Source organism: Eumetopias jubatus, unplaced genomic scaffold, assembly GCF_037043125.1.
Source record: "Eumetopias jubatus isolate StellerSeaLion01/CBP00866 unplaced genomic scaffold, mEumJub1_p1.0 scaffold_10, whole genome shotgun sequence".
NCBI lineage: Eukaryota > Metazoa > Chordata > Mammalia > Carnivora > Otariidae > Eumetopias > Eumetopias jubatus.
The window spans coordinates 58,660,351-58,762,073 of NW_028274816.1; the positions used below are offsets into that span (position 1 = coordinate 58,660,351).

At 53.3% G+C, this 101,723-nt stretch overlaps 3 protein-coding genes across 6 annotated transcripts; 1 reads left to right on the top strand and 2 right to left on the bottom strand.

Moving 5' to 3' along the window:
• Window positions 1–27,558: 27,558 nt before the first annotated feature.
• On the bottom strand, window positions 27,559–42,272 carry SYT3 (synaptotagmin 3). The gene is made up of 11 exons (XM_028091491.2): window positions 42,218–42,272; window positions 41,457–41,587; window positions 39,756–39,926; window positions 36,338–36,863; window positions 33,406–33,793; window positions 33,030–33,248; window positions 31,073–31,193; window positions 30,649–30,820; window positions 30,409–30,541; window positions 28,266–28,334; window positions 27,559–28,057 (listed from the first exon to the last, which is right to left on the bottom strand). The coding sequence occupies exons 3-10, from the start codon at window positions 39,904–39,906 to the stop codon at window positions 28,269–28,271; spliced, it is 1,776 nt and encodes a 591-aa protein (XP_027947292.1). The 5' UTR covers window positions 39,907–39,926; window positions 41,457–41,587; window positions 42,218–42,272; the 3' UTR covers window positions 27,559–28,057; window positions 28,266–28,268.
• Window positions 42,273–48,245: 5,973 nt separating this feature from the next.
• Window positions 48,246–56,825, top strand: CUNH19orf81 (chromosome unknown C19orf81 homolog). Of its 2 annotated transcripts, XM_088027211.1 has the most exons (6): window positions 48,246–48,293; window positions 48,850–48,913; window positions 54,109–54,181; window positions 54,292–54,412; window positions 55,695–55,834; window positions 56,630–56,825. In XM_088027211.1, exons 1-6 carry the CDS (start codon window positions 48,246–48,248, stop codon window positions 56,823–56,825), a joined length of 642 nt encoding a protein of 213 aa, XP_087883337.1. The 2 variants fall into 2 exon arrangements, with proteins under 2 accessions (XP_087883337.1, XP_027947235.2); XM_028091434.2 differs by lacking the exon at window positions 48,246–48,293 and having other exon boundaries at window positions 48,698–48,917.
• Window positions 56,826–59,685: 2,860 nt separating this feature from the next.
• SHANK1 (SH3 and multiple ankyrin repeat domains 1) lies at window positions 59,686–100,716 on the bottom strand. 3 transcript variants are annotated; one of them, XM_088027213.1, is made up of 24 exons: window positions 100,462–100,716; window positions 100,051–100,254; window positions 99,487–99,558; window positions 98,288–98,396; window positions 98,045–98,196; window positions 96,155–96,322; window positions 95,576–95,692; window positions 91,292–91,369; window positions 90,999–91,065; window positions 90,449–90,779; window positions 89,345–89,538; window positions 85,841–85,954; window positions 85,608–85,683; window positions 85,114–85,140; window positions 77,549–77,631; window positions 77,213–77,337; window positions 76,497–76,632; window positions 76,134–76,214; window positions 75,561–75,584; window positions 75,284–75,352; window positions 74,718–74,836; window positions 67,101–67,197; window positions 62,288–65,411; window positions 59,686–60,400 (listed from the first exon to the last, which is right to left on the bottom strand). In XM_088027213.1, the coding sequence occupies exons 1-24, from the start codon at window positions 100,714–100,716 to the stop codon at window positions 59,686–59,688; spliced, it is 6,537 nt and encodes a 2,178-aa protein (XP_087883339.1). The 3 variants fall into 3 exon arrangements, with proteins under 3 accessions (XP_087883339.1, XP_087883338.1, XP_027947266.2); XM_088027212.1 differs by having other exon boundaries at window positions 85,114–85,143; XM_028091465.2 differs by lacking the exon at window positions 75,561–75,584.
• Between the last annotated feature and the right edge of the window lie 1,007 nt (window positions 100,717–101,723).

Genomic DNA, 101,723 nt, shown 5'->3' on the forward strand with positions numbered 1-101,723 from the left:
CGGGGGGAGGACCCCCCCAATGAGGCACAGGGATTTGGGGTGCGAGGCCCGCTGCGGGGAGGCGCGGGGGGCGGGGCTGCGGCCGGGCCTGGGTCTCTTGAGTTCTCCCCCCTCCCCGGCTCCTGGATGGGGAGGGGGCTTCCGCAGCGGCAGCGGTGGGGTTCGGGGGGGCCGCTCTGCCTCCTCGCTCGCCCGCCCGCCTGCCGCCCGGCCCGGCGCCCTCGCCCGCCGGCCCGCCGCCCGCCTTCCTTCTTGCCTTCCTTTCTTTCCTTCTTTCTTTCCTTGCTTCCTTCCTTCCAGCCTTCCTTCCTTCCTTCCTCCCTCCTCGGGCCGCCGGCGCCGCTCTCCCCCCACCCCACCCCCCCAGGCCCCGGCCCCGGCCCCGGCCCCCGCCTCGGACGGTGCGGCAGCGACCGCGAGCAGCCGAGAGCGGCGGAGACGGGAGCGGAATACTGATGATGGAGGGGGAGCGGGAGGGAGGGGAGGGAGGGAGCGGGGGGGGGGGAGAGGCTGCCCGGGAAGGAAAGGAGGGGGGAGAGGAGAGAGGGGAGGGTGGGCAGAGAGGAGGAGAGGGAGAGGGAGAGGGAGAGGGGGAAGAGAGGGGAGGGAGAAGAAAAGCAGAGGATGGGTAAGGGAGAGAAAGGGGAGGGACGAGAGGGTGGAGGGGGGAAGGGTGGAGGGGTGGAAGAAACAGGGAGGAAGGAAAAGGGAAGGAAGGGACAAGAGGGAAGGAGAAGAGAAGGAAGGAAATGGACAGAGACAGGGAGAGAGGGGAGGTAAGAGGGAAGGGAAGGAGGAGGAGGAGTGGAGGGGAGAGATGGGGAGAGGGGAGGGGGTCCGCTGTCCTGGACTGAGGGCAAGCAAGGCAGGAGAGACTCCTAGTACACCTTTGGTAGACGTTTGCAGACTGAATGCGGAAGGGGAGGGAGAGGGAGATGGTACAGGGGAAGAGGGGCCAGGCAGGGGAGGAGGGAAGAGGCCCCCCGAGGGAAGTGGCGAGGGGACAGGGACAGGAAAAGGCCCAGGAGCAGGGGAGAGGGGCAAGGAAGGAGGAGCCCCTTGGGGGACCAGGTAGGGAGGGGGGTTAGGTGCTATCTGTTAGAGCCAAGAGCCAAGGGGAAGCTGGCAGGTTGGGGGAAGAGGGCGGGGAGGAACTGAGCTACACAGAGCCCAGAGGACGGAAGATGGAGGAAGACCCACTGCGGGGTAGGGGAGAGGAAAGACCCAGGGCCAGGGAGGCAGAAGACTGGGAGCTGAGGTAGGGGGAGCCCGAGGAGGGACATGCAGGGCGTGCCTTGAACCCCACTGTGTGCCTCCTTCATCCCCCACCCCCAACCCCAGCACCAAGAGAGAAGGATCCTCACATCTTTTCTATACAAGGACCCTGGGCTCTCAGAGGATCAAGGGCAGGATCCAAATCCGAAGTCCTGGGCTCTGGAAAGGGTATTTTGAAGGAGCTAGAGAAGCAGTCGGGGTCCCAGGCCTGGAGCCCCTCCCTGGCCCAGACCCGTCAGGTGGAGGCTCCTGGAAGGGGGCAGAGAACAGAGCCCCACAGCCTCCCCACCCTCATTCTCTCACCCCTCCCAGGTGTTGGCAGTGGGTGCTGGGGATGCATTTAGAGCTGCGAAGTGACACTGCATCTTGGGTTGAGGAGGGGGGGACTAGGGAGGATGCAGAGGCCCAGAGGTCACCCTGCCTTCTCTCTGCCCCATCAACTCCCCCTTGTCCACTCCCCTCAAAGACTAGAAATTAGGGGTAAAGAAACCTAGAAGGGGGCTGAAAGGAGGAAGCCCCTCCAGGACACTGAATTTCCTTCTAGGTTCTGAAATTAGGGCAGAAATCTCACCTCTTCCTTGCCCCCCTCCCCCACCAAGAAGTCCGGCTACTAACTTGGGACTTAGGGGAGAGAGAAAAGGTAACAATTCCTTTCCTCAGTCCCAGAGTCCCAGAGAGACCACTTCCTTCTCTTTGTCCTTCTTCTGAGAGCCCCAGGGAGGGGAAAGTGTGGCCCCTCCAACGCCATGGGCAGAAATGGGGCACAGTGGGGGCTGGTCTGGGGAAGGAAGGGGCTGGGAGGTGGGGAAGGAAAGTGCCCCAGACAGACAGGTGTAATGAGCCAGAGCCGGAGACAGACCTGGAGTTCAGGAGTGACAAGTGAGGTCACATTTGGATACAGAGAAGCAGCTGTGGGGGTGGGGGATGGTTAACCCGAGGATGTGAGAGCTACAGAGAGGGGAAGCCATGAGAAGAGAGACAGGCGAGGGCCACAGAGCAACAGGTGGGTTGTGAAGCTTTGGGTTCCCACCTGGGTTCTGCTCAAGTCTGGTTTAGGAGACTGGAGGAGTGAGTATGTGTGCACCCCAAAGTACAGCACAGCACAGGCCCAAGGTCACCGGTAACACTGGTAACACGGCAGTAATAACGGCAGCCAGCATGTTCGGCAGGCATACTACTACTGCGGTCAGATGCTGAGCTGAGCACTTCATGAACATCTTGTTGGCTCCTTACAACTACCCTGAACTTGACTCCTAGGGACGTGGGCCCTGGTGGACACAGGCTATGTCAGCATTAACTCTTTAATTACTAGAGGGTCCCTGGGAGAGGCCAGTGTGAGGAAGCAGGGAAGAATTTCAATGTCTTACCCACCCAGGAGCTTCCGGGCCACAGTCTGAAGCTTTGCCTGTAGGGAATGACTACCCCTGGGTGACCGAAGGAGAAATGGGTTGCATGGAGCACCCCATGTTCACTGAGGAACGGCTCAGTACCTGGCACCCGTCAGGGCCCAGCGAACTGGCTGGAGAACAGGACCGAGCACGGTCCCAGTGCTTACGGGGCTCAACTTCCAGGAGGGAGGTAACCCAAGGGCCTATTTCAGATAAATAAAAGGGGGAGAGGGGCTGGTCGGACGTCAGGAGGACAGATTTGAGATGGTCAAGGGAGGCCTCCTGGAGGAAGCGGCTTTTGAGCCAAGACCTACATGACCAGAAAGAGGCAGCTATGAGGGTACACAGAGAAGCCCCCCACCCCACAGAAGGCATGTGGGGAGCTGAGGCCCTGGGAGGACAGCAAGCTTGGGCTGTTTGAGAAAGAAAACCAGTGTGGCAGAAGACGGTGAGAGACAGGGAGCGTGGAGGACGAGGGTGACAGCGTGCCGGGCTTGGCTCACACACAGTACAGACCTAGACAACACACCCCTGGGCCCCAAACTTTTCCCTAAAGCTTAACTCAGGTGGCAGTCCTGAGTAACCTAAACCCTGACCTGCATTTTTCTTTCATGTTTTCAACACTGACTGGGGCCTCTGATGCACCAGAAACCATATTACCTAAGAAGGGGTGGCAGTGACCTGGGAACCCCTGTAACAGTGGAGACTCAAAGATACGTTTACTATTTCAAAAAACTAAATATACATTGCATATGTCCTTTGGGATGGCATTTCAGAGGTTAACCCAAACATCAAATTTCTCTGCTTCAGGCTTTTAAGAAAAAGACTTTTTTTTTTTTTTTTTAAAGACAAAATTTGCTAGAGGCACCTGGGTGGCTTAGTCAGTGAAGCGTCTGCCTTTGACTCAGGTCATGATCCCAGCGTCCTAGGATCGAGTTCTGTCCCTCGTCAGGCTCCCTGCTCCTGCTGGAGTAGGGAGTCTGCTTCTTCCTCTCTGCTTCTCCCCCCGCCACCTTGTACTCTCTCTCTCACTCTCTCTCTGTCTCAAATAAATAAATAACATTTTAAACATTTTTTTCTAATCCACTCAGTGTTAACTGCTTGTCTCACCCTGATCAGAAGTTGTGATGGGTAGTTAGGTATACCTTTGATAAAATATGGGCAAAGGAAATGTCCCTTCAATGTATTTTGGTTTGCTCAGAAAACTCTTTCAAAGTGGGATCCATGAGGGACAGAGGTATCACCCCCATTCCACCCAGTGTTCATGTATTCTGTCCAATATACTACACTGGGCAACTGCCATGGGCCTTCACCTCTGCTGGTAAATCATGATCATCACCAAACGTGAGAGTTCTAGAAGGGAGAAACGTCATAGTGGGTGCTAAGCGAGGCCCTAGGCCTTACCCCCAATTCTGCGCTTCGCTATATCTCCAACTCAAACCCTAACCTTAATCCTTTTTTTTTTTTAAAGATTTTATTTATTTATTTGACAGGGAGAAACACAGCGAGAGAGGGAACACAAGCAGGGGGAGTGGGAGAGGAAGAAGCAGGCTTCCCGCAGAGCAGGGAGCCCGATGCGGGGCTCGATCCCAGGACCCTGGGATCATGACCTAAGCCGAAGGCAGACGCTTAACGACTGAGTCACCCAGGCGCCCCCCTAACCTTAATTCTTAGGAGAGATGGTGACCACCGGAAGATGAACACAGGGTTGGATGCTCAACTTTTACAGCAGAGGAACATCCTGTTGCCTGCTTGTCAGACCGTATTTCCCAAAGACACCTGTCCCTCTCCCCACACGCTCTGATACTCCTCTGCGTGCCACCCCTTGGACCGGGAGGGCTTTTGTGACTTTTTTGGCCAATGAAGTATGGCAGCAGTAATCCATGTGACTTCCAAGACTAGGTCATAAAAGAGATGAAGCTTCTGCTTTATGCAGGAATATTCACTCTTGAGCCTTTGGTGGCTATATAAGCTAATGGCCTACCCTGAGGCTGCCATGCCAGGAAGAGGCTTAGACTGAGCTGTGTAGAGAAGCCACAGAGAGAGGCCTGACACTACCCGAGCAGGGACCAATGCCTGGCCAACACACAGCTGCTTTAGCTCTCCTGTCACAGTGCTCGCCATGGTCTCACTATGTCCACCTTAGAGATCCAGAGCCAGAACTGCCCAGAGGAGTCCTTCCCAAATTCTTGACTCACAGAGACCTTAAGACATAATAGAATGATTTTGTTGTTTTAAGCCACTACTTTTTTTTTAAGATTTATTTATTCATTTATTTGAGAGAGAGAGCGAGAAAGTGAGCACACAAGCACAGAGGGAGAAGGAGAAGCTGACTCCCCACTGAGCCCAGAGCCTGATGCGCCCCAAGCCACTAAGTATTAAGAGTCATTTGTGGGACACCTGGGTGGCTCAGTCGGTTAAGCATCTGCCTTCAGCTTGGGTCATGATCCCGGAGTCCTGGGATCAAGCCCCACATTGGGATCCTTGTTCGGTGGGGAGCCTGCTTCTCCCTCTCCCTCTGCCTGCCGTTCCCCCTGCTTGTGCTCAATCTCTCTCTATATTAAATAAATAAATAAATAAATAAATAAATAAATAAATAAATAAAATCTTTTAATTAAAAAAAAGAGAGTGATTTATTATATAGCAATAGATAATTACAACAGTCAGCAACATGGACCACTAGCACCATAGTTCTTTCCCAGACAGGGCAGTCTCAAACCATCTGCTTCACCAGTGGTTGAAAGTTTATCTGAAATAAGCATGTATCCCTCTCTGGTCTTAGTTTCTAGATATTATTCCCCCACAAAGAGCCAGACGCCTTGGAAAAGCAACTACTTCCAGGTTTGGGGGAGGGCAAGTACAAAGTAAGCCTGGGACATCTCTTGCACCAAAAAGACAATGAAGTGCTCCAAGTCTAATGGGATCACATTAAAAGGACACAGGAGCCAGCCTGAAGGGGTTCTACTGGCAAAAGTTGGGACAAATCGAGCACCAAAAGGAATGACTATGACAGTAACATGTTCTGTGTATGTCACACACATATCTATCATATATAGATTTGGCAGGTATGATGATCTATACCCATGACAGAATGGTAAGCACTAGTTTGGAGCCCCAGATTCATTCCTGCAAGGATCATCAGAATATTCACATGTTGCTAAAGTCTCACCCTACAGATTACTCATACCTTTCTAATGGAGAAAAATAGTGGTCGGCACCTTCACAAAGCTATGAAAGCATCATTAATTGTGGGACAACCTGGCCTATGTGTCTCCTGAAGTAATGCAAAATGAAGAACAGCATCATTTATGAAGCCTCCTCACCAAGAATGTTTAAATTGAATGTAATCAAGCCTCAAGAGCCCTGGTTCCCAAACTGTATGCTGAGGCACCCTGGGGGAACTGCAGCAAATTCACGGTAGTGCTGTGCTGGTAAATGATTAACAACCAGTTCACTGGGAAAAAAAGCAGTCACTGAACACTGTGACATCAACATTCAGTTGAAAAGAGATGCGCTGTGCCTTCTTCTTTCTTGGAAAGCCAGTACTGGCTGCCTCCTGGTTATAGGATATTTAGAGTTTTCAAGTGAAACAGTGGTACTTGATATCTATTAGACACCACCTGCCCTACTAACCCTGAGGTAGTTCACAGTTTCAGCATTAGATTTGCGCTACATTTTTTGGACGATAGGTCTGTGTGAAGCTGGGTTTTTGATAGTTCTGTCATTAAAAGCAAACACTGCCCTGAAAAACCTTCGGGAACAGTATATAAAGGTGGTGGTGACCAGAGTGATCCTGAAGTTTGAGACAGTGTATATTGCCATCCCGTTAGTAAGTAATTAGTGTTGTTTAAGAATGAAATACAATATTTTCCTTTCAACTTGTGTGCACTACTTTTTCAACTGGTGGTAAGTTGTGAGGACATAAATACTTCTTAAGTCGTATGTGTATAACTACTTAATAAACGGGAGTTTTAGCTAGGTATTTCTTTTGAGCCTATGTGCACTGTGAAAGATTACTGAGACACTAAGGCCCTGAAGATGTTCAGGAACTTCTACTCCAGACCGAATTTCCATCTTATAGAAAATAGGATAGAGGAACAAGCTAAAAGACACCATGGAGAAACAATGAGAAACAAATTGGGCATTTATAAAATAAGCAGCCCAGTCTCTTCAAAAAGTCAAATCATGGAGGAGATAGACCAGGTTGAGTAGTTGCTCGAGATTAAAAGAGATTAAAGAGATATAACAACCAAATGCAATGTATGAAACTTGCTTGAGTCCTGATTTGAAACATTTTTTTATAAGCCCTAAAAGTCTCTGGGCAGCTGGAAACATGTGAATTTGGTCTTGATCTTAGAAACATTAAGGAATTAATGTTAATTTTCTTATGTGTGATAATATGATATTATGATTATGTAGGAGTCTATTCCTATTCTTAGAAGGTTCATGCTGAGTATTTATGTCTGCAACTTACTTTCAGGTAATTCAGCATTTGAAATGTGAATAATTATTGAGTCTAAATGATGGGTAGATAGATGTTCGATATTTTTTTCAATTTTTCTGTATGTTTGTCATTTTTCATAAAAAACGTGGTGGTGATTCGGCTGAGAGAAGTAACACTTAGGGCGACTGCCACTGCAATGAACTCCTCCCCCTCCTGCATAAACAATTACTCCCTCTTTGTATCAGCACTTAAGATTGCCCTAGCATCTCTCATCTAAAGAAATAATAATTCTTCAAATCCCCTCCTTCGACACCACATTTCTCTGCAGTGCACCCTACTCTTTGTCCTTTTCAGCAAAACTTCTAAAACAGTTGGGAAGATTGTCTCCACTTCTTCATATCCTATTCTCTCTTCAATTGTCAGCTGGGATTCTGCTCCCCGCTCCACTAAACTGTCCTTGTATAGGTCACCGAGACCTCCATGTTGCAAAGCCAGGGGCCGCTTCCCCATCTCTACCCCACTTATCCACTTAGCAGCACTTGATACAGTACCTCCTTGAAACCATGTCTTCTCTTGGCTTTAGTGACTCCAAACCCTCCTCAATTTCCTCCTCCCTCACCAGACTCCTTTGTTGGCTTCTCTAGCTTCGCTTGCCTTCTCAGTGTGGGAGGGGAGCCGTGGGGGCCAAGCCTTCTCTGGTGCTCTGCTCTCTCTCCCTAGGTGAACTCACCCAGTTCCACAGCTTTATTTTTTTTTTTAAGATTTTTATTTATTTATTTGAAAGAGGGAGAGAATGAGAGAGAGCACATGAGAGGGGGAAGGGTCAGAGGGAGAAGCAGACTCCCCGCCGAGCAGGGAGCCCGATGTGGGACTCAATCCTGGGACTCCAGGATCATGACCTGAGCCGAAGGCAGTCGCTTAACGACTGAGCCACCCAGGCGCCCCAGTTCCACAGCTTTAAACCCCCGAGTCAGCTGATGAATGTGGGTCTCCAGCCCTAACCTCTGCACTGAGCTCTCCCACCCTGCATGCACACAAAGGGCGACTTGACATCTCCACTTCTCAAATGCAACATGTCCAAAACAGAGCTCTAGACTTCCACCTCCCTCACACACACTTGTTTTGCTTCCAGTCTTCTTTATCTCAGCAAATTGTACCACCTTCCATTTAGTTGAGGAAAGAAAGTAGAAGTTGTTCTCAATGGTGCTCTTTCCTCACCCTCATCCCACCCATCATCCAGTCTTGTGGCTCTACTTCTAAAATATATTGCACACAGTCCCTTCTTTCCATCTCTTCTGCCTCCACAATAGCAACAGTCCTCATCCTCTCTCCCATGGCCAGCTAAAGGCCTCCTCACTGGCCTTACTGCCACTCCTGCCTCCCTACAATCCATTCTCCACACAGTAGCCAGAGTGATCTTGTTAAAATGTAAATCAGATCATATTATCCCTCAACTTAAGACATTCTGAGGACTTCCCACCCTACTTCAAATTAAATCTGCACTCCTGAATGTGGCCTCTAGGGCCCTGTATGGTCTGAGCCCTGATAGCACTCCACTACATCTCCTACCACTCTGCTCTTCATTCGCTACACTCCAGCTTCTTCCACTAAAGTGGGCTCATTTCTACCTCAGGGCCTTTGCACCAGCTACTCTCTGCCTTCAACACTCTTCTCCCAGATCTTCACATGGCTGGCTCCTTCTGATTTTCAGGTCTCAGTTCAAATATCACCTCCTCAAAGAGACCTCCCTTGTCCAACTTATTTAAAGGAACCCTCCTACCCACTCCTAGCCACTCTTTATAATACGACTCTGTTCTGTTTTCTTTATAGCATTTATTCATAAGTGAAATTTTCTTATTTGTTTGTTTACCTACTATTCACTGTTTTTCCTCTCTAGACGGCAAACTCCTTGAAAACAGACACCTGGTCTATTCTCAGTGATTACTAAATCCCCAGTGTATAGAAAGTGTCAGAAAAATTGAGTATTTTCATTAAATTTGTTGAATACAATAATCCATCTAATCTTCTTTGTACTTCAGATGTTCTTCTTGAAACAAAACCACCCCTCAGCATAACAAAACACTACCTGTGTTTGCTGCTCCTACTGTGCATCAGACAGACGCCCGAGTTATCGGTAACCCCTCCCAACAATCCCATTAGGAAGGTGCTCTTATTCTCCCTATTTTACAGAAAAGACTCAAATTCGAAGAGGCAAGTACTTATACAAGACCACACGGGGAGGAAGTTTAGATTGGATTCCAAACCTGCTCTACTTGACTCCAAAGCCCATGCTCTTTCTACTCTGCCATACTGTTTGGGACATAGTTGAATCACAATTTATTTTCATTATAGTACATTGGGAACTCCTGCTTAGGGCCATGATGAAGTAACTGGTACCAGAATTGCCCTCTTGTGATACACAACTATTAAAGTGGACAAAATGTGTGAGGCCACTATTTTCAGGCACTGAATAAATAAGAAAGAAGAGGACTGTGATCCTAAAACCTGTGCTATCACCCAGTAATTTCACTCTGGGGTATTTACTCAAGAGAAATTAAAACAAGTCTCTGCACAGTCCACACAAAGACTTAGGGAAGACTGGAGCATCTTTATTAATAATAACATAAAACTGGAAACAACACCAACTTTCATCAAACCCATTGTAGTGTATTCATAAAATGGAATACTATTTAGCAACAAAAAAGAAGAAACTACTGATACATTGAACAACATGGGTAAGTCTCATAGACATTATGTTGAGCAAGAAAAAAAAGACACAAAAGAATACATACTGTATGATTCTATTTGTGTAAAGTTCAAGAAAAGGCAGAATTAATCTTTAGTAATAGAAATCAGAATAGTGGTTGCCTGTGGGGTTGGGGATTAATTGGAATGGGGCACAGAGAACTTTCTGGGTTGATGGAAATATTCTGTTATCTTGAATGAGGTACTAGTTACATGTGTCTATAGATTTGTCAAAACTCACTGAATTGTAAACTTAATGTCTCTGCATTTCACTCTATATAAATTGTTCCTAAAAATAATTCATTGGTCTCTATTTCATATAATTTACAAATGTAAATTTTAGATGTTTTATATATCCAAATCTAAGAGGTAAAACAATACAGTTTTTAAAAGAAAGCACAGGAGAGCATTTTCATGTACGTGTGCAGAAAAGATGTCTTAAGACCAAAGTTAACCATGGAGGGAAAAAATTGTAAGTTGAACTATATTAAGAACTTCTGTTCACCAAAAGAAAGTGAAAAGGCAAGCTATAGACAAGGGCGGATTCTTATCCAGAATATGTAAAGAATTCCTTTTATTAATAAGGAAAAGTCAGACAAACCAACAGCAAAAATGGGCAAACTCTTACCCTGCTGGTGGGAGCATAAATTGGTATAAACACTCTAGAAAACAGGATCCTTGGCAGGATCCTTGAAAGCTGAGCATTTTACATACCCTATGACCCACAGGTATTTGTCCACCAGAAATGCATACATGTGTTCACACAAAGATATGTACAATGACTTTCACAGAAGCACTCCTCATAATAGCCAAAATCTGAAAACAATTCAAGTGTGCACTGACAACAGAATGGTTGAATGAATTGTGGTATACTCACAAAACGGGGACCGTTCCCACAGCAATGAGAATGAATGACCTACAATCACATGCAACAACATGGATGGATCTCACAATTAGATGGACCGAAAAAAGAAGCTAATCCCAAAAGAGGGAAAACTAATCCATGAGATTTGAAGTTAGGATAGTGAGTACCCTTGGATCGAGCACGGTGCCTGGAAGGGAACATGAAAGGGCTTCTGGGAGGCTGGGTATGTTCTCTTTCTTGATCTGGCTGCTGACTACATGGGTGTATTCCCTTTATAGAAATTTATTGAGCTGGACTCTTAAAATTTGTGTATTTTTCCCTGTGTATATATTTTTAAAAAGTTTTATTTTTTTAGAGTAAAGTAATTCATAGTTGTATTAGTTTTCTATTGCTGCTATAACAAATTACCACAAATTTAGTGGCTTAAAACAACACAGATGTATTATCTTATAATGTTGGAGGCCGGAAGCCAAAATCAGTCTCACTGGGCTAAAAAGGTGTATTCCTCAGGAAGAGCCAGGAGAGAATCTGTTCCCTAGCCTGAGGAGTCTGCACTTCTCTGCTCACAGCTACATCACTCCAAACTCTGCTACCACTGTCACATCGCCTTCTCAGACTCTGATCCTCCTGTCTCCCTCTTCTGATGACATTGGGCCCACAAGGATAATCCAGGATAACCTCCCCATTTCAAGATCCTTAACGTGGGCACATTTGCAAAGTCCTTTTTGCCATGTAAATAAACATATTCACAGGTTCCAGGGATGAGGATGTGGGCATCTTTAATCTGTCTGCCATAATGATTGTGAAAGATCAGGTGTCAAGGAGAGAAAAGTAGAAAAAAAATTTCTATACTCTCACCTTCCAAATACAATCACTCTCTAACAGTTTGGTACATTTCCATTTAGTCTCTAAAAGCATAGTTATATTCATACTTCATATAAAATGTGTGCATTCTGCTTTTGTTCACTGAACATTACCTCACCAACATTTCCATGCTCATATATATTTTTCAAGATGTCATTTACAATGGCTGTGTAATATTCTATTGAGTGGATGCAGCATGGTTAACTTAACCATTCCCTTCTAGTTGGATACCCTGGCAATTTCATTTAAAAAAACTATTATAAATAACATCATGATGAACCTCTTTGTTTATAAGCCTGTTTGGCTTGCAGGTGGATTCCCAGGCCTTAAGAGCATAACCATTTTTCCTGCACTTGACACCTACGGCCAAATTGCTTTCCAGAAGGGTGGCAGCAATTTCCATTCCCACACCGCACATGGGCATGGATGTCTGTTCTGCTGTGCTCTCACCAGTGTTCAGTGGAACCTTAAAATATTTGTTGCTCATTTGATGGGCAGGAAAAAGAATCACTGAGTTGTTTCAGTGCTATGCCCTTGGGCTTTATCAAAAGGAACAAAACGAAACAGTTTACTGCAAAGTTTTTTTAATGACCCAGTGATTCAACTCATAGGAACTTATACCAAAGAAATAACCAGAGAGGTAGACAAAAAAATACACTCATAGATGTGTTATTTATGATAGCCAAATCTGGAAACAAATTACATGTTAAAAATGGAGCATGTGTGACCTTGGGGAAATCACTGTACCTGTGTCCTGTAGTTTGTATTTCTAATCACCCTTGCCCTATTTATTAACTGTTCATTCATTCATCTCATATATGTACTGAACTCTGTGCTGGGAGCTGAGGATATAGTGATGAACAGAACAGTGGGAAACAAAAGTGCTGCACTCGGGAAGCTTACAGTATTGGCTAGTAGACTGACCTACCTTACTGGAGGATCTCTTTGCCCCTGTTTTCTCATCTTTAAAAAGGGGGCGAGTTGGGATGCCTGGGTGGCTCAGTCGGTTAAGCGTCTACCTTCTGCTCAGGTCATGATCCCGCGGTCCTGAGACTGAGTCCTGCATCACGCTCCTTGCTCAGCAGAGAGCCTGCTTCTCCCTCTGCCTGCCGCTCCCCCTGCTTGTGCTCTCTCTCTCTCTCTGACAAAGAAATAAAAAAAAGGGGGGGGCAAGTTGGAAGGAGTTTGAATAGATACCGTCTGTGCCCTTCTAAATCCAATTTCTAGGTCTTTAGTTAATCTACTTCTTTCTCCCCTTGTTAGACTGAAAGCTCCTTAAGGGAGGATAGTGAGGATCTGCTCTCTTGTCAGCCAAGGAGGGGCTTCTTTCAAGTAATGGCACTGTCACTTTCCTCCAGGAGCTCTCCTGGCCCACTGTGCCTCTATGTTGACTTCAGTGCAGCTAACCCATCCTAGGTGTTAGAAGGTGCCCCACCCAGGCCTGGCATCTCTCAACCAATGAGAACCCATCTCAAGACCTCTTCTGGGGTTACCAGGGAAAAGGTGTTGGCTTGATCCTGGGGTTAGTTAGCTGGTAGAAATGAAACCTGGAGCTGCCAGTGACCGTTTGCTAGACTCAGAGCTGCTGCACACATTTGGGCAATCTGTACTCTGCACAAATTCAGCCAGTGCTTCTCTTGCCAAACCTTATGTCCTGGATATAAGACTGTGCCAACAGATGGAAGGGATGCCTTTTTGAAATTTATCCACCCAGAGTTAGTGGCTTTTTGTAACTTGTCCAGTCCAGGGGCCTTCTTTTTTGTTGTTTTGTAATTTTCCCTTCAGGCACCTGGTGACCCTGCCATGATACAGAAGAGGCTGCCTGAGAATAAAGCAACACAGAGGAAAGCAAAGGGGAGAAACAGAGAGACATGTCCCGACTAGCAAGTTTTGGGTGCCTGATCCAGCCATTCCTGATGCCAACACTGGTCCTGCACTTTACAGTAACATGAACCGAGAAATGTACACAGTTGCCCCCACCTTTTTTTTTTTTTCTTAAACCAGTTTTTGCTGGGGTTCTGTTCCTTGTAAGTTTAACAGAACTGACCAATACTGTGAGGGACTGCTTGCTAACTCCATCTTCTCATACTGCTCAGCACTCTCTCATTCCCCCTCTAAGGGCTGTCAGTTTACTTAACTCTAAAATGAAAGAGTTGAATCATCAGTGCTTCCCATTTCAATGCTGATTATATATATATGATTTTAGAAGAATCTTGTTACATGAAGTAGGGAAGGTTGAGTTTATTGGCCCCATTCTACAGCTGGGATAAGGGCAATTGGGAGCAATTAAGTGATTTGTTCAAAGTCACATAAAACAAATACACAGAGCTGCTGGGATTTGGACCTAGAGCTGTCTGGCTCCAAGTCCTGTGCTCCATTGACAGGTGGGGAAGCTGTGATCTGTACAGAGAAAGCGACTTTAAAATCACAGGGAATGGAAAGAGGGGCAATTAGTGGCAGGCTCTTCTGATTTCCACCTGGTGCTTTTTCCTCTGCATTGTGTTACCTCTTGGCTGATAGTAGCCATAAAAGCATTTTGGAAAAAAGTCAATATGTATTTCCCCATAGGACTGGCAAAACTAAATTGACTGGTGTATTATGTGTTGATGAGGATGTGGGAAAACAGGCTCTCCGTCCCATGGCTTGCAGAAACAAAAATTGGTATGCCTACACTGTATCCACCACCTTGCCATGGCTTTGCGTGTGCAGGGTACTTGCCTGTCTTTTAACTCTGTGCATGGTCACATGACTTGCTTTGGCCAATGGCATGTGGGTAAAAACAACAGTGCGTCAATTCCGAGTCTAAGACTTAAGTGGCCTAGCATATGGCCATTAGTCCTCTGAATCTCTGCTCTGGCCACCAGAAGCTTTCCATAGTAGCTGACACTCTCACTGCCTGAGCCACAGGATGAAACACCTGGAGCAGAGTGGAGCCAGCCAGACCTGAGCCTATGGCAGAGCAGTCCTAGACAAGCCAAGTTAGATGAGCCAGCACATAAGCAATACAATGATTATTATTTGAAGTTGCTGAGTTTTTGGTATTCATTATATAGCAATAGTTTAAAGTTACAGGAAGTATTTATTAAAATTAAAATGAACACACCCACATGACCTGATGATTCCACCTGTCCTTATTGACCCTAAGGAAGCATACCTTTACCCAAGGGAACCTGTATAAAGATGTTCACAGTGGCATTGTTTTTAAGAGCAAAGAAACAAAAAATAGCCCAAATGTCCAGCAACAGGAGAATAGATAAATAAACATGAGTTTTCTGGAATACCATTGCAGTTCTTAAAAGAAATGGTACAGAGCTATTTAAGTAAATCTGGATAGATTTCCAAGACATATTGTTGAGTTAAAAAAGCAAGCTGCAGAACAATATGTACAGTATGATCCCATTTATGTTAAAACACACTCACATGCTTGCTCAAAACAATACTACTCATTTACTATACAATACTATGCATACACTATATTACTAGATATATATATGCACTTTTAGACAAAGATCTGGAAGGACCCACCATAACAACGATAACAGGTTACTTCCAGAGAAGACACCTAGTTTGGAATAGAGGTGATCAAAGGGGACTTTAGCTTTATCTGCAACACTGTTTTCAAAAAGCAAAGAGAATCTATCCATACATGACTTGTACGACTGAAAAATAATTTTTTAAAAGGGAAGAAATATATGTGATTATATGTACATACATACTACAAATATAAACCTAAGATTTTATTTTAAATGACTTTTAGAGGCACACAAACTTGAATTTAAGTCCTGTCTCTGCCACCAGCTTACATAAGTAACTCCACCACTTTGAACTTCTATTTTCTCATAGATAAAATTGGGATACTAATTTATATTTAAAAGGGTTGTCACAAAAAGTAAATAATAATATATGTAAGGTCCCAAGAATACAGTCTGACAGGTAGTACATGTTCAATTAGATGTTCATTCCCTTCCATTTTCCAGCCCATCCTAATTCTGACCTTGCTTCTAACTCCAAAGTCAGACTGTGGTGATGGCTTTGTGGGTACCTCCTCAGAATTTATCCCCTCTGTGGTAGGTAGGATAATGGCTCCCCCAAAATGTCCTAATCCCCAGAACCTGTGACTATGTCTGGTTTGATGGTAAAGGAGAATTAAGGTTGCTTATCACTGACTTTAAGATAAGGAGGGTAGCCTAGATTATCTACATGGGCCCAGTATAATCACAAGGTCATATTTCCATGAGGAGGGGAGAGCCTGCATGAAGATGAAGCCAATTAGAGGAAATCAGAGGGCTCAGAAATTCAAAGAGACACATTCCTGGTGACATCCTGTGAGGGCCTGGATCCATGCATGAAGTTTTGTGCTAGCCATAACTTTTCATTTACAGCTGACCCTTGAACCGAGAGGGAGTTAAGGGTGCTGACCCCATGCCCCGCACAGTTGAAAATCTTAGTGTAACTTTTGACTCCCCAAAACCTTAACCACTAATGGCCTACTGTGGACCAGAAGCCTTGCCAATAACATAAACAGTTGATTAACTCATATTTTGTATATGTATTATACACTGTATTCTTATAATAAAGCTAGAGAAAGAAACTGCTATTAAGAAAATCATGAGAAAATATATTTATAGTACTTTATTTATTTATTTATTTGAGAGAGCGAGAGCTCTCTTGAGCACAAGCAGGGTGAAGGGCAGAGAGAGAAGCAGACTCCTCGTGAGTAGCGAGCCTGATATGGGACTTGATCCTGGGAACTCTGGGATCATGACCTGAGCCAAAGGCAGACGCCTAACCAACTGACTCACCCAGGTGCCCGTGTACTGTATTTATTTTTAAAAACTGTGTTTAAGTGGATCCACAGTTCAAACCCGTTGTTCAAGAGTCAACTGAATATGAGGCAATAACCACCCCTCTTTTTTCAGCCAATTTGAGTTGGAGTTTTGTTCTTTGCAAGTAAAATAATCCTTCTGAGAATCTAATGAGCTAGAAACTCATTCCCTAGAGAAAAATACATGCAGACAAACCTTTGTATACAGTTCCAGGGAAACTTTTGACCCCCTGAAGTCAGGCCCCAGGTTATGAAGTCCTGCTCTGTTCTAAACATATCATTGCCAGCAGGCATCAAAGAGAAGGAAAGAAGAGAGAAAGTCTTCAGGGAGTCCAGGATCCCTCCTTCTATTCCTGTAGAGGAGCTTTGGTATGGGTCATAGACAAATAATTGGATCAAGGAATAAAAGATGGGAGCTCTCTGTGGAAGGTGCAAAAGTCCCTTTGGGATCACTTCGTTGCCTTGAGGAAATCTCTGCCTCTCTTTTGGGATCTACTGGAGGGAGGGTGTAAAATGGGGGGCAATTCAGCATCTCTTGGATCTCCTTCCTGGATTATGTCTATCTTCCCAAACTTGGGACAACTAAAGATCAGAGAGGTACAGTGAATTGCCCAAGATACACAGCAAACATGTGAAGAAGTTTTTGAATCCTGGCCTAGTTAGATCTTTTACACAGAAGGAGTCTTGCCAAGGCTTCCCTTCCTTTTTACAATAAAAAAAGACACATTCCCCTGTGGCCACAAGGCCCTATACAATTTGGACCCTGCCTCCATGCCCTTATTTTGAGCCCCCTCCCTCTCATTCATTATGCTCCCTTCAGTTATTCTTTCTTTCTGCCTCTCAAACATGCCAAATGTGTCCCTAACTCTTCCTTCTGCCTGGAACCAATACTGGATAACCCAAGAGGCAGACCAAATACATGTTCAAGGACCAGCAAAGTATGGGTTTTCCAAATTTTGGGGGGGGGGGAAATTAAACATTGCAATAAAGTCATCATTATGGGAAAAACCAAAACATGGATTTCCTTACATTGATTTTATTATTTAGTATTTTTTAAATGAATATTGGCCTATAATTTTCTTTTCTCATACTTTTATTATCAGGTTTTGGTATCAAAGTTAGGCCAGCCTCACAAAATGAGCTGAAGAGTGATCACTCTTCTAGTCTCTGGAAGAGTGTGCATGATATTAGAATTATTTCTTCCTTAAATGTTTAGCAGAACTTGCTAGTGACAATGTCTGGACCCAGAATTTTCTTTGTGGTTAATTTTTTTTTAAGTTACTGATTTGGTTTAAATGGTTTGAGAACTAATCAAATGCTATATTTCTTCTCGAGCAATTTTTGGTAGGTTATAGTTTTCTAGGGATTTGTCCATTTCATCTATATTTTGAAATGTATCAATATCAAGTTGCCCGTAATATCCAATTTTTACCTTGTTGATATCTGTAGCACTTGTAGCAATGTCCTCTTTTTAATTCCTGATATTGGCTATTTGTGCTTTTTTCTTTTTATCTATTTCTTTTAGTGCTTATTTTAGAAAGCAAAACTCACTAACTTAAAAGGATTAAAATTAATCAGTATGCATAAGGAATAGTAAATAATATCATAAAAACTGTATAGTGACAGATAGTAACTAGACTTATCGTGGGAATCATTTCATAATATATAAAAATACTGGGGGCGCCCGGGTGGCTCAGTCGTTAGGCGTCTGCCTTCGGCTCAGGTCATGGTCCCAGGGTCCTGGGATCGAGCCCCGCGTCGGGCTCCCTGCTCCGCGGGAAGCCTGCTTCTCCCTCTCCCACTCCCCCTGCTCGTGTTCCCTCTCTCGCTGTCTCTCTCTCTCTGTCAAATAAATGAATAAAATCTTTTTACAAAAGGTATAAAAATACCGAATCACTATGATATATACCTGAAACTGATATTGCAGATCAATTGTATTTCAATAACAAAAATTAATCAACATCTTTACAAGGACTTTAGAATACTTTAATACCATATAACCCCTCCTAACATGTTTTTATTATGTGTTTATATTCTTTCTTTAATGTACAAGATATTATTGTTATCGTTTTACACAGCCAAAATCTGTTCAGATTTATTCACATATTTATCACTTTCTTTGCTTTTTATTTCTCCTTGCATCTCAGATATTCCATCTGGGATCATTTTTTTTCCTGCCTAAATTAGATTCTTAGAATATTTTTTACTAAGGATCTGCTGCTAGTGGTAAATTCTCTTCACTTTTTAAAATCCCAAAATGTATTTTGATCTCATTCTTGAAATTTATTTTTCACTGGGTATAAAATTGGCAGTTATTTTCTATCAGTACATTGAGCCTATTCTGGTTTCCATTGTAATTTTTAGGAAGTCAGTTGTTACATATTGATCTTTTGAAGGGCGTCTGTTTTCTCTAACTGCTATTGAGATCCCTTTGCCTTTGGTATTCTTCAAATATGTAATAATGTTTCTAGGTGTGGATTTCTTGATATTTATCTTGCTTTTTATTCATCTGGCTTCTTGAATCTTTCAGTTAGAGTTTCTCATCAATTTTGGAAAACTTGAAAAATCCACCATTATTTCTTCAAATATTCCTTTTGCCACATTCTCACTCTTTTGGGGACTCAAAATAAATACATAGGTAAGACCTTCTCACTCATTCTCCGTGTGTCAACTTCTCTTATATGTTTCCTGCCCTGTCTCTTCACAGTGCATTGTGAATAATTTTGTTTGACTTAAGTTCCAGTTCACTATTTCTCTATTCAGTTGTTGCTTTTAATTTTAAACCTACTCAGGAACGCCTGGCTCGGTTGTTAAACGTCTGCCTTTGGCTCAGGTCATGATCCCAGGGTCCTGGGATCGAGCCCCACATCAGGCTCCCTGCTCCGCGGGAAGCCTGCTTCTCCCTCTCCCACTCCCCCTGCTTGTGTTCCCTCTCTTGCTGTGTCTCTGTCAAATAAATAAATAAAACCTTAAAAAAAATTTTTTTTAAACCTACTCACTAAGTTTTAAGTTGCTACTAGTTTTGTAATTTTCAAAGCATCTAGATAATATTTTATAGTTTCCTGGTCCCTGTAACAACAATGGCAATCTTAGATTTTTATGTGAACAAATCATATTGTCTGATAATTCCAATATCACAAGTATTTAGTGGGTTTGTTTCTAGTGCCCCTTACTTCTGCTGGTTTTTGCTCCTGATACTTTTTCTACTTGGTTATACCTGACTTATGCTAGTCAGAATAATTTGAGGTCTTTCATGAAGGTTCTTTTCACTGGACAAAATGTTTTGTGTGCAACTGTCAAGAGTTTAGAAACACTCCTAGTCTGAGGCTAAGTTAAATTCACAATCTAAGGTCATGACTGCAACTTCGCAAACAGGGGCCCATTTACTTCTAGTTTCCCTACCCTCCCTGAAGGTATAGCCATTGCTTTCACAGTTTTATGTCAACTCCCCACCTTGGGTGGGCCTGAGCTTTTCTTATTTCCCTCATCTAGAAGCCATCCAAATAAAAGTTCAAATTTGCCAGGACTGTAAAATTCCCTTAGGGCAGAAGTGCTCTGATTACTTCTCTGGGTTCTTGATTTCCCTTCAGTTATGGCCTGATAAATCTTGTGACACCTTCCGTGCTTACGAGACTTAAATTTTTTTTTTTTTTTTATCCAACATGTTTAGTTGTTGCGGTGGGAGGGTTGATCTAATAACCTAGCCTGCTATTATCAACAATTTCAATTATTCTGTCCTCTTAGCTTTGCTTAATTTTTTTCCTCAGCACTTAACACTACTTGACATTAAATAAATATATGTATACATGTGTCTACTAACTAGGTTGAAAGCTCCATGGGTGCATGTACTTTGTTCACTTCTATGTCCCCAGCATCCAGAATAGTGCTGGCGTATAGTGAGTACTCAATATTTGTGGAATGAATGAATGAAAAGAGAGCGATTTTGCCACCTTTTTGTGCTGTGGCTACAGTGGACCAAAGCAAGATAACTGGGGGATTCAGAAACTTGATCACAAATCTAGAATCTGTGTGGAGACCTTTCAGAACACAATCCCAGATCAAGGTCACAACTTACCAAAGTGGCATAAAGAAGAAAGCTCAAGGCTCCATGGTTTTCAGTACTTCCCAGGATGAGGTATGAGGCTGGGTAGTGAGTCTCAGTTGGTATCCACCTGTTGGTGTGTCCCTTTTCCTCTCTCTGGTATTTTGCTCACTTCTCCTTGATCTTTGCTTTTGCCTGTCATCCCGACCTCTCACTGAGTCTCAGGTGACTGACCCCTCATGTTCTTTCTCTTTGCTCTTGTCTCTGTTCATCTCCACGACTTGGTCTCTGTCTTTCTCTGTTGTGCCTTGGTCATGTTCTCCTGTCTCCATCCTCCTCTAGAAAATGCAATTCCATTTTTTTCTGACTCTGCCTGCACCGCTACTCCCTGGCTGCACCTCCAGGATGTCTGCTAGGCCACCCTCTGTCTTGGTCACCAATCCCTGTCTCTGTCCCACTCCCCTTTCTTGCCTCTGTACCTCTTATGTTTCTACACTGTTTCTGTCTCCACCATCTTTATCACTGTCCCTTCTGTCACCATCCTTTCTGCCTCTGTGTTTCTTCACCTGTCACAGCGTCACTGAGTGTGCTTTGTCACTCACACTCTGGTACTGTCACCACTATGGCTCTCCGCTCTGAGTCTGTGCATTGCTGCCGTTCCCTCTGGATCCGTCTTTTCTGCCTCTGACTCCTCGACCCTGTCCCCCCCCCACCCCCCGTCTGCTTCCGTTGCCTCTGTTTATGCCCTGGGCCCCTCTCCGCCTTTGAACCTTCTAGTTCTGCTTCTGTCCCCTCCACTTCTGTTCCCTCTGTCACCCTGCCACTTTCCATTTTCTCTGTCCCCTCTGTGTACTGGCGCGCTCCTTACCTAATGTTGCTTTCTGTATCTCTAACACTGTGATCTTGATCTCTGCCCCCTCTGCCTGCAGTTGTCTTTGCCTCCGTCAGTGTTGCCTCCAACCTGGTCTCTGGCACCTTCTCTATTTTTGTCACTTTTCCCTATATTACTTCTGTTATCTCTGTCTTTTCTCTCCCTCTGTCATTGTCCTCTCTATCTTTGTCGCCTGTCCTCCCTGTCTCTGACTGTCACCTCTTCCATATCTGCCACCTTCCGCCTTATCTCCTTCCTCCCCATCACTGTCCCCTTGGTCTTTGTCCCTTCTGTCGCAGTCCTGTCGCTCTCCCTGACACTGCTGTCTCTCTTACTGTCCTCTTGGTCTCACTCTCTTCCTTCCCAGGCCCGCCGGTGTCTGGCCAGACCCCCTCCCCCCGGGGGACCTCGCCTCAGGTCCCCTCAGCCTCTGGTCGCTCTGCCTCCGTCTCCATGTCCTCTACAACTTTCAGCCCTGTCTGGTTCGCTGTCTCCTCTGTCTCCGCCACCTTCCCCGCTGCCCCCACCGTCCCCTGCGGCCTGGCTGACTGCCCTTGGGAGGCTGTCCCCTCTGTCGTCTTCTCTAAGGCTCCTTCTGTGCTGCTGCCCTCGGGCCCCCACGCGGGGCCGCGGGCTCTGTAAGGCCCCCTCCGGGGTCCCGGCCGCGGTCAGATCTGTCTGGCCTCTGGGCCCTTCCTGTCACCGCCTCACTATCTTGCTCGGCCACTGCCAGCTTCTCCTTCACTTTCTAAAGTCTGTGGGTCGTCTTCTGCTCCCGCGGGTTTGCGGGTGTGGCAGGTCTCCCCGTCCCTGTGGAGCTGCGTCTCTTCCAGTCTGTCTCCGGACGTCTAGCTCTTCGGGGCGCTGTCCCTCAACAGGAGTTTTACGGGGGCCACATCCTCTTGCAGGCCTTGTCGGGGGCAGAGGAGCCCATCTCGGTTCCTCTGCCTGGCGGTCAGCCTCGCGCCACGCGCCTCGCGCCTCTCGCCCCGCCTCTCGCCCTTTCCCGCCCTTTATCGTTTCGCGCGCTGGGCGGGGGGGGGGGGAGGAGAAGCACGAGCGCATGCGCACCAACCGACGCACTGGCGAAAGTGCGCGCAACCGGCCTGCGGGCTCGCGGGAGCTCACGCGAACTCGCGCCGGCGCTCACCGGCTCCGGGGGCCGACTCGGCAACGGTGACATCACGGAGGCTCTGCCCCGCTTTGTTGGCCGTCTTCAACAGCACGCGCTCGCTGGAGTAAGCGGCCAAGTGTCACCCGGCGCCAGGTGGCGCTCAGCGCCTGAGCCCACAGACCCTGCAAACCCTAGGAGACGCGTGTCGTCATGGCAACTCTGCCGGATCTAATTGGACACCTGCACTGTTTCGTTGGAGCCGCTAATCTGATTGGATGCCTGTGTCTCATTGGCTGCCAGGGAATTTGTATCTTCCTTTACCCTCAGCGTTTCTCTTTCCTGGCGGGGCTTTTTTCCACAAGCAACGTGCAGACGGAAAGTGACTTGAGTCACCAGGGGGTGTGAAGTGTGTAGCACCTGGCCGGCATCCCTGCCGGAGTCAGCGAACCAGATTGGCTGTCTCAGACACAGCCTCCCTTTCCCCGCCAGAGGGCGCCACGGTGCGCTGGATCCTTAGAGGCCTTGGTGACTGGTGACGTCACCGGTGAGCCACTCTTGATTGGCTACATCTCTTTTCACGGGCAAAGTGGAAAGGCAGGCCTAGAGAACCCTATCAGAGGAGAAAAGAAACGGTGTGCCCAGGAATAATGAATGACCTTGGTCTCAATATGCAAAGGAAAGTCACCTTTATTATGTCTTCTAATCTCCATAAGCAACCCAGACATGCAAACGATTAGAGTGGACACCTACTGCAGCTAAGGACCCGCATCAGGGACACCTGTTGTTTTTGCCCGACTGGCATGTGTTATCTATGACTCTATTTAAAAAAATTAATTTACTTTTTAAAAGCAGTTTTAGGTTTATAGAGAAAATTAAACAAAAAGTACAGAGTTCCCATTTACCGTTGGGGGGACCACATACCATATGGGTGTACCCTAATTCCCTACACCCTCATAGGCCTACCCCTAATTCCCCTTATTAACATCTTGCATTACTGTGGTACGTTTGTTACAGTTGAAGGACTGTACTGTATGATTCCACTTACATGAAGTATCTAGAGTAATCAGAGTTATAGAGAAAGTAGAATGGTCGTGCCGGGTGCTGGGAGGAGGGAATAACAGGAAGTTATTGTTTAATGGGTATAAAGCTTCCATTCTGCAAGATAGGGTTCTGGAGATTGGTTGCACAACAATGTGAATGTACTTAACATTACTGAACTGTCCACTTATAAAGGGATAAGATAAATTTTATGATATGTGTATCTTACCACACTTAAGTTGTTTTTAATGCATCAACTTTATGTTGATGCATTTATGTTCAATGAGTTTTGACAAATGTGTATGGTGTGTGATCACATCCGCAATCAAGAAACAGAACAGTTCCGTGATCCCAAAATGTTCCTTTGTGTCTACGTGTAATCAATCCCCCATCCCCACTCCCTCAGCCCCAAGCAACCCCGATCGATTTCTGTCCCTATAGATTAGTGTTCCATCGTCTACAATTTCACAGAAATGGAATCATGCTGTTTGTACTCTTTTGTGTCTGGCTTTTTTCACAAGACATACTGTTTTTGAGATTTATCTTTATCTACTATACATATCAGTAGGTAGTTCTTTCTATTGCTGAGAAGTTGTCCATCTTGTGGACATACAATTTGTTCATCCATTCCCATAGATGGACATTTCAGTTATATCCAGTTTTCCAAATTGGGGCTATTATGAGTAACGTTGCTGTGAATATTTGCAGGGACATATGCTTTTATTTCTCATGGTTAAATACTCAGGAGTGGGATTTCTGAGTCACATGGTAAGTTTGTGTTGACTTTGTAAGACACTGATAAATTGTTCTTCAAGGTGGTGGTAGTGGATGGAATGATGGCCCCCAAAAGACAATGTCCATGTCCTAATCCCCCAGAACCTGTGAACATGACCTTATTTGGAAAAAGGATCTTTACAGATCAGGTTAAGTCAAGGATTTCTAGATGAGATCATCCTGAATTAAGAATGATTCCCTAACCCCAATGATTGGCGTTCTTATAAGAAAAAGGCAGGGGGAGACGAACCGTGAGAGACTATGGACTCTGAGAAATAAACTGAGGGTTCTAGAGGGGAGGGGGCTGGGGGGATGGGTTAGCCCGGTGATGGGTATTAAGGAGGGCATGTATTGCATGGAGCACTGGGTGTTATACACAAACAAGGAATCATGGAACACTACATCAAAAACTAATGATGTAATGTATGGTGACTAACATAACATAATAAAATAAAATTAAAAAAAGAAAAATGATAAAAAAAAGAAAGGCGGAAAAGAAAAAGATACAGGAACAATTAAAACCAAGTTATGCCTGTGCAAAGTAAACTGGTGAAAAAAATTGTCCTGTTTACATTTTCCTGCACTGAAACATCTTGCTGTCTTCTGGAACAGCTGACACTTATATATTAAGTCAGTCAATATTCAAATGATTATGAAGATTCCTAATGCCCAAATATATTCTAACATATGATAATTATTAGCAATTATCATCATCATTATTATCAATATTAATAGCTACCATGGGAATCATGTTACTATACACCACGTACGTGCTAAGTGTTTCATGTGCATTCTTTCATTTAATCTGCTTAACATTCTTGTGAAGTAGGCATTATCACCGTCATCTTACAGTTAAAGAAACTGAGGCATTGGGACGCCTGGGTGGCTCAGTTGGTTAAGCGTCTGCCTTCGGCTCGGGTCATGATCCCGGGGTCCTGGGATCGAGTCCCAAGTCAGGCTCCTTGCTCCGCGGGGAGCCTGCCTCTCCCTCTGCCTCTGCTGCTCGCCCTGCTTATGCTCTCTCTTTCTGACACATAAGTAAATAAAATACTTTAAAAAGAAGAGAGAAATTGAGGCACTGAGATGTTCTACACTTTGCCCAAAGTCCCAGAACTAATATGTGTGGAGGAGGAATTTGAAACGTGGCCGTCTGACTACGGAGCTCACTCGGGTACCAGATGAACTCTTGCAGAAGGTAGTGGCGTCATCACAGATTGCAAGAAAAGTAAGCTAACAGCATGCCCAAGAAACCGGTAGAGTGTGACATTAATTTAAAGAAGAAGTTTCTTTGGCATGATGGACTGTCTCCTGGGAATTTTCAGGATATTTATTAGGTTAAAATTAACTTGCAATTCTTGTGGATGCTAATAGGCTGCCCTATTTATCTTTGGAAGAACTTTACAAATGAGATTGTATCTTCATAACCTTGACATTTATACGGTTTGAAAAGTGCTCCTCACTCCTTGAGAAAAGAGAATAAATGTACCCCTTGCTGGAGTTCAATGGAAAAAAAAAAATCAATGCTATATGTGCTCTAAAAAAAGAGAGAGAGGGGGGCACCTGGGTGGCTCAGTCGTTAAGCGTCCACCTTCTGCTCGGGTCATGATCCCAGGGTCCTGGGATCAAGCCCCGCATTGGGCTCCCTGCTCGGCAGGAAGCCTGCTTCTCCCTCTCCCACCCCCCCCTGCTTGTGTTCCTATTCTCGCTATCTCTCTCTGTCAAATAAATAAATAAAATCTTAAAAAAATAAAAAATAGAGAAAAGGGCAAAGGGAGAATTGAGAACCAGATACACAGTGGGCACAAGGTGGTGATGGATGCAGAGACTGGAGGGATTCATCTACAAGCTCAGAAATGCCAAGGATTGCCAGCAGCATCCAGGAGCTCAGAGAGAGGCATGGGACAAGATCCCAGAGCCCCAGGAGAAACAACTCTGCTGACACCTTGATTTCAGACTTCTGGTCTCCAGAACTTTGAGAGAATCATTTCTGGCCAGTTTGTGGTAATTCAGGACGGCAGCCATAGCAAACTAATATAGTGGTTGTACCATTTTTGAGACAGTGTATATGAGCACGTGGGTGTGAATTAATGCCAAGAAGCCAAGCATGGAATGTAGTGGACATCTACTACTTTGAAGGACTATACCCTGCCCACTGCCATGTGATTCTGTTGGGGTTGATCGAGGGATCCTTATGTTCTCCACTAAAGAGCCTTATGACTTCAGGAGACGAATTCACAGCTGGGCAGGAAGGGATGAGGTCCCAAGGGGGTCTGAGCCAATCCCAGTGAGATGGGCAGGGAAGGAGGACTCTGTCCTGGGAGGAGGTGCCTAGCGCAAGCTTGCCAACTGGATATATGATTGGCCTGCAGTGGTCATCCAAGGCCCTCACAGGACCAATCAGAATCCTTTTCCTGAATGATATGGAGGCAGAGAGAGAGGGAACCCCGAATTTTGTTTCCTCTGACATTATCCGCCCTGATGATGATTACAATAGGTCCTGTTAATTTCCTACCCAACGATCATCCCCCTCTTTGTGCTGCCTCACTGGCAAAACCTACACAGATGGTCACTTTCCCAGACTACTCTGCAACTCAGGGTGGCCACTGAACCCAGTTCTGGTAAATGAGAAATAAGGAGAACCCTTCTAGGGAGAAACACATAAGGAACGGCCCCTGTGTACATTTCCTACTTTAGATGCCACTGTGTAAGAACATAAGGCATGGTGTTGCTGCAGTTTGTACTCATGAGGGGAAGGCAAAATGAATCTCAGAGATGCCAACCCAGTGCCTGATGTTGCTGAGCAGCTGAACTAACACTGGGACTCTGTGTCTTTGAAACATTTCTTATGTGAGCAAAAGAAATCTCTATCATTTCGGCTCTTTCTGTTGGAATTCTGTTTTATGCAGCTGAAACCATCATAACAGATACAGCAGTATGAGCCTGGAGCTCCAGATGGCCATCTTACTACCATTGCAAAGACTTGCCTGAGAATGAAGTCCTAAGGAGCTAGGCAGAGTCCCTTGAACACCTTGATCCAACCATGCCTGAAGTCCTCCTATATGCTCAGACTTACCATGTACAAAGGTCTTTCAGTTCTGTTTGTGGCTTACAATAGTTTGGGGTTCATTTTGCATGCTATAATCATAGAGGCCCTGGCAAATGTAGCATTTACAAACTAAGGCTCCGAGAGATCAATTTAGTTGCCCAAGGTCACCCAGCCAGTGAATGAAAAATTTGTCTGAACCCAGAGCCAGGATCGTCCAACCCAGCTTCCCAGTCCCAGAGAGAACAGGAGCCCTGGGTAGAGTGAGAACCATGGTGTATGTTTATTCTGGTGTTGGTAGCAGCAGCAGTGGGGGAATCGGCCAGACGCGGGGTGTGTTGAACAGAAAGGGTAGACACAGGTGTGTGTGTGTGTCTGGGGGAGTATGGAGGATTGGTCTGTTGACATTTATGGAGAGAACGAGGGTCAGGACACCGTCTTGGACAAACAACAAAGAGACAGACAGAAAGACGAAGGGTTTTGGCGGCTGGGGTCCCCCAGACATGCATGGCCCTTTGCCTGGAAGGGGAGCCCTGGGGAAGGGAAGACAGACACAGTAGAGACTGAATGCCCCCCACCCTGAAACAGGGAGCCGGGCCCGCCTGCCTCCCACCCTCACGCCTAAGCGGGGTAGAAGGATGGGCAGGCCCAGTGCTGCCCCGCACCACGAAGCTCGGACGTTATGGCTTCAAGGAGATGAATTCACGGTCCGGGCAGGAAGGGATGGGGTCCTGAGGGGGCCTGGTCCGATCCTGGGCCTAGGCCAGACCTGCAAGACAGGGCAGGGAGGAGATGTCAGTGATGGCAGAGAGCAGGCCTGTGACCTGCTGTAGCTTCATCGACACCCCAGGGACCTGGTCCCTGGCTTTGTCACTCCACCCTCTGACCCAGGAATCCAGGCCCCCAGGCCCTCCTCTCTTGGACCCAGGAGTCCAGGACCCCCACACCACCTTCCTCCCCTGGTCTGGGTTCCTTACCTCTCACTCTGAGTTCTCTTTCTCTGACAATCCTTTGCTGCCTTTCGTGAAGCTGGACAAAGTCTTTTCCTGAATAAGGAAATCCAGTAGGTTCAGGTATGCGGGAACAGAGGCAAGACAACGGCTGATAATCAACATAGTGAGACATCAAACCTGTTTTCATCATCTACAATGCCTTTTTTCACTCAGCTCTGAAGTGATGGGCCAAGTGGTATTACAGTCCTATTCTATAGATGGGGAAACCGAGGCACAAAGCAAAAGTCGCTGGAAATGTGAGGCGAGATGAGGCTGCGGGGATGACGGGGCAGACCCTCAGAGGGGCCTCAAAGAAGCTTGGACTCCGTTTTGGAGGCTCTGGGGAGCCGGGGAGGGTGGTGAGCAGAGAAGGGGCAGGGTCAGTGCTGGGGTTAGAAAGACCCTCGGGGGTCATTCACTATGGTACTACTGGCTGAAAGCCAGGGTCAGGCCCCACCTGGCCAGGGTTCCATTTCTCTCTGTGCTCCCAGAATTGCCCAGCATGAGCATAGCGCACCGGAGCTTCTGGAGAAGTTTGTGGGATGAGTGAGTAAATTAGGGAAAGAGTGAGTGGTGGAAGAAGAGAGTAGCTGCCATCTGTCTCTCTAAATAGAGCCACAGTCTTTTCAAAACTCACACTTGAGCTCTGTGCTCTGCCGCTTAAAATCCCTCCTCATCGTGGAAGCAAAGTCCAAAGCGAGGCCAAGCTACAGTCAGGTCTGGGAGGAGTTCACCCCGGGTGCAAAATTTCAGGCGTACCCAAACTCAGCACTCAAGATAATTACTATTGCAATGCAATATTTTTAAAAATCAGAATTAATCCAAAAAAATCCACAATGAGCAAGATATCAAATTTTAAATAGAGGTCAGTCCCATGTCAAATCAGAGCCTGAGACAAAAGGGAAAAATAAACAGCCTTATTTTTATGTATTTTTATGGGGAATTTTTTTCTCTGGAAATTTAAAATTATTTTTAAAATATCCAAAACAATGAAGAGTATGTGTGTTGCAATTCACAGTACATTAAGTTTAAATGTTTATTTATACTCTAAACAGAATTTAGTATGATTTTACTGTCTTGGCTTTAATGACAGCAAATTTGTGGATAGGATCTTCAAAATCTACTTCTGTCCTTTTTTTTGTTTGTTTCAAATGAGAGAATGGCCATATTTGAGAATTTCTCTTGACCATGTGATGATCATAAATGATTTTTAGCTTTAAAAAAATGGCAACCTTGTTCTCACGTGACCTGCTGGCCTCCTGTTATCTGCCCTTCTCCCCCTTCCCTCTCCGCTCCAGGCTCAGGGGACTGCCCCTGCTTCTTCTTGCTTAGGAGAAACACCCAGCTGCCTAGCCCTGCTCTCTCCCTTCGAGCTTCTCCTAACCTCAAAACCTTCACTTAAGCCCCTTCCTGCTCAATCTCCAGGCTTCTGCTCAAATGTCACCTCCACTGAGAGGCCCTTCAGGACGCCCTAAGCCAAAGGGCACCCCCCATCCCTTGTCCAGATGTCCTCTACCTCCCAGACTTCCAAGCCTTTTGGACTACAATCCATAAGACCAAAAACAAAACAAAACAAAAACAAAAAACTGTCTGATCCTTACAATGGGTGCTGCCCTGTGAAATTTTCTGTTCTGTTCTATTTTGACTTCATTTTCTTATGAAGAAAAAATTGTTGATCCCCACCCAGTAAACCACAATCCAGTGATTTTCAATTACAGCCTGCTTTAAACCAAACCAAACCCAACCCCCCCCAAATCCCCAACCCTGCTCCATCTTATCACTCAGTTTTTCCCTTTTACCTTTGGGCTTAGCATCATGGGAAATAATATCAAGAGTAACTGACCCCTTGACGAGCCCTTACTGAGAGGCAGACACTTAATCCTGCATTAACTCACTGAATCCTCACATCTAACTTTAGATGCTATTAACAACCCCATCACCCAGCAGAATAAACTGAGACACAGAGAGGTTAAGTAACGTGCTCTTAGTCACACAGCTCGTTAGTAGAGCTGGGATTCCAACCCAAGAGGTCTGACTCTTCAGCCCATAAAGACGGACGCTCCGCGTGAATGACTGCATGAGCGCGGGAATGGCAGGGCGAGGGGCACTGGGTGGCCTCCCCACTCACCTCCACCAGCTGATGCCAGTGCTCCACGGGCTTGCGGGGGTTGGCCAGCATCTCCGCCCAGTGCTCGCGGCCGTGGGGGTCGGCGGCATCCGGGCCCACGCGGCACACGCCGATCACCTCGTTGTGCCCGATGCTGGGGGTGGGAGCGGCGGTGAGCGGCCGGGGAGGGAGGGGGCGGGCCCGGGCCCACCCCCTGACCCCCCTTGCCCGCCCCCCGCCCGCCCGGGCCACGCCCCTCACCAATCGTAGTCTACCACCGCAATGCTGAGCCCCACACTCTCCACGCTCTCCGGGGCCACGTCGAACACGAGCGCCTCGTTGTACGTGGGGTTCAGCGTGTTCTTCTTGATGGAGGTTTTCCGCTTCTTCAGACGCCGCCCCTCGCTGATCAGAGAGGCCTTCACGTAGGGGTCTGGGAGCAGGCATCGAGAGCACTGAACCTCGACCTCCTCCCTCAGACCCGAGTCCGGACCCCAGACTCCTCCTCCCCCGACCCAAGGGTCTGGGTCCCCATTGCCCTACCCCCTCAGACCCAGGAGTCTGGGCCCCCAGCCCCTCCTCCTTCAGACCCAGAATCAGGGCCCCAGCCTCTCCTCCATCAGACCCAGGGGTCCAGGGCCCCCAGACGCTCCTTTCTCAGATCCCAGCACCTGCTGGAACCCACCTGAGAAGCCGGTGAGGTCCATCGCTTTGAGGTTAGAGGCTTTGATGATGGTCACGGTGAGGCGCCCGGCCGTGGGGAGGTAGCAGAGTGAGAAGTTGAGCTCCCCAAGATCTGCCTTTTCCTGCAGTTGGGGAAAGGGGCTCAGCAATGCCCTGTCTCAGTCTCCACCCCCCCCCCACCTCTCCCTCGCTCTCCCATCTGGAGCCTCCAGCTCTCCTCCCTGATATCCAGGACTCCGGTTGCTGATCCACTTAACAATCTGACTAAACCTGGTAACTGCCTGGCCACAGCTGCCTGCCACCAGCAAAGCCTATCTGTTCTGCAGGGAAGACTGAAAGAGGCATAGGTGTGGGGAGAGAGCAGGAAAGAGCCAGAGACAGACAGAGAGAAGAACACAGTGAGAAATAGACTGTGACAGGGACCAAGACACTGAGAGATACAGTTAGAAAGGCAGACCCATAGAGTCTTAAAGAAAGAAAACCCAGAGGAGGGGCCTAGAGACCCAGAGATAGTGCTGCCAGGGAGAGAGCAGAGGAACAGGGACTTCACAGAGAGGAGTAAAAGGCCAGGAGGAGAGGGGGACAGAGTCCCAGAGGAGAGAGACAGAGTCCGGGGGGAGGTCAGAGCCCCCCAAGTGCAGGAGATCTGGAGAAATGGGACCGGAGACTTGGTGGAGGGTGCGGAGACCCGGACGGAGTGATAGAGATCTAGAATGGGGTGGGGGGAAGGGCAAAGACCCAGATAGAGAGAGAGAGGGAGAGGAACAGAGAAACCTACGCAGACCGGGTGAGGGACAGAGATTCAGACAGTGTGACAGGCACTGAGGAGAGAAGCCAGTCACAGGGAGGGCAGGAGACACACCAACCTTAAGCGAAGCCACAGTGGAGACAGAGCCTCCGACACCAACACACAAACAGAGATACCTGGAAGGGGGCACTGAGCTAGCCAGGACTTACGCCCCACCCCGCCCGGCTTTTCAGCCTCATCTGGGCCCCTGGCCTCCCAACCACACTGACCGAGGCCCAGGACCCTGGACTCCCCACTCACTGCCCCTGACAGCAAACTGTGACAACCTAGACCTGGAGCTCCCAAGGACTGTCTGGGGTCCCCGGGTCCTGATCCTGAAACAAAAAAGCCAGTTGTTTAAGAAATGAATGAATGAATAAATGAATGAGTGAAGACCTCCAGTGATAATGAGGGGGGTGGAGAGAATGAGACATGATATACACACAAGCAGGAGATAGGATGGAGGCAGGGAGAGGGTCAGGACCCCCAACAAGCGCGTAGGAGCCAGGCTCGGGGAGCGATTGGATTGAAGAGGAAGGGGGCTTGGGGGGGGCTACCGGGCACAATCTGGTGACTGGGGGAACTGGGGGGTGTCAGAATATAGAGGATCCAAGTATGTCTGAGGCTTGGGGGGAACAGGCTATCAGGAGCTGGGTGGAGAGCAGAGGATGAGATTAGATCTGGAGGTCAAGGGTTTGAAACATAAAATGTTCAGAGATCAGAGGGGTTGGGGGTTCAGGAAGCTTGGGAATTGGAAAGCCAGGAGGTTGGAAGTTGAAGGAAGTCAGAAAAACAAAAGCTGGGAACTCTGGGGTCAGACAGTTGGAGGGTCAGGAATTTGGGGTCACAGCATGAAGTTATGATAAAGTGGCTGGTGGGTACAGGGCTGTCTGTTATATTTCTCAACTGTTACCATCAGATGTGAAAGGGGGTCAGAAGTTGGGAGATCTGGGGTCCAGGCATGATGTCAATATTTGACAGGGTGTCTGGGAGATGGGGTCCTGTTATATCTATCTCTACACTTTGCTTGCATGTTTGCAGTATTTTGCAATAAAATAAATTTTTGAAAAGCCTGGGTCAAGAAGTTAGAAGGTTATGAAGTCCAAGGGCAAAGAGGTCAAACACCGAGCGGTCCTGGGTCCCCAAGAAGAGGGATGCAGGGGCCACTGACCGAACCGCCCTCCATGATGTCCCTCCATAGTGGGCGGTCGGGGGGCTGCTCAGCCAGCTCCAGGAGGTTGTCCAGCACCACTTGGCCGATGAGGTCGTGCCGCGAGAAGCGGTCAAAGTCATAGACGCTGAAGTGCAGTTTGCGCTGGGCCAGCTCAGCCAGGGGCACTGAGAACTGGAATGTCTCGTTGAACACAGGGTTCAGCGTCTTCCTGTGCACCTGGAGAGGGTGGGCGAGGGGAGGAGAGAGACCCCATGCCCATCCACACTGCTTCCAAAGGACCCAGGAGTCCAGACCCCCAGCTCCTCCTCCCTCAGACCCAGGAGTCCCGACTCCCACCCCCTCCTCCTGGATGTCCAGGACCCTCACTCCTGACCTTGGTCTGGAACTTTTTCTTGCGGTCTGGCAGCAGGTAGATCTTGACATAGGGGTCTGAGAAGCCGTTAGAGTCCTTGGCTGGGAGGTCCAAGGCCTGCAGGATCCGCACCACCAGCTGGTCTGAACCATAGAGGTACCGCAGGGCGAAACTGATGCGGCCGCAGGGCGCCCCTGCGCCGGCCTCTCCAGAGCCCGGGGCCCCACCGCCACGCCGGCCGCCTGGTCCAGTCCCCTGGTACAGCTCTGGCTTGATCTGCCCTATGAGTTTGGCTTTTTCTTCCCCGCCCGGCAAGGGTAAGGGTAGGGCAGGCGGCCGCTCGTCACTGCCGGGGTCCGGCTGGGGGGTCAGGGTCTGCTGGGTGAGGGGCCGGGGTAGGGCCGGGTACCTGTGGAGAGTGGGGAAGACCAAGGTGGGGGTCACTGGCTAGGGTCTTTGACAGCATCTGAAGACCTGAGAGACTCCTCCCTGCCTCTTTCCCAAGGGTCACAGCCAGATGGCCACAGATCTGCACCTTTGCTCACTATGACCTTGAGCAAGCCACTTGCACTCTCTGAGCCTCAGTTTCTCCACCTGTATTGGGGGGGTATCCCCATCTCTAAGCTAGCTCCAACTAGGACCTGCTTATGCATCAACTTCCAGAAGCCTCCTCCTGACTTCAAGTGCATGACCCAGAATAACTTATTCGTGGACCCCTGGGGCCCCACACAACCCAGACCTCCTGAACCTTCATCTGCCCTTCTTCAAATCCCCTCCACCTGTCTTAACCCCAGTCTCACCTCTCCCACCTCACCATCACTCCACCTGGCCTGTCCTTTCTCAACTCCCTTCCCCCACTGTCCAGACGTGTGTGGGGGACACTCTGGAAGCCCAGAGCTCCCCCCTCAGCCACCCCGGCTCCTTCTCCCCTCTCACACACACACACTCTCTCTGGACAAGCTCATCTGCACCCCAGGTCTCCACACCCATCAGCAGCCCGCTAAATCTGCTAAATCTGTCTCCTGGGCTCCAGCCTGGATCGGCCCCCAGCCTCGGCAGTCCACCAGACCCCGACACCCCTCACAGTCCCCGCCGGGCTCAGCACCTTCCCCCCAACCCGCTCCTCCTCCCCTGTGCTCCACCTAGATCTGCAGGTCAGACACCGGAGCCATTCTCACCTCCTGTCCCCTCAAAGCCTTTCCCTCCCCTCTCCCAAATTTCCCCATCTGTGGTCCTGGCTCATCTGCCCTCTCCTGCAAGGACCATCACACCCGGGGTGAAGTCCATGTGATGGGGCCCCTAGCGATGGGCAGTGCTCGGCAGCCTCAGGTGTGCTGAGAGGCAGGCACGGGGGAAGCAGGAGGGCTTGAGCCTTGGAAAGGGATGTGGTGGGGGAGGCTCCTTCAGCTACAGATCTCCTGGCCACTCCTTGCTCCCAGGGTGACTTTGAGCAGGTCATGAATACCCTCTCAGCCTCAGTTTCTCCATCTGTATAATGGGGAGGGGAAAGAGCTCAAACTGGTGTATCCATCTGCCTTTGAAAGGCCTCCCCAGAGACCCCCAACTTCATCTCCCATGAGCCCCTGGGCCCCCGGCCAGGCCCTGGGAAGAGAACACCTTCTCCCATGAACTTCTGAGGCCCAGGACAATCCCTCTGAGGGCAGTTTCCCCAGATGCTGCCCCAGGCCTCTCACACTCGACAAGACCCAGGGAAGCTCAGGGGCTCCCTAAAACCCATTCCTCTTCCTAGATCCTCTGACAGCCCCAACATCCACCCAATCACCAGGCCAGGCCGGAGGCCTTCCGTACTTCTCCCCACCCCTCCTATCCACCCACAGCCATCAGTCTCAGGTCTCACCTCGTCTGCCCTCTGACTCTACCTCCTCCTCTCATCCCCACGCCCACAATCTCAGCTCAGCCTCACCCTCTCTTGCCTGGACAGGCCTCCAGTCTGTCCCTCGGGTCCTTCCCTTGTGTGGCCACAGAGAGGTCTTTCTACACGTAGAACTGACCCTGTCCCTCCTGCTCACAGCCCTCCATGGCTCCCCAGTGCCCCCAGGACAAAGTCCCAGTCCCTCAGCCCTGCATTCAAGGCCCCATGTGGTCTGGCCCTGCCCACATCCTAAGCCACATCTCCCTACCTTTCTTTTTTCACACTTACTCTCAGGCCATAGTGACTGCTGGCAATTTCCACAACACACCGTGACTCTGACCCCGCTTGCCTTTGCATGGACGGCTGTTTCCTCCTGGAACGCCCAGCTCACAACCCCTGCCTCTGTGCCTGACCAACTCTTCCTCACTCTGCAGGTCTCAGCCACGACCCCTCCACCTCTGGAAGTCCCCAGCCTCTTCCCGGACCAGATCACCGACTCCTCAGGCTCTCACAGCTGTGGCCCCCTAAGCCACTCTCCGGCAGCGCTGGCCTGGGTGGGTGGGGACAGCTTCTTTGGGGACCCACTTCCCTTGGGATTGTAAGTGGCATGAGGGCAGAGTCTATTTGCCATGCTCACTTCTGTTTTTCCAACACCCATCTCAGGTCTGGTTCATATTAGGTGCTCGATATACATGTGCAGAATGAGGAATACAGAACAAATGAACTCCAGGCCCCACCACCCCTGGCTTAGGCTGAAACAGATGAATTGCTTTGTGTCTCAGGGCCTCGGGAGTCTAATCATTCTCCTCTACCTTCCTGACCCCAGAGTCCTATGCCCTCTGAATCTGAGTACAGATCTCTAGGTTCCTCCTCCCTTAGATCCTGGAGTCTGGGGCCCTAGCCTCCTCTGTCCCCAGGACCTAGGAGTCCACACCCCAAGCCCCTTCCTGCCCCAGGACTCAGGACTCCGGACCTCTAGGACTCTCCTCTTGCAGGGCTCAGAAGAACCATATCTGGGAAAGAGACACAGAGGAGGAACAGTAGTTCAGAGTGGACCCCCAGCCCAGTAGCCTGTCTCACCTGGTGGTGGGTGCCAGGCTTGTGACCTGCTGATGCGACTGGGCACTGGGCAAGCCCCCACCACTGGGGGGCAACAGGAGCAGCCCAGAGCCTGCACCTCCCTCAGAGGGCAGTTCAGGAGATGTCTGGCTCGGTTTGACCCCAGCAGCCACTGCAGCTGCCGCAGCCTCTGGGTACGAGTCCATGTCCAAGTAGGAGGGCTCAGGGGGGTCAGAGCCCCCCAGGCTGCCTGGCTCCAGCAGCTCAGCGAAGGGCGGATGGTGGGCGGTGTGGGCATGGTGGTGTGGACCCCCCAGCAGAGGATGGCCACCCAGGCCAGCCCCCAGGTGGTGTCCACCGCCACCTACCAGGCCTGCCAGCCCGACCCCAGGGCCTAGGTCTTTGCGCAGGGGGCCCCCGCCCACTGCTGAGCCTCCCTTGTCCCGCCAGGGCACCCAGCACAATTTCCAGGACACGAAGAGGGAGACGCCCAGAAGGACAATGCCACAGAATGTCACGATGACCGACAGCAGGCTCACGGAGATGTCTGGAGAGAGTGAGGACAAAGGTCAGGGGTCAGGGTGGGGTCAGAGTTTATCCTCCCACTGCTGTCCCCAAAGAGCTAGCCTCTAGCATTTGCCATGCATTGTCCTAAGCACTTCACATACATTACTTAAACTCCAGGACCCCACAAGGTCCGTATCTCTATATAACCATTTTAAAGATAAGGAAACTGAGGCACAGACAGGTTGAGTGACTTGTATTATGCTGCACAGGTAGTAAGTGACAGATCTGGGATTTGAAAGAGCAGTCTGTCTTCAGATGTGATTCTTAATCACTAGCCCATGCTGCCTCTCCTTAACAGGACACACCATCTGAGGTACCACCAACGTCCCCCAAAATGCTCAGAGATGATCAAGGAGAGAGGAGGCTGCATGACACAGTTAGGCAGGTCAGGGTTCAAATTTCTGTTTGCTGTGTGGCCTTGGGAACATATCTTAAGCACTCTGAGCCTTACATTCCCCATTTGCCAAATAGGAAAAATCAGTCCTGCCTCTCAACTGTGGCACTGAGGAGTGCAGGAGGTAAATGGAATAGCCGCAGAATATAAAGGTAGACATTTACTGAGTGGTTATACTATGTTGCAGACCCCTAAGCACTTCATTGGCATTAGCTTACTTATGCCTGACAGGCGCCCTAGGAGGTTGGCAACATTAGTATGCCTGTTTTCCACAAAAAGAAACTGAGGTCAATAGATACAAAGTTTCCTGTATAGAGTCCCACGGCAGAAGGGGGGGGCGGGGGGGGTGCACGTCAGAATTTACGCCTAGAGTGTCTGGCTCCAGAGCCCACAGTCTTCCTTATGCTGTCACACGTCAATATCTCCCAATAAATGGTAGTCCGGACATGGATTTTTATTAGACTAACAAATCCTATTGCTGCCGTCATGTGTATCCATGAGCCCGCAGGGCACTACAACGGGCGATGGCAGAACTCTGAACTTCCTACCTCCCCCCACCCCTTAGGGTGTTCCTTTCCAAGTGACCGAAATCTGCTCGGAGTTCTCGGGACGTGCTAAAGAGCAGAGCAAGGGCTTTCCAGCCTCCTGAACATAGGAAGAATTAAGAAAAGGGGGCCAGGGGGCCATTTGGGAGGACAAGGTGGAGAAGAGGAGAGAGAAATCAGCTGCTTTCCCCTACCATCAGTCTGACCCAGACCCTCTCCAAGTCAAAACATCAACCCTCCAAACTCTGGTGAATTTCTCATTCCTGTCTGCCTGGTCTGGGGAGCCACTTGGGCTTGGCGAGGTGGTGTAGTTGTGCAGGAAAAGATGAACCTTGCCCAAAGAAATGTTTGGCCCTTGATGGGCTCCTGGGAATGAACCTCTAAGCCCCTGGAACATCCTGCCTGAAAGTGTTTTTGTTTACCTGAGGAATCTTGGGCCATGCCAGATGGTCTATGTAACAATGTGATTGATGTTGGGGGACTGGGATGCATCAGCTTAGCCTCTGGAGGGGCTGGAGGTGAAGTTCAGCCCCACGGGCAGTAAGCCATGTCTACGTGACTGAGACCGGAAGCTCACACCTGGTCTCTCCTGGACCCTATTCTATGTGTCTTTCCCTTTGCTGATTTTAACCTCCATCCTTTTGCTGTAATAAAACGTAACTGTGAGTAGAACAGCTTTTCTGTGAGTCCTTCTAGAGAATCATTGAAACTGAGGGTGGGTTTGGGGGACCCCCAAATTGTGGTAGTATACTAGACTTCCTGGGGTCAAATCTGGCCCTTTTGCTTATAGGTTGTGAGTCTCTGAGCAAGCAACTGCAGCTCTCCAGACCTCATTTCTCATCCTTGTCTGCACTCAGCAAGTGTGACTTGTCATTATAACCTCACAGCACATGCTTCTTTGGGGTTCCTCGTCCGGACAAGAGCACCCATAATAGATCCTCGCTCTCAGAACCCTGCTGCTTCCTAGATGGGTGACCTTGGGCAAGTCACTTTACCCTTCTGAGTCCTTTTCCCCCATCGAAAATGGGGATTATAGATACCACAGAGGGTTGTTGTGAGTGGTTGATGAAATATGCCAAGGATCTTGCATACTGCCTGGTACACAGTCGGTGTTCAGTAAGTACATCCTAGCATTTATTGAGTGACCACTGTGTGTCCAGATTGTTTTAAGCACTTCACATGTGTTATATCATTTGAGTCTCTCAGCTGCCCCAGGAGGTAGCCACTTTCATTATCCCCATTTTCAGGAGGAAACTGAGGCACAGAAGAAGTGTTAATTGCCTAAAGTCATCCACTAGTAAGTAGCGGTGGTGGGATTTGAACCCAGACAAGTCAGAGAGGCTGACTCAAGAGCCTGAGCTTTGGGGCACCTGGGTGGCTCAGTCGGTTAAACGTCCGACTCTTAGTTTCAGCTCAGGTCATGACCTCAGGGTCGAGGGATCAAGCCCTGTGTCAGGCTCCATGCTCAGCATGGAGTCTGCTCGAGATTCTCCCTCTCCCTCCATGCCGCCCCCTCACCCCCGCCCGCCGGCTTGTGCTTGTTTTCTCTCTCTCTCTTTCTCTCAAATAAATAAATAAAATCTTAAAAAAAAAAAAAAAGAGCCTGAGCTTTTAAGCACTATGCAAGATGCACAAAAGATATGAGAAGGGGATATGTGTGTGGCTGGGGGAGGGGCAGTGGGCAGGAGGCTCACAGGACCAAACCCAAAAGGTCAGGGGTCATATGGCCCACCCAGCTCCTTCTCCTTAGATCAAAGGTTTGGGGGACCAGCAGCAGGCAGGATGGAGGGGAGACTCTAAGAGGGAGCGGCCACAGCCACCTAGGGGGCAGAAAGCTAAGTAGGTCTGCTCTGAATCTCTGAATCTCTGAAAATACTGAGTATAGGGGACACAGGGGGCTGGCTGAGACAGCTGGCGGGGGGGTGCTGCTGACCTGCATCTGGGCCCCGGGGATAGCCTCGAATTCGCAGGTCGTTGAACTCCTGGCACCTGTCACTGGTGTCGGCATCGCGGACCCGCGCACAGAGGTCTGAGACCAGGATGAGTGCCCGCCGGCAGAGGTCATCCTCGTAGTCTCCCGACATGGTGGCCGGTGGGTTCTGGGCTTGGAAGGGGGCCAGACAAGGGTGCAGATGGGGAATGGGATTGAAAGAGGGGTGGATAAGGGTTAGAAGAGAAAAGGAGAAAAGGAAGGACAGGTGAGGGGATGGAGATTGGGGGCAGATGGACCAGGGGAAGGAGATTAGGGAGGGATAGACAAGGAGAAAGAAATTAGGGGCAGATGGACAGAAGGACTGAAATTCGGGGTGCAGGCAAGAAGACAGTAACGGGTTGGACCAACTAGGGGACAGAGATGGGCATGAACGGACAAGAGAACAGAGAATAGGGACAAACGGACAAGGAGAAAGAGACGAGGAAGGCCAGTCAAGGGGCAGAGATTAAGGATGCACAATAAAGGGATAGACAGACAAGAAGGCAGAGATTAGGGGTGCACAGACCAAGGACAGAATTTAGGCACGGGCAGATGAGGGGACAGCCATTCATCATTCGTGCATTAGACACATATTCGTTGAGCACCAACTACATGCCAGGCACGATGCCAGCTGCAGCAGATCCAGCAGAGAACGAGCCCCCCACATTTCCCACCTTCCTGGTGTTACAAACCAGTGAGAGGAGACATGGAGGAAACAAGTCAACAAACACACATAAACAAACAGGACGTGCTCACACTGTGAGAAGTGCTCTGAAAGAAATCGTTGGAGGAAATGTCACAAAAGGGCCAGGAGGTGGGCAGTTGGGGGGCTCTCCGAGACCTGAAGGACGAGATGGGCCTGGCCACAGCCAGTGGGCGGTGGGGCTGGAGTGGGGAAAAGCATCCTCAGCAGTGGGAACAGCATGAGCAAGGGCTTGGCAGGTTCGAGGAATGGGAAGGGGGCCAGATCCAGGTAGAAAGAGTGAGGACCAAGACAGAGGGAAGGATGGGGTTGGAGAGATAACAGTGTGGTGGTGGCTGGGGTGGGAGGGAAGATGCAGGGTGCAGAGATAGCGACCAAGTTGAGAGAGGGAGAGATAAGGGGAGGGGAGACAAAGATACTGGGAAGGGCAAACTGGGGCCCAGAACAGAGGGACAGATAAGCAGACGAGAGGAAAAGTCAAGGATTTAGATTTGGGATGGACTAAGCCATAAATAATGGACTAGTGTGTAATTTATGGGAGTGTGAGAGATGGGCGGAGAGAGGGACTGTCTAAGTGCCAGGACAGAAATATCTTTGAAAGGGAAACAGCGGTCGGAAGAATGGATGGGGTGCAGAAATAAAGGACAGATGGACAGACAATGGCCAGAGACCACAGATGGGCAAAAGGATACAAAGGAGGGCTGGGCAGACAGACATGGGTGCAGAAGGAAGGTTGGATGGGGGTGGGGGCATAAAAGAGAGAGGACTGGGAGAAAGAGGTGGATGTGGGGAGAGAAGGGGAATTAGCCACACATGGTTTGGAGCCAGACATCAGAGATGGACTGGAAGGAGAGTGCAGGGAGAAATTAGGGACGGACAGACCAGAGCTCACAGATGGACAGGTGTCGTGGAGGTATTGCAGAAGGCCAGGACTCCGACACAGGCATGGTCAGACTCACCTGCGCTTATCCCTGCCTTGTCCTGGGTGGCAGCCGAGGCGGCGGCTGGCGGCAGCCCATGGGGGTTGTAGGGCGGACAAGGGGCTGCGGACCCGTCCCCACGCGCCAGGTGGTGGGAAGAGGAGCGGGATCTGGAGGCCGCGGCCAGGAGAAAAAGCTCAGTCCGAGCCTCAAGTCTTGTCCTACTCGGACTGGCTGCTCGACCCCAGGCGACCCCCGGGAGGTCCAGCCACCCCCTCCCACCTCCGGGGCCCCAGCTCCCGCGGAGCTTGGACACTACAATTCCCAGCAGGCCTTGCGCTAGCGCGGCTAAGACTTCACAGACCCGGCGCTGCATGGGCTGCTGGGAGTTGAAGTCCTTAATGCCTCTCCCGGCTGCAGAGAGGATGGGAATTTTTTTGGAGGTGGGGGGTTATGAGATACCGGGGTCCCAGGGCGCTGCAAGGGGGGAGGAATGATGCCCTGGACCTCGAGAGGTCGCGGAGTCTTAAGTCTTCAGGAGCCATGGAGTAGGTAAACAATCCCCACGCCCGGGGGATCGGTGGGCGAGGTTGGGGTACACCTAGATGTTTCGGGACCCCCCTTTCTAGGGCCACGTGCCCCTCCCCCGGGGCGGCCAGCGAGCTCTGCAGCACCCGCACTCTCGGGCAGGAGATCCGCGTGCCTCTGTACCTACCCCCGCCCCCACGCGCTGGGGCCGCCCCCCAGGATCGGCCTGGGGCGGGGGCTGGGGCAGGGGGAGGGGGGAGGAGCGGACTCACCCGGAGCCGCCGCCGCCGCCGCCGCCGCAGCCCCGAGCACCCGCCGCGGTGCCCGCTTGGCTCCTCCCCCCGCCCCTGGCGCAGGTCCGCGGCTCCTCCCCTTGCACCCCCTCCTTCCTCCCCTCTGAACCTGCGGCTTGAAAGCCGAAATCGCGCGGCTGCAGCGAGGAAGGAGGGAGAGGCGTGCGAGACCCAGCTCTCTTACACAGTGGAAGATCCAGCTATGTAGGAACATGACCCTCCGCTCCCCCAGGATCCAGGGGTCCCGGCCCCCAGCCCCTCTTCTCTCAGTTGGAAAGGTCTGGGACCCCAGTCACTTCTCCCGGAACTCAGGGTACTGAGCTCCCACCCCCTCAATTCTCACATCTAGGAATCCATCCCTCCCGGTCCACTCCTCCCGGGGCCCTTCCTTCACAGGACCCAAGACCTGGAGTCCTCCCATCTGGGGAGCTCTGAGGGCCGGAGGTGGGAGGGGAGGCGGAGCCTCAGAATTAGCGGGTTTGGAGAATCTCAGCCCGGCGAGAGGTACTAGCAGGGACCCGGGGTTGGATCCTGCCTGGGCCGGACCCTGCCTGTGTGACCTCGCGCTCTTTGCTTTTGAGGTTCACTTTCCTCATCCAAAAAAATATAGACAATAAACCTGTTTCCGAAGCGATCCAGATGTGTGAAAAACCAGGCAATGTAGGTAAAGCGTTGGCACCAAGTAGGTGCTTAACGAGTCTTTCTCAAAAGCAGCAAGTAAGAGTTACTGCCGTATTAATAGAGGTTAATGATAATTGCCCCTGACTGTGATCTGGGCACGGAGCTAAGTGCTTTGAAAGGATTTTTCTCATTTAATCTCCACTTTGACCCTATTAGGTGGGTACAATTATGCTATTCCCATTTCACAGAGGAGGAAACCGAGGTCCATAGAGGTTAAATTCCTTGGAGAAGATCCAGAACCACATAGTCACAGCAGCAACCCGCAGGGGTGGCTGGGAGGCCCCTCAGTCTTCTTTAGGGCTGCACTGCACCCCCACCCCCAGTGACACTCATATAAATATACTAAGTAAAAAATTACTTTCTTCTGCCAAGGCAGCTTTAAGATAAGTTCCCTCCCTTTAACTAGATTCCACCTCCCTCCCCACATATTGCTACTTACGTATATATACATTTGCAGTCATTGTCACACTGTAGAATACCCCAGAAATGCCTCCCAGGTTGACCTTGAATCCGATCCTCAGTACTTCTTCATTCTCCCTGATGGACCTGCCTTTGCACCCAGGGAAGCCTGCATGGGCGGAGGGGGGCACATGCCCAGATGGATGCACACAGGTCCATGAAGCTCAGAGCTCATTCACAACCAGACCTTCACACCCAGCTGGCCTGCCCAGAGTCCACAGGCAGCCCCGTTCCCCAGGAGAGATACACAGAAGGAAGTATGCAGCAATGCATACATTCAGAGGTGTGTACCTAGGTGGGCTTGCCAGACTTCCATGACACATCTCCAAAGAGACATCTCCTCATTGGCTGGCAGTTGTAGGGTACTGGTCTCACCTGTGGTTTGGGAAATGGCAGAGGCAGGTTCCAATCCCAGGTCTCTTCTCAGTATCGTGTGTGCCTGGTTTATATTCTCAATGCCTCAGTTTCCCCGCCTGTAATGAGGACAGTTTTTTAAAAACCCAGATTCCACTTCATTATTTTGAGGATTAAATTCATATGGGGTGCTTAGAAAAATGGCTAGTGTTTAGTGTTGTCATAATTAATAATTATATGCATTTGCTCATGTACTTTTTCTTTCTTTCAAAGTAAACTCTGCATCCAATATGGGGCTTGAACTCATGCCCTGGAGATCAAGAGGCATATGCTCGACTGACTGAGCCAGCCAGGCGCCTGCCCACATACTTTTTAACTGCATTTGACAATGAGGAAATTGGAGCTCAGAGAAAGGAAATGCCCTGCCTGAGGTCACATGCCTGGGAAGTGTCAAAGTTGAGGTTCAAAACCATGTGGGTCTGAATCTAGACCCTTGCCTTCAGCCACTACATTGTTTGCATCCAGGAAGTTTGAGGACCTTGCCTGTCATAGCCTCTGGGAGCATAGAACAGCAGAGAGTACTGGATAGGAAGAGAACCAGGAGACAGAGTGAGTACTCCACATTCATTTAATTCCATCCATGCAGTCATTTGCTAAATACTTACTGAGCATAGGGATGCCTGGGTGGCACAGTCGGTTAAATGTCAGACTCTTGGTTTTGACCTCAGTCTGTGATCTCAGGGTGGTGAGATGGAGCCAGCATTGAGCTCCAAGCTTAGTGTGTAGTCTGCTTGAGATTCTCTCTTCTTCTCCCTCTGCCCCTTCCGCTGGTGTGCTCTCTCTCTCTCTCTTAAAAAAAATAAATATTTTTTAAAAATACTGAGCATCTACTATGTGCTAGGCACTGCTCTAGGCACTGGGGATCCAGCTAGGAACAAAACAGACAAAAATCCCAGTCTTGCGAGAGCCTATGGTCTGGTAGAGGAGGCAGATAATCATCAAATAACTATCTATAGTGGCTGGCTCAGTCAGAAAAGCATGTGACTCTTGATCTCGGGGTCATGAGTTAGAGCCCCACATTGGGTTAAGTAGAGATTACTTAAATAAATACAACTTAAAAAAAAACTATATGTATTAGAATCAATGCTATGTGTGTCTGAGGAGGTCATGGAAGGCTTCCCTGAGGAAGCGACCAAGTGATGTTTGAACTGAACTCAGAAGGGTGAGTAGGCATAAACCTGAGGAAGATGGGGGAGGGGAGGGGAAGTGCTCCAGCAAGAAGGAACAGCCTGTGCGAGGCCTGGGGCAGCAGGGAGTTTGGCTCATTGAGGACTGCCAGACACATAAGCTCCGTGGGGGTAGCACTTTGTTTTGTTTATTGCTGCATCCCTGCTGCCTGACATATTGCCCGGCACAAAGGAGGCACCTGATAAATACGGATTAGTTGAATGAAGGAGCGAACAAGTGCATGAATAAATAGAGGAATGTATGGATGTGTGTATGGAATGGATGGGTGGGTGGATGGATAGATGGATGGATGGATGGATGGATGGATGGATGGATGGATGGATGGATAGATGGATAGATGGATGAGTGGATGGATGGATGGACGGATAGATGAATGGATAGATGGATGTGTGGGTGGATGGATGGGTGGGTGGGCGGATGGATGGGTGGATGGATGGATGGATAGATGGATGAGTGTATGGATGAATGGATGGCTGGAGGATTGGATGTATGTATGGGTGGGTGGGTGGATGGGTAGCTGAAGTGATAGCTGAATGGGTGAATGGTTGAATGGATGGATGGGTAGGTGGATGAATGAGTGAATGGATGCATTTGCATAAATACCTACAGATTCACACACAAATGTTCTGGGAAATAGATGCAGCTACACACCCAGAGACATGCACGCATGTGTGTAGACAAAGATTCACCTCTTCTGGTGCTGCCCGTGGAGAGGACAAACACCAAGAAGTTGGCCAAGCTGGCTAGGGCCTGTGTGGATGAGGATGCGGGGAGGCAAACACTCTGACCAGAGCTAGAACCATCCGCACCCCCACTGCGGAACTGACATAATTTCTGGAATAGGAGGAAAATGCTGATTCAGGGATTTGTGTCCCAGGCTGTGAGCCAGGCCAGGGAGTGGGACAGCAATGGCCCAAGAGAGATGAGGTGAATGGTAGAGGGAGGCATATGGGGCTAAGGCAGACAGAGAAAGAGACAGAGAGATAGAGAGACACAGAGAAACAGAGATGGAGAAATAGAGCAATGGCGACAGAGACATGCAGAAAGCTATAGAGACACAGAGAATAAGAGATGAACAAAGAAAGGCAGAGACACATGACATAGAAATTCAAATTCAGACACAGAGCAAGAGGAGGCAGGATTCTAGAGATGAGAGAGAGAGAAAGAAAAATAAAGACACAGAGAGAAATGGAGACAGAGGGAGATGAAAGTATAGAGACCCAGACTCTAGAAGGAAGAAGAGAGAGAGAGGACACCCAAAGAGGGAAGAAAGAGCTACAGAAGAGGTGGTTAAAACTAGGCTAAGAGAGGGGAAGACATTTTCCCAAGGTTGCACAGTCTGGACACAGCATTTGATGCTGGTCTGTTTGAGTCCAGAGTCCATTCCATGTTCTCTTCTTCACCCTATGTTGCCTCATGAGGCCCAAGAGGGACAGGGTAAACGGGATTGGGGCTGCTGAGCATGAGCCACAGCGGTAGAGAGAAATAGCCATTCATTCACTCACTCAACACGTCCTGAGTGGGGTGATACTGGAGAGCCAGAGATAAGTTAGGAGCTGCTGGTTTACCGGGGCAGGTAGACACGGGCCCAAATCCCTGAGCAAGACAGAGTGGACCGTGTTCAGTGGTCTGGGAAAGGAGAAGACAAAGAATGTGCAAAGGAAGGAGACAAAAACACAGCTAGTAGGAGGAGGAGTCAAAGAAGTGTTCTGGAGGAGGGGGCATTTGAGCTTCTTATTAAAGGATGAGGGCATTTGGGCTTGGGGAGATGGGGAAGAACATTCCAGGCAGAAGGCACAGGATGTGAAGAGTGAAAACAGGAGTGGGATGGGAGGGATTGGAGAATGTTTGAAGGGGTGAGGTGGGAGAGGAGGATGGGACCAGATGGCAGATGTCAAATGCCTGGCTGAGAAACTGCAACATTGTCCAGGGGGCACTGGGGAGCCATGGGCGGGCTGTAAGCTGGGGAGGGGCAGGGTCAGATCTGGGTGCAGAAAGACACCTCTGGAACCCTGAAGGGAAAGGAACGAGGAGGGGAGGGCAAGAGGAAGGCTGCAGCGAGGGTCCAGGCAGGAGAGGATGAAGCCTGAGTGTCAGGACTGTGGGAATGAAGAGAAGAGGAAGCAGTAGAGAGAGGCAAGAGGCAGGAGGGATGGAGCTGGGGGACTGAGGGGCTGTGGGGGCTAGGTGTGCCTGTGGTCATGGGAATGAAAGATGTTCCCTGTCCTATAGGGATGGAGTTGGCCACTGGAAATGGAGAAGGACAGCCTGATAGGAAAGAAAGACATGAGGGTGCCAAAAGGGAGTCAGGGCCACAGAGGAACTGAGGATGAAACTGAGTCTATTTAAGTGAGGACCGTTTTAATTGCCAATGACAGAGATTCAAATGACCGAGGCATGGGAGGGAATTAATTGGGTAGAGGAAAGCTTCAGGCATGGCTGGATCCAGGTATCCCAATCATCATCAGGAATCTGTCTGCATCTTTGGTCTTCGCTTTCCTCACGTTGTCTTTGCTTTGAGGCATGTTCTCTCCCCATATGGTTATAAGAGCTCCCAGCAGCTCCAACCTAGACTCCGACTAGCCTGGCAATCTTAGCAGAGTAAGAAAGGTCCTCTCTTATAACAGGTCCAGCAAAATTCCAGGGGTGGGCTCTGTGTCCTAGATTGATTTTTAAGCTCACCCCTGAAGAAATCACTCAGAAAATCAAGGTGCTACTTACCTGGAAAGCAGAGAGCCTGTGCTTGTCAAGTCAAGGCAGAGACCATCTTGAAGGGGAGAGTAGCGTCCTGGAGATACGGGTAATAGGGACAGAAAGGGGAGGGCAGACAGAATAACTAAGAAAGTCCAGCTTCTTCTCCCAACTTCCTGCTGAGAGTTCTGCAGACACAAAGAAAGACATGCCCAAGGAACACCTGTGTGGCATAAACCCTTCGTTCCTGCCCTTGGGCCCAGGAGCCCCCAGACCATCCACATCCACCTCTGGATCCAGAAATCCAGTCTCCCATTCACTCCTCCCTTAGACCCAGAGGTCCAGGATCCCAGCTCCCTCCTCCCTCAGACCCAGGAGCTGGAGGCCCCGGCCCCTCCCCCTCCCTCTGGAGGTACCATGGCAACCAGGCCCCCTGCCCACCTTTCCCTCCCCCATACAGAATCCAGTTTCTGTTTGAATCTAGCCTGTGTCTAACCAGTTCCTGCGTGAGACAGGGATGAGCCGAGGGCAAGTGGGACGCGAAAGGGGATGACAGAGGGCAGGGGAGCCAGTTATGAGAGAGGAGAGGAGGAGAAAGATGGGAAAAGGAGACCGGGGAGAGGTGGGGAGAGAAGCAGGGAGACAGAGAGAGGGTGGTAGGCTTGGAGAGAGGCAGAATGCTATGAAGAGAGGGAGGGGCCGACCGCTGGGGAACTGTTGGGGAAACTAGGGGAGAAGGAGACTGGGGGGATGGAGGGGGAGAGGGGAAGAGCAATGGGGAGGAAGAGGGCAGAGAAATCAAGGGAAAGAGTGGAGGAGAGATGGGGAGAAATCAGGGGGAAGAGATGGGGAGAGAGGGGGAGGGGGGCAGAGAGATGGGGAGAGAAGGAGGAGAGAGGGAGAGGCAGAGAGTTGAGGAGACAGGGGGAGACGGGGGAAGAAGCAGGAAAGAGTCAAAGAAGGAATCGGGGCACAGAGGAACTGGAACTCACTGGGTTCCCAGAGGTTAGGGGAACCCGGATTCCTATGTGGTCTCAACCTTCCAGTTCTTCCTTATTTTACCCCTGGGGCTTCAAAGAGGAGGAGGAGACAGCAGCAGGGAGAAGGAGCTGGGGTGGGTGGCCCAGTCAGGGCTCTTCTCCCCCTCCTCCTGAGACATCCCCCACCCACCTTCCCAGGATGCAACAAGAGGTGGAGACCCTGTGCTCCTCCACCATCGGCAACCCCGGCATGCTCAGGGAGGCAGGTATTAAGCAGTGTGTGTGGGGGGGCGGGGGCGCTACATTCATGCCCAGTGTGGTAACCCTGGCTTGCAGTATGGCCTTAAGCTAGTCCCTGGCCTACCAGAAAGCCACCCCAGACTCTGACGTTGACCATATTCCTGGGCAGCACCCTTTGGACCTCAAACTGTATTTCTCACGAGCCTTTGCAGTTCCTTGGCCCGTGGTCTGGACCAAGAACTACATTTCCCATGAGCCTCTGGGGCCTTCACAACTCTTCCGAGGCTATTGTCTCCCTAGGCGCTCTGCCCTGGTCCCTCACACTCTCCTTTTCTCCCACACTGAGCTCCACAGCTTCCCCCAAAGCCACTCCTCCTCCCCGCTTCCCATCTTCAATGGTCCCATTACGAACCTGATCACCGGGCTAGACCGCAGGTACTGGCCCTCCCCTCCCATTTCCTCCCACAGCCATCAACCCCATCTTCCTGCCCACTCCCTTTGTCCTCCGCCTGTCTCTCCATCCCCACAGCCCCAGCTCGGGTCTTGGCCTCTTCCACGTGGATGCTTTCTCTCCCTAACTCCCGGTCCAGTTTTTCTCCTCAAGCCCATTCCTCACTTGGCTCCTGAGGGGTCTTCTGACCACCAACGCTGACTCTGTCTCTCCTCTGCTCACACCCTCCTTCCTCCTCCATCACTTCCAGGATAGAGTCCCACCCCTCAGCCTCAGACCCCGTGTGGTCTGCCACCTCATGTTCCAGGGCTCCCTACCTGCACTGTACGTTAGTAGGGTCATTCATTCATTCATTCATTCATTTACTCAATCAACATTTATTGCGTAGCATCTTGGTGAGGATGCATTTGGCTAGCATGTAATAGAAATTGGACTTAGTGTTGTATAAAGAATAGGAGAACGATTATCACCCAAAAAGAAGCCCAGAAGTGGGGCGTGGTTTGGGTTTGGTTGAGTCAGCAGCTCAATGATGTCATTGAGGACCCAGCTTTTATTTCGCTGCCTTTTGGCCTGGGATGTGTCTCCTTTGCACACCAGCTTGCTTACCACAAAATGGCTGCCACAGTCCCAGGCATCACTTGCAGAGGTCTTCGTCTTCAGAACCCCTAAATGATCTCTCCTAACATCTTATTGGCCAGCACTCAGTCACCCACTCACTCTTGTCTCAACCCCTGGCAAAAAGAAGATAATCATGATTATTTTCGTCAGCGGTCCTCAACTCTGGCTACACATCAAGTGAAAGGATTAAAAATAATCTATACCCAACCTTACTTCAGATCCAATTTAACCAGAATCTCTAGGATTTGGGTCCTTGCATCTATAGTTATGAATGCTTGTCAGGTGATTGCAATGAACAATAAGAGTTGGAAGGCACTGGTTTAAACTGCATGGAATACCTTTGAGGAGAGGAGATTGGTGAGCCTCCCCTGAGTTGCATGGTGAGGAATGGACCCTCCTCAAATGGGGGAAGAAGGGAATGGGAATGGCTGAGTGGGTATCCTTTCTCGATGTCTGCTACAAGCACCTACTCTGTGCGGGGTGCTATGTCAGGTATAGCAAAATGACCTTGTGGCAAAACAGACACCGTTTCTGTCCTTGGGTCTCTTATTTTTTATTTTTTTTTAAGATTTTCTTTTTATTTATTTATTTGAAAGAGACAGAGATAGTGAGAGAGAGAGAGCAGGAGCAGGGAGAGGGAGAAGCAGAGAGGAGAGGGAGAAGCAGGGAGGAGAGGGAGAAGCAGGCTCCCCACTGAGCAGAGAGGCTCCATCCTGGGACCCCGGGATCATGACCCGAGCCAAAGGCAGACACTTAACCAGCTGAGCCACCCAGGCGCCCCTGTTCTCAGGTCTCTTTTTAGAGTCTTTGAAGACTTCTTCCTTTTGCAGATCTCTGCCCCACATCATCCCTAAACTAGACTGAGGCACCCATCTGATAAATATAATTTATGTAGAGATCCAGAAAAGTTGAGTGGAACTGAGTTGGCCAGTTTTGTAGATCAGTATTTCAGTTTTGTGGCTGGCTTTGTGGTACTTTCGAACCAGTAACATTTTTAACTTACCAGGGTGCGAACTTTGGCGTCAGCCATCAGAAAGCCCATGGGTCCCCAGTGTTTTGCCGGTGGTGCCCGATGAATGAAATGATCCAGTCTGTTCCCATGCAAGGAGGGCGGACATGAAACACACCATCTCACAAATAATTAATAACCTACAAATGCAATAATCGTGCCTTAGTCTTGGGGCTGAAGGGAATTCTGAGAAATTGTTGCAGATGACCATATTCTCTTTGCTTAAAGACCTTAGTCCCTGGTGGTCCCTCGGCATAAACATCCTTTTCCCTGCCATTTCTTTTTCTTCCTTCTTTTTTTTTTTTAAAGTAGGCTCCACGCCCAGCGTGGAGCCCAGTGTGGGGCTTGAACTCACGACCCTGAGATCAAGACCTGAGCTGAGATCAAAAGTTAGATGCTCAACTGACTGAGCCATCCAGGCACCACCACCCGGCCATTTCTTTATTTGGCAAACTCCTCCTTATTCTCTGGGTCTCACTGTGGACATTACCTCCTCCAAGGAGCCTTCCCTGATTGCCCCTAGGCTAGGCTTTGCCTTCACCTCGTGACACATCCACCGTAGCTTCTATTGCCCTTTACAGTGACTGCTTCCCCCACCGGACTGGGAGCTCTTGGAGGGCAGGGCAGTTGGTCTAGACAAGAGTGGGGTGAGAGGCAGCCGACTAGGGAGATTGAGAGCACAGAGTCTGGATCCAGATGCCTAGATTTTCATCCTAATTCTATCACTTAAGGCTGCATGACCTTGGGCAAGTCACATAATCTCTCTATGCTTCCGTTTCATCATTTGTTAAACTGCACTATTTCAGAAAGTTGTTGTGAGGATGCAATGGAAAACACCTTTGAAAGTGATTGGCTTTTTATTTTATTTTATTTTTAAAGTAAGCTCTACACCCAGCGTGAGGCTTGAACTCACAACCCCGAGATCAAGAATTGCACGCAACTGTCAGCCAGGAGCCCCAAGTGCTTTTAAAAAGGGATTGTAAACATACAGTTATTATTATTGTTATGTGGGCAGGTTTGAGGAGGTTATTGTGTTGGAAGGATGTAGGGGAAGCCAGTAGAGCTGGAAGAAAGTTATCAGAGAAGTCAACAGGGGCGACCACACGCAGGGCAGGTGCTTCTCAAAGGGGATCTTGTTAAAATGCAGATTCTGATCCCGTAGGGCTGGGGTGGACCCCGAAATGCTGTGATTCTTTCTTTTTTTGTTTCAATTTATTTTCCAATTTGCATACATAAAACAAAGAGATCTTAAATATATTTCAGTCGGTTTTGACAAATGCCTAGATTCATCTCACCCAAACACTGTGAAGCATAGAATACTCCTGTTATACCAGTTCCCTCAAATTGAAATGCTGTGTTTCAAATAAGGTACTGCTCCCCAGATCACACACTGAGGAGCGAGTCCCCACCCCAGAGAGGACTGTATCCTGAAGGCAAGACGAAGCCACTGGTGGTTTGCAAACGTGGGGCGCTGTGATGGAATGATCACCCCAGATGCCCTGTGGAAACATATGGGAGGTGGGAGGACGGGGACCAAAGCAGGGGACTTACTATGGTACAAGCTGGGTCAAAGGCCGCCAGGAGCTTAGTTGTGACATAGCTGTGTGCAGGAGACAGCCTGTATCTGCTCACAAGAGCCGATTGTTAAATTTTGCAAGCTGGTTGTTAAAACTGTGGGGAGCATGAAATTGGTCATGGTGGGAGTACTGACAGTAGGAAAACTGGCAAATGCTACAATCTGTGTGTGTGTGTGTGTGTGTGTGTGTGAGAGAGAGAGAGAGAGAGACAGAGTGATATTAATTAAACATTTACCAGCACACCCCTGAGTTTATTGACTTGTACCGAGGGAGTCCGTAACACATGGCATGTCTCAGTCGGAGGGTGTTAGGGAGGACTTATCATTATGGGAGCTGCTGGGTTAGGTGACTTTGGGAGGATTCAGGGAAGCAGGCTTTGCTCTGGATCGGATGCTGGCAGGAAGGGGAGGCAAGTCTATGATGCAGGAGGGATGAATGGAGCGAACGTTGTGGGTGGGGAAGAAGCAGCATCGGCTCTGAACCAAGAGGAGGATGTTTGGTCATTTTGTGGTTTGGACAGTGTTCGTGGTGTGTGGTGTTGAGACATGACTCCACTCTTATTTTTATCTTGGTCTGTCATGGTCACAGAGTGGCCTTGGCTGATGTGGGTGTTCTGTGAAATTGTTTATGTCCGATATAAAGAGCCCTGGCTGTCAATGGCTGCTTTCCTCTTTGTTCATCTGCTGTAACAAAGAGACACCCGCAAACACAGTGGCATGAAGAAGAGAGTGTATTTCTCTCATGTGACAGGAGGCAGGTGGTCTGAATTGGTGGGACATCTCAGCCCCATGAGATGACTCAGGGACCCGGATTCCCTCCATACTGTTGCTCTAGCAAGGCTGAAGCTGGCTCATTGCTACATCCACATCCCAGTACAAGGGAAGGGGCAACAAGTCAAAGACAAGCCATCTTCTTTTAAACAAATGACTCCAAAGTTGCACCCTTCACTCCCCTAACACTGTTGGTGAGAACTCGGTCACATGGCCACACAGCTGCAAGGGATGTTATCTCTAGCCCGGTGGCTGGCTGTGTGCTGGATCAGACTCCAAGACTGTAGAGGAGGGGAAAAATGGATTATGTGGGACAACTAGCAGTTGGCCATAAGTGAGACCTGTTAGTGGATGGAGGAGTTGCCTAGAACACCTCAGATTTGGCAGCTTTTATCAGCCTAGTTGGAATCAGGAGGTTGGTTCTGAGAGTGTTGGGAAAACCACCCACTGGATTCAAAGGCTGCTGCAGGGCTGGGGTGACTGGAATAGGAAGCAAAGCGAGGCAAGTCCCTTCCTCTTCCTCCTGCCTTGCCATCTCTCTCTAGCGCCCCCTTCAGGCAGAGCCTAACAGGAACCCAGCTGTGGGGACAGAACCCGGGTTGGTAGGGTCCCCTGCCCTGGGATCACAGAGTGGGTGCAGAAGGGAGTTGTTCGGGGCTGAGAGGCAATAGCTTAGTGACTGGTGTAAGAGCTATTCGGGAGTGGCATGGACAACACTTCGGGATGCCCATTTAGGCCGAATAATGTCTGAGGACTGCTCAGGGCAGCTGACACTGAGTTCTTCATTCCCAGGAGCCCTCCTTGTGGACCTAGAGACCCCAGAGAAGATACAAGCCCGGAGCCCAGGCAGACCTGTCAAATCCTCGTGAGTGGCCCCTGGCCCCATGACTTCTGATCTCAGCTCCCCCCTCCCCCCGAGTGCGATGACGGCGACCCCTGACCTCGGAGGGCCCTGCCCGCTCGCTCTCTCCCCAGGAAGCAGTACCTACGTCAGGTCATTGCAGAATATGAGGCGCTGGACCGAGAGCTCCCGTGCATCCGGAAGTTCCCCACACCGCCCGCTGCCCAGCCTCTCTGTCTGTGCATGGAGACCTCAGTGAGTGGCCCCCCTGCGCCTCCCTGTGACCCCAGACCACGAGCTTCTGCACAATTTGGGTGGGAGGCTAGGAAGGGAACCGGCTCAGAAATGAGGTGGACAGGGTTTACATCCAGGCTCTGCGGCTTACCAGCCGTGGGCTTGGCACCAGGTTTTAGGTTGCTAAAAATTGATTATGAATTCGTCAAAGGATCAATCGTCACTTTGATCGCTGCTGATCCCAGAGAGGCAGAGAGAGGGGGAGAAAGAGGGGCAGAGAAGGGCAGAGATTGAAAGGTAGAGAGCAGGGAGACTGCGGACACAGGGAGTCCTGTTAATTTGTCTACCATGAAATTCTGTAAAGTTTGCAAATATAGCAAAGACTCAGGATAAAGCCCATTTTGGGCAGATTCCGTGAACTGGTCATTCAGTGTACAATCTGTTGGTAATCTCTACCGTCAGTCAGAGGAGGCATCTACTAGGTTCTCGGAGTAAATTAAAAGCGCCTTAATGGGATGCTTCCACGTGCCAGGTACAGGCCTCAGATGTACTCCCTCAGCTGATCTGTGTGACTTTAGCCCAACACAGAGATTGTTGTCCTTGTTACAGGAACCAATTCGCAGCCCATCCCTCCTCTTCTTTGTGGCTCTGAACAGGGGACCGCCCCCCTCCTCCCCGCCCCCACAGCCACAGCTTGCCTTCCTGGAGGTGACCAATTTCATGATTTCATCCTAGTTCATCAGCAATTTTATATGTTATGACCATGGTATATCACCTTCCACATGGTAATCTCATGCTGAAAATGTGGTTAGTGGTCAATGTTTCTGAATGACAAGAACTCATTCTTGATGATCCTTATTATTATTATTATTATTTACAACTGAACATTCCTTAATAGGAACATAAAAGGAAAAGTGTGCAACTTTAAGCCTTGCGGGATCTTCAAGAGCTGCTCAAAGCCTGCCATCCAGTGCAGGTTGCTGGAAAAGTTTTTGGTAGCTTGGTAAAATTGGCCAAATTGGCGAATCATGTAAGCCAACTGCTCACTGGCAAATCGGCTTGGTGAGAAGCGATTTTTTGCAGAATGACCTAGAATGACAGATAGATGCTTTTCTACCTCAGAGATACCTGTTTTCCCCGCTTTGACTAGAGCGATAGGATCCTGAGATCGAGTGTGAACCTTGCCTCTCAAATGCCACCTGGGATTCTGGCAGGTCCTGCAAGTGGGTCTAAGGTGGGGACTTGGGAACCTGGACTGAACCTTAGTGTCACATGCTGAGGCTCTCTCTCTTGACTCCTCCAGCCAGAGGAGGACCTTACCCACCTGGAGGTGCTGGAGGCTCTGGAGGCCGAGTTACCCGGCGCCATGGAGAGCGGGCGCGTGAGCAGCATCCGCTTTGAAAATATGAATGTCATCTGTGGGACTGCGGGGCGCCGGGACAGGTGAGCCTGCGGCGGGGTCGGGGCCAAGAGGGAACAGGAGAGGCTGGGCCAGGAGCGGGGGGAGGTGAGGAGTGTGGCCCAGAGAGCGCGGGGGAGAGGGGCGGAGCCGGAGCCAAGGCGCTGAGTGGGCGGGGCCGGGAAAGGAAAGCGGTGTGGTCTGGAGAGGGACCTGGTTGGTGCAAGGGCCGGACGACCCGGCTGAGAGTGAAGTGGAGTGAACCGGGAAGGGGCTCCAGCCGAGAGCGAGCGCGGTGAGGGGGCAGGGCCAGGTGAGATCAGAGAGAAGGCGGGATCTGGAGTGAGGAAACGGACTTTGAGCGACCTGGACAGAATTAAAACCGAGGTGTGGGGTCGGAGCCTGGACCCAGCACATTGAGGGGGTGGGACCAGGAGAGCTCTGGAGGGCCAGCGGCCAGGAGTGTGTAGTTGGGGGCGAGGCCGGGAGAAACCTAAATCAGGGCACGGGCCTGAGAGACACACTGAAGGGCCCAGCCCTGGAGCGGCGGTGTGAAGAGATGGAGCCTCGACAGACCACAATTAGGGGAACAGGACCAGGCTGAGAGAAGACCGGACCTAGAATCACCCGCGTTAAGGATCGAAGTACGGGTTGACCTCAGCGAGAGGGCAGGGCTGCAGAGGGGCTTAGGGACAGAGCGACGAGTTGAGCAACCGGAGTGGGTAAACGAACATGGACCAGGCAGAGACCCTCCGACAATCAAGGGCGGGGCGGGGACCACCAGCGATTCGCTTCGGTCACCGCCCCGGCCCTGCCCTCTCGGCCCCGCCCCCTCACAGGTGGCTCATCACGGTCACGGACTTCCAGACTCGCTCGCGCCTGCTGCGCTGCGGCATCCGCCTCCGCGGGAACGCACACCCGCTGGTGCGCCACGACGAGCGGCTGGTGGCGGATTACCGCCTGCACCTGCGCCGCTCCCTTGTCCGGCGGCGCATGCTCGAGGCCCTGGGGGCGGAGCCGACCGAGGAAGACTAACACTTAGGGGGCGGGGCCCGGCTGCGCCTGTACACCGCCCAGCTGGCTCGGGCTACCCACCCGGAACCCCGGAGGGAAGGGGGCGTTGCCTCCCCAGGAAGGAGGCGGGGCCGGCTCGAGGGGGTGGATACTGTGAGTTTAATTATAAAGAATGACCTGGTACAAAAGCCATTTCTCTCTGCAAAATCTTGGTGGGGAGTCAGGGGGAGGGAGGTGATGGGGGGTAGGGATGAGCCCCCACAATATAATCCCGCCTCCCTCATCTTCCCCCAGTCCCTGCAAATGGACGCCTGGGTCCCAAATCCCTTGAAAGATGAACCGAGGCTCGCGAGAGGGAAGACCCGGGCGCCGGCGCTTTCAACCCATGCCGATCCCTGTCTCAGAGAGAACCAGACGTCTTCATCCGCCCCCCTCCTCTTTTCTCCTCCCACCCCCCCTTGGAAGACAATTCTCGGGCTTTTATTTCAGGTTGTTTTTTTTCTGGATTTTTTTTTATGTGTTCTAGGGTTTTTTTTTTTTGTTTTTTTTTTTTGTTTTTGTATTTTCTTTTGTTATTGTTCCTCTTTTTGCTTTATCCTCTCCGCCCCGCGCTGCCCCCATCCAGTCCCTTCCCCCTCCCACCCCGACCTCTCCTCCCCCCCCCACCCCCACACCCTCCCCAACCCCGCGGCACCCATCCAGAATGAACAAGCCCTTGATAGACGGGCGCCGCGCAGGCCCCCTGCGGATGGGGGGCATCCGACAAGGGGGAGGGGGCGGGTAGGGGCCCAGCGCGACCTCTGCCCCCCTCCTTTCACCCCTCCCCCCTCCCACGACCCTCCCACAAGGTTCCCCGCAGATCCCTGACGTGGTGAGGGGAGAGGGCTGCAAGCACCCTCCCCCCCATGGACGGAGCGCCCCCCCCTCGGGGGTAGGGGGCAGCAGAGGGGGAATGGGCTTGGGGAAAGGAGGGGGAGCTCCCTTCTTTGGCAGCTGAACATGGGGGGGACCTGAGGGCGATGCCCTCCCCCCTTTACCCACAGTAGGAGAGGGGGCTTCCCAGGGGAAGGGGTGGCTTAAAATTCCCAAGCCCCAGGAATAAAGGGAGGGGGGAAGCGTGCAGGAAGGAACAGCCATGCTGGAGGGAGAAGGTGTTTCTTGGAGAGAAGGAAAGGTTAGGGGTGGGGGTGGGGGAATCTTCGTGCAAAATGGATGGAGAGACGGTCCAGGAAGAACCAGGAAGAGTGAGGAGGGGGGATGTGGGTCACAGACTGGAGCAGGGAGAAGAGGAAGCGTGGAGGCATGGTGAGCAAGAGGGGAGTGTGCATAGGGTCTTCACTCGACAGGAGAAAGGAGTGTCCAAGCGGTGAGAAAACAGGCAGGGTAAGAATGTCTGCAAGAGCTGTTCCTCCACAGGCACAAAAAATAAGGATGCTAGGAAAAGAAACGACAGTATAGCCCAAGAGTGTGTGGAAGGAGACAAGTGTGCAAAAGGAGAGAGACAGTCGAGTCCCCCCCCCCCCAGGGAGATGGAAACAGTCACCAAGGAGCCAATAAGAACAAGGAGAAATGCAGGAATGAGTGTGCGGCAAAGCCATGGTATGCAGGAACATTGTCAGAAAAGGAACATGGTTTCAAGAGCAGCGGAAGTGCTAGGGAGGACGTGTGTGCAAGAGCTGAGTGTGCAAGAAAGTTCACAGAAGAGCTGAGAATGAAGCAGGACACAGATTTGGAAAAGAAGGGTGCACAGGAGTGGGGGCCTGGCAAAGAGGAAGGGAACGAGCATTTGAGAGAGAAGCAGTTCCTGGGAGGCAGGTGTACAAGATGTGGGATAAGAAGAGATGGCGTGAGGAGGGGAGGGGCAGGGAAGGGCGTGGGAGTGTCACCGTGAGAGGGAGAGGTGGGGAGAGTCAGAACGTGGGGGTTCGAGAACAAGAAGGGGAAATGCTTAAAGACGATGGGCGCAAGCGTGTCAGGAGCTGTGCATGGGATAGTAAGTGTGCAAGAGCTGAATAAAGGCAGGTGTGTTCCACAGAATAAGTAAGTATGTGCGCACAGAGTTTGTGAGTGGGTGGGGAAAAGGGTGTCCCAAGTGTGTCTGCAGCAAGGGTTTAGAGATTTTCAGGAGTGAGGTGTGTAAGAGAGGATACCAAGGGAAGAGTACACAGGCGAGAGTTTGAGACAGTAAAGGTACGGAATGTGGGAGAAGAAATGCAATGTGTGCTAGGGAAACAGGGCGTGTTTGAGCGCTGAGAGGGCCTCGCGAGCCAGAAGCCAAGGCGGAGTGTGCAAGACAGCGAGAGGGCAAATTTGTGCAAAATTGTAGCCCAGGGACAGGAGAGGCAAGCAGGCGTGCAAAGGAGCGTGCAAGAGGCCGGGGCAGGGGGTGGGGGCGGTGGCTGCTGTGTGTGCTGGGGAGAGGGGAAGGTGCATAGGGAGAGCCCAGGGGCCTGGAGAGGGGGGGGAAGGGTTGTTAGAGGGGCGGCAGGTGGTGGAATCTGAGGGCACCCCCTTCCCCTGCGGCCGGGGACAACCCCCATCCAATCAGGCTCAGGGCTGACCCTCTATGGCTCTGTCTGTTTCCCCCTACCCAGAACCGACCCTTCCCTCCTTCTCCATCCCCCTCTGTGATCTCCTCCATCACCTCCCCCCTGCTCCCTGCTTCACACACAGTCTTGTGTCAGCTGCCCCCTCCTGCGAGGTGCAAATGTCTGGCCAGGATCAGGCCACCTGGTGACCTCCGGCCTTGGGAGAGGAGGGCAGGGCACAGTTCTAGCAGAGTCCCTGGCCCAGGGGGAGAGAATGACGGTCAGGGGTCAGAGGTCAAGAGGCCAGTAGGCTCAAGGGTTCTGTGGACGGGCTGGTCCGTCCAGGCCAGCCATCACCTCTCCAGGAAAAATTTGAGAGCCCGGTCGATGTTCATGCGGTGGCCCACCCTGGTCACACCCAGATCGACGTAATCCTCCTTGGTCAAGGCGGGCAGATGGGAGCCATCGATCTCGTGGTCCAGGAACTGTGCTCGGTGCTCAGCCAAGCCCAGCCACTCCAGCCAATCAGCCACGTCGAACTTGGTCCAGAACCCCAGAGGTTTAGCGCCGAAGGGCTTGTCCGGGGGCAGCGAAAGCAGGCGGGTTGGTGAGAGGGAGCGGGAGGCCCCTGACAAGGCTCCACCAAGCCCCCCGGACATCCCGGGGTGTGGTGGCACAAAGACAGGGGCGAAAGGGTCAGCTGAGCCTCCTGCCCCTCCAGTTGGGGAGCTGCGGATGTCAAAGAGGCCTGGATACAGGGGTCCGGAAGGCAGGATGGGCAGGGACGAGGGCCTGGGCGCAGGGCTGACCTTGTGCTCCGAGGCGGGCAGCAGTGAGGGGCTGGGGGCCCGGCGGAGCAGAGGCGGCCGCATCTCGAACTCCACACCCTGGAGGTGGCGGGTAGACGTGGAGGAGGAGGCTGAGGGTGAGGTGGCCCCTGGAGCTGCGGCGGCTGAAGGGGGGACCCCGCTTCCTGTGGGGAGTGGCGGCAGAGGTGGTTTGGGCCAGTTCTGAAACAGGCTGCTGACGGGTTTGGAGAGGAGCGAGGGCTGGGAGTCTTCAGAGAGTCTGGAGGTGACAAAGGGGCAGGGGTGGAGGAAGGGGGTTTGGAGGGCAATGGTGCGGTGAGAAAGAGGCAGAGGTCAAGACGTAGGGAGAGAAGAGAGACAGGAGCAGGGGTAGAGAGGTGGAGCAGAGAGATGGGAAGAGATAGGAGGAGCGAGGGGGTAAGACAGATGTCAGGAGAGAAATGAAGGGAGAGAAGAAACGAGAGGACAGGGAGAGGGTGACAGTCAAGAGAGATGAAAGAAAAAGAGACATTAAGTGATAATAATAATAATCGCCACCACTTACTGATGCTCACGTGTGCCAGGCATTGTTCTAAGTGCTTTACATATCGCATCTCAGTGTATTCCCCCATGACAGCCCTGATGCAGGTTACTATTATTATCAGCAGCACAGAGAGGTTAAGTAACTTGCCTAAGGACACACAGCCAGGAAGTGGCAGAGCCCAGTTATATGGCACCAAAGTCTGAGCTCTTAACCACTACTCTATACTGCCTATCGGGTTATGGCCAGTCACAGCAGAGTGGAAGACAGGGAGACGGTGAAAGAGGAACAAAAAGAGGGTGAGCGTTCAGGGGAGAGAGATGGAAGGGGACAGGGGACAGAGAGAGAGAGAGAGAGAGAGAGGGAGAGAGATGAGGAGAGGGAGATGAAAGAGAGAAGAAACAAGGGGAGAAAAAGGTTCCCCTCATCCCTTTCGCTCCCTTCAGAACAGTCCTGCCTCAGGGCCTTTGAACTGGCTGTTCCCTTGGCCTAGCTCACTTCCCCCAGGTAGCCATGGGATCTGCTGTCTCCCTTCCTCCGGTTTCTGCTCCTCTTGCTGGTTATTTGAGAGGCCTTCTCTAACCCCCATCCCTGCTTCATTAGACCATGAGCTCCAGGAGGGCAGGGCTTTGCTCGTCCTGTCCCCCATGGGGTCCCCGTCACCCAGAAGGGCACCCAGCGTACAGCAGGTGGCAAATCAATAGCTGGTGCGTCTGTCGCCTACATTAAGCATCCTCTCCTTCACCCAGAATACTTCAAAATAATCAGTCGCCTTAAGATCGCAAAGGCCTGATGAAACCACATTCAAATATCACCATAAGGTCATCAGACCCTCAGCGTCAGAGTGCACTCAGCAGAAGGACAAGGGCAGGGGAATTAAGAAACCTCTCCTCACTCTCTCCGTGTGCCTGAATCAGGAATGTGTCTCTACTTTCCCTAAGACTAGAAGGTCTTGAACGAGCTCGAACTTTGTGGTGATCCTGGCTAAGCTAGCTGCTTGAGGAAACTTCTCCACTATCCCATATTTTCCCCTCTATACTTCCTGGGCTTTGGTAAGAGGCCCCTCCTCTCCCCCAACTTGTGTTACAACAACGGCCCACATTTAATCCTCTCAAAAAGCCTTTAGGTGGGTCCAATGCTGTCCCCCTTCTACAGAGAGGTGGATTCCTTTGCCTCAGGTCACCCAGTTAGAAGTCCAGGGCTGAGACCAAAGCCCAAGAAGCCCGGCTCCAGACCCACACTCCAAACCACTGCGCCCTAAAGCATCTTAATCTTAAGCCACACCGGGTTCAAGGGACTCACAGATTTCAGGGACTGTCAGAAGTGACAGCCCACCGAGGAAACAGACATCGGCAAGTTGTGCTCCAATCTCTTTTGTCAATAATTTTTTTGTTCATCATGGGATGTGGGTTGTCATGGTGATGGGAAGAGAGCACAAAAGCTACTGAGATAAACTATCTGTGAAAGCATGCTTTTCTGAGGACGGACTTCTGCTAGCCAGCCTCGTTTCTGCTTTCTTTCTGCCATCTGGGACCCTCAAAGGACGCAGCTATGGGGAAGGTAGGCTCTGGTGCCCACAGCATTGGCCCCTGTGGCCTCTGTCACCAACCATCAGCCCCGGCTCACCTCTGCCGCTGCAGGGAAGCGGTCCTCTCAGGGACGTAGCTGGCTCCCCCGTGGTGGCTGTCCCCGCTTCCCCCGCTGCCTCCCCGGGCCCAGGGCAGAGCGCCACCAGCTGCTGAGGAGCCCCCAAATTGCTGAAGCTTGGAGCTGAGTTCACTGATGATGCTGGCTTTTACTGTGGCCAAGGCTGAGGCCTGAGGCTGGGCCAGGGGCCCGGGCAGGGGTGGTGGCGGGGGGCCCGGGCCCTCCTCCCAGGGCAACAGCTTCCGAGGCAGAGAGGAGGCCGATGGCAAGGGCACCGGCGGGCCTTCCGGCTCGATAGCCACCGGACCCCCGGCCATAGCCGCCGTTGAGGGTCCCGTGCACCCGCTCAGGGCCAGCAGCCCATCCGTCCCAGCCCCTGTCACCGAGACGGTGGGGCTGGTGGGAGTGACAGGGTCCCGGAGTCCCCCACTAGGGCCGGGCCTCAGGCCTCCACTGGTCCCCAGAGCCCGGCCCCGGAGCTTAGAAGGAGTCATGAGCTGCGGGGGATACGGTGAGCCAGGAGTCCCGCTGCCCCCGAAGGCCTGGCCGTCCAGGTAGGCCACGTATGTGTCCAGAAGCTCCGGCCCACTGGCCACACTGGCGCCCCCGCCCCCGCCGCCACCACCACCTCCGGCGCTGCCACCGCCTTCGGCAGAGAGGCTGCTCAGGGTGGATGCGCTGCTGATGGTCTCCAGAGGGTGGTCGCTGCTGCTCCGGCTGTCCACCTCCTCGATCCCGGAATCTGTGCCCGGCGGTGGGTCTGGGCCAGGCTGTGGGGCCGGGGGAGCAGGGGCCGCCGGGGCCGGTGGGCCTGGCGGAGGGGGGTCCCCAGGAGCCACGGGGGCCCCCTGGGTCAGTGTGGCCACCTCGCTGTCATAGGAAGTCAGGCTGGATGCCGTGGAGTCCAGGGTGGGAGGTGCGGCAGCAATAGCAGGTGGTGGCACGGGGGGCAAGGGGGTGGTTGGGGTGGGTGGGTCCGGCAGCGGGTGGGGAGGCCCGGGTGTGAGGGGCGACTCTGGCTTCTCGAAGCTGTTGGAGAACTCCAGAGGCGGGGGCAGCGGTTCCACGAAGAGGAATTCACCGTCTTCCACATCCACCGAGGGAGCAGGGGGCGGCAGGACTAGCAGGGGAAGCCCGTTCTCTTCACTGCCTCGCGGGGAGGTCGGCGAGGGCGGTAGGGACCGGCGTGGGCTGGGCGGCGGAACTCCCGGCCCGTCTTCCGAGGGCGGTCCCCTTCCCCCCGCCCCACTGGCCCTGGGCTGGCAGTTCTCAAGGAACCGCACGTGCAGGGGCAGCCGTTCGGGCTCCTCGGGGGCCCCCGACCTCCACGCCTTGCTCACCCCGGGGTGCGGGGGCGGGGGCTCTGGCCCCAGCTGCAGGAGGAGGGGCCCGACCCCCGGAGCTGTGGGGGGCAAGCGGTGCAGCAAGGAGCGTCGCGCAGCTGGAGGGCTGGCCGGAAGGGACTTCTCCTGGCTGCCCAGCCCTGCCCGGTACCCCAGCTCCCGGCGGGCGGGGTCCGGTGGTGAGGCCCCCCAGAGACGCAGCACTGGCTCATGGTGGGCGTGGGGCGAGTGGTGGTGTGGGGTGGGCGGCGGGGCCTCATAGCGGGGCGATGGGGGCCTTGGAGGGGGCTGGGGGGGCCCACCACCCTCCGAGGACTCCTTCAGCGCCCGCTCTCGGGCGGCCAGGGCCAGCCCGAGCGGGGAGGCGGGGTCCAGGGCCTTGCCGGTCAGCGGGTGGACCAGGGGTCGGGGCGGCAGGAAGCTGGTGAAGGCGCTGCTGCTCCCGCTGCCCCCGTAGGCGCGGCTGCCCGCCGCGTAAGCCCCGTAGCCGCCGCCGCTCCCCGCGCCCGCAGACTCCAGCCGCAGGTAGGGCTCGGCGGAGAACATGCCTTCGTCGATGGATTTCGAGTGGCGCAGCCGGGGACCCGGGGGCGCCCCTGGGCCCAGCCCGCTGTCGCCGCCATCCTCGTCCCCCGCGTCGGTGGAGAGGAAGAGCGTGGATCGCCGGCGGGCTTCGTTCTGCCAGCCCCCTTCCCTCCGGGCCGCCCCCACCAGGGCCGCTCCGAACTGGCTGGTGAAATCCAGGGTGGCCGGGCCGCTGGGCGAGGTGGGGGTGGGCACGGGCGAGGGCGACGGCGGCACCGGCGACATGGCCGGGGCAGGGCTCGGCGCCGAGGAGCCGCCTCCGCCGCCGCCGCCGCCGCCGCCGCCGCCGCCCGCAGCCTCGGGCTGGGTGGGGGGCTCCGCCTCGGTGCTGCTGCCCTGGCTGCTGCGGCCGCTGCTACTGGTGGACGGAGCCTTGATGATGATGGTGGGGATGGGGATGGAGTTCTTCTCCGACGGGGCGGCCGGCGGCGGCTGCGGGGACGCCGGAGACGTGGGCGAGGGGGCGGGCGGGAGGCCTCCGCCCTTCTGAGGCTCGCCTTCGACTTTGGTCTGCTTGACCAGGGGCCCCTTGCGCCCGCGGCCCGAGCGGGCTGGCACGTACATGGCCGCGCTGGCCGCCCGGGGGGGCAGCTGGAAGTAGCGCAGGGCCGGGGCCTGGGAGGAGCCGATGCCCCCGCCCCCGCTGCCGTGGTGCGACGGGGACGGGGCGCCCGGGGTGGGGCTGGGCCCGCCGCCCCGCCAGCCGCGCAGGCTGGGCTGGGGCCCCAGAGCCAGTCGGGGTGGGGGGTCGTCGGGGGAGCCGCCGGTCTCCATCTCCGGGGGATGAGGGGGGTGGGCGTGGTGGTGATGAGGCTGGGGGGGCGGGGCGTGATGGTGGTGGTGGTGGGGCGGGTGGTGGTGGGCGGGGGGCAGGGCCCCGCTGTGGTACAGGCTCTTCTCACGGCCCCCTACACGCGTGTCGGGAGGGGAGGGTCCATCAAAGGATGCGGGGGAAGAGGAGGGGAGGGGGCCACCCGAACTGGGGTTGAAGGGCCCTCCTCTGGGGGATGGGGTGAGGCGGCCAGAGGAGGAGGGGGCTGGAGGTGTGCTGTAGGGCGGCTCCGGTGGGGACGTGGTGGGCGGCGGGGGGATGTCCTCCGAGCCAGGCACAGACAGGCTGCGGCTGAACTTCATGGCTGGGGGTGCTAGGTAGGGTCTATCATCTTCTGCAGCCCCTGGGGAAGAGACAGTGGATCCAGGAGTGGGGGGAGGGGGTTTCCCTCCTCCCCTATCCCATAGTACTACAATATTAATGAAATAATAATAATTAATAATAATAATAATACGACGCCACTGAATATATGCTAAGACCCTCACACGAATGAGTGTGAGTTCCCCAGCTGTGGTAAATCTTCTTGATGACCAGGCTGTGCATTGCACATCAGCAACCGGCAGAGGGAGCAAGGGGAGGTGGGGCGACATTCAGCTGAACTTCCTCCCCACGCCAGGAGGGGGCGCCATTTTCTAATTCCCACAAAGACACAGCCTGTACTGGTGGTGGCGGCTTGGGGTGAGCAAAAGTGGCTGGAGCCCGGGAAAGACGCCATGTTTAGGTGCACAGTTATAGATTTCTTTTCATATATACGCCGAAACAAAATGTAATTAGCACATCAAACCTGTGCTTTCACAGACGGAACTGCTTAGGATGAGGCTAACGTTTACTAGAGAGAGCCGATTTTATAGGTTAGCAATGCGGGGTGGCTTTACAGGTAGTTGAAAGGAGGTAAATGAGGAGATACAGGTAGACCTCACAGATGCAAGACTCACACTGATGGACTGTGGACGCTGGAAGTGGGAGAAAAACTAGACCCAATCAGCAAAAGGACTCGGAGTGGATTGGGAAGAGCAAAGTCTTTTGCCTACTTATCACTGTCAGGGCTCAGTCTTTGACCCTCTTCTCCCCTCTGACTACTCTCTCTCCTTTGGCAATCTCAAGCTATATGCTGCTTCATTCACTATCTCTCTGCTGAAGACGCCCACATCTGTCCTGGGGCTCAGCCCTCTCCCCTGAGCTCCAGGCTCCTATATCCAAATGCCATATCCACTTAATTGGATGTCTCACTGGCATCTGAAACTTGGCAGGCCCCCAGCTGTGCTCCTGATCTCCTCCCACCCCATAGTCTCCCTGATCTGAGCAAATGGCTCAGTCCTACCTCAGGACCTTTGTCTTGGCTGTTCTCACTACCTGGAATACCTTATCACCGTATATCCACATGGCTCTCCCCCTTCATTTCCATGTTTTGGCTCATATCTGCCTCCCAGCACTCCTGATCTCTCTTATTCTAGTCTGCTCCCCCGCCCCCTCCCCCCCCACCAGACAGAACTTACCACTGTCAACATACTATACAATTGTCTTGTTTCTTATCCTTATAATCTATTGTCTGTCTTCCCCTGCTAGAAGGCAAGCTCCATGAGGGCAGGACCCTTTCCTCTGTTTTGTTCACTGACATATCCCCAGCAGTCTAGGACTTATGCTGGGTGCTTAGTAAACATTTCTAGAATGTATGCATGCATGAATGAAGTCAGGTATAGGAGAGAAGAAACTAGGTGGTGGGGGCTTCGACTCACTGCATCCAGGCAGGAACAATAACATGCCCATTTTCTAGATGCAGAACCCAAGGCCCAGAGAGGTGAAGCTTCTTGTTCCAGGTCACACAGCCAGGAGGGACAAGAGCCAGAATTCAAACCCAGGTTTGCCCAAAAACAAAGCCTGAGCTCTTTGCCCAGCTTGATGGAACTGTGGTCATATATGGAAGTAGAAAAGGACATTTCAAAGCCCCTTCATTCCGCCCGTAAACTGTCACTCTCCCAGCCTCCCCCTCCCCTGCTGGCATCCATTATACCCACCCGTCCAGGTGACATACCAATAGATTTTTGCCGGAGCATAAGCCCAGGTCCTGGAGGCAGGTAAGAAGGACGTTCATAACTTGGCTGCGAGCGGTGGTGCGGATCGAAGCTTGACTTTGGGGTGGCAGTCAGAGAAAAAAGACAACAGAGAAAGATCAGTCTGGGTGTGAAGATTCACGGCTTCACCACACAGCCAGCCCCCAAGCCTTCTCCAAGCCTCTGCAGGAAGGGTGAGAGGAATGGAGGAGGCAAAAGGGAATTCTGGGGGAGAGAAAGGTGTCTGAGTTTGGGCAGCGGGGAGAAAGAAAGGAAAAGAAAGCAGTTTCTCAGGCAGCCCTGTTTGCTCTGCTTCCCATACCGATTACTATTCTGGGTCTTTTCTCCATTCTTGCTGTAAAACCCCCCACCCAGGTCCAAGTCACCAGCATTGCTTGGCTCGCTGGCTGCCCCAGCCTTTTCCCCGGTCTCCCTGCTGCCACCCTGTCCCCCCCCCAACCCCCGCTTTCTGGTCTGCTTGCCACATAAGAGTCAGAAGGATCTTTCAAAAAGAAGTCCAGGTCATGCGATTGCCGTGCTTAAAATCCTACAGGTGCGGGGCGCCTGGGTGGCTCAGTTGGTTAAGCGACTGCCTTCAGCTCAGGTCATGATCCTGGAGTCCCGGGATCGAGTCCCGCATTCGGGCTCCCTGCTCAGCGGGGAGTCTGCTTCTCCCTCTGACCCTCTTCCCTCTCATGCTCTCTGTCTCTCATTCTCTCTCTCAAATAAATAAATAAAATCTTTTAAAAAAAATCCTACAGGAGCATCCCACATCACCATTCAGGAGGGGATCAGAATTCCCAACTCTGGTCTTGAGTTGTGGTAGACACTGCTGGCGCGCACCCACATCCCCTTGACTGGGACACAGTGACCGTCCCCGGCTGCTGAGGGTGTCACCTGCCTGGCCTCTCTGTTGCCCCTGGCTCTGAAGGATCCCCCTCCTCCAAAGGAGCTGATGGGCCCAAGTAGTTATGTCCCCCTACTCCTGGGAGCAGCCTGCAGCCAAGGACAGACTGAGCAGATGGAATCCCCATCTCAGGCTCCTGCTACAGGAACCCCAGGGGCCCAGTACAATCTAGCCCTGCCTGCATCTCCTACCTGCTCACTCTGGTCCACCGCCTCCACCAGTCCTGCTCCTCCAATGCCCCGAGGCCCATCCCCGCTTTAGAACGCTTGCAAGTCCTGCATCTGCTCTCTGCAACATTTTCTCCTCGTCGTCACACATTCCTTTCCGTCTTTATGTCCTCCACTCAAATGTCCCTCCCAGTCAGTGTCTACTGCACTTTCCTATCCTGTTTTCCTTAGGGCACTCATTTCCATCTGAGATGACTTGTTTACTTGCTTCCTTCCTGACTCCCTGCCTAGAATGTCAGCTCCCTGAAGGCACCAGAGGTACAGGATCTCTGGCCCACAACACCTGCAGGGAAAATATTTTCATTTCCTTTAAAATCAGAGGCAGGGGGGAAATGAACAGAATCCAGCCTGGATGATAATATTCATCTCTGCTCCAACACAGAGGGGCTTCTGAAGGTACAAGTGCCAAAGGCCCATGGAATCCTAACACCCTGCCTGATGGTAGCAACGTTGTTGGTCTCTTTCACTGCTGGGTCCCCAGTCCCCAGCCAGGACCTGATGTTCTATAAGCTTGTGTCAAATGAACAGTGACTAAAGGAGAATGAGCCAACATCAGGCACTGACTCCCTTGCTTCTGCCAGGTGACCTTGGATGTTGCTTTTCTCTGTCTTTGAGGCCAGAAGTGCAGAGAAAGGAAACCCTTTTTGGATGAAGTCCCCACCTTACTGCCCTCACCTCCCATCATGCACCCTCCAGCCCCCTTGCTCTAAGTACTCCCCCGCTCTCTCAATTTCCTGTGCTGTTTCTCACCTCGGGGCCTCCGCATATGCTGTTCCCTCTGCCTGGAACATCCTTTCCCCCTGCTCTGCTTGGGAAGACTTGTCACCCCGGCCCCCACTCTGGCCTGCCATCTCCCTTCCTCCCTAAACCTACACTGCCCAATACAATAGCCACCACCCTTTCAGATGTAAATTTTAACGAATTAAAATAAATTAAAATTAAAAACTCCCTTCCTCTGTTTTTGCTGGCCACATTTCAAGGGTTCAGTCGCCACACGCAGCTTGTGGCTGCCGTATGGGACAGCACGGATGTAGACTAGTTCCTTCAACACAGGAACTCCACTGGACAAGACAGTGCTGCTCTTAGCCCCTCACGGGATGCTCCTGTCTTAACCTCTCCCTGCACACACCTCGCTGGATTGAGACTGCCCATCTCTGTGTTTGTCTCATTCATTCATTCATTCATTCATTCCACAGATCTTTACCGAGCACCTGATTCATGCCAGGGACTGTTCTAGATGCTGCAGATGCAGCCATCAACAAAATAAGCAAAAGTCTATTTTGGAGGGCAGACAAAATAAATTAGTAACATAACGGGGTCAGGTGGTGGGAAGGAGGGGAGGAGAGGAGGACTATAATTTAAAATAGGGCTGTCAAGGAAGGCCCTTCTGTGAAGATATCATTTGAGCAATCTCCGGAAGAAGGGAGCCATGCATATATCCAGGGGAAGAGTATCCCAGGCAGAGGGAACAGCAATTGTAAACGTCCCGAGGTGGGAGTGAGTCTGGTGTGCTCAAGGAATAGTCAGGAGGCCAGTGTGTCTCGAGTGGGTGAGCAGGGCGCTGAGGGGTGGGAGATGGGGTCAGACGGGGGGTAGAAAAGTGATAATGGGTGGAATCTGTTAGTTTCAGATGTCTCCTCCCTGGAGAGGCTTCTGTCTGTTACTCTACATCATAACTCCCTCCACTTAAACCGGTGTAGAGTTATTATAATTATTTGCTTGCTTGTTCATTGTCTGTCTCCCTGGGCACAAAGCCTACCCAGTTCCCATTCTACTCTTCTTCCTTGGTAAGGAAACCGCAATCTCCTTTGGCACCTATTGGGACTACATTTCCCAGGCTCCCTTGCAGCTGAGTGTGGTCACGGAACTAAGGTCAACTGGGAGGCGTAAGTGCAAGTGTTGTGTATTACTTTGGGGAGGTCTCCTCAGAGGTAACCCAAGAAGCAACAATGTGCCCTCCTTTGCTTTCCTGCCTTTCCACTCTTCCTTGTTCCTGCTACCTGGAATGCTGGTGTAACAGCTAGAGCTCCGGCCATCTTGGACTATGAGGTGACCTTATAGTTGGAAAGAAGGCTAGGATGGTGGAACAGAAAGTGAGAAGGATCCTGGGTCTTCATGACCATGGCAGCTGCCACACGTGCCTGGGGCTCCCTCCTCCAGACTTCATTAACATGACAGAGATGTAAGACTCTTCTGGTTCAAGCCACTGTTATTTGGAAGTTTCTTTTACATGCGGCAGAACCCATTTCTGCAAAACCCAACCCCCGTCCCCAAATGTAAATTCTCTAATGGGAGTGGCTTTGATTGGTTCCCTCCTCCACCCCTAGAGCCAAGCAGCATGTCCAGTGCATAACAGGTGCTCAGTAAATATGTGCAGAATGAAGGACACCCTGACAAGATGGGGGGAACACCCAGTCAGAAAGGATGCAGTGACCCCTGAGGGCAGAAGCAGGCTGGAGAGGACACTGAATACGGAGTCCAGGCTGGGGAAGGCGAGCAAGGGGATAATGGGGAGGTGGGAAGGAAGGTGAGGGAAGCATCTGGTAGATGCATGGGATTGGGGATGGATGGGGGTAGAGTGATGGGGGAGGGTTCCAAATGACGGGGGGGGGGGTTGTGCCTCTGAAGAGAGTGTAGAGTGAGGGAAAGGCGTCAGATTGGCACGCTGGCAGAAGACACTTCTAAGTGGAAGAGGAGGGATCAAATGATGGGTTAACTTGACATAAAAGGGGTCAGAGTGGCCGAGGAGATGTCAGACTGATGGAGAAGCCATAAAAGCGTCTGAGGAGGCGTTGGACTGCCTGCCTGAGGGGCACATTGCCTCAAGGTGGGACAGGCTGACCTCCATCCACAAACCGGTAGCGTCTTCTCCTGCGCAGAGGGGGGCAGCCAATCAGAGTGCCCGGGGGCGTGTGACGTCACCGGCTGCGGGCAGGAGTCAGAGGGAGGTCCAGCCCTCCTCCGGTGCCACCTCGTGGGCCGGTGGTGGGTCTGATGCCTCAAGGACAGAGTGTGTGCCCTGGTGCTATGCACAGGCTGGAGGCTGAAGATGGGCTGAGAAATGCGCGCCAGGGCGACAGCCCTTGAAAAGGGGTGAAGGGGGAGAGAGCGGAGGGGGAGACAGACGGAGAGACAGAGATAGACAAAGACAGAGATGGGGATTCAGAGCAGGACAGCCAGGAGGGGAAATGAGAAAGCGATGGGAAGAAAGAGGGTCCCAACAAAGCAGGAAGAGAGGCAGTCCTGAGAGGCCTTGAATGGAGGGGGCCAGAGCTGCTCCAGGAGGGTCAGGCATGCAAACAGGAGGGAAAGAGACAGATAATGCGATCAAGAGGGTATGGTCAAAATAACCAGAGGGAAAAATTGAGTCCAGAGAAAGGCTGACACTGGCATCCAGACAGAGATGGGCAGAAGCGAGGACAGTGCAGGAGTCGGGGGGTGGGGGGAGGTAGGGTACCCCTTGGGGTCAGTGACCAGGTAACAGAGACAGTAGCGGAGGGAGCCAAAGCCACACAGAGAGGAGGACTGATGGATGGACAGCAGAGCCCTAGGAGGAGACAGCCCAAGAGGCACCTTGACCTACAGTGGATCTGCCTGGGGTCTGCACTCCAACTGTTGACATGGGCAGGTCCCTCAGTACCATGTCCCCACGTTAGGTTTTGTGCAGAGGGGTGTTTTTCAGGGAAGTTGAAGTCTCCCAATTCTTAAGTTTCCAAACAGTGGCACCTTGTACAATAGGTTACTCTGATTCACTGTTGCTCAGGCCGGATAAAAGAGGCCTCAGGGCAATACTGGCCGCCCCCCTGCCCCCATGGCCAGCTCACCCTCTCTGGTCTAGTGCACAGAGCTCCAAGTGAGACAGTGAGGAGGGGAGAGAAGCTGAAGCAGACGGGAGACGAGAAACAGAAGAGAACAAGACCACAGAGAGAGCGAGCCACGGAGACACAGAAGAAGCAGGGTGGGGCCCCTGTGCTGACTCAGCGTGTGAGAAGTCAGGATGGCTGGTGGGATGGTAGGGACAGAGATGAGGGTGACGAAAGACCCCAGCACGAGAGGCGGAGCTGTGGGAAGGCCCAGGGCCAGACCCTGGAAGGGAGAGGAAAAGGGAAACCCAACAGGGAAAAAGACCACTGGCCTCTACGGCCCGGAGGGAAGGGAGATGCCATGCAAGAACTCAGGTGAATGCCTGCGAGTCTCGTTTCTAGGAGGGAGGGGCACGTGGGCAGCTGGTGTTATTATTGGCCCATGTCTGGGCCCATCTAGGGGTGTCTTTGGAGCTCAGATGGTGAATTCCATGAAGGCTGGGATCTTGTCTGTCCTGCAACCACGGTTCACACAGGGAGGGATTGGCATGCTGGCTGCCATTTGTTGAATAAATGAAAACAGGGTTTGCCCCATCTACTCTTGGAGACTCTGCATGTGATATGCTGTTGTAGGGTCTCTGGGGCACATGCAAGGCTCACTGGCAAGTCATTGTGGGGTCTCCAGTTTGTTTTATGGCCTAAGAGGGCTCGCCATCTGTTGAGAACCTGCTGTGCTAGGAGTTGATCTCATTCACTCCTCATCAGGACCAGCAAGATCGGCTTTAGCCCTATTGTACAGAGCAGGAAACTGAGGATGCAGAAAAATTAGGTAGTATGGTTCAAGTAACACAGGAAGTCAGAGGAAGTCAGAATTTGGAGGCAGGTCCGCCTGGCTTGACTGTCCATACACTTCCAAGCCTACGCTGACCTTCAGGGGAGGTGGGCACAGAAGATGATCCTCACAGCCTCAGAGATTTCAGATTCCTCGAGAAACTCAGGACAGGTGAGACATGAGGGGCTACTGCGTGCAGGGCACTCTGCCAAGCCCTGAGGAGTGGCCAAGGACCCCCCACCTTTACATCTGAAAGCAATTCTTTGAGTCCAAGTACAAAATTGGCCACCTTCATTGGGTTCTTGTCAAAGTACGAGGAGTTCTAAAGTAGGTAGTCTAACCCTTTGCAGGTCTGTGGATAGACTTCAAGGGGGCCACGCACTTGGACTAGGAAAAAAAAATTACATCTTTACTGTCATTATCTTCCAATGAAAAAACATTTCCTCAATTAAGGATGTAGGCAGCAAACCAAGCCGACCTTAGCAAGACCTGTGCCTGTATCCCCAAAAGAAATCACAGATATTCCCATATCCTTTAACAGCAGGTGCAGATCTCTTGAAATTGTGTTTATGCACCTCATGACTAGTTAGAGTAGTTAAGATCCATCACGAGGTCTTGCTGGCTAACGTGTTGACAAAAAAGCATAGATATTTCTATATCACAAATTTTGCTTTTACTTGTGTGTGTGTGTGTGTGTGTGTGTGTGTGTGTTTAACTGAGCTCTAGGACCAACACAGGGCTCAAACTCATGACCCCGAGATCAAGAATCACATGCCCTACCGACTGAGCCAGCCAGGTGCCCCACGAATTTTGCTTTTAAAAAAATATTTTGATAACTGTATTATCAGTGTAATTGGTTTCTTTTGTTTTCTTAGGTAATTTATTTTATGTTTATAAGCATTATCAGGAGGACCATGCCAGCCTGCCAAGGGGGTCCATGGTCCCTCAAAAGCCAAAGAATCCAGTTTTAGAGTAAATAGCCTGTTGGCCACTGGGTGGTGGGTGTGGCCTGTGGGAAAAAGGGTTCAGAGGGCACAGTCAGAGGGCAGGGCCCGAGCAGAGAAGAAGCAAGTGCTAAGAGAGAAGTAGAGCGTGTGTGATCTCTGGAGGGGAAGCTGGAGGGTGGGAGGAGGCTGGTGGTGGCTGTGTTCCCATGAAGGGGCACAGCCCAATGGCAGGCCAGCGAGGGAGGGTCCAGCAGGCCCACCAGAAGAGCCAAGGCCATGGATCCAGTTGCCTGACTTGCCTGGATTGAATACTGCCTCCCTCTCTGAGCCTCAGTTTCCCCTCTGTAAATGGGCTAACAACCATGTGGACCTCATAGGATGATCCTAGGAATGAATGAGATAATCCATGTAAAATGTAGTGTCCAAAACAGGATCACCACCCATTACAGGTCAGCCTCTGTCCTAGGGAAAAGCAGGCAGAGTGGAGATAGTGGTAATAAATAATATTTTAATAACTCCCCCTTGTTGAGCACTTATTATCGTGTGCTGGGCCGATGCCGGGGATCACCAGCTGTGACGTCAGGCCTTCCCTGAGACTCCTGAGGTGGGACGGAGATGGACAAGATGTGGGAGCAGGGAGTGAGGAAACAAGAGACGAGACTTAGGAGGGGAGTAAGGAAGACGGTGGGCAGAGAGGAAAGGAGGCCGCCAGAGTGGGGAGAAAGGAGAGGGTCCAGTAAGGATGGTGCCCCTCCAGGACCGACGTTCAACACAGAGGGGTTGGGAAAAGTTGGCAGGGAGAACGACTTTGTTCCAGGTTGGTGCGTACACCCCCAAGCCTCCTCTCCATTATGCTCCCATCCCCCAGTCCAGGCTGCCTACCTCAGTGGCAAAGAAGCCTTTGGGCCGGTGTTTGCCCAGCGACGCAAGGCCACCAGGTCCAGGACTCTCGCTTGCACTGATGGTCTGCTGAGCTGCCGCCAAAATTTCATCCAGTTTGTCTAAGGGGAGGTGGGAAGAGGCAGTGAAACGAAGCTTGCTTTGGCCTCGGGCAGAAACAGAGCTGCCAGGAGCTCGTACAATATGTTGTACGAACCAGGAAAAGGCACCCTTGCCTCCATCCCCGTGTCCTGACGGCCCTGATGGAGACAGAATCTCCAGCCCAGAAGGCAGGACCCAGCGGTGGGAAGGGGTGAGGACAGCAAATCGTCATGGGAGGGAAGGTGGAGGGGAGGCAGAAGGAAAGGGGGGCCAGGCTGAGGACAGAGGTGGGAGCTCATACTTGATGTCTGGGGCAAGGCTGGGGTATGAGGTGATCAGGTCGGAGGTGATCAGGTCGCATCCAAAGGGTGCGCAGGCAGGAAGAGGGTTGGAGAGGCTGCGGCACCCCAGGGGGCGTGGGGTCAGGGGTCCTGGGCAGCCCAGGGAGCAGGGCTGGGCCATCTTACTGAGAGCCATCTGATACACGGTCCGCTTTTTCTCCATGCTGGGCACCGGCGCAGGCTGCTGCTCGTACTCTGTGGGCAAAGGATGCGGATGAAGTCCAGGGGCGCCCCCGGGGTGGGGGGACGGAGCGGGCTCGGCCAGTGGGCGTGGCCAGCGAGTGCGGCCAGCGGGCGTGCGCAAGCGCGAGTGGGGCAGTGAAGGGCCCGGGTCGGGGAGGGGCAAGTCCGCCGGCGGGATGGGGACGGGGGGGGCCCCCCCGCCAGTCCTGTGCCCACTCACCACTCTTCTTCTTCCAGGGGGAGACTAGCCCGGGGGAGAGGCAGTAGAGGAGCCAAGAGTTAGGACTTCAGGGGGAGGCGAGGGGCCCCCTCTCTGGAACACCCTCCTCCCTCAGGGTAGGGGCGGTCAGCTGCCCGATCTGCCCCCTGTCAGGGGAAACGGGACCCCCCAGGTCCACTCGGCCCTGTCTGGGGAGGGGCTGGCCTTCCTTTCTGTTAGTGGGTGTGGGGAAGCTGGTGGAGGAAGAGATAGAGCATGGGGGTGGGGTTAGGTGGGGCAGATGGAGGGAAGCCGGAAAGGAAACAGGGACCCATAAGGAGGGACGTGCAGACCCAGAGAGAGACTCGACAGAGAAACAGATATAAGAGGACAAAGGAAGGTCGACTCTCAGACGCCCCTTCCCAGCAACACACACGCAGGCCAGAGACAGTCTGACCCATGGACTAGGGGACAGGGTGAGAACAGGACCCCTGGTCACTAACAACACTAACAAACTCAAGGTCTGGTTCGGCCCCCTTCTGCCCGCGCCCCCCCCTCCCCAGCGCCTGGGCCCCAGCAGCCCCACAGGCTCACCCATCTCCTCCAGCTCTGAGGTCATAGACTTGGAACGCAGAGAGATGGCTGGGGGCGGGAGCCGCTTAGCCTGCTGGGGTGCTGAAAAGGTGACGGTGGGGTCAGGCATCAGTACCGCAGAGAGAAGGCCCATGAACCACCCCCCACCACCACTGCAGTGCTCCCAGATATCAGATAACAGTTGCCCCCAGCATGCTGAGCCCTCCCTGCCTCAGTTTCTCCTCCAGAAGGGTCATGAACAAGCAGCCTTGGGGAAGAGAAGGCCAGTGGTGGGGACCATTAGGCCATTAGGACCTCTGAGGATCTTAGTCTGGTGGCAGTGGGGTGCCCAGGTCTGGCCACACACAAAAAGTGGACAAGCACCTTTCTTATGGACAGCCTCATCCATGTCCGGGTGCCTGGTGACCATCACCACCTTGACCATCAGCGTGTTGCCCCCTTGGCGGATCATGTTCACCACCTGCCGGTGGCCAACCTTCACCACATTCTGCCCGTTCACCTGTGGCACAGATACCCCCACACCACACAGAGTAGGTGAGGGGAGGGATGCTTTCAGCTTCAGAGTCCCCAACAGAGTGGTCTCCCGCCTTGCCCTGTGTGTAGCACTGTTGGCCTCTTCCCTCTCACTGACCCTCACCATCACCCCCTCTCCTTGCAAGGCCCCACTTCTTCTGGTAACTTTCCTGGCCCCAGGGTTGGGGAAGGGGCTGGGTTCACCCTATTCACCTCTCTCTCCCCTCCTTGTCCCCTGCCCCTGCAGTGTGTGTGTGTGTGTGTGTGTGTGTGTGTGTGTGTGTGTGTGTGTCCCCTGGGGAACAGCTCTGTTTTCTTTTGGTGCCTCAGAGAAGCCTTCGGAAGGAATCATTGAAGAAAGCAGAGGACGGCTAGGGGGTGGGCTGGGGGCACTGGGAGGCCTGGTGCTGAAAGAGAATCTGGATTTGGGCAGCCGTATTTGGTGTGGATCAGGAGGAACCTGGGGATTTTTGTCACCAGGGTCCCAGGGAGAGAGCAGTATCTGTGGAAGGTGTGCTGGAGGCTGGCACTTGGAAAGGCCCTTGGGGCTGGGGGCCAAGACTCACCTCGATGAGGAAGTCTCCCATCCGAAGTCCAGCTCGCCATGCCACGCCACCCTCGTCCACAGACTCCAGATACTGCAGTGCCGGGAAGGCCGGAGTGGGGGTGAACTCCTCGATGGGGGTCTGCGCTGCAGATGGGGAGGAGTCGGCGGGGTCGGAGGGGAGGGGGTGGAGAGGCCGAGCAGGGGATGGGGCTCAGACCCAAGTCACAGAGGCCTCACCATAGCTGAGGGACCAGCACCCTGGGGGTGGGGTGGTGGGTGGGCTGGGGTCCCTTCCCCTGTCCATCCCCCTGGGTCAGAGAGCCCTTCTCCCATCTCCTCCCCAGCCAGCACTCACCCTTGGCCCCCCGGAGCACGAACCCAAACCCCTCACTGTCCTTCTTCTGCAGCAAGACTGTCTTCTCCTTAATGATGTAATCGCTGGCAAGGGGGCGGGGTGGGGGGTGGGGGGTGGAGAAGGGATTATGAGACATGGAGTCGAACCTCCACCAGCAACCCGGTGACCTGAGCCCCTGCTCCAGAACCATTCATCCCACCTCCTAGATCTTCCTCACCCATTCTGTGTGTGTTTGCTCACAGCCTCCCCCTCAGAGCCCAGAGTGCTGGCTCTCCCACTCAGTCTTTCCTCATTCATCCATCCGTGCATCCATCCACCCATCCATTCAGCAAGCAGTTTCCAAACCCACTGTGTGCCAGCACAGTGCAAGGGATGGGGAGGTAAGCCGCCAGATCACCAGACAGCCTGCTTTGAGCCCCTGCTAGCCATTTCCTTATCTGTGACCTTGAGCCCAAGGCTTTAACCTTTTGGCCCTCAATTTCCTCATCTATAATGTGAGACAATAACAGGCCCCACCAGACGGGGTCGCTGTGGGAGTTCAGTACGTACAGCATTCAGCACCGTGCCTGGGCACATAGAAGTACGGGCTCAGTAGGGTTCCTTCAAGGTCTTCGGTCAAGTTACTAAGTCGACAGGACACGTGTGCTTTGATGATAACCCTCCCAACTCCTTGACTATATATAAACTACAGTAACATCTCCCCAGGTACCCAAGCAGATTGTAGCCTCGCTTACTCAGCACTGTGCAATATGGTGGCCACTAAATGAGTGTGACTATTTATATGCAAATTAATTACAAATTAAATTGAGAAATTCAGTTCCTCAGTCTCACTAGTCACATTTCAAAGTGCCCAGTAGCCACCATGTGGCTAGTGGTTGCCATGGTGGGCAGTGCAGATACAGAACATTTCCATCACTGCAGAAAGTTCTAGTGAACAGCAGTGACTTATCTATTCCCTGGTATATCTCAGATGTATCTCCTTCATGCAGTGGATAGGTTCTAGTAAAAATGCAAACTACTCACGAATATGCAGATAGTCGCCACCATCAGGCCACCAAAGCCTGTCAGCACATTTAGGTAATGTTCACATACCCAGGAAAGTTCAATTAAACTCAAATCTATTCCATATATCTCAACACCTGCCTGGGCTCACTCAGATAACAGCCTCAAACCCTTGACATCACCACAGTGTGCCTCAAGATTATATATCCGTTCCATTCCAGGAACCCCAGTATACAACAGGAATACCCATACACCCTGACTCCAACCCCACTCCCCTCGGGGCCCCAAGGATACCCTCCATCCACTAGAATGCACGCCCTGCTGCACCCCGAGCATCCTGTGGTCACGTCTGAGACCTGTCCAGCACACATGCAGACCTCTTAGCAGATCCCAATAATATCCACCAGCCCCAACACACTCCAATAATAGCCAAGCATGCTCCCCGCGTGCTTCAATTACCTACCCCCACAGATTCGGCAAAACAGCCCTCCACGAATACTCCAGTAGATTTCAGTAACGCCCCCCACACATCCCAGTATGCTCCAATAATAACTCCCCCTCACTTGGATCTCAGTGTATTCCCATAACACGCCCCCTGAACACATCCCAGCACACGCCAATAATACCCACCATGCTCCTACCGTATTTCGGTACCATTCCCCCTACACACAAGCACCCCTGTGTACTCCCATGACCCCCACGACTTCCACTGTCACTGTCACCTCCATACGTTTGTACCCCAGCGACAGCGTTCTGCACGTGCGCGTGTATGCCAGCCCTGCCCCCGTCCCCCTTATTGTAACTGGGTGTGCTCAACAGCACGTGTATACACGCGGGCAGACCTAACCGCTTCTCTCGCTCAAGGTTCACCATGGTCCAGTCAACATGCCACACCATACCCACCATGTCTTCTTGATTTTACATTCAAGCCAGGGAGAGGCCACCTTTGTAGCAGGGTAGAAGGGGTGCAGGAAGTTTCGAGGGGCTGAGGGAAGGGAGGGGAAGAGAGGAGGAAGGGGCCAAGGACAAGGCCAACAGCAATTGGTTCAGAGGTCAGAGCTGCCTGCTCCTGACCATGCACTCTGCGACACCCACCTTTGTCCCCACCTGGCCACTTCCACTGAGTCCTTATGCCCCGCTACCCCCAGACCCCCTCCAGACCTCCAGGTCCCCAGCAGACAGCCTGCCCTTGGGACTTCCTTTATCCCTCATTTGCAACTGTTTCTTTTTCTTCTGTTCATGCCACAAATCCCTATGTTTCCCACGTCCTTCCCCTACCCCTGGAATCTCTCTTTTACCCCCACATTATCCTCACACTCCGGACACAAGCCTTCCCCCAAATACCCCATCCCCCGATATAATTCAATAGAACTCCCGTGTCCATTGCATGCCAGGAAGAAGCGTTTGCTATGTGCGAGGCAGTATCTGAAACCCTTCACAGGTGAGTAACTCAGCTGTCTGTCCTAGCCAGCCTCTGAGGTAGGCATAAGTACTATTTCCACTTTATAGGTGAGGAAACAGAAGCATAGAAAGGTTAAGCAACTTGCCTAAGGTCACACAGTGAGTAATCTTCAGAAACACAGAAGAAATACTTGGGTGGCTGCAGTTATAATACTGTCCACCCCACTGCACCCAAATACTTCAAGCGCATATATATCTGCCCCAAATTGGCCATAAGCATCCACCCCTTCGGTGCCTGAAATTTATCCCAGCTTATGCCATCAGCACAACAATGAGTGACGTTTCCTGACCCATTGCTGAATGCCAGATGCCACTCCACTCACTTAACATTTATCTAGTCACATAGTCTCACGACACCCCTGGGAGGGGTAACTGAGGCACGGAGAAGTAACATGCTCAAGATCACACCAGCTAGAAAAGTGTCAAAGCCAAGGACTGAATTCCTCACAGGCAACCCATACACTCCAATAACGTCCAAACACCCCCAGATCATCGCACCACCACCTGTGTCCCTCCCTCTCAAGCATCCCCATCCCATACAGGCTCCTTTCTCTCCACACTCCCGTGACTTTCTTGCCCAATCCCTCGCCATGGGATGCTTCCCTCATCCCACCACGTTCTCCTCCAACTTCCCACCGGCCCTGTTGCCCTAACAGTTTCCCTAAACTCTGTGCCCCCCAACCTCTGCTCTTGTGCGTGCCCCTTCGCCTCTCAGCACCTTGCTCCCTACTCCTCCATGCCGGAAAGCTCCGCGTTGGCCCAACCCACCCTCATTAACTTTCGGTTCCACTAGCCCTCATCACACCCCCACGGGGCCATCCCTCCATCTCCTACTCGGCCCCTGCACACCTCCTATCCCCTTCCCCAAAGTGTCCTCCACAGACCCTCACCCCTCATATGCCCCCTCTCCCTTAGCCTCACCCCTCCCACATCCTCTCGCACCTCTGCATGCAACCCCACTGTGTCCCCTACAGCACCCCAGGTTCCTTTCATACTCCCCAGTCCCCCGCATTCTCATCCGTGGAAGCCTCTTTCTACTTCTGCATCAACTCACTTCCTCACACACCCTTCCGCCTCCTGGTACATGCAGCTGCATTTCATTTATATTCCCTGCATCCTCTCCGTGCTCTCCCTGTGCTGCCTGAATCCCCACCCCCAAATCCTCCTCACAGTCCCTGCATTCCGTCCTCACCCTATTTCTCCAAACACCCCCACGCACCCTGTATGCTCCAGCACCCCCATTTCCCCCACTTCAGTGTCCTCTGCTCTCCCCTGTTCCAATCTCATTAACCACCTTCCTACTGAGACCCTCTAACCCCACCCCTGGCCCAGCATTCTCTACCCGCCCGACACCCCATTCAGGCTGGTATTGCTGACTACCTGCCCTGCAGGAGCACACACAGTGCTCTCCCCCAGGCCATCCCTCGGCGACCCCAGAGTGGCCTCTGGAGCTCAGCGGCCAGCTCTTGTTCACCGGATTCCACACGCGGAGACTGCAGCAGCATCCACTTCCCCCCACCCCCAGCCCAAAGGTGCCTCTCACACACCCAGGATCCCACAGCCCAGAGCTTGCTGCTGTACAAGGCACCCCCTCTGGTACTCAGCCCCTCCTCATGTACCCATATCCATGGGTCTCTCCATGGCCTGTACAGAGGCCCCCTCGCGGGGAAGCCAGCCCCCTCCCATGCTAAGAAGAGGCACACACAGGCAAATGCAGCTCCCCGTGCAAACGCTTAGCCGAGGCTCAGCACACATGCCCCACACCGGCACAGACCCCCTGGAGGCAGGGAGTGGGGCACATGGGGACAGAGACACACTGAGGGACTAGAAAAGGGGGGGCTGTGGGGGGGAGGGGACAGGCCTGGCATGAGAGGATAGGTAATGGGAAATACAGCCGCAGTCCCTGGGACAGACCCACTCCATCTCACACACACACACACACACACACACACACACACACACACACACGCACAATCCTCAGACAGCCTCTCTATCGCTCCAAGTCACACACACAGATAGACACCATCAAACAGGGACACACAGATGGACACAGCTGGGGGAGGGGGACTGGGAGCCCACCATCTCTCCATCTCTCTCTGTCTCTCTCTTTCTCACACACACACACACACACACACACAGCCGTGCGCGCGTGGCTGCAGGCAGGCACACACGCACGCACGTCGACACAGCCACACTGACACATGCACAGTCGCACAGTGACACGCAGCGGAAAAAGAGGAGGGGAGGGGAGGCCGGGGGTGGGATGTGTGTGTGATGGGGGGATGACTGTGAATGGGAGAGAGGGGTATGAATGAGGGGACTTGCCAACTCTGTAAAGGGGTGTGGGGAGATGAGGATCAGAGGAACAGGGACCTGGAATGCAGGTGCCTGAGGGGGAGTCACTGTGGCTCCCCATGGGGAAGGCTCCACGGAGTGGGGGCGGTGAGGGGGGCAGGAAGGGGTAGTGGGTTCCAAACCCCGGAGTGGGGTCCGTTTGGAGGGTTCGACTGGGGGCAAGGTTTCGGAGGAAGAGATGAGGGGGGTCTGAAAGGGCCTGGAAAGGGGCTGAGGAGTGTATGTGTGTGTGTGAGGGGGGGCTCGGGGAGAGAGGCCCAGGGACGGGGATGAGATAAAGGTTGAGAAGAGGGGGTCCAAAAGGGTTTATCACTGAGGGAAGGTGAGGGGAGAGAGGGTGGGGGGGGCGGCTTGAGGGGGGAGGAGTCCCAAGGCTGGGGGATTAGCGGCGAGGGGAGGGTCGTCACAGCGGGCCGGGGCCTCCCAGCCTGCCGCGGAGAAAAGGGGCGGCGCGCTCCGTTACCTGTAGATGTACCAGACGCTGCGCCGCCGGGGCCCCAGGGCCGGCCAGCTGGAGGAGAGCGCGGGGGGCGGCTGCGGCAGGGAGCCCCCACCGGGGCCGCCTCCGAGACCCCCGCCGCCGCCGACCGCAGACAAAGCCATCGCCGCCGCGGCCCCGGCCCCGGCCCCGGTCCCGGTGCCGGCCGCCCCCGCCGCCGCCGCCGCCGCCGCGTCCCCGTCCCCGCTCGGCCGAACCCCCGTGTCCGGGCCCCCAGGCCCCGCCTCATGCTGACCCGCGCCGGGAGGGGGGAGGGGGAGGGGGCGCGCACCCTCCCGCGGGAGGGAGGGCAGGGCCGGGGGCTCACATGCCGGGGGGCGCGGGGGCGCGGGGCGCGGGGTCGGGCCGCGGCGGGAGCGCGAGGACCGCGGAAGGCGCCGGCTTCAGCACCGCGGACAGCTCCGGAGGCGGGCGGCGGGCGCGAGGCTTTAACCCCTTGGCGTCCTGCGCCGGGTGGCGGAGGGGGCCGGGCAGGGGGGAGGGGGCCGGGAGGGGAACGCGGGGGCCCCCTTGGCGGGAGAAGGGGGAGGGGCGAGGCACGGGGGGGGAGGAGAAGGGGAGGCACTTCCGGTCTGGGCCCCCCCTCAACCCCCTCCCCCCTCCAGAGCCCTCCCGCGCAGGTGCAGAGCGAGGGAGAGCGGAGAGAGACGCACAACACCATACAAGATGCCTCGCGACCGCGTGCGGGGACGCGCGAACCGAGCCCCACTTCCCGGGCAAGGATACCACGGTGAGAGAGGCCCCAGGAGGGGACGCACAGCCCCCCATCGGAGACCGACACATAATGCACCCTGACACAGTCCGGAAGGGCCAGGAAGGGAAGGCTAGAAACATTGAGACTGGGCCCCAGAGCAGTGAGAGACACCCCTCCCCCCCGCCCCAAAGAAGCCCAGACGAGGGACATACACACACTGCAGCTCACTTGAGAGAGGCGAGGGCATAGACCCCCAGGGAGAGGAGAGAGGGTGGCAACAGGCCAGGACCTCAGAGCTCCAGCAGGGATGCAGGGCACACACCCCAGGCCAGGCCACCTCAGACAGGGTCAGGGAGAGCAGGGGGTAGGCAGCAGGGGAAGAGGCTCAGACACACCACACAGTGCAGCACATGCCAGTGGGCCCGAGGAGGAAAGGAGAAGGGGAGGGGATGAAGTTGACGGAGCTAGGGGAGGAGAAGGAAGAAGCTGAGGCCAAGAGGGAGCACCCCTATCCAGCTGGGAGAGCAAGTGATTCCCAAAACAAGGCCAAGGAGAGACCCAGAGAGACACTGTCAGAGACAAGAAGCAGAGGCTGATAGGGAGATTTGGGGTGGGGGGGGACCTTGATACTCACCCGGTGCCCAGAGCCAGAGACGTGCCAGGTGAACACGCACAATGGTCAAGCGCCTCAGACACTCCGGGCGCAGGGTGGCACCCCAGCCCCACCCTCTCTCCCCATCTTGTTATTTCTCTCCCCGCAACCTCCCCCCCCCGCCCCACTCATCCCCACTGGCCAGAACACAGACACATAGGTTTGGACACATTTAATGGAAGGATGCTACAAACAAGGAGACCCTTCCCTGGATGGGGGGAGCGGTGGGGGAGGGTGTCATCTTTCAGATACCCGTTATGACCATCCCTCCCCCACAGTCTTGCCCTTCTGGAAGCCCAAGCCCTGGAATCCTCCCCTCTTCTGTCCTCCCCTCCCCCAGGGCCCCAGGTCCTGAATTCCAGATCAATCGGACAGATGCAAATGCATGCACACGATTTTCTGGGCTAACACGCCCGCACAGTGACATGCATAGAGAGAGACAGACGTGTGCAAAAACCCACCTGTCCATACAAGGTAAGCAGACACACTGACATCCCTGGAAACACTTGCCCTCATTCTCAGACACACAGATTCAGGGAAACACAAATGTGCAGTGCCAGCCGCACGATTAGGCTCAATCGTGCGCCCATAAATGACAGCCACAAATGCACCCATCTATACAGAGTAGGACAGACCCTCTCGCTGTCATGGGCATATATAGGCACATGGCTATACGTCTAGGGGCCTCTAGCCACCCATGCACACAGACACGTGTCATGCGCACCTACAGAGACACGGGGGCAAGGACACACTCAGGGAATCCGTACAAGGACGCTCGCCTGTGTAAGATGTTCACGCACAGGGAAACCAGCTCTGGTCGTGCACACACAAGTCCATACATCCCCAGGCACCCCTTTCTTCCCATTCCTGACCCCGTGCCCTCCCTTCCCCTCCCCTCTCACCTCCCTGGGCCAATCCCATCCATCAAGCTTCTGAAGCAAGTCAGCCAGCAGCCAGGGAGGGGAAAGGTGTCAGTGTGCCCATCTCTCCACCCCCACCCCTCCTGGCCCAGCTCTGCCTGCCCCTCTCCCCACGCCCGTGCGAGGCATGGGATGCATACACTTCTGCTGCACATGACCGCACAGAGATGGGGCACATGAAGGAGACAAAGGCCTCCAGCCAGCCACACACACGAGCTCCCCGGGTCCCCAGACGTCCCCATCCTTATCTGTCCACCCCACTGGTCTCAGGCTACCCCAAACCTGGGCAGCCTCAGTGGCTGCCAAGGATGGTTTGGGGACTGGGCTTGTGGTCTGAAGCTAACTGTGCCTTCCCCCAGCTCTGGATCAAACTTTAGAGGGAGAAGAAAGGAGGCGTGGAGGTGGTGGAAATATTTAAAGGTGGAGTATGAAGGTAGGTGGGGGTGAGGGGCACCCGAGGGTGTAAGGACATTTACCTTGGGGCATCAAAGCTGTCGTAGGAGCCCACGGTATAATGCCGGAAGAGTCTCTTTGCCTTGTCACTGCGGCTTTCTGCAGGGGGACAAGGGACGACCTTGGACCCTCACTCTGGAAACCATGGGCCCACCCCTGGGGGTCCTGGCCCATGTCATCTCCTCCACGTCCCAGCACCCCACCCCCGTTGGGACAACCCTCAGATGATCGGGGACAACTAGGGAGTCCTCATTACCTTGCTTTCCCTCCTGGGAGCGGTTCGCCACCTCTTCTAGGCAGTCAGAGGGGAACCAGCCAACGCGACCTTTGACCTGGCCTTCCCAGAAGCCTCCTTCCCCGATGCTAAGCACTGGGTGGGGAGCAGGGACATAGAAACATTTCTGTGTTTCCGTGTCACCCCCCACCCCAGACATATTCGATGCACAGCTTTGCCACAATTCCCCAGCACCTAGCACAGGGCCTGGCCCAGGGGCATCCTTAATAAATGTCCAAGGAAGGGATGAGGGGGAGGGGAAGAATCAAATCCTATCATTCCTGCATTCTTGATTTCTGAATCCAGTGGGGACATCCAGAGGCACTGGGAGAAAGGGCTGTGACATGGTCCTCGCAGGTTAGGGACACATCCAGGACTGGCCCTCACCTCCCCTGGTAACCAACCAGTCACAGCTCGGGTGTTCTGTAATTTCGTGAAGTCCTCCTAGACTCCCTAAACCCTTCTGCAGTCCCGCCACTGCCCCCGCCCCCTCCCACAGCCTCCTGGCCACTGAAACTTCTGTCCTTTGCGCCTAGCCCCTGCCTTCTGCCTCTCTTTGCTTCCCCTGGCTCTAGACAGGAGAAGAGATTAGAATCACATCTTTCTTCCTCTCCACCACCTGTCACTGGAGGCCCTTTCCTGCTGGCCCCATCTCTTAGCCACACATGGCACACGTTTGCTGACCGCCCGCTCCGTGTCTGTGTGTGTGTGTGCGCCTGCCACTCAAGTTCAAAGACGGACATCAGGGACTGCTAACGTCTATAACAGTTCGCACTGGTGACCAGAACCCTAAGAAGGGACACTTTCATTAAACCCCTTTTGCCAGTAGGGAAACCGAGGTTCAGGGAGCCGAGGTCAGTTGCTCCAGAATATACAGCTTGTAATCCATAGAGCCTGGATTTGAACACCACCTCTGTCTCCACCGTGAATGCTTTGAGTCATAGTGTTTTGCTACCTCTCTGTTCAAGCATTGTGTTGCTGCTGCTTCTGATGCTGATGATCATGGCAACAGTAACAGACGCACAGTCTTCCATTTCTTCATTTTTCCTGGCTCTGTCTCCACTGGGCCCTTCGCATACTTCCCTCACGCCTACCTGGGTAGGCAACAACTGATTTCTCATTTTACAGCTGAAGCTAAAGCAGAAAAGTCCCTGGCCCCAGAGATGGCTCAAGCCACACTGGGATTTGAGTTGGGGCCCCCTGGTGCTTTTCTTTGCTTCACTGGGGAGACCAAATCGAGGAGATGCTCGAGGTCATGGAAGGGAACAGGCGAGGGGGTAACAGGGGGTCTAGGTTCTTGGCTAGCCTACCAGTGACCGGCTGGGTGGTCATGGAATCAATCGTCTGGTCACTGAACAAATATTTATTTAGTGCCGGTCATGAGTCAAGCACCAGGCTAGACACTGGGTAGAGCACTCTTGGACACGGCCACTGTGGTTCTTGCCCTCATGGAGCTTCCATGCTGGCAGCTGTGGGAAGCGTAACTCTGTAAGGGACCGCATGATTGAAAATTAAGGTCAGCACTCCAGGGGAAAAGGATGGGGTGTCCGAAGAGAGGCCAGCAAAGAGGGGCCAGGACGGTGTCTCGGAGGACATGACATATAGACTGAGACCAGAAGGATCCTAGGGGTTGAAGAGGCAAAGAGAGGGAGGAAAAGGTTGTCTTGGCAGAAGGAACAGCACGTGCAAAGAGCCTGGTGTGGAAAAGGGTTTGGGGCATGTGAGCAATGGGGAGAAGGAGGTCCCTGGTGCCCTGTGGGGGAAGGAGAGAGTGCCATGAGATGAGGTTGGTGGGTGGGTAGGGGAGGGCTGGCAAGCCAGGTTCAGGCACCGGGCTTTGGCCTGAGAGCAGAGGGAGCCTGCCGCCTCATTGGGATGCGGCGAACCTTCAGTGGCATCATGGATGGAGGCAGGCTTTGAAGCGACTAAATGTCTTAATGAAAGGGAAGGATACAAAAACGGGGCAGTGTATGGAAGTATTGGGCTTGAATTTCAGAAAGAAACTTGGAAGATACCACACACGGAAGGTCCTCCCCTCGGACCTCAGCTTCCCTTTCTTCTTGCAAACTCTGTCTCAAAGCACTGACCTGACCCTCCATGTGTGCGTGCCTGTGTGCATGTACACACACGCACACACGCACGCACACTTCCCAGGCACCCTGCCTCTGGAGGCACTGCCCCTGGCCCCCACAGTTTGCTCCTGCATCTGGCCATTCACTCATTCACTCATTCAGCAGATGGGCACTGAGGCTTCCTGTGTCCTGGGTCATTACACTGGGCCCTGGCAACCCAGAGATCAATGACACGTGACCTTGCCTTCCGGAACTCAGGCTACGGGAAGAGATAGTGCAAAACGGATGCTGATCCACGACCCACCTGACCCTCTGATCCCTGCACGTGCTTCAAGGCCCCACACAACCTCCGTCTCCTATGGGAGGAACCCCCAGCTTTCACGGGTAGCCAGGGTCTCTTTCTCTCCCCTCTAAGCTCCTGTCATGGGGGCCCGCTGAGGATCACGATCATTGGCGCTTGCTATGTGCTCAATATTGTCCTGGGTGCTTCAAGGGAACTGACTTTTTAAATTCTCACCAGGGTCCCACTGTACAGAGGAAGAAACTGAGGCCCAGAGAAAAGTCACTTGTCTGAGGGTGCCCAGCCAGGAAGTGGCAGAGCCAGGATTTGAACCCAGGCAGCTTGGCCCTCCAGCACTACACTACTCAGCTCCCCTGCAGCCTAGAGTCGGCAAAGAATCGCTCCCCCGCCTCGCATTAGTTGCCACGTCTGCTTGCTTCCCGTTTCCAAGCTTCATTCTATCCAAGAACACACGTCAACAGCCCTGCGAAGTCTGCACGTGAGGGCTACTGGCACCATTTTCCAGAAGAAGACAGAAAAACCAAAGAGAGGCAAACTCCAAGAACAGCAGCGGCTGCCACCGCTCAGGAAGCCCTCAGTATGGCCCTGGCTTCCAACACTTGTCTCATGAGAGCCCCGTGAAGCGGGCCCCACCCCGTTCCTCAGATGAGAGCACCTGGCAGGGGCAGGAGGTGAGGTCAAGGTGGCTTGGCCCCACGCTCCACACCAGGTGTCAGGAAAGACCGTGCGCTCACACTGGGGACTGGGGCAAGTCACTTGACCTGTGAGACTGTTCCTCTGTTCCTTCAACAGTCAGAGGGGCTCCTGACACCGTCCTGAGAGGCCAATCCTGCAGGGAGACCACTCCCACAGGGCCTGGCATGGTGTCGGGGTCCCCCAAATGCTCATTTCCCTTCTTTTGCCTCAACACCTCCTCCCGACGGGTGGCATCTGGGCAGCTACGCTTCATGCTCCTCTGGAGCAGAGGGGCATCCAGGGGCTCTCTGGGGTCCCCAGAGTGCATTGGACAGCCTAGGCCCTGGAGAACTGTTTGTCCTTGACTGTCTTCTCCTTGAGTGGTTGGCTCCCCTGCCCGACCCTCGCCCCCAGCCTGGCCCGGCCCTGCCCTGTTACCTTTGATCTTCTCCCCCTTGCTCAGGGAGATCTCCCCCTCGGCTTGGGCCTGGTAGGACTTCACGGCCATGAAGGAGCGTCCGGGTACTGCTGAGTAGAGCTTCCTGCGCCTCCCGCGGCTGCCCAGGGAGCCCCCAGGGCCCCCCGAGCCCCCTGTGCCCCCTGCCGGCCCTTCCCTGGGCGTCCCGCTGGAGCTGCATGTACAGAGGGTGTGAGAGGCAGGGGGCAGTGGAGGGAGGGGCACCTCTGGGAGAACAGGGGTCCATGGGGTAGGGGGAGATGGAGCATCAGAGTGGGGGAGGGGGTTTGAGTGGGTTTCCCAGCTCTGGCGTCCTTGGGGGAAGAGGGCATTTGGGGGCTCCCTCTGCCTGCCCACTGCTGCCCCCCAGCCCCCTCCTCTGCCTCCTGGCTTCCGGCTCTGCCCCTCCCACGGCCCTGCATGCTGTGCCTGATTCAGCTTCCTGAAGCGGAGCTCTGACTGTGTCATCTCTCAGCTCCCTCACGAGCCTTCAGAAACTCCCAGCTTCCTCCTGGTGCAGGTCCAACTCCTCTGCCTGCCATGCCCAGCCCGCCATGATTTTTCACTCTCCCGTGTCCTCAGGACATACTGGCCAGCCACAGTCCCCCTTCTCACCCTCCTCTAGCCAGCCTGGCCTCTTTACCCCCAGAATGCCCCCTGCTCGTCCTCCCCTCTACCCTGAGTGGCTCCTCCACTCCCCCCGACTCCTGTGGTCTCATCTCCGAGCTCAGAAACCCTTCCCCAAGTCCCTCGCCCATCCCCACCCCATTTGGCTTTTTCTCACCTTGCCCTGTCTGTCTGTCTGTCTTCGGGGGCTGGAACCAACATTTCTTTTGGGCACCCCACCCCTGGCCCCTGGCATCGAGCAGGTGCTTGGCTAAACTGGCACATTTGGGGGTGGGTGCAAGACTGTGGCTTACAATGCCCTCCCTTCCTGAGGGAGCAGGAGAGAGATCTGGAGGCCTGAGGGTGGGACCAGGGACGGGGGTGGATGGGGCACCAGCCTGGGTGGGGGGAGCTGGGGCTCTGAGGATGGGATCTGGTTGGGCTGGGGTCTGTGGGACCAGGGCTGAGCTTTCCCCTACCTGGGCCGTCCACGGGGCTGCCTCTTGGCCTCTTCAGGGTGTCTCCCGCGGGATGGGGAGCGGGCCCGGGCGCCCCGGGGGCTGCTGGCACTTCGGAGGGTCCCACTGCTGAGCTTGGTGCTGGGGGCCGAGGGCTGCGACTGGCCCTGGGGCCCTGAGGTAGGGCCGGGAGCCCCAGAGGATGAGGTCCCCGGGGCGGCAAACACCATCCAGTCGGGCAGGGCCATGCTGGTATCACTGTTGGCCCGAAGCAGCGCCGGGGGCACCGTCAGCCCTGCGCCTGGGGGTCCCCGTCGCCGGGCTGCGTACTTGGGGGACTCCTGGAAGGGCACTGAGAGGGCACAGGGGCAGGGGGGACAGGCAGTTGGAGGGGGTATGCAGGCAAGGGAGGACAGGAGAGAGGCACGAGGGAAGAGAGACATGAGCGAGAGCGGGGGCCTGGAGTCGCGCCCCAACTACTACTCGGATGCTCAGTCTGCTGACTCCCAGTCCCACCATGCACCCCCAATACCCTAGGTTGTCCCCCTAGCCACACTTCCCACTTGCTCACCCACATCCTGTTCTCGGTGGTTTCGGATCAGTTCCCCCAGTTCAAAATTCCCAGCGATCACTGCCACCTGGAGGGAGGGGGCACAAGGAGGTGGGGTGGCCCAGGCAGCAGAGGGAGAGGGCGGGAAGCACAGTGAGGTCCCTGGCTGGCTGCCCCCCGCCCTTGCCCACCAAACCTTCACCCCAGCAACTGCGCCCCTCCCTCCTCTCCCAGACCACCAGCACCCCTGCCTGCCCTACCTTCCTCACCCCCTGCCTTCTTTGGGCCCCCCACCAGCCCTCACAGCCCCAGACCTGGAAGGGGGTCTGTCCATTGTTATTCTTCACATCCTTGTTGGCTCCTCGATAGAGGAGGATCCGAGCGCAGGTCTCCTGCAGGCGATGGCCGGTGGCAGAGGGTGAAACAAAAGAAAACTGTGAAGGTCATGAGCAGACAGAGGCACTGGGCTAAGAACTTCCGGAACAACCTGATCTACACCTGCCTCACCCAAGACAGCAGCCACTTACCACATGTGGCTCAAGAGCCCTTTAAATGTGTCCGGTCCGAACTGAGATGAGCTGTACGTGTAAAATACACACCAGATTTCAAGAACTTAGCATGAAAAAAAAAAAAAAACAAACGAAGTATCTCTAGTAATTGTTATATCGCTTGCATGTTGACATGATAATATTTTTGGAAACCATGGGTTAATAAAATATGCTACAAAAATTAACGTCACCTATTTACTTTTTTTTTTTAACGCAGCTCCTGAGACACTTAAAATTACACACATGACCCGTGTTATAGTCTGTTGGATGGTGCTCAGCAGAAGCAGGGTTTCTTGACCTCAGCACTCCTGACATCTGGGGCCAGATAAATCTTTGTAGTGGTGGCAGTCCTGTGAGACCGTAGGATGCTTAGCAGCATCCCTGGGCTCTACCACTAGATGCCAGTAGCACTCCTCTCCCCAGTTGTGAAAACCAAGAATGTCTGCACACATTGCTAAATGTCCCCTGGGGGCCAGGGGTGTTCCAGTTGAGAGCCACCAATCCAAGCTTCACGGAGGGCTTCCTAGGTTGCATGTCAGGTGCTCAGCACTTTAGAGGCGGGAGCTCACTGTATCGTCCAACAACCCACGAGATGGAAATTACTATCCCCATTCTACAGGCGAGGAAGCTAAGGCATCACAAGGAGCCCCAGGTCACGCAGCTGGTGACTGTCAGCGGTTGGATTTGAACCAAGGTCTGTAGGACTCCAGAGTCTTTGCTCTTATCACGCATTCTGCTAGACCCAAAAGGAAGGGGGGCAGTGGGGGCCAGGTTTGGGCAGTGGGCGGTAGGAATGCCGTTCGCATCCAGATCTGTGCCTTCCTAATGTCAACCATGTCACTCCCTCTCACTGTTTGGATCAAACCCAGTGGCCTTGCCATGGCCTAGAGGCTCTACCTCCACCTGGTCTGCCTACCCTCCTACCCCCAGCCTCATCAACTTCATCTTCTGCTGCCTTTCTTCACTCCCTGTACTCTAGCCACACTGGCCTCCTTCTTCCTCTGACAGGCATGCTCCTGCCCCAGGGCCTTTGCACCTGCTGCTCCCTCTCCTTGGAATTAATTCTCTGCCCCTTGATTTCCACATGGCTCACTTTCTCGCTTCATTCAGGTTTTTGCTTAAACGCCACCTCTTTGGAGAGGGTTTCTCTGGCCACCTCGTCAAAATAGCTCCCTATCCTGATCCCTGTTTTATTTTTATTTATATGAATGCCGACTATATGCCAGGCATTCTTCTAAGCCAGTATTAGCTCATTTTCTTCATAATGCTATCTCCGTCAAATGACATTTCTCTTTTACTTGTCTTGTTAGCATCTCTCCCCCACTACATCGTGAGTTTTATATAGGACATGATTTTGCAGCACCCAGCACCTGGAATAGCGCCTGGGCCACAGAAGCTGTTCAATAAACAGTTGCTGAAGCCTTCCACCCTTTGTCTTGGCCTGGCCAAACCCAGCCTGGCCCCTGGCTCAACTCCTCTCTCCAGCTCCCCACTGATGCAGTTCAACCAGCATTCACAAAGTACCTCCTTGGTCTCACCCTCTCCGTGTAACAAGCATGCCAAGGATGCTTGCGTGGTCCCGTCCTATAGGACAGGCTCAGAGAGGGCAAATCTGTGCCCAAAGTCACACAGCTGGTGAGTGGAGCAGCTAGGTAGGACTCAAACGTGGCCTCTGAAGCCTAGGGCTCATCTATGTCTCATGGGCGCACAGCTCAGGATGCCCAATTCAGTCACTGGACAGCAAAGTAAGCTCAGTTAGTTTTCTGGGTGCTTTTGTGAGTGTGTGAGAGAGTGTGTGTGTCCAAGTGTGTCCATGCTGACCCCCGATTAGACTGTTAACTGCCGTGTGTGTGTGTGTTTGTGTGTGTCTGCCCACCTCCACCACCATCTTGCCTAGCCCAGGGCCAGACCATCTCCACGGGCCCAACCAGCAATTCACCCTACACCTCGAGAACCTCGAGTTACTGGTGTCCTAGCACTGATCTCACGGCATTGCAATTCCTCGTTACACATCTGCCTCTTTGCCAGATGTGATCTCCCCCCCAACTCCCCAGGACAGGCACCCTGCTGAGTCTGATTCATCTCACATCGGTAGGTGCCCATGAAACATGCACAGGGAAGTATGAGGATGAAGGATGTGGAGCCGAGTCACTCAAAATTCATTTGTTCAAGCCATTCATTCATTCACTGAGTCATTCAGTCTATCGCAAAGCAAACACCTGTTGAATATTCTGAGGGGGGCTCTGTGTAGTCTTGGGGCAAATTCAAGGTAGCTGATTTATAATTCATCCATCACTCACTCATTCAACAAAGATGCACCGAGGCCTACTACGTCCTGCGGACTTGGGACAGAGTAATTGATCGGACTGAGCCCTCACCCTTGAGGAGCTCCCAGCCAATAAACGTGGACCTGACCTTCACCAGCAGGGGAGAGACGGGCATGTCAGGAGGCCAGAGGAGGAGAGAGCTGGGAAATCTGTCAGACCCAGCTCTGGCCCTTGGGAAGCTTAAGGTCTGAGAGGGAAAACAAGGGAGGGAGAAGTACAACATGAACTGTATCTGTCAGGCATCTACTTGCTAAGCACCATGCCAAGAGCAAGCAAAACATCCACCCACTTGATCCTTCGCGCCGTAGGTGTTACTGACCCATTGCACGGAGGAGAAAGGAGAAGCTCAAGGAGGGGAAATGACTGGGTCATCCGACTAAGAGAAATTGCTCCCACACTCTAATCTGTATACTAAGTTTTCCCTGTTGAAATTCACAATACGGTTTCCATGTCCTGACTCACAGTGCTGCCTTCTGGGGACGAGTGCTTAACATACATGGTCTTTCCTCCCCTTCAATCAGCGGACGTCATCCCCACCACGGGGAGAGGACAGAGCCTGGGAGAGGGCACAGGGCTTGTCTTGGGGGTCGTGGTCTGCCCACAGGCATGCTCAGAGGCCGCGGAGCCGGGGAATCTGGGCACGAGGCCTGCGTCAGGGAGCAGGAGAGACAGAAACACCGGGGAGGGGAAGTGACAGCACCGCGTTGGTTGGGTCTGACAAACACCGAGTTCTCCCTCGGCAGAGCAGACTGCTCGCTGCCACAAGGCAACACGTGGCTACCTGCCACGTCCCCGGCACTGCAAGTTCTGATGAGGCAGAAGGGGATGGGGCTGTCTTGGAGGACTTCCTGGAGGAAGGGGAGAGGAGGTTGGCAGACCAGCACCAGCGTGCCAAGCCCTGCTCTGCGGAGTCCCTGAGGCACCCCTCCAAGTGCAGGAAGCCCTGGAAAACAGGGAAGGAGACTGAGGGGCTGACTTGCGCAGGACCTGCCTGGGGCTGGGGTCCGTAGGCTGAGAGCCACAACTGGCTGGTTTGTGAGGCTCCCTGCCGGCTTTCTACTGCTCACCTTCACGACTCCCGAGGTGGGGGCTGTCCACCCAGCCCCGAATTGCTACAACTTGCAATAGACTCTTGTTCCCTTCCGGGCTGTGGTTTGGCCTTTCCTCTGTCCCCTGCAGCACCCCCCCCCCCGGCAAAAAACGCACCGTACACAGCAGGTGCTCCACGGACAGCTGAATGGAGACACACAGGAAAGGGGGCCCGGGGAGCAACTTTCCCTTCCGGCAATGGCCCTGATGTGCTCTCTCCCCTCTGGTTTGTTGAACCGGGCTGTGCCCACTGCCTAGAACACCCTTTCTCCCGTTCCTACTCAGCTGACTCCTGCTCATCTTAGCACAGGTGCCACATTTTCCCCGGAGACCCATCTCCACCCCAACCCCAAGGCCAAGCCCAGATTCCGGCCCCCACGACGCTGGACTGTAACGGGAAGGCATGCCTGGCAGAGGGGCTGTCTGTCTCGCTCACTGCCTGGTCCTCAGCACAGGGAAGGTGCTCAGTAAATGTCTGTTGAATGAATGAAGGAGACGGACGAATGAATGAAACGAACAAATGAACAAATAAATGAACGGACGAATGAATGAAACAGTGACGGAACAGAGGACGCAGGGAGGCTGGGAGGCCGGGGGCAGGGGGAGGACCCGGGCCCGCACTGCCAGAGCAGACCTTATTGTAGAGGGCGCAGATGTGCAAGGCCGTGTTCCCCGAGGCGTTCTGGGCTCCGGGCTCAGCCCCGTAGAAGAGCAGGTGTTCCAGGTGCTGAGAGTGACCCCGCTGGCAGGCCTGGGGGGGACAGGGAACCCAGGAGGCCACATCAGACTCTCCCAACCACGGCATGTATCTATTGCCTGAGGCCAGGAAACCCTGCATCTCCCTCTCCCTCTCCTTTCAGCCTCCATTCCTGCCCAGGGGCCCAGACTGTCAGCTTCCTGGGTCATTGCAAGACCCAGGTGCCTGGCCTGGCCCCTCGAGAGGCTCAAGAGACCACCCGCACCCATCTCAGGGATCTAGATGTCCAGTCCCCAGTCCATGCCCCCTTAGGGTCCTGGTGTTGCCTCCTCCCATCTTTTTCTCTTTGGAGACCATGCTCCTCCCGCCTCCATGCTCTACGAGGACCCCAGCATCTGGATCCCCAGCTCTTTGCACCAGGGTCTCTGAGCCTTGCTCTGATCAGGGCCCAGGCATCCCTCCACACTCCACACACACACCCCCCCCCCCAATCCCGCCTGGCCGAGTCCGGAGCACCTGGTGAATCTCCTGCCAGCCATTCTCATCAGCTATGCCCAGCTGGGCCCTGTTGTACAGGAGGAGCTCACAGCAGCGGGGGTCGCCCCCCACCATCGCCGTATGGAACAGAGGGGTCAGGCCTCGGCGGTCCTTGTAGTTGGGGGAGCCCCCAAGGTCCAGGAGTGCCTGAGGAGGGAGACAAGACAGAAGACAGTCCCACTAGTACTGGCTCAACCTGAAGGACCAGTGGGGCAGGGAGTCTTGGGTGACCCACACTGGCCAAGGCTGTCTTGGGTTCTGCCACGATGCCCTTGTGTGACCTTGAGCCTGGCCCTTCCACCCGTGGCCGACTTTGGATGAGCCACTGAAGGAGCCTGGTGCCTCAGCGCCTCATCCGAGCAGCAGGACGGTCATGTGGGACCACATGAGAACAGAGTCTGGACGCGGGAGGACCCCCGGCCAAGCAGGAGGTGTGGATGGGACCAGATCCCAAGGATGGGGCGCAGAAAGAGACCTGGGAAAAGGGCTAGCTCAGACCAAGGTGAGTCGGGCCAGCCTCACTGAGGCTGGGGGCTGGGGGGCAGGGGGGCAGGGGGCGTCCAGGAACAGCTCTGGGCACAGAGGCTGGTGGAGCTGAGCATCCTTAGAGGACTGTCGGCCCCAGCCGCGTGAGGACAGCCTGCGGCAGCGAGGTCCACCAGAATGTTTGCAGTGACAAAAACAGCCTGCAACCTCCCCATCCAACACGGCAGCCACATGTGGGCTCTTGAGCGCTCGAATGTGCTAGTGAGCCTGAGGAACAGAAATGTTCCTCTTAGTTCACTTTAATTAATTTAAGTCTAACAGCCCCATGCGGCTAGTGGCTACAGGGTTGGACAGAGTAGGTCTGGAGGCCGGGGGGGGGGGGCAGGATCTGCCTGGCGGAAGGGAGCAGACTGGGGGTACATCTAGAGGGTTCGTCACTTCCTAGCGCCTAAGCAGATCTTTGTGGCTGGTGTCTGACTGCATCTAGGGTCTTCAGGGCAGCTGGAAAAGGGAAGGGAGGGTCCATTAAGCTGGAGCCTCTGTGGGCTGGGTGTTTATCAACAGCTACATATCTTTGGGGGCAGTCTATCCTGACCTGTGTATGAAGAGGGATCAAGTCCCACTGGGGTGGGGAGAGAGGAAGAAGATTTTAAAATAAGACCACATAAGCCAACTCCATGTGTGTATGTTGTGGGGATACGGGTTTGTCCATCTGGGAAAGTGCATTTTAGTTATGAAGCAGGGGGAGGGGCTGCGTCTGCAGCGTATGAGTGTGTGGAGGAGGGTCCGTATCTGGGGGCAACAGCAGGTTGCTCACGGTGTACTTTAAGGAACAGAGGAGGGAGGGTCTACACTTGAGGGAGACAGAGGCCGGGTTGGTGGTAAGCCGGGTCAGAGGGAACCAGAACGTCTGGGTAGCAGGAGAGTACAGGTATTCGGATCTCCCTGGGCCCTTGCAGGGGAAAGCTCTGTGTGACAACCCCCTGTAGGGTGGGTGCACCTGGGGATCAGCAGAGGGTCTCAGATCCCCTTGGAGGGGTGAGCATGGGGTCTGCGTGTTTGTCAGGCTATGGAAAGGGGCTTTGTATTTGGGACACGAAGAGAGACTATTTTTAACAAATCTAAAGAACCGAGGCTTGAGAGAGAACAAACGGGAAAGGGAGAGGAGTCTGAGGGAAGAGCAGAAGTGGCATCCCCATGGGGACGTGGGAGGGGACCTCCAGGAGGCCAGATGAGAGGCAAAGGGGAGACCAGATGGCCATGTGGGGTCAAGGGAGATGAAGGGGAGGAGGAGGGCGGGTCTGGGGCAACTGGCTGCAGTTCAGCCTGCCCTTAGGGGACCACTGCAATCTGGGGGAGTGTCCCGGGGGTCTGGCACCTCACCGTGAGAGCGAGGCAGTGACGGGCACACGCAGCTTTGTGCAGCGCTGTCATGCCATCCCGGGCCCGGAAGTCGATGTGGGCCCCTCCCAGGCACAGGGTTCGAATCACCTCTACAGAGCCTTCCGTCTGGGCAGCCAGAGTCAGGGGGGTCTCTAAGGGGCAGGAAAGGCCAGTCACATGCAGCCCTTATGCCTCGTTCTTGGCTCCCCCCACCTCTTACAAAGCCCCTGGTTCCCTCCCTACCTCCTGAATCCGAGTCATGATAATTGGGGTCCAGCCCCTTGTCCAGCAGCCGCGCCACCTTGTCGGACGTCCCGAGCTGCACGTACTCCAGGAACTTCTTCAACCCCGTCTGAGCCATGGACAAGAGAGAGAAGACAGGCCAGTCAGGGAGCAAGGGAGAAAAGCTGGGGTCTTGAGCAGCGCTGTCCAGTGGAAATACACAGCGAGCCGCGTGTGGCATTGAAAAGTCTCTAGTAGCCACCTTTAAAAAAAAAAAAAAAAAAGGAAGGGGCACGGTTGATTGTACCGAAATTCATCTTAGTGACCTATCTTTTTAACCTAATATATCTGCAATATTACCGTATCAACAGGTAATCCATAGGAAATTTATCAATGAGAAAGTTTACTCTTTTGGGATACTGAGTCTTCGAAATCCGGTGTGCATTTCACACTCACAGCGAGTCTCAGTTTGGACCTGCCACACCAGAAGTGCTTGGGAGCCGTTATGTGGCCGGTGGCTCCCGGAGTGGATGGCGCAGGTCTGGAGGGATGGAATATTTGGGGGAGGACAGACATGAATGCATGCTGCGGTCAGGGTGGGGGGTGAGGAGAGGCCAGGGGCTTTTTTCCCAAGTGTCAAGAATCTTTCTCTTCACCTCTGGCTAAAGCAGCCCCCTGGCTTCCTCCCAGATCTTAGGGGACCAGGGGAGACATAGGAGACACATGGTCAGAGGCTGGGAGGGTAACATGGCTCTATGTGGCCGGGGGTGGGAGACATCCTAGGAGAGGTTTAGGCTATGGGATTAGGGGAACTGTGGGGTGTCTACAAAACAGCCCTGAGGCAGAGGGACACTGTGTGTCAGAGTCCGGCCAAGTGGGGGGAGGCAGGGGCCCTGCGTGGATATGGGGGACCCAGAGATGAGATGGGAGAGCCCGAGGAAGAGGAAAGTGGGAGCCAGGGGGAAAGGGTGTGGGCCTGGGCAGAGCAATGAGGGGCTATGATGGAGAGAAGGGGATGGCATTTGGGGCCGTCCCAAATGCAACATAGCATCTCAAGTGAGTGGGGGATCCTGGCAGAGGAACAGGAGGGGCTGGGGAATGTGGAGGGCTGCTGTGGGGAACAGGTGGGAGAGGAAGTGGGAAAGTGGTGGTGGGGGGGGGGCTCCGGGTCTCTGTGGGGGGGGGATGCTGGGGGGTAAGTGCCAGCAGGGTTCTCTCACCTTCGTGTGCAATTTGGCCAGCTGCTTCTCATCCAGGTTGGTCTGTTTGTAAACCCGGGTCTTGTATCGGAACTGTGGCCAGGGGTGTATGAGGGGAGAGACACAGAGACTTGGAATCAGGGGCCTGGGGAGGAGGCTGGACTCCTTTTGAGCCAGTGGGGAGGGGGGGGTCATCTCAGGGTCAAGGTGGAAACAGCCCTGGAGCCTTGGCTGGGTGGCAGAGGAGTGCGGGGCTGCTGCGGAGTATATGAACTACAACCCCTGATGTGGAGGAGCAGGAGTCTGGACCCCGCACAGAATGTTCTAGAACACCTACTGTAATTGTGAATCCTCTCCCACTTTGAAAGGCGAGGAGAAGCTTGGGGCAGGGAAGTGACTTGCCCAAGGCCACTCTGTTGATCAGAGGCAGAACACGCTGTCCTTTGCACTCAGGCCTCTCTGACTCTAATGCTGAGGGGGTCTGGAGGAGCCCACTGGGTTTTCCCTTGCAAGGGCATGACTGGGAGAAAAACAGGGCAAGCCTTCTCTCCTCCGTGACCAAGCTGGGCAGGCTGTGGGCCTCACCTCCAGGTAGGGCACCCCCTTCTCAAAAGACTGGGGGTACTCCCGAAGCAGCCGTTCCTCCTCCAGAAAGTTGGCATCGCGGCCTGAGGTGGCCGGCTGGAACAGACCGTAGTTGAGCACATCCTGCAGGCTCTCGCTCAGGGCGCAGAGCACCTGCTGCTTGGCTGTCCAGATGGTGGCATCAGGGTTGAAGCGCAGACATTTCTGGTTGGGGAGGTGACAGGGAGGAGCCTGAGGTGGTTTGGAAAGGTGGTGTGGGGGGGTGATTCTGGGGACAGGAGGGGGGCCTGGGGGCAGCATGTGGGGGTCTGGAAATGGGGCCCGAAGGGGGCGGACGCCCAGCACCAGAAGCCTCCTCCTGCGGGCTGGGGTCCCTGTCCCCCGCTGGTCAGCGGGCCATCAGTCACTCACTGTCTGGTGCAGGTCCGGGATGCCAATCCTGAAGACCATCATGCTGAAGTGGGCGTCGTCCGGGACAGACATGGAGCGGCCCTGGAGGCCTCGGGTGGAGGCCAGACTACCAGGTGCTCCGCTGCCCTGGCCCCGGGTCCCCCGGGGGCCTCTGCTGGGCCCGTCTGGGGAGCTGTCGGACTCTGAGCCCCCCTCGGGACACTCGCTGGCACTGTGGCGTTCCTCGTCCTCGCTTGACGCGGGGCTGTGGGTCATCGTGGGGCCACGGGGCGACAGGGGACAGCAGCATCACAGGCGGCTGCCGGGGGGCCAAGGGCGGCTGTCAGATGAGGAGCCTGGGACTCTTTGGAGGCGGCAGGCACCCTTGTGGATGAGCGGTCAGAGGGCCGCTACCCCACACGCCCCAAGCTGGCAGGAAGGAGGCTGGACACACCCCCCAGATACTCCTGCCGCCTCTGCTCACACACGCCCATCCCTGCCATGCTTCCAGCGCGTCTCCTTCCTTGCCCTTGGCCCTGCTCGCAGCCCCCCACCCCTCCTGCGCCCCACTTTGCCGCTGACCCAGCATGGCAGTGTCCCAGAAACCGCAGAATCACCGCGGGAGCTACTGGCCCACTTTGGCAGGCCACGGAAAATGCAGCTAAAATTAGCTGAAGGACAGACAGGTGGACGACCCACCGGCATCCTGCCCTCCCGGCCCCAGCCTGGCCCCTCACCCGAGGCCCTCTCGTCCTCCTCCTGGATAGCTGGTCGGGGGAGGCTGGGATGTAGTAATGGGGAGACAGAGGTGCCGTGAGTCTGGGGCGGCAGAAGTGGGAGGCCGCGTGGTGCCCGGGAGTGGTGCCCAGGAACGGTGGAGCTGGTGACTTCACTCAAGTGTGGCTGACAACGTGTGCAGAGGACTGCTGGGAATCAGTGTCCCGGGGGAGCAGGGACACTCAGATGCGGGTGTCATGGGGCAAACTATCATGCATGGGGCGTCCCCGAGGGAACCACAAGCCGTGGCCTCTGCCGGCTGTTGGGGGCATCCTGAGAAGGGTGTGGGTGGGTGGGGACACTGGCCGGGGCGGGCCGGCTGGTGCCGGTAGTGCGGTGGCCTGGGTCAGTGTGGGGTGGCTGTGGATAACCTGCAGGCACATCTGAGGACTGGCACCACAGGACAGGGGATCGGCGTTGCCTGGTACTGGTGGATCCCCTCTGAGGGAGACTGGGGGGCTGGGAGGGTGGCTAAGAGTGGGGTGATGGTCTGGGGGACTGGGGTG

Coding starts and splice junctions, on each gene's coding strand:
- SYT3 (XM_028091491.2), bottom strand. CDS start 39,906: ATGTCGGGAGACTACGAGGATGACCTCTGCCGGCGGGCACTCATCCTG. Junction 33,794..36,337: donor AGCCTGGCACCCACCACCAG/GTGAGACAGGCT, acceptor CACTCTCCACAG/GTACCCGGCCCTACCCCGGC. Junction 33,249..33,405: donor AGAAAAAGTTCCAGACCAAG/GTCAGGAGTGAG, acceptor CACCCTCTCCAG/GTGCACAGGAAGACGCTGAA.
- CUNH19orf81 (XM_028091434.2), top strand. CDS start 48,698: ATGTGGTCTCAACCTTCCAGTTCTTCCTTATTTTACCCCTGGGGCTTC. Junction 48,918..54,108: donor CGGCATGCTCAGGGAGGCAG/GTATTAAGCAGT, acceptor CTTCATTCCCAG/GAGCCCTCCTTGTGGACCTA. Junction 54,413..55,694: donor GTCTGTGCATGGAGACCTCA/GTGAGTGGCCCC, acceptor TGACTCCTCCAG/CCAGAGGAGGACCTTACCCA.
- SHANK1 (XM_088027212.1), bottom strand. CDS start 100,716: ATGACCCACAGCCCCGCGTCAAGCGAGGACGAGGAACGCCACAGTGCC. Junction 100,255..100,461: donor TCCCGGACCTGCACCAGACA/GTGAGTGACTGA, acceptor CTCCCCAACCAG/AAATGTCTGCGCTTCAACCC. Junction 95,693..96,154: donor GCTGGCAGGAGATTCACCAG/GTGCTCCGGACT, acceptor TGTCCCCCCCAG/GCCTGCCAGCGGGGTCACTC.